Source organism: Tenrec ecaudatus, chromosome 13 (genome assembly GCF_050624435.1).
Source record: "Tenrec ecaudatus isolate mTenEca1 chromosome 13, mTenEca1.hap1, whole genome shotgun sequence".
NCBI lineage: Eukaryota > Metazoa > Chordata > Mammalia > Afrosoricida > Tenrecidae > Tenrec > Tenrec ecaudatus.
This window is the reverse complement of record NC_134542.1, coordinates 41,573,539-41,686,609: the sequence shown is the minus strand read 5'-3', so window position 1 is coordinate 41,686,609 and position 113,071 is coordinate 41,573,539. Positions and strand designations below refer to the sequence as shown.

The 113,071-nt window shown below is 44.2% G+C and overlaps 1 protein-coding gene and 1 non-coding gene across 3 annotated transcripts; one reads left to right on the top strand and one right to left on the bottom strand.

Annotated features, from left to right (window-relative positions):
• Positions 1–5,901: 5,901 nt before the first annotated feature.
• Positions 5,902–6,008, top strand: LOC142425131 (U6 spliceosomal RNA). Its single transcript, XR_012779503.1, has one exon. It is a non-coding gene; the product is annotated as a U6 spliceosomal RNA (small nuclear RNA).
• Positions 6,009–30,880: 24,872 nt separating this feature from the next.
• Positions 30,881–112,328, bottom strand: RFTN2 (raftlin family member 2). 2 transcript variants are annotated; one of them, XM_075529345.1, is made up of 10 exons: positions 111,675–112,328; positions 86,744–86,927; positions 84,095–84,209; positions 75,431–75,716; positions 72,630–72,833; positions 64,545–64,663; positions 61,910–62,013; positions 47,460–47,538; positions 37,588–37,783; positions 32,573–32,735 (listed from the first exon to the last, which is right to left on the bottom strand). In XM_075529345.1, exons 1-10 carry the CDS (start codon positions 111,811–111,813, stop codon positions 32,707–32,709), a joined length of 1,455 nt encoding a protein of 484 aa, XP_075385460.1. In that variant the 5' UTR covers positions 111,814–112,328; the 3' UTR covers positions 32,573–32,706. The 2 variants fall into 2 exon arrangements, with proteins under 2 accessions (XP_075385459.1, XP_075385460.1); XM_075529344.1 differs by lacking the exon at positions 37,588–37,783 and having other exon boundaries at positions 30,881–32,735; positions 111,675–112,325.
• Positions 112,329–113,071: the final 743 nt, after the last annotated feature.

Sequence of the window (113,071 nt, the reverse complement as noted above, 5' to 3'; positions counted from 1 at the left end):
GACAAATTATTGATTTATAAAGTAGGGCTTCTAGAAAAGGGAAATCCAGCTCAATCTTTTGCTGAAATTATTCCATATAAATGTAAAAGTAACATTAATTCTTTTTCTCCCCATGAAATAATTTGACCACAGATTCAACACTTTGTCTTACCATATCATGAAAAATCACTTTATTTTTTAAAGTTATTTTTTCTGACATGTTCCTGTAAGTACAGTTCTTTTTTGTATACTTCTTTTCACTGACTTGAAATGTATCTTTATATGTTTCTCAGTTAAATTCTTTAGTGATACAATTTTTAATAGACTAAAAATTTTTAATTATGATTACTTTGTAGTAAGGCTTGCATTTGGCTACAAATACATTTACTGACTGACTTTCATAGAAGAACCAATTTTTTTGCCCTGGAGTAATTTTCCCTGCTTTCTGTAATTCAGATTTGATTTATTTGGCTTAAGGGCTTCCTACAATTTATTGTCAGACAGCTAAATTCTAAATTTTATGTAATTGACTTTGTTGAATATGTCTTGACTGTATGAGGGGTATCTTAGTGTAATATAATTTAGGGGAAACATTTTATTGTACTTTAGGTGGAAGTTTACAGAACAAGTTAGTATCCTACTCAGTTCATACACAATTGTTCTTTGGCACTGTGATAACCCCCACAATGTGTCAGAACTCTTCCCGTTCCCACCCTGGCTTCTTGCCCTCTCTCAACTTTGCTTTGGAGCATACGTTGCTCTTTTGGTCTCAAATAAGCTATTGTTTTAAGGAGCACATTTCTCACAGAAGGTGATGTCTACATTTTGAGCCTGTTTGGTTGAGCCTGAAAGAAGATCCCTGGGAGTGACTTCAATTCCAAGTTAGAAGCGTGCTTTTTTTAAGGGCAAAAATCTTGGGAGTTCCCCTCATTGTTTAATAATTTATCTGGTCTTTTTTGTGAATTTGAATTTAGTTGTACATTTGGCTGTCATTCTGACTGTGACCTTCTATTATGTATTGTGTTCTTGGTCAGAGTAGTTGGTAGTAGTAACCAGACACTATCTTGTTTTTCTGTGATGATCCAGTCTTTTGGATTAATTGATATATCTTTGGTCTTTTTCACTTTGCTCCAGGCAGGAAGAGATCAGCAATTGTGTCTTAGATGGCCACTTGCAAGCTTCCAAGTCCTTTGATTCTGCTCAATTCTGTAGGATTGTAGAACATTGCCTTTGTGAACACAGTTGTGCCGATTTGACTTAGATGCCCAAGGTTAAGGTCATATACTTCAAGCCTAGTAGGATTTTAAATATTACTTGATTTAAAAATATATATATGTTGATTTTCACTTCTTAAATGCAGCCAATTAATAATTAAATACTAAAGGGATATTGATGTAGCACATAGAGTAATTTGAGATGGTCAAAATATAAAAATTCACTTGGTAAAAAAAAAATCCTAATTAATACCCATTGAAAATTGAGTTGATTCTGATTAGAATTAGATGGAACAGAACTGGCCCGTAGAATTTCCAAAGCCTATGTGTGGGTTCAAACTGTGGATATTTCAGTTAGCAATTGAGTGCCCGACCACTATATCACTAGGCCCCATCATGATCAATCCACCCACCCATTGCCATTGAGTTGATTCCAACGCACAATTCATAGCGCTCCTGAAAAAGGTTTCCAAGACTAAATTTTTATGGGAGCAGACAGCCTCACCTTTCTTCCACAAAGTGGATGTTTGAACCTCTGAACTTACTAGCAACTCCACACCTAACCTAAGGTGTCACTGGGATCCTTAGGCCCAGTGTAATGTAGGTTCTAAGTTCAAAACTACCAAGTGAATCCACCACAAACCAACCAATTGACTATTAAGTCAGTTTTGACTCAGGGTGACTTAGGAATCCAATGCATAACCACTGAGCTACCAGGGCCCAGTGAATCCACTAGAGTTTGACAAATGAGTCTCGCTCTTAATTTTGGTTATGCAAAAGTAAATTATGTAGGGCTGGGAATCTAGTTACAGTACTCGTGTGATTTTTATGCTATTTATATTTTTTGTAGTACACAAAATCTTCATATCAAATGTGAGAGCTTAATTAAGCAAGAGAAGAGTAAATTTTCATGAACTATCCAGTTAAAATGGTATGCCAGCTATGTTTCTGGCATTAATTTTATGATTAATCCCGATGGCAACATTCAAAATTAATGTGATCTTGACTCAGTTTTTTGAAAAAAATTTTATTGTGGGCTCTTAATCCATTCTGTCAAACACATCAGTACATATGTTATCTTTTTCAAAACATTTTTTTCTACTTTAGCCCTTGTTCCCCATCCTTCCTACCCTATGAACCCTTGATAATTTATAATTTTAAAAAAATTTTTATGTCTTACACCAACTGCTGGGTCTTGACTCAGTTTTAATGAAATTTTATTCTGGTCTGGGTTTCTATAAACCATAGGGAGGGTAATTTTATTTCTATAAAATATTGTATTTACCACTTTATTTCTGGTGGAAAGACCTCATGTGAGTTACCTGTATTTTGTATAATTGGGAAACTTCACTAAAATGTTTGAATGTATGTTACAGTTTATATTTTTTGCCTGTTATGGTACAATTAACGAAGGACCATGCTCTTTCTCAGTGATTACATTTTTGTCCCGGATTGTCAATGTCTGGAAGAAAATGCTAAGAGCTTTACTTCCTATTCTGAAAGCAAGAGTTTAAATGGAGTAGAAGTAATGGGATTCTGTCCTTGAGTTTCTCCTACCTTTCTTAGAGATAAAGTGAAGGGATTAGCTAGGAACCAGGTAAGAGAAGTCAGGGATACTCAATGCTCATTGTACTAGGGAAAGAAAAACCATCTTCATTAAATTTCCCTAATTCAATAAAGTCCTTGTGCTTTTTTTTTTAGGGATTCCTTATTTACTTTTTAATTAAAAGATCATTTTATTGGGGGCTCATAGAACTTTTATAACAATCCATACAGAAACTATATCAAGCATATTTGTACATGTTGCCATCATCATTTTCTAGACATTTACTTTCTACTGAGCCCTTGGTATCAGCTCAACTTTTTTCCCTACTCTGCCCCTTGTGACCCTTTTGATAAATTGTAAATTATTATTTTCATATCTTATACCGACTGTTGCCCCCTCCCCCCCCCAGTTTCTGTTGTTTGTCATCCTGGGGGTGGATATGATTATGATCATTGCATAACCATATATGATCACTGCATCATCGGTTCCCCCTCACAACCCCTCCTCTCCCCACCTTACTCCTACCCTTCTAGTATAGCTATTCCCATTCCTGTACCTGGATTCCTTGTGAGCTCTTTTATATGTACCTGTGCTTATGCTCCAGTCTAGCCTGCAGTGAAAGAAAGGCAGGACGGGGGTCATGATAGTGGGGGATATAGGAAGCCTCAAGGAGCCAGAGGACATTGTATCTCATTGGTGCTATACTGATCCCTGGTTGACTCTTCCTTGTGACCCTTCTGTGAGAGGAGGGGATGTCCTATTGTCTACAGATGGGTTTTGGGTCATAAACCTTGTGCTTTTTTGTGAGTAAATCCCTACCTATATTGAAAACTAGGGTGTGTACATAGAATGAGAAATTCTTTTATTTGAGTGATACCTTAAGCCCTTCTGAATAGTTAATGCTTTGAGTTTTATGAATGTTTTGACAAATGCAGATTTGGCCTTTTCACTGCACATTCTAATTGTTGAGATCCCATTGCAACAAGCAGTGGCTTTAAAACAACACACAGTCTTGTGCATTTCTGAAGGTCAGAAATCAGACATTTTTTACTAGAAATCAAGCTATCTGCAGGGTGAGCTAGTTCTTTCTGACAGCTCCAGGTGAGACTCGTCCCTTGCCTTTTCCAGTTACTGGCACTCCTTGGTTTGTGGGCACACTAGTCCATTCTCTGCTTCCATCATCACATTGCCTTCTTTTCTCTAGCATGCTCCTTTGCCTTCCTTACAAGGAGACACTCTTGATTAGATCATGATAATCCAGGATAATCACTCCATCTCAAGATTCCTCATCACATCTACTAAGTCCCTTTATCATGTTAGGTGCCATTGGATTGGTCCTCTGCCTGACCCTGCTGAATCTTCATGATCTTTTCTGTGTGTGGTGCAGCCAAGGTGTTACTCTGTCTCATCAAAGGTCTTCCTTTTTGTTCCTGATGACCCTGAAGTTTACACAGCAAGGTGTTCTTCAGGGACTGATCCCTCCTCATGACATGTTTAAAGTACAAGAGGCAAAATCTTACCTGTGCTTTGAAGGAGCATTCTTCCAAGCAGTCCACAATATATTTAGTATTATTTTTCACCAACACCATAATTCAAAAGCATTAGTTCTTTGGATTTATTCATTGTCTAGTTTTTGTATACATAGCAAGAAATAGAAAATACTTGAGTTTTTTTTTTGCATTTGACATTTTTGCATTTGAACACTTTTTAAAAGGACTTCTGCAGTAGATTTGCCAGGTACAGTGATTTGATATAACTGTTGCTTCTGTAGGCATTGATTGTGGATCCAAATAGATGAAATCTTTGATAACTTCAATCATCTCTAGTTCTCATAATGCTCATTGGTTCAGTTGTGGGGATTTTTGCTTTCTTTTGAGGTGTAATCCTTCCTGATGGCTTGGAGCCTTTGATCATCTGTAATTGCGTCAGATCCTCTTGGCTTTCAGCAAGCAAACTTGTGTCATCTGCATGTGGCAAGCTTTCCATGAATCTTCCTCCAGTCCTGATACCACATTCTTGATAGAGTCTACTTTTCAGATTTTTGCTCAGCACACAAAAAATATAGCCCAGACTCATATTTCTCCTGTTTGTAAGCCACTTGGTGTCCCCTTGTCCTACTGCAATACTGCCCCTTGGCCCATGTATAAGTTATACATGAGCACAATGAAGTGTTCTGAAATTCCCATTCTAATCAGTTATATGTAATTTGCCATAAAAATTATTTTCCATGTAAGTAATATATTCACAAACTAGGATTAAGGATTAGGTGATTAAAATATGGACATATGAGGGGTCTTTATTTCACCTACTATAGCAACCTACCCTGCCTCACCCCACCCAGTTTGTATTGTTAATCTAAAAAATTGTCCATGCTATGGATTTAACTTTTACTCTAATAGTGGACCTTTTTGTTGCCTACACATTGTACTTTATGTTTTCTACATATTAATGTAATTCTTTATGCCTGCCAAGCACACGTGTCTCAGATTGAGAAAGTGGAACCTGAGATCATTACCTGCAGATTAACATTAACTACTTCATCTCTGTAGTGATCCACTGATAATGGTTTGGTGTGATATTATTGTGGTTCATGCAAAATGTTGTCGTTTGTTCAGAGTATGCTTTCCAGTTTGTGGAAGAGGGAGAGATGTGGCCAGGATTGTTTCCAACCCCACTTGGTACATCCAAAAAGGAAAGGGGAAACTGAAGACTGCAGAGTCCCTTGGGAACTTTTACTTTATTGAGAACAGAAAGGGTCTGAATCTGGGTTTTAATAGGTTCCAGGTGACTGAAGTGCCATCAGTGTTGCAAACCCCTGGGAATCTCAGGCTATGAGATCAAAGATATGCTTCCTTCCAGTTGGCACAGAGGCAGGCTTTGCTCTGGGGCAATAGATCAGGCAGTAGCAAAATCAGTCACTTGTGAGAATCGTGCCTAAGTGAAAATAATGTGGGAGTCCCTCATAGACATGTTGAATTCTACAGCTGGATGGATTTCAGAAGCCTTGTTTCATAATGAGACTGATAATCTGGGAAGACTTTCACCTTGGCATTAACATAGGCTAATGCAACTAATACCCCTTTGTGTTTTGGGCTTATGTGAAGAAAGGTATAAGTAAGGTGTAGTAGTTAATATTTTGGTTATTTGAAAGTGAGTGAATGCTTGCTTTGGAAGCACATATACTAAAATTCTCTGTAATGATACTGATAAAATTAACATGGCCCCTGTGTAAGGATGAAATGCAAATTCGTGTAGCGTTCCATATTTTAAAAAGCGAGGGAGTTTCTATGGCATCATTTCCAAGAACATAGCAGATGGATACAGATAGGTTAAGAAGAGATAGGTTAGTATTTCGTTAAGTGAAATGCAGAGGCAGGGTGTGAGTGCCTTCAAGATTCATCTCCACCAGTGACCTACTGCCAGGGCCGTGGAAGGCATCGCTGCAGGAGTGTGATGGACATTAACACTGCTTTCCAAGAGGTGCTCTAGATGGCCCTCATCTGCAGTGACTCAGCCTCCAGCACGTTGGAGTTCATAACATTGCCAAAGCCTTAAATAATTTAGATTGGCCAGTTGAATACAGTGGATACACAGCTTGTTGGATGTTCATCAGCAGATGTTTGCACCGTCTGTACCTTGGCCCTACTACACTGGGCTAATTCCATGTCTGGGCTAGTCCCAGGCACCAAGCCCATCTTTGTGTCCTTGTATCCCACTGTGATGAGTCCATGTCCGTCCTGTATGCAGAGGGCCTTTGTGCTGAAGACCAAATAGACCTGGTTAAAGCTGATAAGAAACTAGGGTGTGTGGATGTCTGCTAAAGAGACAAAATAAAATACCATCAAGTGGTTGGTTGCCACTGTGTGGCTAATTATGGCAAGAAAATCTGGGACCTGAGGCAGGGAAAGAAAAAAAAAAAAGGTAGCAGGACCACAGGGCACTACCCCACCCAAGACTTCAACCCAGTGCTCCAAAATGTGAATGCAACATGCCCACATGGAGCAGGGAACCAGTGGAGAAGTCTGGGGCCGGCCCCAATCCCAACTATGTGGACAGCTGCCCTTCTCCCCAGAAGAATTTATTTCAGAGGAAAGCACTGAATCTGCATCTCAGGAAGAGAGACATGTCTGATCAGAGCACACGGGAACAAGTGAAGGGGGAGGAAGAGAGAGTGGAGCACATCCTGGCACACCAAGCCTTGAAGAGATTCCCGTTTAGAGCAGCCAATCCACAGAGAAGACCATATGACCGGCCCCACTATGAAACACGACATCCTTCACTGACCCCAAAAGGGGACAACACTGGAGAGACAGCATGGGAATTCAACCTGATCTGATCCCACCACACCAAGGCAAAACACTAAGGACGTGGAACAGAACAGCAAGGGGAACAGCAATGAAGTCCCCCGGGATACCAAAAATAGACTTTGGGGCCAGGGCGTGTCACCCCATCAGACTCGACCTGAAAATCCTCCTAAAGGTCAACAGTCCCTTGAACTACAAACTTTTCTTTCATGCTGTGTGTTTTGTTGTTTTTTTCATGGGCTTGGTGGTGGTGGTGTTTTGTCTTATTTTGTTGCTTGGTTTTGCTCTGTCTTGTTTTTGTGCATGTAAGATAGGCTGGATAAACAATTTGAAAGAGAAAGCAATGGGACCGACAGTTCCAGGGGGACATGGGAGAGAGGGGGAAGTGGGAGAAAGGTAGTGGTGTTAACAAATGCAGGGACAAGGGAACAAGTAGTGATCCAAATTGGGTGGTGAGGAGGGTGTGGGAGGTCTGGTAGGGCGTGACTAAGTGTAATGTAACCAAGAGGAATTACTGAAACCCAAATGAAGGCTGAACTAGTTGAACCCACCAGTCACTTGGCAGGAGAAAGATGTGGCAGTCTGGCTTTCATAAAGAGTAGAAAAAAATTAAAGCAATCGGAGTCAATTTTGACTCATAAATGCCTGTCTAGGGAAGGGTAGAACTGCCTCTCGGTTTCCAAGACTGTGACTACTGGAGTAGAAAGCCTCATCTTTGTCCCGAGGAGTGGCTGGTGATTTTGAACTGCTGACCCTTTGATTAGCAGCCCAAGGCATAACCCACTACACCACCAGGGCTGTAAAAATTACAGCATTGGAAACCCTAAGGGGTAGTTGTATACTGTACACTGTCATGTTGGATCAGCGATGGCCACTGGCTTGGTGTTGGAAGGGATGGTGATTAGCTTGCCATCAAGTGTGTGCTGTATTCCTCTTTGGCATCCTCAAAACCAAGGAAGACCTTTACAAATAGCCCTGTCTGTCTGGAGACAGTATAGATAACCGAATTCACCTTGACTCCTTCCTATCACCACTCGTAAATCACATGGATTTGCTTTGTCTTGTGATCTAAACCTAATGTAAGAGTTGGCACAACTAAAAGGGCTCAGTTGTGCTGTTACTATTTTATTTAGCAAGTTTCAAGGAGAAATTAATGGAGCCCTGGTGGTGGTGTGGTTACATGTTGGGCTGTAATCCACATGGTTGGCAGTTCAAACCCACCAGCAGCTCTGTGGGAGAAAGACTGCGCTTTCTACTCCCCTAACAGTTACAGTGTCAGAAACTCAGAAAGGGTCACCATGAGCCATTGACTCAATGACATTGAGTGAGAAGAAAAAATTGGGGACACAGCTAGAAAAAGAACCATTGAGATACAAATGTCAAAGTAAACAAGTAAAACCAACGCCTCAGAAATTAAAGGATTATCCAGGATTCTCATAGTTGCATAGTGCCAGGGTTAGGCCCTCAAATTTCTGAAAGGTGTGGCCATTAGTGTAGAGGAACAGTTTATTTGATGTGATCTAGGAAACCAGCATTCCTCTGGGTAGTCTACGGGCTGTAAAAATACATTAGGCAATTTTGATACTTAAAACACCCAAGTTAAACTACATTTTAGCCAGTGCCTATGATTCCAATGGTAAATGAGATTTTCTAGTTGGACTGAAAATTTCTTCTCGTGGCCAGAGTTGAACATTGCAGTCATTGTCTGAGTGCCTGGAAGTAGGCTAGCAGTTAAGAGATGTATGAAATCTTTTCAGCTATTCAAGTTTTTGGCCCATCAGTGCACAGTACACTACATAGTAGAGCTTTCAAACACTCTGAATTTGCTCCAGGATGTATCCTGATCAGTACTGTGATTTTGGCTGATTATAAACAGCTCTTTCTCTTGCTTACAATCTAAATTAAAAATAGGCCAATCGTCAACTGGCTAAAATCCCATCTGCTTTTTTCTTTCACTAGCTAATTGATAAGTGCCAGAATCTTCACAATGTATCCATTCTTCCCAGGGCTTCCTTATAGCCTTATGGATTTTTCAAGTTGGGCCTTACTGTGCTGCTTTGGGTTAAAATTTCACATTGCATTATCACTTTGACTATGTCTGTGGATCAAGTGACAACATGAAATAAAATTTTAAGTCATCGCCTTAAAAATTCAGTCTAGGACAATCTAGGTCCTGCTGAGGGATCACATACAGTGACTATGAGTTCCTTCCATTGACTTTGGATGCTTGTATCATTCAATGTTTTGCCCATAGAATCTTTTTTTTTTCCCCATAGAATCTTTTAATACTGGAATTCAGGATGAATAATTTTATTTTTCAATTCTTTCTACTTGAGATATGCTGATTGTGATTTTTCGCTTTGGCTTTCTAACAGCACTTGTCTTTCAGTTTGTCATGCTATAGAGCAGCGGCTCTCAACCTGTGGGTCCTGACCCCTTTGGGGGTCCAACAGCCCTTTCATAGGGGTCGCCTGATCCATAACAGTAGCAAAATTACAGTTATGAAGTAGCAACGAAAATAACTTTATGGTTGGGGGGGGAGAGTCACCACAGCATGAGGAACTGTGTGAAAGGGCCACGGCATGAGGAAGGTTGAGAACCGCTGCTGTAGTGACTTGCAGGCTGCGGTGCTGTTGGAAGCTATGTCACCAGTAGTTCAACTACCAGCAGACTCACCCAAGGTGGACAGGTTTCAGTGGAGCTTCTAGACTAAACACAAACTACAGAGAGGGGCTAGGCTGTCCACGTATGAGGGATTAACCACTGAAGATGTAGGAGTAGCAGCAAAACGCTGTCACTATAAGGCTGGGAGGTGAGCCTTAGGGTGGAAGACACTGAAAACACGACTGGGAAAACTGCCTCCTCGAAGGAGAGTAGACAGTGATGTAGACGGAGTAAAGCTCTCAGGACCGCCAGTTGCTGATGGAACACGACTCACCACGAGTGCTTTGAACCCACGCAGCTGTTCTTCCAGGGAAGACCTGGTGATCTGTTCCCTTAACCATGAATGGGAACGAGGCAAACAATGACAGCTAGTGAAACCCTGTGGGGCAGTTCTACTCTTGACACAAGGGGTCACAAAAGGTCAAATTAGACTCTATAGCACTAACCACAATAGAAGAGAATACATGTAGGCCAAACCATGTGACCCAATAAACAATATTAAACATAACCCGGCAAAGAAACCCTCATGTTGTGGTGACTACCCAACCATACAATTATTTTCATTGCTACTTCATAACTGTAATTTTGCTACTGTTAGGAATTGCCATGTAAATATCTGATATACAGGATGTATTTTCATTGTTAAAAATGGAACAGAAAGCATAGTGATTAATCACAAAACTATGTAATTATATATAGTGAAATATTTATTTCTAATTACAAATAAATGAAATTTTGTCTTGACACATGGTGTAGAATGGGTAACAGTCTTAATATACCAACAGTAAGCTACAATGCAGCATTTTACAACCGTCTGCATAAAAAGCCAAGTCAGTGGGAAGTGTGAGATAGCTTCGTTCTCACCAGATCAGCAGATCTGCCTGTGTATGACCCTCCTGGAGACAGACAGAGGAGCGGTTTTTGGAAATATGTTTTTTCTGATGGTCCTAGGCGACCCCTTTTAAAAGGTAGTTTGACCCCCAAAGGGGTTGAGAATCGCTGCTACAGAACCTATATTTTCATTGATCTTTTCATGAGGCAAGAATCAAGCAGGCACACATCATAAGAATGACTTGTTCTTAGATTAGGATTTTGTTATTAAGTGAAAACTCAAAATTCATCAATCTATCGAATGTATATATATATATATATATATATATATATATATATATATATATATATATATATATATATATATATATATATATATATATATCAGGTCTACTTTAGAGGCAGCAATATCAGATTCTTAAAAAAATCAATGTGAGTAGTATACGGGGGACTTTTGCTAATTCTATTAATAATATCCTTAATCTAATGGTATAGAATTTAAATGCTAGTATGGTATAGAATTTAAATGCTAGTATGAAAAGGAAGGCATGCATGTATAGGAACACTGATTAAACTAAAATACATGAATATTCTACTCGCCGAAAACTAAAGTGACTGAGTACTGCTTATGAAAACAATGGGGTTAGACACAAGGCCAAAACGTTGACATTTGTTCACTGATGCAGAAGTATGCCTGCAGAATTAACACACTATTACTTAATAATGTGAAGAAAAATTTAGCCATAGACAAAACTGGTGACTCATAGGATCATCGTGGATCCAGTTCCAAAGCTGTGGAAATTGCTCCAGTCTTTACCTCCCACTCTTCATCCCTCCACCAGCTGCCCCGGGGCTCTCGCTCTCTCGCCCTCGCTCTCATTCTAGCCATACCGTAGGCCAGAGCTCACTAGTTGAAGAATAGCATCCTTCAGACTACCAAATAGGTGGGCAGCATGTGCAAGTGGGGAGGCCGTAGGACACCCCAACCTGTTGTGATTGTTGATAGGTGCCATAGTCAGCCTGGAATCACAGCGATCATGTGCCACACATGAAACACTGCCTGGTCACACTGTCCTCACAATCATCGCCATGTTTGAGCCCATTGCTGCAGCCACTGTGTCACATTCATCCCTCGCCATGATTCAGATGCAGTGACTGACGTGCTGGCCTCCAGTCCGGGCTGACCTTCTACTATCCCTTCAGCCTGTCGCTTGGCACACCGCATAGCATCCTACCTGACCCTCTTGTCCCTTCCAGTTTGGCAATTTTCTAGAACCACACACAGAATTCACAGAGAATCTCTTATACTTGTAACGATGGATTGATTATCGTCACATGAATATAAACAAAGAGATACATGGGATAAGTAAGATCTGGGAGAGTTCCAACATGAAACTGCCATGATCCAATGGGTGAGCTCTCCTCCCAAAATGGTTGTTCTCACCGACCAGGAAGACCCAGGCTTTTTTCAGCCAGGCCTGCGTGACAAGCTAGAAGTCTGTGAAACGGGTTGACATAGGGCCTCTCACTTGAGTCTGTCCTGGTCTGACTGGTCACCACTTGCCAGCACAAATTCTCAAGTGGGGTCCACAAGTCCAGGCCAAGGAATCCCAATGCCTCACAAAGTTATAGATTTACTTATTTAAATCATTTTATTGGGGAAAATCATTTTATTGGGAGCTCATACAATTCTTATCACAATCCACACATCCATCCATTGTGTCAAGCATATCTGTATATTTCTTGCCATCATCATTCTACTTGAGCCCCTAAAATCAGCTCCTCATTTCCCCCCTCCCCCTCCCTCATGAAACCGCCATAATTCATAAATTATTATTATTTTGTCATATCTTACACTCCGATGTCTCCCTTCACCCACTTTTCTGTTGTCTATTCCCCAGGGAGGAGGTTATATGTGGATCCTTGTAATCGGTTCTCCTTTTCTACCCCACCTTCCTCCCCCCCCAGGTATCGCCACTTAGCACTGGTCCTGAAGGGGTCATCTTTCCTGGATTGCCTGTGTTTCCAGTTCCTATCTATACCAATGTACATCCTCTGGTCTAGCTAGGTTTGTAGGGTAGAATTGGGATCGTGATATTGTGGGGAGGAAGCATTTAAGAACTAGAGCAAAGTTGTATGTTTCATCGTTGCTATGCTACACCCTGACTGACTCGTCTCCTCTCCACAACCCTTCAGTAAGGGGTGTCCACTTGCATACAGATGGGCTTTGGGTCTCCACTCTGCCCTCACCCTCATTTATAATGAATGATACGATTTTTTTGTTCTTTGATGCCTGATACCTGATCCCTTCAACACCTCATGGTCACACAGGCTAATGTGATTCTTTCATGTGGGTTTTGTTGCTTCTGAGCTAGACGGCCGCTTGTTTACCTTCAAGCCTTTAAGACCCCAGATGCTATATCTTTTGATAGCTGGGCACCATCAGCTTTCTTCACATTTGCTTATGCACACATTTGCCTTCAGCCATCGTGTAGGGAAGGTGTGCCTCATGGAATGCCAATTTACTAGAACAAAGTTTTCTTGCATTGAGTAAGTACTTGAGTGGAGGTCCAATGTCCATCTGTTGTTTTAATACTAAACCGATAAATATATGCATGTAGATCTATTTCCCCACCATCCTATATAAATATATTTACATTATCTACATGTCTGTATTTAGACCTCTATAAATACCCTCTGTCTCCTAGTTATTTCCTCTATTTCTTTTTTACTTTCCTCTTTAAAAAAATCATTTTATTAGGGGCTTATACAACTCTTATCACAATCCATACATCAATTGTAGAAAGCACATTTGCACATTCATTGCCTTCATCATTCTCAAAACATTTGCTCTCTGGCACCAGCTCCTCATTTTTACCCCTCCATTGCCACTCCCCCCTCCCTCATGAACTTTTGATAATTTATAAATTATTATTTTGTCATATTTTGCACTGTCTGACATCTCCCTTATCCCACTATCATGCTCAGCCTTCATTTGGGTTTCAGTATTTTCTCTAGGTTGCGTTGCCCTTGCTGGATCCCTACCAGGCCTCTCACACCCTCCTTGCCACTAATTTTGGATCACTTGTTGCTCCCTTGTCCCTGGGTTGGTCAACACCACCTTCTTACCCCTGCCTTCCCTTCACTCATGTCCCACCGGAACCATCAGTCCTGTTGTTTTCTCCTCCAGACTGTTCACCCAGCCTATCTTATCTAGATAGATCTGCAGAGATAATAATATGCACCCAAAAAACAAGGCATAGCAAGAGAAAGCGACAAAAGAGAACACAGAGATGACAACAAAAAAAGAAAACCAGTGACCCATAAAAGAATAAATTAATTAAAAAGAAAAAATTAAAATATGTATAAAAGAAAGAAAACCCTGTAAATAGATCAAGGTCTGATTTTTGACCTCTAGGATTGTCTTCCAGTCAAGTTTGATGGGGTTCCCTATTCTGGCCCCGGGTCTGTCCTTTGCACTCCCTCAGGAGCTCCCTGCTCTGCTCTCCCTGTTGCTTTGGCGCATGCCGTTAGTGTTTTACCTTGGTGTCGCGGGGTCAGTCCAGGCCAATCCCAACACTGAGGCTCCAGTGTTGTCCCCTGTAGGGCCATGGGTCAGTGAGAGACATTATGTCTCATAGTGGATCAGTCGTATGGTCCACTGTGCATTGACTGTTTGGATCGGGGATATCGTCCTCCTGGCCTGGTGGGCCAGGCTGTGCTCCACTCTCTGTTCCTCCCCATTCATTTGCTCCCTTGTGCTCTGATTAGACGTGTCCCTCTCCCCTATTTATTTTTTTATAAATCATTTTGTTGGGGGCTCTTACAGCTCTTATAACAATCCATATATCAATTGTATCAAACACATTTGTACATATGTTACCATCATCATTTTCAAAACACTTTCTTTTTACTTGAACCCTTGATATCAGCTCCTCTTTTTACCCTCTCTCCCACCCACCCTCCCACCGTGGTGAACCCTTGGTAAATTATAAATTATTATTTTCATATCTTCCACTGTTCGATGTCTTTTTTCACCCATGTTTCTGTGGTTCATCCCCCGGGGCAGGGTGGTGGTGTTGTATATTGATCATTGCGATCAGTGAGTGCCTCCTTTCTCCCCCTTCTCCCTCCACCTTCCCCGTACCCTCATGGTAATGTGACTCCCGTTACTGTGCCTGAAGGGCGTATCCTGGCATCACAGAGTTATTTCTCTGTAGTTAATGACACATGTCACCATATTCAAAATAAAACTAGGTGCTTTAACTCACATCTGGAATTTAAAAAGAACAATTATCAAAGGGTTAGTATTCCAAGTAAGCAGAAAGATTTTAAAAATTAAAAACAAGCAGATATACAACCAAACAAACAAAACGTGCTACAGACACAAATCGGTAATTTATTTCAGAATAAAAACTAACAAACATGAGAAAATACTTAATGTTCTCATTTTAAAATGTAAAAAGATGCCTTTTATTTTGCTCATTGGATTAGCAAAATTTGAAGAAATTGATACTATTTAATGTTGGCCAATGTGTGAAGGGGAGCTGTATTTCTGTAATCCTAAAATGGCCTGAGGATGGAGGCCATGTCCCAAGGGATGGCGGGCTGGAAGACAGGAAATGTCTGCATTGGAAGAGGATGCTGGCATTACCGTGCCCGTCCAGAACTGCCGACTTCTGGCCTTCTTCTGTGAGAAACCCAGAACCTTATTGGGTTAAACACGCCATATTCCCTTACAATATTACATGCTGCCCAGCGCAGCCCAACTCACATGAGAATGAAGGAGATTTTCCAAGGGTGCATCATCGAACGGAGACGCCTGAGCTTGAGCCTGGCTACTTGTTTTTGTAGACAATACACAGCAAGGTTTGCCCTGAAAGATGTAAATGCTAACAAGCAAATTATTTTATGATAAAATAATGTGGGAGTATACTCAACGTAGTTCCTAGCACATAATTAGGTGTTCAATAAATGAAAACCACTGTTTTCTCCCTAAATTTTATTCTCTTGCTGTTGAGAACACACACAGGAAACCCTATAGCAAGTTTCCACGTGTACAATTTAGTGACAGTGATGGCATCCCAGGTGTACAGCCACCCCCGCCCTCCCCGTCAGAGCCGTTCCTCCTGTCTCCATACGAAGTCACTTCGCATGACGATTCCTAATCTTTTCAGATGCTGCCAGTTTGATCCCATAGAGATGGTTCTTAAGCGCAGAATGCTCAAGGCTGACTCTTATTAGCAGTTAAATCACTGTTCAGTTTTTAAGATGATGGCAGGGGATATTTTGGGTTTAACTTGTAAAGATAATCTCAGGGCAAAACAAGAGGCTTCAAAAAGATCATGGATAGTTGGAATTAAAAGATAACGAATTTTTCCCATGAACTTTTCAAAGCTGCCTAGTAGTTTCAAGTGGGAGAAAGATGAGACTTTCTGCTCCCGTGAAGACTGACAGCCTTAGGAACCCTTGGGGGCATATCTCCTCTGTCATGGAGGGTTGCTCTGACTAAGAGTTCACTCAATAGCAGCTAGCCTCGTGACGGACTTCAGTCTGAATGGTTCATCCCCCTCCCTGACTCCAGAAAGCCTAAGTCCAGAAAGAATCTGTCATTCTGTCTGGTATTTCACCTCTTCTGATCAGGTTTCTCCTACAGAATCTTTGATGAAAATGTTCTGTAGAGGAACTCTAATAGTGAGGGTTCAAGTAGAAAGAACATGTTTTGAAAAGGATGATGGCAACATATGTACAAATGTGCTTGACCCAATGGATGGATGGATTGTGATAAGAGCTGTATGAGCCTCCAATAAAGTGATTAAAAATAAAAGTTGCAAAAAGAAAATGTTCTGTAATGGTAGTCGGGCACCATCCAAATCTTCTGGTCTCGTGGCAGAATAGGCAGTTGTTCGTGGAGGCAAATAACCAAACTTCTATATTCTATGCTTGACTTTCCTTCTTCTACTGTGCAGGTGAATAGGGACCAATTGTTTCTCCTTGGAAGGCTGCTTGCAAGGATTTAAGAACCCCAGACACTACTCAACTAGGAAGGAGCACAGAAGCACTGGCCACACTAGGATAATTAACTGAACTGACCTATGAAACCTGACTTCCAAACCAAGGAGCAAATTCCCACGGAGTTTGGTCACACAAAAGCAGCTTCAGCAGCAATTGTTTTCTTTTGTTTTTATTATTATAAAAATGTGTGTCACACAACTTCTGCCAGGTCAGCTCTGTAGTTGTACAGCTCATTGACCACAAACACAGTCATTGGCCTTGCAGCCCCGCTCCGTTTTGGTGAGCATTTGGGTCGCTTCCACCTTTTGGCTATTGTGAAAAGTACTACACTGACCATTGGTGTGTGAGTTGAGTTAGAGTCAGTGTTGAGATTCAAATAATTTAACAACCGCTTCACTGCCCTTTAAGTATATTACCGACCCCTTGATAAGCGTCCTCCTTTGCAATATCCCCCTTTAGCTGAGCCTCCTTGGCTGTGTGATCTTGTCCTTAACCATCTTTTCATTGTAGGAGTGGGCTCCCGTTCCTTTAGAGGTCGGCCAGCTAGACAATAGTCACTGTGTTAAATATGTTAGAGACTCATGACTTCTCTGCACATGTTATGTTCTGTTTGGAAACCCCTTTCCCTTCTGCTGCGCTCACAGCAATTGCTCTGACAATCCTTTTCGCTCCTGGAGCACTTTCAGGAGTGCATACGTCACCCCTCATGTCTCCTGGGGATTGCGGGCATAACAAAGCTGAAACGAATGATAGCACGTCATCCTCTCATCGTTTGGCACTTTTTCTCTGTACATTTTGTATTTATTTACTGAAGTAAAAATCGTAAGGGAATAACACTGTAATACTTCATCAAAAGTATATGAAATGGATAAGGAAATAATGCAAGCATAGTTCCGTCCAACTTTTTATACGCGTGGACAGAATGAACAGTACCACACGAGTGCTTCGAACACGCTGCTGTGCAAATGAACATTAAAAAAAGAGTAAGACGTGTAAATTTGTGATTTCCACCTTAGAATGAACCCTGACTCTAAGTGCCATTTTAACAACCGGTTCACTGAACTAAACAAAAAATTAGATATCAGAAAGGCTTAACTGGTGTGAATTGGCTGAATCCCACCCCTGGTTCTCGTCAATTAATATGGCCTTCTGGCCTTACCTTCTTATGTTATCCGTTAGAATTCTGGACTTTCTGTGCCTGATGCTGCGGTCCCATTTTGGAGCGCATTCTCCACTGATGAACAGAATTAGGGTGGGATTAAGACCTGACCTTAGGAAAGGGTGAGAACCAAGTCACACGCTTTGTTTCCAGGATGGCATCTTTAAGACCCTAGTGTGGCATGGGAGGGGAACCCAGCTACACTCTTTATTTGCCTTGACTCATACTGGAACCACCATGCCGTTCGCACACACGTCGCCTCACTGGGAAAGCCACACCTCTGCTTCCTGACCGAGCTTTGGTAGAAGCAAGATCTCCCGTGGCCTCTGGACACTTTGGCTTTGACTCTGGGTCCCTGCATTTGGATTTCAGACTGAAGGGCACCCACCACCGCATGAAATATTTCCTCAAAGTATCTTGAGTTTCTATGGGAGTTTGCAGTGGTCCCCAGAATCCAGGGATGTGAAGGAATACACTCGAGGGAGGAGCGAGGGGGAAATGGAGCGGAAGAGCATGTTGGAAGAGCTGGACATTTGGGACATCATTAAGCTCCAACTCCTTCCAACTAGTGTGATATTTCTTCCAAAAGAAACTAGTACCACACCAATCTTTCTGGCAGTCTCTGCTTTCCAGTCTTTTGGGCACGTCCCCAGGAACAGAATTGTTGGGTCATGTGATAATTCTCGTCTCAAGTCTTTTGAGGCCCCTCCACACTGTCTTCCACAATGGCTGCACCAGCACTGGGCGGGAGGTCCAGTTTCTCCACATCAATTACAGCATTTGTGCTTTTCAGTTGTTACTGTTGCCCCTGATCTCTCTCTGCCTTTCTAGGGGAATGGGGTGAACTTTATATATATTTTTAAGGTCTGGTTTTAAGTTTGTGAAAAATTATTTTTAAGTCATTGAAGTGGAAAGTAAAATTGTGCCTAAGGAAATCCCAGAATCAATACAGAGTGTTTAAATTTTACCATTTTGTAACATAAAGAAATCTTCACAATTGGACACATAGAGAAAATATTGAAGTTGTTGAAAATTTCATTTGATTGGATCCACAAGCAGTTCCCATGGAAGCCTCAGACAGAACATCAAATAACATATTACATCGGGCAAATCTGTAAAAGATAAAGTGCTAAAAAGCAAAGAGACTATTTAGAACTAAAGCGCCTCTGACCCATCTAGGGCATGTCAATCACTTCATCTGGATGGGAAAGCCGAGCAGTGAAGAACCATCTGAGAATTCCTCAAGTGTTGGAATGGTGGTGTTGGGAGTAAGTATTCTCCAGGGGCCACCAAAAGAACAAACCATCAATCTTGCAAGAAGTACATCTAGAATGATTCTTAGAGATGTTGGCTCATGGACAAGGGCAAGTTAAAAGTATTTCTACTAGGGTTCCACTTCTTATATGTGGTTTTGTTTATTAGAACAAAATGTGGTTAACCGTATCTCTGCCATCAACCAATTCCTGTACACAGATTCTTGGGAATACACTTGTCTTAGTCTCCTTCATGTGCCTTAAAAAAAAGTCCAAAACAGTGACTTCCAAGAGGTCTGCTTGGCCTGTTCTACCGTGAAGGCAGTGATCAGCTCAGCAGACTGTGGTGGCTCTTTTGAAGGATTTGAAAGGGGTAATCCTAAGAGGTTTTCTTGAAGGGCACAGGAGGATCATGGGGACCTATTTTGAGAAAATTAAAGATTACATCGGTCAGCCGAAGGCCTGGAGAGCCGCCCAGAGGAGGTTTTCTCATCCCAATCATGGACTGTTCATTCTTCCAGGGGACGAAGGGCTGTCCTACAAGAACTCCATTGGGAAATCTTCTCTCCGTCCACCCTAGAGCCCTGATTGTGCCCCAAACCCACTGCCATTGAGTCAATCCTGACTCACAGTGACCCTAGAAAGGGTTTCGGAGACTGTAAGTGTTTATGGGATCAGATGGCCTCATCTTTCTACCACAGAGAGGCCGGTGGGTTTGAGCTTCCAGTCTTACCATTAGCAGCTCCAAAGCCTAACTATCAGTGTGTTTCCTGAGAATGCTGAAACTGCTGCTTGGACATGGTGGAAATCAAAGGGAAAGGGCTAGAGATGTAAATACTGCCTTCAAACGTGTATAGAGCTAAATGAAAGATAGATTGAGAAACAACAGCTTCACAATTCAATATTTTTGTTTAATATAAGTGTCTATGATGTTGTAGCAATAGACTTTGTGTTTGTTTTTACCCTGCTGTCAGGAGAGAGCAGTTCTTGAAGGGCATCATGTTTGGTAAAGTCGAGGGTCAGTTAAAAACAGGAAGACCTGCAACAAGATGAATTGACACAGTGGCTGTAACCCTGAGTTCAAACACAACAATAGCTGAGAGGATGGCTTGGGACGGGGCCGTGTTTCATTCTGTTACACGTAGGGCCGCTAAGAGTCAGAGCTGAGTCTATGGCACTTAACAATTCCACCTTTAAAATCAAATTATCCACAGAGTCACCAAAAGTACAAAAACAAACAAACAAATTCGCCATTCTAAAGTTGTAGTTCTTAAGATTTATTTGGGTTTAGAGTCAGGGTGAGGTTATTTAAGAGCCTTACCTAATTTAATCTCGGACCTAAAATGTCATAGCCTAAGTCACAGTCAACAAAACATTTCCATTGGAAGGATAAACAAATCCTCAGCAGTTTATCTCCAGAAGCCACAGGAAGGTTCTGTCCGTTTGCTCAGCAAATATTGAGCACCCACTACTTACCAGGCCTGTTCTAGGTGCCAAGGACCAAGCAGGAAACAAGGAACAGAGAAAAACGCCCTGGTCTCATGATTTTACATCCTTTCAGGGGAAGAAGACAATCAACTTGTAAAAGAACGAACAAAGGAACAAACAAATAAAAACAGACAATAGCAAGTGCTCTGCGAACAATGAAATCGGGGCAACGTGGCAGATGCTGGGTAGATTTTCAAGGAAGTAGTCAGCAAGCCTTTTCTGAGATTTGAATGACTTAAAACAGAAAGGAGCCACACAAAGTTCAGGTGGCAGAGAAATTCAGACCGAAGGAGTTGCTGATTCAAAGGCCCTGGAAGCCTTGGAGAAGGGCTGGTCTGGCGCTCAGCCAGCGCGGGAGAAGCTGCTCTAGACGTGTGCAGAGGCCAGACCACGGAGGCCTTGAACGCCAGGAGAAGGGGATTTTATACCAAGTGCAAAGAAAAAGATAGTGGAGGTTTGTAAACAGGCGGGCAATGCCACCTGGGGTTGTTGGAAAGCGATCGCGTGGCTTGTGTGTATAAACTGGATGTGAAGCTGTGGTGAAGGAGGAGGCAGGAGCCCGTAACTGACCCAGAGGAGGGCAAGAGCCACTGGAAACCGAAGCACCGACAAACAAGAACAACAAAACCTCACTGCCGCCCGTCCAGTCGATTTCAACCATAGTCCAAACTTTGGCTCCCCCAAGTTTCCCAACAGAGTGATGCGGAGGCACGCTAAGGATTCTCAGCAGCTCACTTAGGATGCTGCATGGATCTCCTTGGACTCTTCTAGCTGTATTGGTTTTGGCTGCTATCAGAGAAATGTGAGTCTCTATGTGAACAGGCACCTTCTATTTCTACTATGAAGAATTTTGAGCCACACGCCACAAACCCCTGCCTGCTTGAAGGGCCCTGCAGGCACGCACCATGGTGAGAGCTTGGCTGCTCAACGACAGTTCAGCAGCTCAAATCCACCAGTGCCCCTGCAGCAGCTATGCAGGCGAACAGACCTGCTGATCGGCTCCCATGAGGGCTACAGTCCAAGAGACCCTCTGGGGCATTTCTCCTCTGTGACACGGAGTCAAGAAGAGTTGGAATAGACTCGATGACACGCAACAGCTTGACCTGGGCACTCAAGAGTCCGAACGAAGTCCTTCCTGTTGGTTGTGGTTACACTGGACCTTGACAAGGCCAGCCTAGTCCCTGGAAAGTGTACAGTGTACACCATAGGTTCCCAAACTTATTGGCCTGCCACCCCCTTTCCAGAAAAAAATTACTCAGTAATTTAAAAGTTTTGTACTATAATAGCCCATAGTCCAGGATAAAGTGTAAATACTTGCTCTTCAGCCCTCTCCCCCCCCTCCCCCCAATCGTGCACGCGGCTTGGGAAACACTGGAGTACAACATCCTTTCTTGGGATGAAAATCTTAAATAGTTCAGCCATGAGAGTATAACTCAACTTGTACCTAACAAAAAAATTAAAAAGCAATAAAGCATAAGCATGCTTTAAATACTTAGCAATTATGCCATAATAATGATGCCTTCACATTAATATTCCTTTGAGTGCTAGTGGTTTTCATGACATATGTGTTTGGCTGCTAAACATAAGGCTAGCAGTTAGAAACCACAAGCTGGTCCTTGGGAGAAAGACTGGGCTTCCTACTTCCATAAAGAGCTAAGTCTCTAAGCAAATGTGGTGAAGAAAGCTGATGGTGCCTGGCTATCAAAAGATATAGCATCTGGGGGTCTTAAAGGCTTGAAGATAAACAAACAGCCACCTAGCTGAGAAGCAACAAAGCCCACATGGAAGAAGCACATCAGCCTGTGTGATCATGAGGTGTCAGTGGGATCAGGTATCAGGCATCAAAGACCCAGAACAAAAAACTTATCAATGTGAGTGAGGGGGAGAACAGAATAGAGACCCAAAGTCCATCTGTAGACAATTGGGCATCTCCTTACAGAAGGGTCACAAGGAAGAGTTCAGGGTGCAGTATAGCACCGATGAAACACAACTTTCCTCGAGTTCTTTTATTTATTTATTTTTATGAAATCATTTTATTGGGAGCTCGTACAACTCTTATCACACTCCATATATACATCCACTGTGTCAAGCACATTTATACATTTGTTGCCCTCATCATTCTCAAAACATTTGCTTTCCACCTGAGCCCTTGGTATCAGCTCATTTTTTTCCTCCCTCCCTGATCCTCTCTTCTGCATGAACTCTTGATAATTTATAAATTATTATTTTATTATATCTTACACTGCCCAATGTCTCCCTTCACCCACTTTTCGGTTGTCCATCCCCCAGGGAGGAGTTATATGTAGCTCCTTGTAATCGATTGCCCCTCTCTACCCCACCTTCTCTCTACCCTCCCGGTATCGCCACTCTCACCACTGGTCCTGAGGGGTTTCCTAGAGTTCTTTAATGCTTCTTCTCCCCACTATCATGACCCCAATTCTACCTTACAAATCAGGCTAGACCAGAGCACGTACACTGGTGCAGATAAAAGCTCGCAACACAGGGAATGCAGGACAGATAAACCCCTCAGGACCAATAATGAGAGTAGTAATACCAGGAGGGGAAGGGAAAGGTGGGGGAGAAAGGGGTAACCAATCACGATGATCTACATATAACCCCATCCCAGGAAGCAGACAATAGAAAAGTGGGTGAAGAGAGACAGCAGTCAATGTAAGGCATGAAACAAAAAATTATCAAGGGTGTTCATGAGGGAGGGCAGGTGGGGGAGGGGGGCAATGAGCTGATACCAAGGGCTCAAGTAGAAAAAATGTTTTGAAAATAATGATGGCAACATATGTACAAATGTGCTTGACACAATGGATGGATGTATGGATTGTGATAAGAGCTGTAAGAGCCGCCAATAAAATGAGTAATAATAATAATAATAAAGAGTTAGGTCTCAGAAACTCATAGGGGCAGCTCTACCTGGTCACTATGAGTCAGCATTGACTCGATGGCAATGAGTGGGGTGGTCAACCTCATTTCCAGGCCCTATGTTGGACCGTTGTAGGACTTCGGGAATGATAATCAGCTCTGGTCCCTGGGCAGGGCGTGGATGGGGAAGGCTGCAAACAAGTGAATGCTTGGTCGCGAACGGAAGGGTTGGAGGTTCAAGTCACCCAGAGGCGCCTCAGAGAAAGGCCTGGTGATGCATTCCCCGAAAGCCAGCCGTGGAAAGCCCCGTGGAATGCAGTGTGCTCGACACACCAAGACTGCCACGACTCAGGCAGCCTCGACTTGCCCGGACCGTGTGTCGCGTGCGGAGCCGCCCCCTTACCTGCCCGACCACCAGGCAAGGGGGAGCAGTGCCGGAGGGCGTCACCTCCAGCGGGGCCAGGAAAGCCCACGGGAGAGGCCCCTGCGGACACTTAAAGCCCCTCGGACCGACTGGCCTCTCCAAATGCCCCTGAAATGTGATGTCAGTCAGCACGGCCACATTCTACTTGCGATTCTCTGAGTTTTCCATCTGGACGGAGGGGCTCTTTCCACCGTCATTTCCGCACTCTCTCCCTGGAGGTAGAATTGAATTAAAATACAAAATCTCTAGCATTTCCCTAAAGTGAAATAGGAAACCCTATTCATTCCATCCATCATCCCTTCACCACTGACTATCAAGACCAGTTTCCCCAGACCTACCCGATGCTGGGGGAAACCAAAAACCTCCTCTCTCCCAATTTCTCCTAAGAACCACTTAGTCATTTTAAGGTCTGCTAGGGAAAGAACTGGTGATGGAGTTGCACTGCGATCCAGAAGGTCAGCAGTTCAAAACCACCAGCTGCTCTATGGGCAAAAGACTGGGTTTTCTACTCTCAAAAGCAGTTATGGTCTCAGGAACCCATGGTGGGTAAGTAAGTATACATCGGCATTGACTCGGTGGCAGTGAGGGTATAAAAAAAGTTAGTTATGTTGACAAATTACAAATAAATAACACAGTGCAGTGAGCAAAGCACTCAGCTGCCAACTAGGAGCACAGTGGTTCAAAGCCACCCGCTGCTCAGTGGAAGAAAACTGAGGCAGTCTGCTTCTAAGAATGTGTACGCCTTGTGAAGCCTATGGGACCGTTCTACTCTGTCCTCCTGGGCCTCTCTGAACCAGAACTGACTTCACGGCAGGGGTTTACTTAGTTTAAAACATGGGCAATATGAATGGGGGAAAAATCTTCTGATTTAGCAACAATGTTGTGCTGATTCTTCTAAATATGGCTCAGAAAGAAAGAAAATCTTCAACTTAATCTAAAGACGAAAAAGGCTTGTTGTTGTGTTTCTTTTTCTTTTTACTAGAAGTTGTTGAAACTGCCTCCTTTGCCAGGAGTCTAGAACTAGATGATGCTTGGATGCCCTTACTGAACATGTTGATCAGAGGCTCCACAGAACACTCATCAAAAGGGAGAAAATGCAGAACAGAACTCCAAATTCTCATTGGCTTTAAACTTCCTGGAGTCCTGCTGAACCCCTGAAACTATTGCCCGGAGATCATCTTTAAACCTTATCCTGAAAATGCCCCTTGAGGGATCCTTAAAAAGAAAGCAATCATTTAGCTTAATTAGCAAAAAAATGGTTCGCTTGAAGAAATGCCTCCCATTACAGGAGCTCAAAGGGACCACAGCAACAGAAAGGCTTAGACAAGAACCTGAGGCTGCAGCAGCGAGTTCAGGTGCACCGGGAAGCGGAGGAGAGGAGGGCACAACACAAGAGTGTAAACAGTGCCAATAAATGGAACCGGGACAAACTGCTGCGTTGCTGTGGACATTCCCAACAATCAGTCATTTCCATTTGTTTGCTCTAAACCAAGTATCAGTATTTCTTTCACAAAACGTTAAAAATTGAGAAATCATTCACAAACCCCAAGAATCTAAAATGCACTGGACACTGAATGGGTTACAGGTTATTCACCAGAATGTGCAATCACCACCATGCTCTAATTCCAGAGCATTGTCATCACCCCAGGAAGAAACCCTGTATCCATTCACAGTCACTCCCCTTTCCTCCCCCCTCCTTATAACACAAACAAAAATGCTTCACTGGCCTGGAGTCCATTCTGACTCCTAGAGATCCAGTAGGACACAGTAGGACACAGTAGGTTTCCGAGGCTACAATCTTTACAGAAGCAGAAAGCCTCATCTTTCTCCTTCAGAGCTGCTGGTGGGTTTGAACTCCTGACCTTGTGGCTAGCAGCTCAATGTGTTAACCACTGCATCATCAAGGCTCCATACCTGGTAACCTCTAATCTGCTTTCAGCCTCAATGGATTTGCCAATTCTGGAAATTTCATAGAAATGGAATCATACAATTGTATTTTTTTAAGTTGCTAAGACTTATAACCTTTTAAAAAAAACTCCAACAAGGCATGATAGACATTAACATAGCTATTATTATAAAATCCAACTTGTATGTTACTTTATAAGAACCAGATTTATGCAGAGTAATGTAGAAGTTTTAAAATACAAATTGCAAGGTATTTCCAATCCACCCAGGGGAAATTGAAAACCTATACTTAAAAATGCACTTTTTCATAGCTAATTGCTATGTTCTTGAAGTCACAAACATTGTTATGGATTAAAATGTGTCCCCCTCTCCCAAATTACATGTTAAAGTCTGACCTGTGAATGTGATTGTCTTATGTTAACCCCTGTAGCTGTGAATGTGATCCTATTGGGATATACAGTTTTCCTTTTGTTCTGAGTGATGCCGTAGCTCATTTTTACATGGCATTTCTAGCCATGGTCTTTTTTATGATGCATAATACTATTTATTTGAACAACACATGCAAATACTAATACATCATTTAAATTAAATTATAAAATGATGGTATTAATAAACACAGAAAAGGAGAACATTATATATTCTTTAGTTACTATGAGGCTCTCTGGGTATGGGTTGATAGTCAAGAAAAAAAAGGATCCCACTCTATTAAGAAGTAATTTGCCTATGTAAAAATTTACAGTGGTGACATCAATATCTCAAAGCATCCATGTATGTACTATTGATACAGTCACTAGGAGTCAGAATTGATTCAACGGCAGTGAATTTGGCTTTTTATAGTTACTTTCTGTGTCTGGTCCCACTTTAATTTTTTGTAACTTCACCTTGTTTTCCATATATATCTCTCCTCAATTTATTATATTCCTCCTTGCTACAATTAAAAAGAGGCAAGCTTGGTTACATGCCACAACATTAATGAACATTATGCTGAATAAAATAAGGCCACCAAAAAAGACAAATATGTTGATGTCATTAATGTGAAACAATTGGAATAGGAAGGGATCAGAGTTTAGCAGTGGTCAGCAGGGAGGGGAGGGAAAGGAAAGAGGAAGCGGTGCTTAGCTAGCATCTAGTTTCTGTTTAAGAGGATGGAAAATATGATAAGAGATATGGTTACACAGGGATTGATGTAATTCTTACATTGAATCATACAGGTAAAATGGTTGCATTGATAAGTATTCTATCAATCATTTTAACACAGCCAAATATAATATTTATTATCTACATAACAAATATATAAAATAAGAATCAGAGAAGAGCATGAGCATGTCTTTGTCCAGCAGGACTACTGTGAGTTGAAGTCAATGTCACAGCCGTAGATTCTCAATGAGCTATACCCAGGAATTCAAGAAACTGAAAAGTGGAAATAAACAGAATGAAAAATGAACCTGTGAACATGTTTTTTTCCTTCATGATATTTAGACATTTATTATAAAGTCAGGAATTTAGTCTTTTTTCACAACATAATTCTAAACAACACTTACATAGCCTTGATTCAGTCAGAATTGACTTGATGGCGGAGAAACGGGCTACAGCCTTCATCATAATACAGTTCATCTACAAATAGGGAGGTAATAAGACAGAGCTAGAGCATACACAATATTTGAAGGAGTCACGCAGCATCCAACTTGATCTGAAATGACTCAAATCCTATTTAGCAGTTACAAGTTGCTGTCTAGTTAATTCTGACTTGAATTTTTTTTCTGACTTGAATTTATAAATATATGCACAACTGGCTTGATCCATGTAAGAATATAAAATCAAGTAGTATGCCTTCACCTTGCAAATCTTTCTTCAAGTTCGTACATAAGAATCATTTGTGTTACTATCAGTTATCTAAAATGTGTAGTTTTTATAAAATTAAGCATTCTATCAAGCACACAGTTTCCATGTAATCAGATAACACAGAAAGTTGTGCTTGTACAGTACCATATTTTCAACTGAAGACACTCAGTAATATCTGTATCTATATATAGATATAACAATAGAGTCGTTTGCACTAATTCCTGCAGTCTTTTACTCTCGTTACTCCTCTAGGATCATTAAGCTCATAATAAAAGATTCTAGCAATGGTCTTGTAACATTCATTAAATGATTACATGGGACTGTGAAAATCAACGTGTTGGTAGTACACCACATAGCTTGCTAATGCTGTAAAAAAGGTGCACAACACCCTTGTGGGAGTGGGATTGTGTACAAGGCATTCAGAACCCTAATGAGGGGATTGGTCCATTTGGCCATCCTGCTAGTCTTAAACTAAGCCACCCCAGAGTGGATAGGTTCCTCCCAGGGTTTCTACACTGAGAACCATCTAGATCCAGGTGACAGGAGCTATAACACTGGATAGGGTATGACAATGAGAAGCAGCTACACAGAAGCAACAACATCAGAGGCAGAAGAACCAAGAGATCAGCAAGAGAAGGTGCAGCCGGCTTCTTGGTCCAGGGAGCAGGGAGCACTTGTCAATGGAGCTTGCCAACCCACAGAGCCAGAGAGCTAAGTACCTTCAATGTGAAGCTTACCAGTTGAGTGGTGTGTCTCTGGGAACTTACTGGAAAAACTAACGAACTGTGTGGCTTTTGTCCAAGTAGGGGGCCAGGGGCTCAAAAGACCAAGGACCAGTCCCAATGGTAGCCAACCGGACACCCCTTACTGAAGGGTTGTGGGGAGGAGATGAACCAGGCAGGGTGCAGGGTAGCAATGATGAAACATTTAATTTTCCTCTAGTTCTTAAATACTTCCTCCCCCAACTATGATGATCCCAATTTTGTCTTACAAATCTGGCTAGACCAGAGGATGTATATAGGTACAGAGAGCAACTGGAAACACAGAGAATCCAGGACAGATGATCCTTCAGGACCAGTGGTGAGAGTGGTGATGCCTGGAGGGTGGAGAGAATGTGGGGGAGAAAGGGGGAACTGATTACAAGAATCTAGGTATAGCCTTCTCCCTGAGGGACAGCAGAGAAGAAGGTGGGGGAAGATGTCAGACAGTATAATATATGACAAAATAATAATAATTTATTAATGATGAAGTGTTCATGAGGTGGGGGGAGTAGGGAGGGAGGGGGAAAATGAGCAACAGATATTAAGGGCTCAAGTAGAAGGCAAATGTTTTGAGAATGATGATGGCAACAGATATACATATGTTTTTAACACAATGGATGTATGCATGGATTGTGATAAGAATTGTACAAGCCAAAAAACTGATTTAACAATGGAGATCCCCTCATAGAGGCGTTTAGGAGAGGAGATGGGTTAATTAGGGTGCAAGGTAGTACTGATGAAGAACACAGTTTTCCCCCAGATCCTGGATGCTTCCTCCCCCCAACTACCATGATCCGAATTCTACCTTGCAGGCCTGGATAGGACAGAGGCTGTACACTGGTACATATGAGGGCTGGAGGTACAGGGAATCCAGGGTGGATGATACCTTCAGGACCAAGGGTGTGAGGGACGATGCTGGGAGAGTGAAGGGTGAGTGGGTTGGAAAGGGGGAACTGATTACAAGGATCCACATGTGACCTCTTCCCTGGGAGAGGGACAGCAGAGAGGGGGGAAGGGAGACTCCGGATAGGGCAAGATATGACAAAATAACGAGGTATAAATTACCAAGGGCACACGAGGGAGGGGGGAAAGGGGAGGGAGGGGAAAAAAAAAGAGGACCTGATGCAAGGGGCTTAAGTGGAGAGCAAATGCCTCGAGAATGATTGGGGCAGGGAATGTATGGATGTGCTTTATACAATTGATGTATGTATATGTATGGATGGTGATAAGAGTTGTATGAGTCCCTAATAAAATGTAAAAGAAGAAAAGAGGAGAAAAAAATGATTAGGGCAAAGACCGTACAGATGTGCTTTATACAATTGATGTATGTATATGTATGAACTGTGATAAGAATTGTATGAGCCCCAATAAATTGTTAAAATTAAAAAAAAATAAAAATAAAATGTAAAAAAAAATTAAAAAAACTGATTTAAACAAATAAATAAATAAAATATGAGTGGGGAAAAGAAAAAAAAAAAAGACCAAGGGCCAGAACGAGGCTTGTCTGCAGGCAGTGCTGAGCAAGTAACCGTCCCGATGAAAGAACTCTATACTGAGATGGTTTTGAAACTAAATCGTAACCTGTTACTTCCCTAAGAAACCCATAAGTGGGAGTATGGTCTGAGTTTTAAGTGGCTGTCATAATGAATCATCACATCAAGCAGAGGACAGTCCTATCATGGGAGGGACAAATGGTGTCATAACTGGCAAAAAGGCTCGTCTGCGGCATTTGGATTAGCCTTGGGGTATTGACCTTGACTCCTTCTTGGGTAGTTAAGAGGTCAGATGCCTCCAGTGGGCCATGTTTAAAATTTTTGATTGGGTCACATGGTTTGGCCTATATGTACGCTCTTCTATTGTGGTTAGTGCTGTAGAGTCTAATTTGACCTTTTGTGACCCCATGTGACAAGAGTAGAACTGCCCCACAGGGTTTCACTAGCTGTCATTGTTTGCCTCTTGCCCGTTCATGGTTAAGGGAACAGATCACCAGGTCTTCCCTGGAAGAACAGCTGCGTGGGTTCAAAGCACTGGTGGTGAGTCATGTTCCATCAGCAACTGGAGATCCTGAGAGCTTTACTCCGTCTACATCACTGTCTACTCTCCTTCGAGGAGGCAGTTTTCCCAGTCGTGTTTTCAGTGTCTTCCACCCTAAGGCTCACCTCCCAGCCTTATAGTGACAGCCTTTTGCTGCTATTCCTACATCTTCAGTGGTTAATCCCTCATACGTGGACAGCCTAGCCCCTCTCTGTAGTTTGTGTTTAGTCTAGAAGCTCCACTGAAACCTGTCCACCTTGGGTGAGTCTGCTGGTAGTTGAACTACTGGTGACATAGCTTCCAACAGCACCGCAGCCTGCAAGTCACTACAGCAGCGGTTCTCAACCTTCCTCATGCCGCGGCCCTTTCATACAGTTCCTCATGCTGTGGTGACCCCCCCCCAACCATAAAATTATTTTCGTTGCTACTTCATAACTGTAATTTTGCTACTGTTATGGATCACCATGTAAATATCTGATATGCAGGATGTATTTTCATTGTTCCAAATTGAACATCATTAAAGCATAGTGATTAATCACAAAACAACATGTAATTATATACTGTGAAATATTTATTTCTAATTACAAATAAATGAAATTTTCTCTTGAAGCATGGTGTAGCATGAATAACAGTCTTCACGTTCAGTACTCGTATGTGGGCGTATCTGCATGTTGGTGACCCTGCCTGGAGATGGATAGAGGAGTGGTGTCTCGGTTCCTAAGACCATCTGAAATAAGTGTTTGCCAATCCTTGGTGACCCCTGTGAAAGGGTCGTTCGACCCTCAAGGGGGTTGCGACCCACAGGTTGAGAACCACTGTTCTACACTCTACTTTTAAGTTGTTTAAGACTCTACTCAGTAGAGTCTTAAATTCCTTTATACTTATGGCCATTCTTCCTTTACTGAGTGGAATAATTCCAGGTTAATCCTATCAACCATTCATGGAGATTGGCTTATTATCCTTGTATTATATTGTTGGTAACTTGTAATACATACCTGTTATATGTCTACAATATATTATGTGTATCTGCATTTGAGAAAACAAGAATTCATCACAAATGATAGTTTATTATTTTAATGTGCTTACAATGTCAACACCCATGTTAATTAAAATTGACAGGCTGAATTCAATGGTATAGTCAGTTAGAATTTATTCGACAGTTCTCACCTTTCAAAGCAAGCCTTCTGTAGATAAATGAATGCTCTTGAGCTTGTGAAACTTTAATCTTTACCTGTTTACACTTGTGGAAAGGGCATGGCAAAGGCATCCCACTAACAGAGGCAAGAAAAGCAGAGATAGAGCAGGGGTGACTGAGCACCTTCCTACACTGCAGGATTGAAGATTCTGGTCTTCAACATTCTTCAGGATTTAGCAAGTCAACATAACAGCATTACTAACATCTAAATGGATGTAAAAGACTTCCCTTTCCACTGAATGCTGATCCCCGCCCCCTCCCATAATATATTTTAAAAGAAAGCAAATGCACCTTTCTTGCACAGTTTTTCACACAGGGAGATCGTTAGTTCTTTTAGTATTGCACTTTAAGGGATGCACCTCTGTTCTATTTCTAGGCCGTTAGAGAAACATGGCTCAGTAAACTGGCGACTCTTTAAAAGCAAGACATAGAAAAAGGATTTTTTTTTGCCCCAAAGTATTTCAAGAGTAAGGAGTTGTTTTTATACATGGGCCATGTTGAAGACAACATTTGGATTGTGGTGACTTCTCTTCCTTACGAAGGCCTTTATTTGTGTCTACATGTGTGTGTAGGTGTGTGAGAGATAAGGAGAGACGATGTTTCAGCATATGGTAGGACTGTGCTTTCCTAAGAACTCTCTAGCTGGGTAAAATACAGATCGAGGCATTTAGTCTTCCTCCCAGGAACCAGCATAAAAGTGCATGTTGTACATTCACAAGAAACTGAAGGAGATGATCACTTACTATCGGAACATCTGTTTAAACAGCTGTTTAATTGAGAGACGTGTAAACACACTCCTACAATTAGAAACACCCTGGCTATCCTTCCTTGTCTTGGAGGTCGGGTGGAAGCGTACACAGACAGGAGGCAGGAGGCAGAGCGTTACATACAGGCAGACAGAGTAGGGTGATAAGGCCAGTTGGCTATCATTTCCACAAGTATTTACAGGGCCTTCCGTTCCTGCACCTCCTTGCTCACATGCAAGTGACCTGCGTGACTCCATCTTCCGGATCGAGCTGTCCATCCTCTAACTCCCGCAGGACACTGTCACTGCTGCCCAGGCCGGTGAAACTGCTGTACCGCACAGCCCTCTCCCCTTTCAGCCAGCATTCACTTGAAACAGAGAGGGGACACTCCTCAGGCTGCGGTCGGCACTCTGTCGATCTTGAGGTGGCCGTGTCAGATCCAATGCTCCTGTTGGTTAACTTGTTCTTGGATTCACCTTTGACAGGGCGGTTGCTTTTCCCCTGAAACAAGAGATAGGATCCAGAAGTAAAAAAATGATGGGTACCGCCCTATTCTTTTGCCCTATGATGGACACTTTGTTTCTTGGCCTAAACCTGCTCATTCTCCAAGGACGAGCTCGGAGTCACCCTCCTCCCCCACTTCCAGGCGAGCCCCCCTCCCCTGTGCTCGGCAGCCCTTTGCAGGTGTGGGGAGAGCATCTCTGGGGAGAGACACCTGGTCATGTCGGCAGCACAGTGAATGCAAGTCTGCAGGATGAATTCAGCAGCAGATCTTAAGGAGTTTCCCTTTTCATGGCATTTGAAGGCGCTCACCTTTCAGAGCTAATTTTTCGTAGATAAAATGGAAACACATGAAAACTTCCATTTTCCTTCTTGGCTGTAGTTGGGATCGAAACAACAAAAAAGAGGGGTGGCATGGGAATTCAGTGGCCCCCTACAGCCATTTTATTCAGGAATAATTCCAATAATCACGGACAATTCAAACCACAACTATTTTGAACCAATGCCTGTAATATGTTCCTGGGTCAGAAACATCTTCCTGTTTCGCCATCAACAGGTTCTGCCTGACAACAGGCATGTGTGTACTCTTCAGGTGATCTAATACACTATGGACATTCTTGCTGATATTTAGCCTGGGCTGACAGTATCCTTGGTCAGGTTTAGAATAAAAGAGGGTATGGTCTCGGCCAAGGAAACTTAGGTCAAAAGATATCTCAAAGACAGGGAAGCCCAAGGAGGAGAATTATAGTAGATGAGCATGTGGAAAGATGTCCTGGCAGTGCTCTGAGCTAAGCATTGGGCTGCTAACCAGAAGGTGAGCAGTTTGAACCCACTGACTTAACCACAGGGAAAGGAGGCTACCTTCGTTCATAAAGATAAAGATTTACATTGTGGGAAAAACTGTGGCGCAGTTCTACTCTGTCCTCAGGTTGTGATGAGTCAAAATTGACTCGACAGCCGTGGGTTTCGTTTGTGAGCATGTGGACGCCCAGACTCCCCATGAGATTTCATTACAAGGACTCACTAAGCGCTGACAACATGACATAGATTAGAATTTGATCACAGACTCTCAGGCACTCAACCCTAAAAGAACTGAAGAGTATGTTACAAAGGCACAGTGATTTCCCAGCTTTAGAGTGTGTGCACTGCAAGTTCAACTACATGTTAGTTGGAAGCTAGGATTGCATTTTCTCTTAGAAAATATTCACAGAGGTCAGATGTGCAGGGTGTTACACAAGTCTGGTAGCACTAATAATCTGTTGAAAAACACAAAGGTATTTTTACTGGTTTTCACTAAAACAAACAAATAGCTTTCTTAGATAGGATTTTGTGGGTTACTGTGAAAATAATCACTGTTTATGACATTACTTGAATGGGAGAATGCACAGACCTCTTTTTAAAGTGCTGAAATCAAGGGTGCCACTTTGAGGCTAAGGTGCCCTGACCAGCAGCTCATGGTATTTTCAGTCGCCTCATACGCATGTGTAAGTGGGTGATGAGGAAGGAGACTGAAGAGGAATTGCTGCGCTTGAGGAGTGATGCTGAGGAAGAACGTGGGCTGCCAGAAGAACACAGCCATTTGTCTTGCAAGAAGTAGTTAGAACGCTTTTTAGAAACAAGCATGGTGAAACTTCAGCGAGGATACTTTGGACATGGAGAGACCAGTCCTGGGAAAAGAGATCATGTTTGGCAAAGAAGAGCGCTGGCAAGAAAGAGGACGACTTTTGACCAGACGGACGGATGCAGTGGATGCAACCCTGGGCTGCAGGATAACGACGATTGTGAGCTGGGCAGGACCAGGCCCGGCTGCTGTGCACACAGTTGTTGTGGGATGGCACCACTTCACGGTGCCTAGCAACAGTGTGTGGTAGGGAAGCGGTTCTGGTGGCATCATGGCTAAGGGCTTGGCTGCTAGTCAGCAGGTTGGCGGCTCAAACCCATGCGCTGCTATGTTAGAGAGAGCTGTGGCCGTCTGTCCCATGGAGATTTACAACCTTGGACACCTTACAGCGCAGTGTTGCTCTGTCCCATAGGGTCACCAAGCGTAGGGTCAACCCCACAGAAACACTCTGTAGCATGTTGCAGAGAGAGGAGTGTACTGGCAACCTTGGACAGCTCATCTTTCTCTTGGCCACGATACTGGAGTCTAGGCAAGTTTATGGGCAAGAGTCGGCAGTGGGTCCTTCCTCAACAAAGACCAGCTTTCATGGTAGTCACGCTTTCCATCGGTACCCTGCAGTCATCAAATACACACCTCAACCCAAACAAGTGGACCTGAGTGAGTACCTTTGCTCTGAGCCTGGCTGGTCTGGGATGCCTCTGGGCACTTAATTCCGGAAGGTGGGCTTGCTGACCTGCAGAGCTTGAGCTGAATGCATTACAGCACAGCCATATGGCCCCTTGGCCACTTACTAGTTGACCAGAAACTTTGTAGCATGTCCTGGTAAACCACCACTCTGAACATTTCTTACTGCCATTAGAACTTGTTAACTCCCTTAATATCCTGTGATCATGGAAAGAGAAACATCAGATCTAGAATGTTTTCCCTTCTTATTCCCATTCACCAAATGTACTGAATTGAATCCAAACATACAATATGATAGCTTTACTCTCAGATAAACAAACCAACTAATCAACAAACAAAAAGACCACCCACTGTCCTCAAGTTGACTCCAGTTCCTGTGACCTTCTAGGAGGGCGTAGAACTGCCCCTGTCGCTCTCTGAGACTAGAGCTTTATGGGACATCATCTTCTCCCACAGCGTCGCCAGTGGTTTTGAACTTGCGGGCCTTAAAGCTAGCAGCACAGTGCACAGCCCACTGCGCTCTGACAGGCTGAGGGTTTCACAAGGGCACGCTCTCTGCATTGGGGGCTGGAAGGGGACCACGAAGAAGGCAGAGTGAAGAGCGCTGCCAGATGGGGTTGCTTCTCCAGCCTGGCTGTGGCTCTTTCCCACATGCATAACAAAGGCGTTTACTTTTGAACGCTGCCTGAATTACAAGGGGAAGGTAGGGGGGTGCCACAGAGCACTTGGCAGCCCGGCTCCTCACTTCCTCACTGGCACCAGGGCCAAAGGTAAAATTTGCAATAAATTTCTTATTGTATACCAGCCAAGAGAGACCAACTCTTATATACTTAATAAAAACTCTCTTTAACAGAAAATTGGGCACTATCCAGAATAAAATGATATCAATAGTTAATTCACATTTTTTTCAGTTCTGATTCATAGAGACCCTTCAACAAAAGCCCTCTACTGCAGTGGTTCTCAACCTTCCTCATGCCGCAACCCTTTCATACAGTTCTTCATGTGGTGGTGATGCCCCAACCATAAAATTATTTTTGTTGCTTCATCCCAGTCATTCTGCTGTTGTTATGAATTGGACAACCGCAGTGAAAGAGTTGGCTCCCAAAAGGGTCGCAACCCACAGGTTGAGAAACACTGCTCTAAAGGTTTTCCAGGGTGGTAAATCTTTTCAGAAGTTGACTACCTCGTTTCTCTCCCGTGGAACACACAGTGGATTCAAAGTGGTAACTTTCTGGTGAGCAGCCCAGTGCTTAACCCACAGTGCCACCAGAGCGCTTCATTCGCTTTTAGCAGCCACTAAGTATAAGTTCGAATGTTAAAAGTTAACTTTAAATGTTAAATGATGATAAAGTCTTGGGGTGGGTATGAGGGGAAAGAGGAGCTGATCCCAAGGGCTCAATAGAAAGTAAATGTCTAGAAAGAACGATGGAATATATGTACTAATATGTCAGATACAACTGATGTATGGATTGTAACAAGAGTTGTAAGAGTCCCCAATAAAATGATCTTAAAAAAAGATGATAAAGCCACCAAGTATAACTTCCAGTGTTAAAAGATGATAAAGTACCTATTCTTGGTAAAGTACGTCTCCAAAAAGAAAATTTTTTTTCCAGAACACCTTTAAAAAAAAAGTTTACAAATACATCTTCAGCAAATACATTTTCAGCAATGATATTGCTTCCCTTTGTGCGGCAGTTCTCAACCTGTGGGTCGCGACCCCTTTCACAGCAGTCACCTGATTCATCACAGTATCAAAATTACAATGAAGAAGTAGCAACGAAAATAATTTTATGGCTGTGGGGGTGGGGATCACGACTACATGAGGAACTGCGCGGCAGGGCCGCGGCCTGCGGAAGGCCGAGAACCACTGCCCTAGTGGGAGCCAATGGGATGCACTCGCCGTACTAATGGCTGGTGTTCAGTCACCTAGCTTTGCAGCGGAAGAGGTGTGGCGTCAGGGCAGCCCTCCTGGGGACGCATGCAGTCAGGCTGGCTCCCCACGAACAGGTTTGTCTCCCGAACCCCATCCTCACCCCACACGCGGTCATAGCTTTTGCCATACCCCCAACAATTACTTTTTCATAACTGAGGGTCAGGTCTAGAGCTGTCCTGGGCTGGGGCCTCTCCTTCAGCCACTCTACAGAATCAGGCCCTGGCCGCGGAGAAGACTGGGTTTGCACAATGTCGCGGAGAAGACTGGGTTTGCACAACGTCGCGAAGAGGCTGGGGTTGAACTATAACCCACACTTCTTACCTTCATCTCAAACCGTCTTCTTCACATTTGCACAAACACAAATAGATTTGTGGTCACAGATATTTGTGTTTTCCAAGTCAAATATTTTTTAAATTATGAAAGTAGTATTTGCATAATATAGAAATTTTGGCCCACCTCCCAAAAGTAAAGCCCTCCGGCAACCCCTTGTTCCCAGAGATGTACGTCACTGTTAAACTCTTGGCATATTTTCCTCCTTTTGTTTCTTCTCAAAATGCACACGTGTTTGCAGTCATACACATGGATGGATAGAAACAGGAAGTTTTAGATCTCACCTTCCCACCTTGAACTATATGCGTGTTTCTCTGTCAGTGAAGAGATTTTCCACGCTACAGCATCAGGCTCACTCACAGACCTTCCGACTTTCTCAGGATGTTCCCACTTACAAAAGAGGCAAGTGCACCGACACTGGGCCTCCACTCTAATGCCACCCAGGTAAAATCTTGAAACTTTGAGAGCCATTCCTGTTTCCTAAAAAGGATGATTCATTAGAAACATGGCAGTCAATGACAAGTCAGTTGGGTGTAGGGTGTCCTACAGGTCTTCCCCCTATCCTGCTTTATCACAACCAGTACTTTAAAAACAGAAACAAAAGCATGAAGACAGAATTCTACCAGCAGTTGTAAGACATTGTGTTGTCTCACACAGGGTGAGGTAGTTAGTTTATTGTGCCAACCTGGCCAATAAACACATGTGGGGTTCATTGAAGGGTGGAGAGATAAATGACTCAGTAAGCCTCCCCTTTCTAGTTCTCAGGTCTCTTGCTTTCTGGTGGTCGGACCAGGGTGCAGTTGCCTTAGCCAGTTCCCTGTTTTAGCTGGCAAGGCTCACTTCCTCTAAGACATCCTGAGGAGAAGCCACATGGACCTACCCCGATGCAGCCCTGGGTGCTGGAGCACCCGTGTGGAGACCCCTGCCAGCGCTGAGATGCTTACACGTTCACTGACTCGGCTTTCCTCCTGCAGTCGGCATCATTGCGTGTGTTTTGTGAGATGGAGGAGGACTTGTGGATTGGTGGTGGACATGTGGGTTAATGTTGGACTTGTGGGCTTGGGCAGCACTGGGTTGGAATGTTTTCTTGATGCGCATTTAACCTTTATATTAAACTCTCTCTCCTACATGAGTTTTTGTGGATTTGTTTCTCTAAAGTACCCAGACGAACACAGTGCTCTGATGGACAGAGTGACTAAGAAATATGGCTCAGAAAGTGATGAAAACATTGAGCACACATTCATATGGATTATCCATCTCTGTGTGTGTTCAAGTATCAAAAAATATCAGTACATTTCTTCCCATATTCTCTCACTGCCATTATGTCAATGCTGGCTCATTGTGACCCTCTGTGGGTTTCTGAAACTGTAACTGTTGTGATAGGTGGGTTTGTTGTACCGGCATGGCCAATGAACACATGTGAGAGTAGTTAAAAGGTGGAGAGATAAATGGCTCGGTGAGCCTCACCTTTCTCTCTTGCTCTTTGATCATCGGACGAGTGTGCGGCTGCCTTGCTTGTTTTGCCTCCATTTGCAAGCTACACTACCTGTGGGACCCCTAATTCATGGACGGTGTCACTGTAACTTGAGGTTCCTTCAAGACCTGCTTCGCCATGCTGTTTGCTGTTTGCTGTTTGCTGCCTGTGCCCGGATAGCCTGGATTGCTCTACAGAGGACTACCTGGCGCCCTCAAAACCTGAAGGACTGTCGGTGTACTACTAGCTGTCTCACGGAAGTGAGTTGCACTGAGCTATTTGTACTGCTTTATAAATTAATTAACTGTTTATGTCTTATGTTATCTATCTATATAAATATATATAAAATTATTAGTGTCCTGGTTTTGTTTCTCTAGCAAACCCTGTCTAACACAACTGTGAACAGGAGTAGAAAGCCATCTTTCTCCTGTAGAGCTGCTGGTGGTTCTGAACTGCTGACCACGCAGATCTTGACCAAATGCTTAACTACAACACCACCAGGACTCCATTCCCATTTACTAGCTGAAGATAATTATTATTATTTTAAAAAGTGGGGGATCTACAATACACTGGTAAAGGCTCATATTACCAGTGTGTTAGAGAGTGAAATTCTGAGAACTAAGTTTACAGAAGGCTAGAGTTACAGTGAAAGTTCAAAATTCATTTTGGCTTACACTGAATTCTTTCTGTTAACCAGCTGCAGGGATAGCCTTGCCCTTGGGCAGAGTATTTGTGAACGTAGATTACTACCACGCCCCTGCCTTTCACACAGGGAACTTGCCCGGGTGTGGCCTTGGTGGAAACTGGGAAAGTCAGATAGCGTATCCTGGACTGCCTTGTTGGACCCTGAAGCTTTTCTGTTTAGCATAATGCATATGTCCCGATCATGGTCCCATCTGTAGTCCCACCTACAACTGTAATGTACTGACTGATCTGCCGCCAGTCATGCTTTTGTGACAGTTTCCTTTGTACTCCATGTCCCATTTAAGGGGCTGGGCTTCTGTAAACCTTGGACACATGACAGCCTCATGCTGATGGTCTCTTTCATCCAGGTCAATTGATGTTGTCTTTCTCTTCCTTAAGACTTAATATGTGTATAAATTATATATGAATTTTGGGTCCCTTTTGTCAACAACAACAACAACATGTCAAGTACTCTATACATATTTTCTAACTGAATGCTCACAACATGGTAGGTACTAATTTTATATATTATTTTATAGACGAGGAAACAGAAGCTTGAAGATCATAGAACTCCGTTTGCTCTGCCTGGATCCCCGGAATCCCTTACATGGTTTATTTACTCCTGCGATTATCACTCGATGGGAAACTCTACTTTGAGTAAGTAGAATCAATTAATTTTAAGTGAACCTTTTGTTTCTTACATAATTCTTAAACAAAAATGGGATGAATTTTTTAACCAACAGAAATGGAGACTTTTAGGTCATCAAAATTTGATGGGTTTGTTTGCATCTTCAGAAGACTCAGAAAAGTTATTAAATGAGATCCGAGAAGAAAATTTAGAAGAGTATTTGGGGTGAAATCCTGCTAAGCGGCTCTTGTCCTATGCAGTAGGAGCCCATGGTGGTGTGAACTGTTAACTTGCCGGGCTGCTAACTGCAAAGGGGGAGGTTCCAGTTCACTCAGGTGCACCAGATAAAGTACTGGCAACCAGGTTGTGAAAAGCAACCATTGAACACTCTGTGGAGCACAGCTCTACTGAGCACACGTGGGGTTACCATGGCAACCGTGTGAGTTTGATTTTATTCTTATTTCTTATGGATATCGTTTCCTTGAATCCATTTAGAGTTTTGTTCTCTAAAATAAACAAAACTTTAAGGTAGAGGTAGCAGGAACAGTCATATAAAACTTCACATAGAGGGCCATTAATCACCTCATTATATTATACTTTTTAAGAATTTCATTCCCTAAAGGCAGTTTTTATCAAAGGCAAAGGTATTTTTTTGAAAGTATAGGCTATAGGATTTATAAAGCAAGCGATGTTGAGCATTCTTTATTTTTAATACAAAGAAATTGACTTTTTTAAAAATGTGAATTCAATGAATTGTAACATGAATTGTGGAACAGCCATGCACTGTAATCATAACATAGAACAAGTTCAATATCCTCAAACATCCTCATACTATCGCTTGTTCTTCTACTACATTTTATTTAGTTTGTGGCTGAGCACACAGCAAAATGCACCTCAGGTGACAGTTTCTACGTGGACACTTAGGGACACAGATTACAGGTTTGGAGTTGTGCGACCACCCACGTTGCTCCTCTGAGTGGTTGCCCCCTCGTTCCCTTCACCCCACTGCTCCCACAGGCCCCCAGCTAATCTTCTAAGTCGCTCTTGTCAGTTTGATCCCATATGGCTCGATCTCAAAGGAGCATAATCCCCAAGGCAGAGCCTTTTCACTAACTACGCTACACCATCTTTAGGTCTTACGGTGGCGACAGGGGGTATTTCTTGGTTTAAGGGTGATAGTTTTAGGGACTCCACCCACTCTCCAGGACTCCACAAAGTGTAGAGTCGATGAGAATTCTGTTCTGAATTTCCTCTCCTTTGATTAGGGTTTTTCTTGGATCAAATGTTCAATAATGGTAGTGTAATAAAAAGCAAAAGCAAAAAAACTTATGTAGGGATGACGTTTGCCTTCCTCCAGATATGGAAGGGGGAAGGCAAATCAAACTCCCCATCAACAATGTCCAAGGTGAATTTCTGTGGGGCTGAGGTCAGATTACCTCTATCTTCCACTCCTTTCCCCCAATTTTGACACCAGCTATCCCTGCTTCTGTGGCTGGATTTGAGGATTCATTGCAATAGCCACACAGAAGTTACAGACAATACTCATAATTATTGGGTTTATTACAGAAGTTAATAGGTTACAATTCATGTGAGAAATACTCTGGATACAGTTGGGCAGTCAAAATAGTTTCTTCACTGCTGTACCCAGAGACAGGCTCTCTCTGGCCCTGTCTCTGGGGCTGGGCCTGCCTTGCTTGACCAATGTTACAAAGCTCTTTTAGGAATGCCAATAAAGGCCCAAAGGGCATGCCACTCCACTATAAGCCTCAACCTGAAGGCACTCAGCTCTAGCTCTGTGGGTGCCTGGAGGAAGCCACTCCAAAAACTAGCCTTCTGCCCTCAAACACTTAGCTTTACTTGCACCCTGGGCTGCGAAAGCCACTGTGCTGTCCCCTGCTCTGGCCTTGGTTCTGCTGTTGCTGCTTCTCTGCCACTATTCTAAGTCACCCCTCACTTGGATTGAGGACAATCGATGCACAGGGATCTGGGGTCCAAGTGATGTGCTCCTGATCCTTGCATGTCTTTGATGGGTAATGACCTGATAATTTTTTCATGTGTTTGGTGCCTAGTTAAATATCATATTTGGTAAAATGTCGATTGAAGGTCTTTGCTCATTTTATGATTGGGTTATTTGTCTTTTTGTTATTAAGTTGTCCGAGTTTTGTCTACATTTAGGTTATTAGATTTTTGTCACGTGCATAGGTTTTGAATATGTCCTCCTGGCTGGTGGCTTGCCTTGGTTTCTGTTTGCATACATAAGTTCTCAATCCATTTTGAATTTGTTTTTGTGTATGAGGCATGGATTTTGTCTTATTTATTTTTTGTAGTACATGACCTTTTAATAGAACACTATTTGCTTCAGTGTGGGACATTGTATAATTTTTGAAAGGATTACACCTGTTGTTCCTTTCCCATATTCCTTTCCTCTTTGTGCATTTTCTGCTTTCTTTTTTATTTTTAAAATTATTTTATTTTTTAAATCATTTTATTGGGGGCTCTTACAGCTCTTATCACAATCCATACATCCACTGTGTCAAGCACATTTGTACATATGTTGTCACCATCCTTTTAAAAACATTTCTTTCTACTTGAACCTTGGTGTCAGCTACTCATTTCCCCCCTCTCTCCCTTATCCTCCCACCCTCATGAAGCCTTAATTATAAATTATTATTTTCATATCTCACATAGTCTACTGTGTCCCTTCATCCATGTTTCTGTTGTTCCTCACCGTGTGTGTGTGTATTATACGTTCATCATTGTGATCAGTTCCCCCATTCTCCCCCCTACTTTCCCCCTACCCTCATGGTATCGCTATTCCCATTATTTTTCCTGAGGGGTTTATCTGTCCTGGATTCTGTTTGTCGAAAGCTCTTATCTGAACCAGTGTACATGTTCTGGTCTAGCCGGATTTGTAAGGTAGAACTTGGGACATGATAGTGGGCGGGGAGGGGAAGAAGCATTAAAGAACTAGAGGAATTTTGTGTGTTTCATCGGTGCTATATTGCACCCTGGCTGGCTCATTCCTTCCTGTGACCCTTCTGTGAGAGGATGTCCGATTGTCTACAGATGGGCTTTGGGCCTCTACTCCTTCCTCTTTTGTATTGATATGCTTGTTTGTTTTGGGTCTTCTGGTACCTGATCCTGTTGACACCTCATGATCACACAGGCTGGTGTACTTCTTCTATGTGGGCATTGTTGCTTCCCAGCTAGATGGCTGCTTGTTTAACTTTAACATGTTAAGACCCTATGTGCTATATCTTTTGATAGCTGGGCACCATCAGCTTTCTTCACTACATTTGTTTATGCACCTGCTTTGTCTTCTCTGATCATGGAGGAAAGGTGAGCATCAGAGAGTGTCAGGTTATTAGAACAAAGTGTTTTTGTTTTGAGGGAGTACTTGAGTAGAGGCCCAAAGTCTGTCTGCTATCTTAATACTTAGCATATACAATGTGTACATGGATCTATGTCCCTATAATTATATGTAAATATATTTACACATGTACATGCCTGTATTTAGACCTCTATAAGTGCCTTTGCCTCCTAGTTCTGTCCTCTATTTCCTTTTACTTTCCTCTTGTACCACTATCATGTTCAACCTTCATTCATCTTTCAGTAATTCCTCTCAGTTACATTGCACTTGATCAAGCCCCACCAGGCAGTCTACACCCTCCTCATCATTGATTTTAGATCACTTGTCCCTGAAATTGATGGCTCCCCACTTCCCTTCCCCTCTCCCATGTCGCCCCAGAACCGTCAGTCCCATTGTTTTCTCCTTGGGACTGTTTATCCTGCCTATCTTAAATAGATAGACATGAAAAAGCAAAAACAAAAGCTTCTATATAGTTCCATGTCCGTCTGTTGACCTCTTTGAACGTTTTTTGATCGAGTCTGATGGGGTGCCAAGCCCCGAAGTCTATTTTTTGGATTCCTGGGGTGCCATCTTATTTTGCTGCATGTGAAAATCCCTTTTAGCCAGCACCATTTATTGAAGAGACTCTTCTTTTTCCAGCACATGGACTTGGGACCCTTGTGAAACACTGGTTGACAATTTTCCTGGAACTCTCAATTCGTTTCCCTTGGTCTACATGTTTATTGGACTGGGATGTTTTCAGTACTGCATCTGTATCGTATGCTTTCAAATCAGGACACACGAGCCATCCTATTTTGTTCTTCTTGTTCAACATTGTTTTAGTTATTTGGGATCGCTTGCCATTCCACAAAATGTTGAAGACTAGGTTTTCTATTTCTGTAAAGGAAGCTGTTGGGGGTTTGATTGGGATTGCATTGAATCTATAGATGATTTTGGGTAGCAATAACATCTTTACAGTATTAAGTCTTCCAATCCATGACATCTTTCCATGTATTTAAGCCTTCTTTCATCTGTTCCAGCAGGCTCACGTGATGTATGTCTTTATCATATCCTCCCCCCACCCCAATCCCTGGCAACCACTGATGCATTTTCCCTCACTAAGTTTTGCCTTTTCAAGGATCTATGGAATAATACAGTTTGTAGTCTTTTGAGACTGACTGTTTAAACTCGGAAAAAATGCTTTATGGTTAATCCAAGTTACTGTGTGTCTAAAGACTCAAACTCAAACTCACTGTCGAGTCAATTTTCATTACAGTGACCCCCTGGGACAGGGTAGAACTCCCCCTGTGGGCTTCTAAGACTGTAACTCCTTGAGGGGCTAGAAAGTTTAATCTTTCTCCTGGAGAGCAGCTGGGTGGCATCTAACATAACTCACTTTGCTACCAGGGGCTTTTTTCCTACTCATTGCTCAGTAAATGTTTATTTATATGACTACATCACATTTTACCCATTCATCATGAAAGCATTTGGATTGTTTGTAATTTGGGGCAATTATGAATAGAACTGCTATAGACATTGTGTACAGACTTTTGGAGGTGAAAATGAGGTTTTATTTATTATGAAGTTAAATATACACTTGCCATATTGTTCAGGACTGGGATTGCTGGGTTATATTGCTGATACGTATATATTCACCTACATAAGAAACTGTTAGACTTTTCCAGAATGGCTGTGCCACTTTGCATTCTACTTCTTCACCAGTTCTTGGTATATGCTTTAATTTAGCCATTCTAATAAGTATTCAGGGCGCCCTGGTGGTGTGGTGGTTACGAGGTAGACTGCTAACTGCAAGGGAAGCAGTTAGAAACCACCAGCAGCTCTGCAGACGATGGGGCTTGCTACTCCTATAAAGAGTCACAGTCTTGGAACCCACAGTCCCACCCTCTCTGACAGCATCGCTATGAGTTGGCATCAACTCGATGGCAATACATTTTGGAGTTGGAAGAATTGTGGGCTAATGTTGGGCTGCTAACCACATGGTCAAACTCACCAGCTGCTCCTTAGAGAAAGAGGTTGTCTGGTCTCATCAAGATTTTGTCCCAGACACTGTCTGTCGGGGTGCTGTAAGTTGGAATTGATCTGCTATCAGTGGGTTTGGGTTTTGAATAGGTGTGCAGTGGACTCCAACAAGATTTTAACAGACGTCTCACTAATGGCCAATGTTAAGATGTTCAGTTGCTACCTATAAGGTTGGTGGTCCAAGTATACACAGGGGTGCCTCAGAAGAAAGGCCTGGTGATCTACTTTTGAAAAACCAGCCACTGCGGGTGTATAAGCAAATGTGGCAAAGAAAGCTGATGGTGCCCAGTTATCGAAAGAGATAGTGTCTGGGGTCTTAAAGGCTTGAGGGTGAACAAGCGGCCATCTAGCTCAGAAGCAATAAAGCCCACATGGAAGAAGCACACCAGCCTGTGTGATCACGAGGTGCCAAAGGGACCAGGTATAAGGCATCATGCAAAAAATGTATATATATATATATGTATATATGTGTATGTATATGTATGTGTGTGTATATATGTGTGTGTGTGTATACACACATATATACCATAGTGAATGAAGGGGGAAGTGCAGAGTGGAGACCCAAGGCCCATTTGTTGGCTACTGGAGATCCCCTCATAGAGGGGTTTAGGAGAGGAGATGGGTCAGTCAGGGTGCGATGTAGTGCCGATGAAGAACACAGCTTTCCCCCAGATCCTGGATGCTTCGGCCCCCCCAGCTACCATGGTCCGAATTCTACCTTGCAGGACTGGATAGGGCAGAGGTTGTACACTGGTGCATATGGGAGCTGGAGGCACAGGGAATCCAGGGTGGACGATGCCTTCAGGACCAGGGGTGTGAGGGGCGATGCTGGGAGAGTGGGTTGGAAAAGGGGAACTGATTACAAGGATCCACATATGACCTCCTTCCTGGGAGATGGATAGCAGCGAGTGGGGGGAAAGGGAGACTCTGGATAGGGCAAGATATGACAAAATAACAATCTATAAATTCTCAAGGGCTCATGAGGGAGGGGGTAGTGGGGAGGGAGGGGAAAAAAAAGAAAGAGGGCCTGATGCAAAGGGTTTAAGTGGAGAGCAAATGCTTTGAAAATGATTAGGGCAAAGAATGTATGAATGTGCTTTGTGTAATTGATGTGTGTATATGTATGGATTGGGATAAGAGTTGTATGAGCCCCTAATAAAATAAAATAAAAAGAAAATGATTAGGGTAAAGAATGTACAGATGTGCTTTATACAATTGATGAATGTATATGTATGGATTGTGATAAGAGTTGTATGAGCCCCTAATAAAATTAAAAAAAAAAAAAGAAAAACCAGTCACTGAAAAACCTATGGAGCACAGGTCTATGCTGACACACATGACATCACCACAAGTGGGAGTTGGATTGGCTAGATGGCAACTCATACTTCAGTTGATGGCCATTTATTAAAATTAAAAAAAAAATTAAAGGCCCCATAGCAACTTTTTTTGTCATGTGCACTCTGTTCTCTGCTTCCCCACTGTCCTGTCCACCTTCCCACCTCCCTCCCTCTCTCCCTGTCCAGAGTACAGGCAATACCCGGCTAGCTTCACCAGTATTGAAAGCCTTTGGTTTCTGAAACAATACTTTCCTGACATACAATCCAAAGAAAGTCACTTTACAGAATTTTTCAAGTGCATTTGAAAATTTCCTGTTTTGAAAGCAAAGCTTTCACTGAAGGAAAAACCATTTCACCTGCACAACCAGTAAGTATGAGGTGACCTGAGCGTCACCGTATCCCTTCAACAAGGAGCTGAACACATGAACACGAGGAAGCGATATTTTTTAAAAGGTCAGAGGTCAGGACAGACTAGATCACACAACTCTGTTGCAAGATTAAGTATGTTTATCGCAGGGTTTAGACCGGTCTGACGCTGGCACATGCCCTTCCCAAAAGACAGTTTCCATGTCAAGTGCATATTTCCTCACCTGCAGCCATCATTTGGAATGGAGGTGAGGGGGTAAAACGTCAAGTTCACTTACCTCAGGTGTCTGAGCGGCTGAATTCCACATCACTGGCCTCTGAAGGAACACCACCTGCTTTGTAGCCAAATTTCCTTCTCTGCAAATGAAAACAGCAGTGTTAGGCTTTGAAAATTAATAAGACTTTCTATGTCACCTTAAATTAAGTTCAGTTAAAAAAACCCACTAGGAACTTAAAAAAAAGACACCACTGTGCATTTGAGGGGAAAATATAAATATGAGTAGACATATTTTTTAAAACATTTTATTAGGGACTCATACAACTCTATCGCAATCCATACATACATCAATTGTATAAAGCACATCTGTACATTCTTTGCCCTCATCATTTTCAAAGCATTTGGAGTAGACATATCTTTAATTATATATAATATATAAATAAAAAGAGGTCTTCCAATTCAACTGTGAAGATGATTTTGATGTTCAACATGTATCCTCTTTTTTAATGCATTAAGTAAAATAACTTAGGTTACAGGGACACATTTATTAAGTCTTAAACGGGAAAAGACAAAGACAGATCATCCGGATGAGGGAGACCCTCGAATGAGGTCAAAATGGTGTCCAAGGATTCACAGAAATGCAGCCACTTAAACAAGACCACGAAGAGCCAAGGAAACCTTCACAAAATCATGGCCATGGTTATTAGGCGTCCAGAGTTGGTTCCGACTTACAGCGATCCTCTGTACAGCAGAATGAAACCCCGCCCATCCTGTGCATCCTCACAATGGTTCCTGTGCTGAGCCCCCTGTTGCAGCCACTGTGTCAATCCATCTTGTGGAGGACCTTCCTCTTCTTTGCTGCCTCTCTACTTTACCAAGCATGATGTGCTTCTTCAGTGACTTATCTTTCTTGATCACATGTCCAAAGTACTTGAGATGAAGTCTTGCTATCCTGACCTCTAAGGAGCCCTGGTGTGATAGTGGGTTACAAGTTGAGCTGTAACTGCAAGGACAGCAGTTCACAGCCACTAGCTGCTCCCTGGAAGAACGATGAGGCTTTCTATAAAGATTCAGTGTTGGAAAACTACAGGGGTGGTTCTACTCTGACCTATAGGGTCACTGTGAATCAGAATTAACATAGTGAGTGAGAAAAATCACGATTAGAGGCAGATAATTCATCACAGTTGCAGGCTGGTCAGCAGAGACATTAAAGTGATCTTGGGATATGTACATTACTGCTGATTAGAAAAGTTTACGAAATTGGTTCAGGGTCCTCCAGCCAAGATGGTCATGGTATGATTCAAGACTGCGTGGACCCGTGTACCTTGGAATTCCTTACAGGGCGTAATCTCTACAGGCTAGGCTGCCCCTAGCGTTGAAGAGTGGGAGCAAGCCATTTTCAAACATCTTCTGCCTGAGGGCAAAGCTGGTTAATGGTCAGAAAAAATTCAATGGGGCTGAATCTATGTAGAGACACCAAAAACTGGATCTAGGGCTCTCACTGTGAACTGTAGCCTACTGTAAACTGAAGGCTTCCACAAACCTAATGCTCTGAATTCAAGCTCCAATACAGACAGGGCAGAGTATTGGGTACTAGGCTATCCGTATAACACAGAAAACAAAAACAAACTCACTGTCCTAGGGTCAGTGCCCACTCATAGCGACCCTATAGGACAGGGTCAAGCTGCTCATGTGAGTTTCTGAGCCTGTAAATGCTTATGGGAGTAGAAAGCCTCAATTTTCTCCTGAGGGCCAGTTGGTCGCTTTGAACTGCAGACCTTTTGGATCACAGCCCAATGCATATTTACTATGCCACCAGAGTTCCTATGTATACATAATAGGAAAAGAAATAGGACAGGCCAATAGAATGGAGGTCGGGTGGGAAGGGGACAGGTCCTGAATTAAACTAAAAAGAGAGAGATAATTAGCCAAGGGAGGGACCATTTTATTCTCTTTTGAGCAGTACATTACACAATTATAATTCATATCTGAGAAAGCCTTTTGGCTCTCTGCATGCTACTCCATGAGTTACAATTGTATCACAGGTTGAGTTCTGAGCACAGGTTTCTGTACCGCTATAGTTTACCATGGGAGCCAGCTTGAGTTGTCCCTTAGTTTCAGTTTCCATTGTTGAATTCTTTCTGACCATAGAACTGGCAATATAAAATACTTTGCCTCCAAACATGTGTCCTTTGTGAAATCATTATCAGATCTCAAAGCAGTTATGATATGATAATACATAAGTCGTAGCTGGAAAGACAGACGACAACAAATACCTCTAAAAAGAGAAGATTGTGATTGCAAAATAAAACCACATCCAAGTTTAAAGACTCTTACCAGCCTTCCCTGCCAGGACAGCTATTTTCATGAAGGTCAGTCTGGCATGTCTGTAGCCCTGCGTCTGCACACATCTGTGCTGTATGCCTTTCTCATGATGTTCTTTCTTTGTGCACTTTTATCATACTTTTCATGACAGCTTAATTTCCTGAACGAATGAGATACCAAAATATACTAAACCTTCCCTTTATGATTGGAAAATTAGATGCTTCCCATTTCCTGCTAATTATAAATGATGTTGCTATAAGGCAGGTATAGTTTTTTTAATTAAAAATCATTTTATTGGGGCTTGTATAACTCTTATCACAATCCATCCATCCATCCATTGTGTCAGCACATTTGTACATTTGTTGCCATCATTATTTTCAAAATATTTTCTTCCTACTTGAGCCCTTGGCATCAACTCCTCATTTTCCCCCTCCCTCTCCCACCCTCCCTCTCTCATGAACCCTTGATAATTTATAAAATTTTATTGTTTTTTCAACCCTTACACTGACCAATATTTCCCTTCACTCACTTTTCTGTTGTCCACCCGACTGGCAGGGGGTTATATGTAGATCATTGTGATCCATTCCCCCATTCTCCCCCCTCCCTCCTCCCCTTCCTGTCCTGGTATCACTTCTTTCAATATTGGTTCTAAGGGGGTTTATCTGTCCTGGATTCCCTGTGTTAACAGCTCTTATGTATACCCATGTACATGCTCTGGTCTAGCCGGATTTGTAAGGTAGAATTGGGGTCATGATAGTGGAGGGGAGGAGACAACAGACAGTGTAAGACACGCAATAACAATAATAATATATAATTGATCAAGGATTCACAAGGGTAGGAAGATCAGGGAGGGAGGGGAAAAAAGAGGGGTTGATACCAAGGGCTCAAGTAGAAAGAAAATGTTTTGGAAATGTTGATGGCAACAGATGTACAAGTGTGCTTAATAATATTGAATGATGGAGTGTTATAAGATTTGTAAGAGCCCCCTGCAATAAAATGATTAATTAAAAAAAGAATATATCTCTATCTATCTATTTTCCCCTTAAGTTCTCAGTTTTTAAAATAGTTCTTAGTGAGTTGTTGTTTTTATTTTAAGGCTGCTTATATTTGAGTTTCAAAAAGACTTGGTATGAAAAATACCTCCACTTTTGGAGAAACTTCAATCGTCCTGCAACCTGAGTTGGAGACAAGGGGCTGCGCCGTGAGTGTGAACAGTGTGCAGAGGGCAGCCTAGTGAACAGACAAGGCAGTCACTTCGCAACTAAGCAGTTCCTGGGCTCAAATTCCAACTCTAGAGACCCTAGCTCCTGACTGTGGGCCACGTCCGTAAATTCTCTGTCTCCCTTTCCTTCAGGGGTGAAGTGAAGGTCAGCTAGACCACTGCACCCGAAGGGTCTCCCACTGTGCCTGCCACTAGGAGCGCAGCCTTCCACGGGCTCCCCTTTCTGTTCTGTAATCAAGTGTGGGAGCCCTAGTGGTGCAATTGTAATGCACCCGGCTGCTAACCAAAAAGTTGGTGGTTCAAACCCGCCAGAGGCTCCACGTGAGAAAGACTGCTGTGGTAAAGATCACAACCCAACAAACCCTGCGGGCAGTGCTAGTCGCTTGGCCTGTTATGGGTTAGAATCCTCAGCGGACCACTCTCAGAACCTGACCTGCGGGGTGGGGGTGGCGCCTAGGCGGGCCAGGAGCACTGGGGCTTATTCCCTAATTCAAGGTATGAGTGACAGAGATAGGTAGAGGAGGGGGTGGGATGCTCTGATGTCAGTGCTCCTTAACCTCTACAGGCTGGGACGAATAGTCCAGCACTGCTGGGTGCTCCAGGGTGTCATGTGGTCTAGAGCCAGGGTCGGCAAACTGCTCTCAAGTAAAAATTTTAAAATGTTATCCAGATAATGGTGATTTCATTTATTTGTACAAGTATATTTATGGCGAGACATGGAAAAATAATAATAATTTATAAATTATCAAGGGTTCTTGAGGGAGGGAGGGGAAAAAGGTTCATTAATATTGGATATGACTCTTTTAATCTTTAACGATTCTTTCTTCTCATAAAACTCATTCTTTAGGCTCCCCAAGCAAACTCTCTGCCCCCGAGTCGACTCCAAACCTCCAGTGATTAGCACAGAGTAGACCTGCCCCATACAATTTCCCAGACCCTGTCACATTTTATACTAATGTGAGATATGGAAAGGCCGCCTGCTATGCCCCAATTTTAAAACGGGTTAACTCCCACTCCTCCACCAATCACTTCATGAAAGGGAGAGATTTTTTCAACAAGGCACAAAAAAGGCAAAGACTGATAATTTGCTCATATTACCAATGAAATCTTCCATTGATCAGTCAGCATAAAAACATAAAAGTCAAGCCACAGAATAAGGGAAGATAATTGCAACTCACAAAACCCTCTGCTATCATATACAAATAACTCATAAATAAACATGTTTTAAAGTGGGAAATATGTAAATTAGGTACTTTGCCAAAGAAAATCCAAAATTTCAGGATGGATATGAAAATGTGCCGAATTGCGGTTATAATTGGGGAAATGTAACTCAAAGTGAGATTGTACTATACATATACATTGACCAGGATGGCATAAGCATAAAAGTTTGTATTTTATGACAGTCTTATGGGTTGGATCTTTGGAAAGTGCCATACTGGTGGGAGTGAGTATAGACTAAACTATTTGGAGATTAATATTTATATTAAATATATATGATATTTAATATCTAATGTTTATCAGAAGAACAGAAAGAAATGCCCTTTGTGTTTTGTGCTGTGGAATCCACCCATGCCGACCACAGCACACGTACAGGGCAGTGTAGAACTGTCCGACAGCTTTCCCAGGATGTCGTCTCTCCAGGAGCAGGCCAGTAGCTCCTTTCTCCCATAGCCGGGTAGTTCAAAGAGCGGGTTATTCTGTTATCACTGTGCACTTACCATGGTCCCCTCACCCCAGCGATTCTATCCTAGACCTACGCGTATACCCTTGAGAAGCTTAGACACGTGTGCATTAGAATCCACACTCACGTTCAAACAGCCAGCAGCAGAACGGGTATACATTAGTTGAATGGATAACTAAATGGCTGCATTTAACAACATGGATACATCTTACAAATAATATCGAGAAGCAATGCTTAAAGAACGCATACAACTCCATTTATATAGACTTCAAAAGAAAACCAAATAAACCCAGACACACACAACTGTATTGTTCAGGGATGCTATGTGAGCAATCAGACTGTAAAGTACCGCAAGGCCTTGCTTCCTGAGCATTGCCATCATGGTCACCTGCGGATGACAGGCGAGTGTAAGATGGGAAACGCTTAGGGTGCTTCCTGGGTACCAGCAATATTCATTTCTTGACCAGTGGTGATGTGACAGGCGTTTGTTTTATAAGGACATGCATTTTTGTTTTATGTACTTTTTAATGTATGTGTTTTAGTTCATAAAATGATTTAAAAGTGTTATTTCACAGTGCTATATGGGATAACAGTTGTAAATTTATACATACTAAAATGCTTCTTCATTTTTACACTTACCCCTTTGGGAAAAACCAGTGTTGAATCCTGTGGGTTTTTAATTAGGAGACGTCTCTAGGAATTCACTTTCCAGTACTCACTTCTCCTTGACTGTAACTATTATCTTCCTGATCGTGTTATGGCTCACGGTTTGTTTGCCAAAACAAAAGAGAAGAACTAACTCACTGCCATTCCTGAGAGAGCAAATGATATGTGGCATTCATTCTCACACCTCCACTTTCCATGCTTATGGCAGACATAACTAGTTGATTGCCAGTCTATCTAGATGAGCCAGACTGTAGTCTCAAAACCGTATCACAGTGTTCCAGGCAGTCACTGCCACCTACTAATGATGGGATGTGAGGTGGAGTTCCTTGTCCCCCCTGGCTAGCCTAACTGACCACCAAGAATACCTGTCCACCCCTTGCCACCCCCAATTAACACTGCCTCAGTCTTCACAGTCTGGCTGCCTCCTCACCATGTTGTAGTCTTCCACCACAGTAGCCTGCCATGCACCCAGGTTTTTCCATTACCTCTCCCTTAAGGAGCCTTTGTAGGCACTTTTTTTCCTGAATTACTTTCCACCCCATGATATTTTAATACCAAAGTTAGGTAACACTGTCCATCAGTTTATGTTCAGTGGTGTTAACCAACATCATAACTAAGGGTTTTTTTCACCCCGCCCTACCCCTGGCTCAATAATCACTTCTCCTGCCCCCTCTGAGAAGCATGTTTAACCTTTCGTCTCAGGACTTGCCCTGCTCTGTTCTGCATTCGTTATCTGTGACTGTGCCATCTCTCCGATCAGCTTCTGAGTCCCTCGGAGCCAGAGTATATGTTCCAGCCGCTTTCCTGTCCCCTGGGTTGGAGAGCCACCCAATTGACATTGCTGAGTTAAAGGAAAAGAACATTCTGGTAAAGTGAGGTGAAGGATTGGAGCCAGTTTGCATGTTGTTGAACTGGTTTTAAATGACTGGACTTACCAGTCACTTGTGAAATAAACATGCTCTGACAGAAATAGAAACTAAAAAGAAAAAAAAAACTTCCACCAATTGTGCTCACAGGAAATAGAATTGCTCAATGAATTTGTATTTGCTGATTACTTTGGCCTTCTCTGATACATTAGTTCATGGTTGCTTTATTTTTTTTCTCTAGCAACTCAGAAGTAAATGAGTAGATTCTTGCTTTTAAAGCACAAGTTAAAAAAATCTGCTTTTTAAAAACAAAGGGAAACTACCCTTCAAAAGCAAGTGAAAATTTACTTTTAGAAGCAAAGTTACAAAAGTCAGTTTTACCTTCCACCTTTTAACGGTGCGCGGAGTCGCAACGCCCCTTTGCCGTTGCCCCTGATCTGTTCTTAGGGGTCAGTGTGGGTGCACTTTGGAAACAAAGAGACGGCTTCCCCTCAATCTCTGTCTGATTTCTCCCTCCACAATCTTGAATACACATTTCAGACAAGGAACGGTAGTGAACACTGGAAGTATTTTTAATAGGCACGGTAGGGCTATTTTTAAAACATGGCCTTATCAAAACGCCACTCACGGCAAGACTGCTATGAGCCGAATTCACAATGGACTCACGCAGCATTGTTTCCACAGAATTTAAATTAGGAAGAGCCCTCCATTAAAACAGTCCAAACCGGAAATCCTAGCTTTTCCCTGCAGTTCTATAAAAATGTGCACCTCCTGTTTTGGCTGCTCTCTGTAGATTTATAAGAAAATGATTGGGACACTCCAGTGTCTTGAGCAACTCAATAAAGTTCAAGTGCTTTAGCCTCTTGAGCCCTTTTTCCGGGGCTGTAGCGAATGAAAGAGAGCAGGGCTGCCAACCCCACAGAGAAAAGACAGTTTTCTCCGTTTGCCATTCAGACCTTGTTCTTAGGAACTAGTCTCGTTTACATTCTTCCCACCTCTGTCCTGTTTTCTAAAAGTGTGCTCGCACTTTCGCTGCCTCTCGTAGCGCCAGGCTGTGAGTCTCTCAGCATTTCTGTAAGTGCATCAGAATCATCTTGGGATTGTTGCTCAAATGCAGATTCGTGGCTCTTATCCCTGATCATGTCTGAATCAGGGCTCAAGCCTCCCTCTGTTTCATTCTTGTGGTTTTTTCGCAAGATCAGCAATAGTAGCTGTGAGTTTCCGTAATTCGCCTCTCTGCTGAGTTTGCCCTGAAAAAGGCAATGTTAATTCTCATCTTGATTTCCTGAGGAGAACTGGACTGCACCCACTGGTGTGGTTACATGGCGCTAACGACTAAGAAGGGATTCATTTGGGCAGGTTTTTCAGGGCTGACAACAATAACCCTGGAATAATGTAGTGATATCAGATTACAGTATCACGTTTCCCTGGCAACCTGGGTGTTGTGATATTGCCTATGATAAGGGAGCCATGAACTTGGCCTAGGGACACCGTGAAAAAGAATATGTTTATACAAGCTGATAACCAGATATGGTTGAGTGATGAAAGAAATGACGGAAAGGCACTTTATGGATAGAGCCTTCAAGTATGGCTTAGGTGGTCCAGGCTTCAACATAGTTCACGCTGCTGAAGGCATTCTTACAGAGCACGGGAAACTGATTACACAGTGGTGCCCAACATGGGGGCGCCAAAAGAAAGATCCTAAAAGACATTCATTTTCCTGGGTGTGAGCGCACCCGGATGTGCCCGTGCTTCCAGTACTGCAGATCGTTTCTGCTTCTTCAGGGTTTGTGGCAAATAGGATTGAGTGCTCATTTTGAATATGGGCACTACACTATTGACATTTTTAAAAAATATCCTAATGAAGAACAAGCTGCTTCTTTGTGTTTGACACTTGGGCTCAACATATTAGGGACCTGGGTTCTACTAACATATTAAGGCCTCATTATTAATAGTTCTCATTTCTTAGCTTAGTGTGAAGTGGCTTGAAAAGTTTATGGAAACGTGGAGTGAAAAGATTGTGGAACTTTCCCATGAACTTCTTGAAGCTCCATGGCATGTGCCGGGTCTGCAATGGTAATTTGCCTGTGTCCTCTCTCTCTTTCTGTCTTCATGACAATCCAGCAAAGTTGACATTAGCATACTATGGTCCAGATCAGGGATCTGAGACTTGAAAGAGGTTAGGTAAATTTCTCAAGGCCACACCGATAGAAAATGGGCAAAACTACAAAGAAAATGAGCTCTGGCGAGCTCCAAAGCTTGGGCTCTTAACCATTCTTCTCATTTGTGAGAACAAGCATTTTCAGGCTCTTGGTCAAGGGGAGCTGTATATAATATGTTCCTTTATATTTAAAGATGACATGGCTGCTGACAGTGAGTACTGTGTGTGTGTGTGTGTGTGTAAGCAGATAAGACCTACACATACATTTGGACAAGTATAAAAAGGCAGAGGATAAACAGGTTTTACCAACAAAAACCCTGATCTCCATCTAATTTTATCTATATTGCAGGCTCTTGGAAGGGCCAAATAAAACATGCTGAGAAATAAAATAAATGATAATAGTGCAGAAGGTCCCCTTACTTAAAAAAATACAAGAGATCTTGTGCGCTCCAGTGTCCTAATTGCCTAAGAGCACACTCAACTGCCCTTGTGTCAATTCTGACTCATAACGACACTATAAAAAATAGAGCTGCCCTAGTGGGTTCCCAAGGTTGCAGACATTTGTGGGAGCAGAAAACCTCATCTTTCTCCCTCAGAGTAGCTGGTGGTTTTTAGCAACCCAAGACATAATCCTCTTGTACATAAGGGGCATGTGCATATTTCTACCACTTTCTTTGTCCAAGATCAGGAGCAGATTCCTAAATTGGGATCTGCTTAATGGAGATGCAGTACCTTCAGACTCATTACTATTTGGAGATCCCTTCTCAATGTGACAGTCCATGACTGCTCTTCCTTTTGATGAAACCCACTGCCATCCCGGCACAGCAAGCCGACAGGACAGCGTCCAACTGGCCCTGTGAGTTTCCAAAGACTGTAACTCTTTACTGGGGTAGAAACCCCCATCTTTCTCCTGAGGAGCGGCTGCTTGCCTCGAACTGCTAAGGGCTCCTATCTTTCTGGTATGTCCACACAGAATCTAGACTTGGAACTACCTTATGACCCAGCACTCCCACTACAGGAGATCTGCTCTAGAGCTCTAATACCAAAGACCACCAGACATGTGCACACGTATGTTCATCGTAGCACTGTTCATAATAGCCCAAAGATGCAAACAACCTACCTTTCTGCAAATAAATGAACAAGATGGAGCACACACTGTGGAATACTATGCAGCCCAAAAGAATAAGGATGGCTTCTCACCGTGCAAAGGAGATGCCACTGGAGGGCATTATGTTGAATGGAATGAGTCAATCTCAACAGGACACATACTGTATTATTGCAGTGTTATACAACGGCAACGAACAGGTACACACACTGAAGCCAACATCCTCTGGTGGTTAACAGTGACAGGTGGGTGATGAGGCAGGAAGAGGGAGGGGAACTCGCTCCCTAGATGTTGCTGTTCTTCTTCTTGTCATTGTCGGGGGCCACCAAGCCGGTTCTGACCCGTAGTGGCCCTGTGTCCAACAGAACGAAACACTGCCTGGTCTGGCCCATCCTCGTCTTTGTTATGTTCGACCCCCTAGTGGCAGTCCCTAGGCCAGTCCATCTCCTGGATGGTCTTCCTGAGCTTTTACCAAGGAAGAGGTCCTTTTCCATGGATTGGTCTCCCCTGATATGTCCAAGGTAGCACTTGGTATTTGGAGGGATGGGAAACAGCACACCAAGTGTGCACAACCTGATCGTGGTAAATGCTGCCTCTCAGAACGCAAGACAGAAGGATGTTTTGGGCAAAAGCTGCAACATCTACAACTGTGCAACAACAACTTAATAGGATTGTCATGTATGCATGCAGAGAAGTATATAGGTATGTATACATGGCATATCAATGTATAGGTATGTATAGATGGATGGCCATCATCTTGTAGGACAACTTAGTCATTTGGCATTAGACGTCCAGAATAAAAGAGAATGAAAAAAAAAAGACTCAGAGAAGAAACAAGCCCCTAGGATTACTAGTCCACACAAACTATGGGCTCATCTTCCCTGAAGCCAGAAGAACTGGTTGGTGCCCGGCTACCACTACCCATCATTCCGATCAGCACCCTAATGGAAGGACTGTAATTGAATGGGAGCAAGATGCAGAACATATCTCAAAGCTAAGATTCTTTGAACGTCCCAACTAACTGGACTAGTTGGAACTGGAGGACTCTGCGAGCCTGTCACTCTGAGATGCGCCTCAAACCTTAAAACAGCGATTCTCAACCTGTGGTTCGTGAACCTTTTGGGGGCCTAACGACCCTTTCACAGAGGTCACTCGATTCATAACAGTAGCAAAATTACCATTACGAGGTAACAACGAAAATAATTGTATGGTTCGGGTCACCACAACATGAGGAACTGTATTCAAGGGTTGCGGCATTAGGAAGGTTGAGAACCACTGCCTTAAAACAAAACTATTCCACATAAGATCATCTTTTAGTTAATTAATATAACATAAGCAATATCACTCATGAGGATTGTGCGCCTTTGAAAGTCATCTGTATGAGACCGAGCTACCGGTCCACACTTACTCTTAAGCCAAGATGACAAGAGAAAGGGCAAGGACACTAACTGCCTGCAACGGAAAGAAGAATGAGAATCCTGAGGACATGGACACACCGCAAATACAACCGGCATCAATGAACAGTGTGCAGAGATGGCTAAATCGGAAATGATTTGCTGTGTAAACTTCCACTGAAAACACCATATTATATCTATATAAAAAGATACAATGGAAGACCTCATTTTCCTATTGCCCTATTTATAATCCCAAGAGCTGATCCCTGATTAAAGTGTATTATGCAAAATTATTGACATGTGTTTGGTAAAGTGGAGAGGCAGGGCAAACAGGGCAAAGGGGAGGGCTGCTGCTGAGCTGGCCGGACACAGTGCGGCAACAATGGCTGAGGCCCAAGAGCACTTGTGAGCACGGGCAGGGCCAGCGTGGCTTGTTCTGTTGCGTAGATGGTGGCTGCCTGTGACTTGATGGCACTGAACAACAACAACATGTGCTCTTTCAGAGTTTTGATAGATGCATTCAAAATGTATAAAGTTTTAAAAAGTTGGGATTGTGTTACAATAGTGCCCCCAACTTGCTTTTACAATTCAACAACTGCCATAAAAAGAATGCTACCATAGCACCTTTTTGTATCCGCTTCTGTCATCACATTTTACTGTTTAGGCAGACCAGAGTTCCTTTGCTACACTCCGACTGATTGACATTTGTGTCCTGTTCAGCGTTTCTCTGTTGTTGACAGTAGCTCCTTCGCTACTGTCGCTAAAGCGGAGGCTCACAGGAGAACGGAAAGATCCGCTCTGTGACCAGTGCTCCTTGTCAGGTACCAGAGATGCAGGACTGGTGTTGAGACATGGATCCCTACCAACCTTCTCTCCAGACCCGGTATACAGCTGCTCCTCATGCCAGCTTGTCTGCTACGCACTGCCCTGCCACGAGGCAGGGACCATCTGCAGCTTGGCGTACGGGGGTCCCGGCAGGCACTACCACCCTGCCCTTTCACAGCTCTTGCGAGGTTTGTTTCCGTCTGTGACTCAGCCCTCTCCTCATGCCCGTGTTCAGCAAGAGTTCAGCATCAGCAAGTCCTAGGCCGGGTCTTGATCCCGGCCCGGTCTTTCCTATCACATTGAATACGAACTAAAACGGAAAGCAGGAGCCCTGAGGAAATGGTGGCGGCGGCGGCGGCGGGGGTGGGGGGTGGGGGTGGTGTGCTGAGTATGGTTGGCGGGGGTGGGGTGGTGGAGGGGTGCTGAGTATGCTTTTCACTAGGAAAAGGAACATGACTGGATCAGAACGCAGGGTACCTGGGGAAGAGCTCACTGTCATGGGAACCCTGGTGGCAGAGGGCTTAGGACAAGGCCAGCAGCCACTCTGTGGGAGAACGATGGAGCTGTGCAAAAGCACTCTGCTAGGCAGCCGGGGGCAGCACTGCCCTGTCCCGTCGGGTCGCTGTGTCGGCAGTGAGCTTGGCCCGGAGAACTGTAATGGTAAATGTAGCAGTTACGAGTGAAGTGGCTAAATGCAAGGTCAGTAGTTTGAAACCAGCAACCGCTCCATGGGAGAAAGACAGGGTTTTCTACTCCTACAAACAGTTACAGTCTCAGAAAGTCAGGGGCGGTTCTACCCTGGCCTGTTCCTGCCACCATGAGTCAACATGGACTCGGTGGCTGGGAGCTCAGTGTTTTCTTTAATGGTAAAGCAGACACCTGGACAAGGCGGTCAAGTTCACAAGTTATTCCCAGAGAGGGGAGAGTGGTGGAGACCAGGGGCCTGGTGGGGGTTAGAAGGGCAGGTACGAGGGGTTTCCTTCTGTTTTGCGTCTTCCTGTAGAGATTCTCATACGTTGGTGTGCTTTGGCAATTTTGGGAAATGGTCATTCTCCTTTGGAGCCTCTGATGGATCTGATGGCAGGGTGACCCTCATGCCTGCTCTGTATCAGCTCCCTGGGTGACTGACCTTGGAGGTCTGAAGACCGAACCTTGCAAAATGTTGCTGTCCCGTGATCCCACAGGTGAGTCACAGGTGAGAAAGAGTTGAGAAATAATGCTTCAGGCGGTTGCCACTCAACATTCTGAGAACAGGTGCAGTGCGGCTGACTGCTAACCCCTCCTCGTGTTTCTTTAAGCTTGCCTCTCTTCCCTCTGAAGTCACCTTTATCCCCATGCCTCCTGAAGAAGGCGTGGCTTCACTGTGAAGCCTTGTGCCAATCAGATGTTTCTAAGCTGTATGGTCACGGCAGGGGCGCAGTGGGGCTTAGTTGCTGTGAACCGGGAAGGCCAAGGGAAACGAGGGGGTGGTGAGGCTGGGAAAGGGGTTGTTGCGTTGATTGTTGGTTGACTCCGCTCAAAGGGAAGGCTGGAGGCCCTAGGCTGCTCTCTGGAGGCAGTCAACAGCCCAAGAGAGGAGAGGGCACATCTCTGGGTTCAAGGGCGGGCAGAGCATAGTACATCAGAGTTTAATGGGTTTTCAAAATTAATAATGATGATGATGCTTAAAGGTTTTCTTTCAGGAAAAGGAGGGAAAGGTAATAAAAGGAGAAAAAGGACAAGCTTCATATACTTGCACGTGTAATGCTGTCATTTTGATTTTACTGTACATGTTTATTTTAATGGGAACAGCAACAAGTCTGTGCCCACGATTAGAGACCCCTGCCCCCACCCCTTCTGGCTCTAAGTTGCACATCTGGCGGGTGGCGTGCTGGGGCAGCAGAGCAGAAGGGTCCTGATGGGCTGCAGATCTACATGGTCTCTATCTTCACTCCAGGGGAGAACTGCTCTCCTGGATGCAAGGCCAACCAGTGCTCCAAGGTGACCCGTGGCTGGAGAAGCAGCCTGCCAAGTGCTGGAGGCAGCGCTACCCTGTGCTCAGACTGCCACCACGACCTCTGAGCTCCTTGGGAATGTGACCTGACAGCCTGAACATCTGCAATGTCGGAGAACTGACTGGCGTCCTCCATGGTCTCACGCCATGGTCTGTGAGATCAGATGAGCAGCACAGTGAAATGCAATGAGCGTTTGTTCCATGGAGTTACCCAACAAGCCGACTTGCAGGTTAGAGCTAGATGAGCGTATGAAAGGATGCTTTTCGAGTTACCTGTCATGTTTCAGTACCGGGGTGGCCAACACACTTGTCAGAAGCCATCCGAACTCGGCCAGAGTGTGCAGCAGAGGGCCATAGTCCGATTTGATTTCCCAGCCCTGCGGGGTAAGCACGGCGCACAGAGTCAAGTGGCAAAGACAACCGGCTACACAGGTCATTACAAGAAAAGCTGACGGATGTAACGACAAGGGGTCATTCTCTGTTAGCACAATCTGACCTGACTGTAATCCTGTGGGCCTCATTTTCTGCTACTAGCTACCTTTCTACCCCAGACCTGAGTTTGCGACCTTGAGTGGATCAGACTGGAAAGAAGTTTGGGCTGTCCTCAAAAAATTCCTTACCACTGAGTCCATGTCAGCTCACAAGGACCCTATGGGGCACGGTAGAACTGTCCCTGTGAGTTTCTGAGACCGTCAACCGTTCTGGGAGTAGAAAGCTCTTTCTCCTGAGGAGTGGGTGGTGGGTTTGAACTTGTGGGTCACAACCAGAAGCATAACCACTGCACCACACCAGGGCTCCTGGGCTGTCCTTAGGTCATGTGAAGGAGCCCGGGTGACGTCGTGAGTTAAGTATTGGGCTGCAAACCCAACGGTGGGCAGTTCAAACCCACTAGCCATGCTCCGTGTCAGCAAGGTGCAGCCAGTTGCCCCATCAAGATGAGTCTGAAACTCCCGACGAGGCCACTATGGGTTCAAATTGATTCGATGGCAATGGGTTTTAGGTCTGGTTAGGGCAGTGGTTCTTAAACGTAGGGGGCCTAAGAATGTGCATTTTCATTTTTGAAAACTCTCCATGTGATTTGGACCCAAGTAGTTTAGAGGCTGAAGGACCCCTGGTGCTGTAGTGGTTACGCGTTGGGCTCCAGTCCACGTGGTTGACAGTTTGAAAACACCAACAGCGCTGAGGGAGAGAACTGGGCTTTCTACTCCCGTGAACAGTTACAGTCTTGGAACCCCCGGGAGCGTTGGTGGGGCGTTACTATGACTGAGTATTGACTCGAGAGCAGAAACAGTCATTGAGAAGAGAGGCCCAGGGTGCGGGACCGACGTCGGGTGGTGAGGGGTGCATAAGTGTAGAATGTCTGTTCAGCTTTTATTCATTTGGAACCGAAGAGTTTTACTTGGGGCTCTACCTCTTCCCCTGATTCATTTTTTCTCTTCCCCAAAACATCGACTAGCGCCTGTGAAGATGGGTGGCGTCTCTCCAACCTCTGTAAGGCAAGGAAGGAGAACGTGTCTGGGACAGCACTTGCCGGCCGGGGCCTCCCACGCGCCAGAGGCCACCTGAGTTCAGCCTGTCCCCCTGCGGTCAGGGCACTCGTGGCAGCTGAGTGCTGAGTGCGCCCAGCAGCGGCCATGCCAGCGCTGACGAGGAAGGACCATGTTGTGTGCACGTGTTTGGCCTGGCAAAAGAAAGAAAGCTTTCTTGCCTCTGCAAGTCCATTTTCAAGGGGGAAAAAAAGTCTAAGTCACATTATTGGTGGAGATTAAATCCTAGTTAATTAAAAAAAATTCTCAACTTTCAGCCAGTTGCCATGATCTTGGGTAAGGAGGCTTAGTAGCCAAAAATTTTATTTGTATAGAATGCCACACCTGTGAAAACCTGCTTCTATGGCTAGATACCCATCTTGCCATCTTAACACACACAAAAAAGTTTGACATTGGGTGAAATAAAGCAGACCTCTCTTTCACAAATCTGAAAGACATTAATTCAGGCACGTGGTAAGATTCCAAATCCTAAAAAAAAAAAAAAAAAGATTCCAAATCCTGAACAAACTGGTTGTGGTAATGTGAAATCTCTCTATATGGCTCTTCTTGATGGCTCTGTAACTCCCTCCGAATGATGAGATGACCGGCTGGGCCGATACAAAGAGGGTGTGCACACACTCATAGAGGAGCCTGTGCAGTGTCGATTGCCACGACCTGGGCTGGAAGAGCACTAACTCAGAAGCAGGAACAGAGAGGATTCCCAGGACCAGCAAGGAAGAAGAGACCCCTGCCTGAAGTGGTGGAGGCTGAGACCCGAGGCATCAGAGGCTGCTGCACCGGAGACCACAGGCGAGCAGAAAGGAGCCGCGCCAAGACAGAGGAGAGCAGCTGAGACAGTGAGGTGGAGCAGAAGGTGGGCTTCCTGGGCCACTGAGGCAGAGGTGAAGGGACCACATGGCTGAGAGGCTGAAAAGAGAGAGACTTGGCTGCTGGCCGAGGAGAGGTGTTGCTGTGGACCAGTCACTGGATCTTTAATGTTTTCTGATCCTGGCTTGTGGTCACCTGTTAACTTTACTCATAAATCCCCATGATGGTGAGTATTGTCTGTGTGTGTTCTGTGCGGCCGTCGCAATGGATTATCCAACCCCTGGTGGAGTGGACCGCCTTGGGAAGAATGGTCGGTGTGAGCATAGAGTTAAAAGAAGGATGGAGGGCGAAGGCATGTTTGTGGCAATCGGCCTTGGGTTGCTGAGAAGTTGGACTTGCCTTTTGCCTTGTGTAGTCAGAGGAGGTCAGATAGGGTCTCCTTCCCTTTTTCGCACCTGTGTTGAAGGATTACTCATCTGCTAGTCAATGAAGGTCTTAAACACGTAGAATTAAAAATAACAGTAAGGCTAAATGGTGAGAAAATGGCAACTCACCTCAATCACGGTCCATTGCTCTACTATGATGGCATCATTTCTTTTCTGGCTAGAACCTGGGTCTCCAGAACTTTCTTCATAGATAAATAATCCTTCCAAAGATTTGGGCAAATAGTCCCCTGTGAGAAAAAGAAGAAAACTCAGTATCTCTTAAAAGCCAGCTAAGTCCTTAAGTAAACTTAGTAGGAAGTGGAAAGAAAAACACATCAATAATAAACACTTGTTTGGGCTGAATCAATAACATCCTCCTCTTCTTTGAAGGTTAACTGTCTGACAGAGGTCAAGGCAGCTTTGTGTTTCACCAAATCAAAGCCAAACCAGAATCACAAGGACGACAGTGACGAAAACCAGATTGATAATCTGATGCAGCAGACAGCAAGAAGCAAGTGGGGCTGCTGAACTGAGAAAGCACTTGGCAATGACCTTCACGTTGCCAGCACATTTCAGTTTTGGATCTCTATAGTACATACTTCTACCACGAAGGGAAGAAGCGCAAAAAGCATAACCCTTAAAATCAGAGGTCTGATTTTGAAATTAATGGGAGATAAGATTACGTCAAAATATATAAACACAAAACAACTCTTCAACGATGCTTTTAAAAACAGGAGGGCAGGCCGGGGTGCTTGCGGTGGTGACAGGAAGACCGTAAGCTGAAGTCATTGTGCAGAGAATTCCTGCGGGGAAGGAAGTTTTGAGGGAGGGCCTCTCTGACTTGTTTCTTAAATAGTTGACAATAATCAGCTGGCCCAAACGAAGCGGATTTCTATGGAAGTTGTTTTGTTCCTATTGTGCAGCCGCAGACACTTTTCCACGGTTGTGTGCTGGTTAAACATCTTGGTTTTCATATCGCAGCACAGGGTCACATCAAAATCTCCCTGGTTGGCAGTTCTCTAAGCAACATAGCCGACAAAGGTTTCAAATGATCTCTAAAGTTTAAAGATAAAAAAGCCAAAAGCAATTTCAATGTAAGTTTCAGAATTCATTTTTAGTAACAGACCATAAGCTTTAAGACAGAAAAAAATTTCCCCCTCTTTAAAAAAAATCATTTTATTGGTGCTCATACAACTCTTATCACAATCCATACATACATCAATTGAGTAAAGCACCCTTATACATTCGTTTCCCTCATCATTCTCAAAATTTGCTTTCCGCGTGGGCTCCTGGAATCAGCTCATTTTCCTTCCCTCCCCGCCCTCCCTCATGGACCCTTAATAATTTATAAATTATTATTTTATCTTATCTTACACTGCCCGGCGTCTCCCTTCACCCATTTTTCTGTTGCTCATCTCCCAGGGAGGAGGTTATATGTAGATCCTCGTGATCGGTTCTCCCTTTCTACCCCCCCTTCTTTTTACACCACTCATGGTCGGGACAGAATACCACAAGGAATCTAGATTATTCAAAGTGGTTTCCCCCAAACCCAGGAAAGTTTGGTGTACAAATTGGAATTGCTTTTCCAAAAGAGTTGTTAGGTGCTGTTGTCTGACTCACAGCAAGCTCATGTGCAACATGCAATCCTCAAACCTGCTGGTCTACTTGAGCCCATTGCTGCAGCCAGCGTGTTCACCCATCTCCTGGAGGGTCTTCCTCATTTTCAATGACCTTCTACTTCACCAACGATGATGCCCTGAATTCCAGGGACTAGTCTCTCCCGATAACATCCCGGAGTAAGTCTTGCCATTCTTACCTCTTAAGGAACTTTCTGGTGGTACGTCTTCCAGACAGACATATTTTTCTCCTGACAGTCCCCAGCACTATCGATATTCTTCACCAGCACCATAATTCCAACACATGGATTCTTCTTCGGTTTTCCTTATTCACTGTCCAACTTTCACATGCATATGAGGTGATGGGAGATACTATGGCTTGGATCAGGAGCACCTTAGCCCTCAAAGTAGCATCTTTGTCCTTCAGCACTTTAAAGAGGCCTTGTGCAGCAGATTTGCCCAGTGTGATATGTCCTTACATTTTTGACTGCTGCTTCCATGAACATTGATTGTGAATCGAAGCAAAAGGAAATCCTTGACAACTTCTCCATCCTGAACAAACTTTCCTCCATTTATCATGAGGCTATCTATTGGGCCAGTTGTGAGGATTTTGTTTTTCTTTACATTGACTTTCGAGCCTTGCAGAAGGCTGCAACCCTTGATCACCATCACCAAGTGCTGCAAGTCTTTCTCGGTTTCAGCTAGCACAGTTGAATGATTTGCATAGGGCAGGTTGTTAACAGGCACATTCTTCTTTATACAGTCAGGGTCATAATTATTTGCTCAGCATACAGATGGAATAATATGGTGACAGTATACAGCCCTGATGCACATCTTTACTGATTTTAAACCGTACAGTATTGTCTCGCTCTATTCGAATGAGTGCCTCTTGGTTAGGCTCTGCATAAGTACAGTGAAATATTCTGTAATCCCCGTTCTTCTCAATGTTATCTATAGTTTATTGTGATCCACACTGCCGAAGGCCTTTGTGTAATCAATGAACCACAAGTATGTATCTTTCTGGTGTTCTCTGCTTTCAGCCAAGATCTGCCTCACCCCAGCAGTGATATCTTTCATGCCAAATCCTCTTCTGAATCTGTCAGAGTACAGAATACTCCAATTTCCTTCAGGCACTCTGGGGGTGCAGTGGGCCATCTCTCCAGTGAGCTGCTAACCATCCGTCGCTGTGCAGGAGGAAGATGAGGCTGTCTATTCTTCTAAAGGCTCAAAGTCTCAGAAAATCAAAGGGCAGCTCTACTCTGCCCCTAGGGTCAGTGCGGGTCAGAATGGACTTGAAGGCAGTGGATTCCCATTTGCTTTAGATTTACTTGTCCATGGCCACACCAAGTAACCAGTCAACCACATCTGTTTCTGATTGGGAGTCTAGGGCATTACCAGATCATCTTCAAAACTGTACATGCCTCGAGTCCGATTTTTGAGTGGGAGGGCCGAGTTTGAACAATAATGATCTAGGTGATACTTACGTCGTTAATTACAAACCACCTTTTACTTTGTGATTTGATCATGTGAAAATGATGGGCTCTTTGACTCTGGGTTTGTTTCCATACTCTCATTATTGGGGTTCCCCAGTATTTCTAAATTTGCTTTGATGTAAAAGAAAAAACGGTGAATTATTCAACAGAATACTATACAAAGATGAAAAAGAAAGATTCACTGTTCCATGCAACATGAATGAAATTCAGAGCTATTGTGCTGAGTAAAATAAGTCAGACACCGAGGAGTACTGAGTAATTCAACCTATTTAGGGTGACCTCTGGTGATAGACATTATTTCAGTGTTTATGGGAGGGGGTTGGGGGTGGCATGTTGACTGACAAAGGGCATGAGGAGGCCTTTGGGGAAGCTGGAGATGGTCTGTATCGTGAATACCTGTGTTCTATCCATCCAGTGTACACATAAGATTCACTCGCCTTCCTGTTTGTGTTATACTTCAGTTAAAAGCAGAAGTCAGGAGCTGATACCAAGGGCTCAAGTAGAAAGAAAATGTTTTGGGAATGATGATGGCAACAGATATACAAATGTGCTTGATACAATTAATGTATGGATTGTGATAAGAGCTTACGAGCCCCCAATAAAATACTTCATTAATAATAATAAACAAAAAGCAGAAGTCTTTCCTTCTCACTGTAGGCTGCCCCTGAGCTTCTGGCTGACTACCTTCAGGTTCCCGCCTGCTCCAAAGCCCCGTGGGGACTGACACGCAGAAGGCAGTTCTGAATCTCATGAGACCTCCTCCCTAGCAGAAGTGAGTGGCGGCTAGAAATAGTGGCAGGGAAGCCGTCATGGGAAAATGATCGTTTGGGTGCTTAGTGTGTTTAATCTTCCAGGTAATGTGGTGAGGAGGTCATTCTGAGCAATGACTTCCTAATTGTCTCCAAGCTGAGTCACCTCTCCACATTACATAACCCAAAGCTGCCCAGCAGGTGTGCTTGGATCCAGTAGTGCACTTGGCACAGGCTACAGGTGTGCCAAGATACAAGGACAGGCGCTTTCCTGCCCAGAGCAGCTTCATCCACGTATACCAGTGTGCTTAACGGCCGTTTTCTACATGGGACGTGTTATAAAAGGGAGGCAAACACTTGCCTCACATGCCGCTTTTAAATACAGAAATATAAATAAGTAATGAATTGGTAAAAAAATTAAACTAAAGACCACTAAAGGAGAGTGCACCGGTGTCCTTGACGGACGGTCTCCAAGTACAGGGTGAAGCGATTCAGGACAAGCTGATCGGCTCTGTAGAGTCAGGCACTCTATCTTAAAAAGCCATGCCAACACTGCGATTCTTTCCAATAGGTAGCGTTTCATCCTGTGCGGTAAAGTACTGCTCTCCTTCCTCCTCCCACCCAATCTCCAAGTGCGCTGAGCGCCCAGCCACGGTTGCTCTGACCTGGTACCCGGGCACTGGCAGCACACCGGAGGGTGCTTGAACCCTGGGTGGAGAAGCACAAGCTTAAAGGACTCCTTTGGATATGACACTGGTGGTCCTGTCCTTGTAAGGCGGCCAATGCTGCATTCGAGCATTTTGGGTCCATGTGCCGGTTTCGACATTAAACTACCAAAGCTGGGCCCAGGACCACTTCTGAGACGTGCAGGGCAGGCACCGGCAGCATTCGTGTTCTGCGCCCGCACCGTGCACATTCGCTGTGCAGGACGAGCCTCAGCCTTTGCACGTCTCACCCCTGCGTTGTTTTTTCTCCCGCGGACCTCTGTAACAACCAGGTCTGCTCTTGGCCTGGATGCTCCACCTCCCAAGATGAGGCCAAAGAAGTGTAAGGAGGGAAACCAGGCGCGGCTTCTGAATGGCTTGGAAGGGCAATTTCGGCAGGGCGGCCAGCGGGTTAAAACACGCACGGAACCCTCACTTTCGATGTGGGCAAAGCGTTTAATTTCTCTGTGCCTCAATTTCCTCATATGGGAAAAACAATAATCACCCTGCTCATTAGGTTGTTGTGGGGCCAAAGGAGTTAGTAAATGTAAAATGCTTAGAATGATATAGTATATAGTAAGTTCAAAAAGCCTTTGAGCTCGTCCCTGGGTCCCCCCCACGTACAGCCCCCCCATCTCATCCACAGCTGTACACCCTGCTCCAGCAAACACAGAACTCCCCACCCCCCAACACCCTTTCCTTCTTGGGGCTTCTGGGAGTGTCTGGAGGTTTCATGTGCCTAGAGTGGTCTCTCTTGCCTGCCTGGTCCCTGTCTCGGTGCCACTGTCACCCTTTCAGGACCTGCTGACCCCCTTCCCTGTCGTGCTCTGTCGCGATCCCCCGTGGGATAAAGTCATAGCCCTCTTTCTCATTGTCCATCCCGGGTTCTGCCTGACTGATGCTGCTCTATTTGGCTACTTCCTTCAGGTTAGGCAGACAAGTCTTTTGCTCATCGTGGTAAACACAGACTCATGAAAGGTCTGTCTGTCCGTCCACTGTCCCTGCTCTCCCCCATTCCTCCTCTGCCAACTCCACACAGCAGTTTCACAGGGTGAACAGGCTGAGATGAGTAGCAAGTGAAACCTGCAAAGAAGTCATAAAAATCCCCAAATGCAGCCTCCAGAGGGAGAGAGGACCATTCCTTGGTGTGTGTGTGTGTGTGTGTGTGTGTTTTGGGGGTGGGGGACCTGTGGCCGGAGTGAAATGTAAGAACCCCAGCAAGTGTGTGTGATACTTGCTGGTAAAGCGCCTCACCTCGGCCCATGCCAGCTAGATCGGGTAGAATAAAGTGCTTGTCATTCCCGTTGGGTCAGTTCCCTGCAGGCTCTCTTGGATTCATTACATTCCCATCCCCCGACCCCGCACCCCCAATGCAAGCCCCATTTCAGTGCTCAGGAGTCCAGCTGAAGGCTGGGGGTGCAGGCTCAGTAGTGCCCCAGAACCTCAGGGGTACAGAGCTGGGCCTGTAGCCCCCACAGGCTGCCAGAAGTGCACTTGGGCCACCAGTACCTTCCCTGTGGGGCCTTTGAAAGACACAGGCTGTAGGGTGAGCGTGAAAGGAGAGTGAAGTGGAATTTTCCAGACCCTCCAGTTTTGGGCACTGGAGCCTTGCCAAAGTTGAGAAGCTTTGAAAACGCTTCTTGCTCTCTCCTGCTGGAGGAAGCGACTTTATTGCAGTGGGATTTGTTGAGTATTATATTTAAAATCTCCGAGCGGCATCTGGCTTTGTGCTTCCACTCTGCGTGGAGCGCGGACTTCTGGTGACATTTTGGAAGAGGATAGAAGCCAGACAGACAAACTATGCATTGTCCCCGGGTGCTTCAGATGTCAGGCGTCACACGTCGCAGAACAAAGTGATCTGGCTTAGCCATGCTTCCTCTGACTGGCTTCTCACAGTGACACAGACCCTGGTCACAGTTTTCCATCTGCAGCTTCCATGTGGACTCCCAGGAAAGTCCCCAGTGACACACCCAGTTGACCAACTGCCGGACCCCACAGACCCAGAGAGGCTCATTAGGGCTTGGCGGAGCCTGCCATGTAAAATGTCTAATGAGACATTCCAGAGCTGCTGAGAGGGGAGAGTCGCCCCCAGGCTCTCTAAATAGCTTCTGAAGCTTTCAGAACAAAAGCCCCACAGAGCTGGGAGCTGGCAACTGCTGGGGCTAATTTTATTTTCATCAGGCAGAACTCAGCAGAGACGCCTGAGGGAGAGCCTGTCAAAGGAGTCCCCGTCCCGTCGTCCCCGCCCCCCCCCCCCCCCCCCCGCAGTTAGTGACAACTCAGACGGAAAATGGCTCCAGCTTACATCCTTCAGACAGGAAGAGACGAAGAGAAATGTTTTAAAGTGCATACTCCAAATGAATGAAATTACTTTTCACTCACTGCCATGGAGTCATTTCTGACTCACGATGACCGTAGAGGTCTGGGTAGAACTGCTTCTGTGGGTTTCTGAGGCTGTAACTTCACAGGAGTAGAAAGCCTCCTCTTTCTCCCGAGGCGCCGATGGCGGGTTAGAACTACTGACTATGTGGTTAGCAGCCCAACTGGCAACTCACAATGCCGTCACAGCTCCAATGTGCCAAGGGACCCACAGGACAGGCACACAAGCAGCAGGAACGAGGTCTCGCCTGGAATAAACGCCAAGTGCACCAGGTGCTGTGAGAGTCACTTGCACAGACCGCCTTGTTAAAGTCTTCCAACAGTAAAGTGGGTGGAATTTCAGCCCCCTTTTTAGAATTAGCAAGCCCAGCTAACTTCGCACCAGCTCACAGAAGATATGAGATTTAAACCTTGGTCTGTCTGATTCTAAAATTCATGCTCTTCCTATTGCTATTTTCATATGAGATCAAGTTTGAAGAAGTTTCCAATTATCAAAGAACACCAGGAAAAATTTATTGAGCAACTAGTAGATACCAAGAATGCTAGATACTGCCCCCAAACCAGAATAATTTAATACATCTAGATAGTAGCTGGTGTAGGCCAGCATCAGCCTCTGGATTGGGCTATTATACTATATTTTATTTAAGGCATTCTATAGCAGTTCTCAACCTGTGGGTCTCGACCCTTTTGGGGGTTGAATGACCCTTTCATGGGGGTAGTTTGATTCATAACAGTAGCAAAATTACAGAGATGAAATAACAGCAAAAATAATTTTAAGGTTGGAGGGTCACCATAACACGAGGAACTGTATGAAAGGGTCACAGCATTCGGGAGGTTGAGACCCACTGCTCTAGATGATCTCACACAACTCTGCCATTGAGTCGATTCTGACTCACAGAGTAGAACCCCCTCCGTGGGTGTCTGAGCCTGCAAATCTTTACAGCAGTAGAAAGCCTCATCTTTCTCCCACGGAGCTGCTAGTCGTTTCAAACTGCTGACCTTTCAGTTAGCAGCCCAGTGTGTAACGTCGTCTCTTCTCGATGGCTGCAGCCCCATGGCAAGCATTATATGACCGTTCTATTGCCAACACTGGGCCTCCAGTCGATCTCAAGGCTGATAAGCTTTTAAATTAAAGCTAATACAGCTATGAAATGATTGGGACCCATTTCCTTAGGAATATTGTTTCTCCGTTAAGTCATGAGCGAACACGAGAGACACAAACATTTTCACCAGCTGTGACACAGGTATAAATAGATCACACAATAAAACATACCTTTAGGTGTTTCCCAGCATACAAAAGAGTCAATTAAAGACAAGCCTTGCTTATAATAGTACGTAGTTAGCTCTAGCCAGTCAGCATCGAGTGTACAGACGGCCGCTCCTTTTCTTGTTACTTTCATTGACAGAAGGCCTTCCTGATAGGTCCAGCAGGTTGAGTCATCATTAAAAACATTGTAGACTGCATACAACTTGTTATCTGAGGGTAAGTTTTCAGAAGGGGATATTGTAATCTCATTCACCAAAGATTCTTAGAGTCATTTTAGAATCATAAGATATTTAAACATATGGGTAAGTAAAGAGAATTCAAAAAGCACTCACCACTCAGCTTAACTGAATGAACAGTAAACCATTCTTGCCTCCGATGTTTGCTTTTACTTTTTCAAGGAATAAGGAACAGAGAGAGTTGAGGCTCGCTACATCATCTCCACTGACCCCGTTACCACCAGAAGCAACTATCACCCAGAATTTGGCTGTTACATGCTCACGCAAGCTTTTATTCTGTCAGTGTACATTTTATGCCCATAGCATGTCATGTGTAGCAGATTTAAAACTTTCTTTAAATGGTATCGTGGTGTAAACAGGAATCTAGAAATTGCTTTTTATATTTTTCAAACACAACTAGGCTAGTACATACAGATGCAATTCATTCATTTTTTTCTACTACTTAGTACTCAGGTTTACCTACTGAATTCTCTTGTTGATGGACATACATGTTATTTTCAATGCTGCAATTAACGTCTCCTTGGACACATGTCTGGCTCTGAGTCCAGAATACATTCTTGGATGTGGAATGGCTGGACTACATTTTCTATTTTACTAGAAATTTCCCAATTCCTGAGTTGGACCCCAAGAACCTACATCTACCAGTGTGCTTTAGGAAATCTGAGACTGCTCACGATGTGACAGACATATTTGGTATGTATGTGTTCTGTGCGATTACCCAGCTCAGTCTCAGATTCCATCAGATTCTCCAAGAGGATCTCCCACCCCGAATGCAGACCCACTGCCATAGAAGAGTATGTGATTTGAAAATAAACTGTTCAGAAAGTGAAATTTAAATATAGTTAAGAGGTATATTGGTTTTAGAACTGAAAGCACTTGACAAAACCATCAGATTTTATCAAAGTCAGAGTGGGAAGCAACAGAGAGTTTCAAGATAGCAGTGGGTGGCAGACATCGAATAGCTCTCTTACTGAGGCTTCAACAACTCTTGCTCAACTGTTGCCCACTCAGGGTCGTTGATAAGGCCATCAGTCAAACCGAACTGAACTGAACTGAACCCAACCAACTCAACCCAACCCAACCCAGAGCCATTTGCCACTGAGTTGATTCTGATTCTATATATAGCAGTGGTTCTCAACCTGTGGGTCATGACCCCCCTGGGGGTTGAACAACCCTTTTCACGGTGGTCGATTCATAACAGTAGCAAAAATACAGTTATGAAGAGCAATGGAAATAACTTTATGGTTGGGGGGAGGTCACCACAACATGAGGAATGATATTAAAGGGTCACGGCATTAGGAAGGTTGAGAACCACTGATAGAAAGTTTTGAAGCTTCCTAAAGCTTTTAGAGCCTCCCATTTTTCCTGCTGATCATCTGCTGGAGGGTTTGAATGTTGACCTTGCAGTCAGCAGTCCAATGCTTACCATCAGGGTTCCTTTCCCTCAGCACCAACCAAAGTGTTAAAGACCCAGGGCCTATTCTGTGCCTGTGAAGGCAGCTCTCATAATTTCTCACAAAACCTCATGAGGCAATTCCTACTGTTCCCTTATTATAAAGAAATCGAGATACTCTGACTCCACAGTCTTATCTCTAAGCTCTTTGATGTTCTTCGAATGTGGTCCTTAGAGTGCCGATAAAGTGTCAGAAAATTGAACATTTCAAACTACATGAATACAATAGTCTCAATTCCTTGGGAAGACTTTCTAGTTGGCAAGAAGAAGAATAAAACCCCTATTTTTAAAAACATTATTTTAGGTTGTAGGCACTATTGTGATTTAATTACTTCATCATGAGGGGCTATTTTTATATTTTAATTGGTGATCAAAGAAAGCCAGCTAACTTCAAAATTGAAAGCCATCCATGAAGTGGGAATGGCTAAAATGAAAATTCCCATAGGCTGTTTATAAGGACCAAACGAAGTAAGAACAGCTTTATTTATAGAATCATTTCTTTGTTTCAGCCTCCATTTGACAAGGGAGTTAGTGGCAGATTAAATGGAAACAAACTTTCCACACAAAGTTCTTTAGGTGGAGAGCTCTGGCCGATTTTACCACGCTTGCAATGAGTTTGCCAATTTATGAGAAGCTCATGACTGGGAATCGACTCCATGACAGTGAGTGTATCCCTCACCTGGAACTCCCAATTATTTTCTCCTTGGCGTGTGCCATCATTTGACACATGATGCGTTTTAGTTATGTGTGTGCATGTACGAGGGCGCCCTGGTGACCCAGTAGTTAAGGAAGTGCTCAGGGGCTGACGGAAAGGTTGGTGCGTGGAAATGATTCAGCAGTTTTGTGGGAGAAAGACCCAGGGCTCTGCTCCCATCAAGGGAAGGAAACATCACTAGGAAACATCACTGCCAGGTCTTTTCCGTACCCTGGGGTCGCTCTGAGTCACAGTCAACTCAGTGCACCTAACAGCAATACCAGCACGGCCACTTTGTAGTACTTCATTTAGCCTTTCTTTAGAAGCTTACTCCGCCTCGAACTCCCTTGGAAAAATCTTAAAAACGCATCTTGCTGTCTGAAAACGCGTCCCACAGTCTAATGGCACTCATCTCGTCTATTACCTTCTCCTGTTCTGGATTTGGAGAAATTGGGGCTGCCGTCTTGTCCCATCTGAGGTGCGCTGCTTTCTCGACGACACTCGCCCTCGGTCCCACTTTCAGATGACTGCCCACTCAGCGTTCCTTCATGCCAGCTTCCACAGTTCTCATGTGCGTCGTGCCTCGTGGATGGCATGGGTTCTGCTTCTGTCTCCTCGGCAAGGCTGGTTCCATTGCAGAATTCAGGTGGAGGACCATGCTGTGATACGAATCCAACAAACCTCACTCCTCTTTTAGCGGCCGCATTAACCTGAAGTTTTAAAGGAGAGGGGAGAACATAATGTAATCTTGATTTGTTTAGATTTTATCGGTTCACCATTAGGTTTATTGAGGAAATTCATTAGAAAGAGTAACTTGACCAGTTAAGAAAGACCACTCCCTCATTAATAGTCCCTACTATAGCGGTGCTCTGGTGGCCTAGGAACCAGCTCTCAAAACGATGTGGTGTTTTGCTCTCCACGTAATCAAGTCAATGGCAGTGAGTTTGGTTTAGTGATTTACAGGCACTGCAGAAGAAAGGTCTGGTGATCTACTTCCAAAGTGCCAGTCATTAAAATCTCCGGACCATAGTTCTGCTCTGATACATGTGGAGCGCCGTGAGTTGGGCCACACTCAGTGGCAATTGCTCTAGCTGGCAGTGTCACACCCTCTTCAGGTGAAGTCACGCTACCCTCGTGCCTCCTTCAAACCGAGCTCATCCACTGTGCACACTAAGCAAATAAGAACCATCGCTTTTCTGAAAGGTTCCCTTTGGAAACACAATCTGATAGCATGATTTCTGCAGCTCATTTAACAATGGTCTGTCTAGTTGAAGCAAAATTTAAAGCTGTTGTAAGAAATTTCCAATATTACCAAATATAGTTTCATCCATGAAGAAGAGATTTATTTATTCATCACATGCAAGCCACCACAAAATGACCAATGTCGGACAAGTGGTGGATTTATCCTTTAGGAAACAACCCACTTATTTATATCTGGGTCCTCCCTGGTCTAACTGAGCCTTGGTGGCGTCGTGGGTGGTGCATTGGGCTGCTAACTGCAAGGTCAGCAGTTTGAAACCACCAGCCGTTCTGAGAGAGAAAGATGAATCTTTTTAGCCCTGTAAATAGTTACAGGCCCCAGATGCCACAGGGTGTCCTGTAGGGTCACTATGACTCAGAATTGACTTGATGGCAGTGAACATCTGGATCAAATTCACATCATTGGGTTCAATCATATGGGCTGAAGACTAGGTTTCAGAAACACAAGGCGTAATGCCCGTGAGAGAATTTGGGAACTCCAGCAGGGCGATTTTCACACTGAGCACTTTTCCCATTCTCTTCTTTGGCTGCATGTCTTTGCTCTCCTTGTGTCCATCTCATTGTCCAGTATGAAATGGAGGATTCTGCTAAGGACAGAGACTGTGTCTTAGTCCTCTTTGTTCTGCACTGTTCTGCACCTAGAAGGGGTTCAGGTTCCCGCCGTACTTGTTAAGTAACTCAGAATGAAGAAGTAACAAAGTCTGTTTTATATGGTCCCTGCTTCCTGAGTAAACGCTACCTGGGACGGGAAGAAAGGTTTAGGATGGAGGGTACAGATGCAAACTTTGATGGTTAGAAGGAGAATGGTGGGATAGGGGGAGTTGGGGTAAGGAAGTGGTGTTAACAAACCCAGGGACAAGGGAACAACATGGGATCCAAATTGGTGTTGAGTGGGGAGTGGCAGGCCTGGTAGGGAATAATCAAGGGTAAGGTTACGTAAAGAAGAGGTATAGCTGTAAGCCAGGTGGGGATGGAGCATGATAGTGGGGCAGGAGGAAAGTCAAGGGAAATAGAGGAAAGAGTTAGGAGTCAAAGGGCATTTATAGAGGTCTAGACAAAGACATGTACATGCAAATATATATATGAGGATAGGGAAATAGATCTATGTGTTTATATTTATAGGTTTAGTATTAAGGTGGCGGAAGGACCTTGGGCCTCTACTCAAGCACTCCCTCAATTCATGAATATTTTCTTCTATTAAATTGGTACTCTATGATGCTCACCCTCCCGACACAACTGCTGAAGCCAAAGCGGGTGAACAAGTAAATGTGGTGAAGAAAGCTGATGGTGCCTGGCTATCAAAAGAGATAGTGTCTGGGGTCTTAAAGGCTTGAAGATAAACAAGCGGCCATCTAGCTCAGAAGCAACAAAGCCCACATGGAAGAACACACCAGCCTGTGTGATTGAGTGGTCCCGAAGGGATCAGTTATCAGGCATCAAAGAACAAAATATCATATCATTGGTTGCACACCTCCATGATACGATCGCTGAGGACAAACGGGTGCATAAGCAAATGTGGTGAAGAAAGTTGATGGTGCCCAGCTATCAAAAGAGATAGTGTCTGGGATCTTAAAGGCTTGAAGGTGAACAAGCGGCCATCTAGCTCAGAAGCAACAAAGCCCACATGGAAGAAGCACACCAGCCTGTGTGATCACGAGGTGCCAAAGGGATCAGGTATAAGGCATCATCATTAAAAAAAAATCTTACCATAGTGAATGAAGGGGGAAGTGCAGAGTGGAGACCCAAAGCTCATTTGTCAGCCACTGGAGATCCCCTCACAGAGGGATCTAGGGGAGAAGATGAGTCAATCAGGGTGCGATGTAGCACCGATGAAGAATACAGCTTTCCCCCAGAACCTAAATGCTTCCTACCCCCCAACTACCATGATCCGAATTCTACCTTGCAAGTCTGGATAGAGCAGAGGTTGTACACTGGTGCATATAGGAGCTGGAGGCACATGGAATCCAGGTGGATGATACCTTCAGGACCAGGGGTGTAAGGGGCGATACGGAGAGGGTAGAGGGTGAGTGGTTTGGAAAGGGGGAACTGATTACAAGGATCTACATGTGACTTCCTCCCTGGGGGACGGACAACAGAAAAGGGGGTGAAGGGAGACGCCAGATAGGGCAAGATATCAAAAAATAATAATTTATAAATTACCAAGGGCTCATGAGTGAGGGGGGAGCGGGGAGGGGGGAAAAAAGAGGACCTGATGCAAAGGGCTTAAGTGGAGAGCAAATGCTTTGAAAATGATTAGGGCAAAGAATGTACAAATATGCTTTATATAATTGATGTATGTATATGTATGGATTGTGATAAGAGTTGTATGAGCTCTTAATAAAATGTTTAAAAATTTTTTTAAAAAGAAGGAAAATGGGATGAAAAAGGAGGAATTGAGGCAGAACCAACCCAGAAGGGCAGGTATCATCGGGTTCCATGGACGACGTGAATACAGACTTGATAGTTCCTTTTTTTAAATTTAGTATATTTTTTTTAAAGAGAAGCTAGAAATCTGGATTTTTATGGCTGTAAATAATTGATACCAATCTTTAAAACCCCTGTGAGTTAAAGAAAAGATGTCTAGGAACGACAGGGTTTGACCCATGAAGTTGCAGCCTGTAACCCTTGAGGAATGGTTTGGCTCATCTAAGTTTCTGTCCACACAATAAATACATGTAATTTTCTAGCTGTCATTTTGGGTTGGTTTCACAGGGGAGCTTGTGGGATAGAGAAGAAACCCCACTAAGGAGGGGAGGTCAGGGTATGTACCCAGGGGTGGGGGAGGGGCAGGGGCAAGGTGGTGGAGTGCTAGAACCGGTTTGTATAGGCTCCCCGGAGCCAACTTTTCCCATTGCTCCTTCAACTGCATGCTCAGACAGCACGCGGTGCCTTGGAGCTGACCAAGGAGGTCGTGTTTACACCATGGGCATCAGCATGTGCTGGAGAGCAGTGCTCCTGTTCTCTCTCTCGGGTTTACTCCTTCTTCCAGTACCTCTGTTAGAGGCGGTACATTGGGGGGCAGGGGGGCTCCCTTGTTTCCCCAGCGCGATGATGGAAGTCCACCAGAGCACGCAAGCAGTGCCGTCCAAGCTCCGTGGCTGTGCTCCACTTGAAGGCAGCCGCCCAGCCCTGAAGACCTACAGGAGGCTGACAAAGCAAATAGGAGGCCAGTCGAGCCTTCAAGGGGTGCTCCCTGGAAAGCCATCAGCTCGGCCGTTTCCAGCAGAGTGTCTAGAAAGAAGAGAGTCTTCGGACAGATTGTGCAAACGGATGAGGTGAAAACTGTGGTGTCCGCCTCGTCTTTTCCTCTTTCCATCCACTCTTTAGTTAAGCGAGGAAAGAAATGCACTTGTTTTAACTTGAAGAACTGGAAGCCACGCTCAAGATATCGAGTCCGGGCACCTCCCACCTTCCCTGCGCTGAACGAGTCAAAAGGAAAGAGGGAGACAAAGACGAGGGCGATGGGGCACCGGATGCAGCGCGGGAAGAGGAGGGGAGGCCAACAACAGACAGCACCCCAGAGCCCAAGGCAGCGCACAGGGCAGAGTGGGCGTGGACACGTGGAGGAAGGCTCAGGATTGGTGTCACAGCATTCATTCCTCTACATTAACACCTGGAGGTAATAACGATGCAAGAAGTCTTGGGGAAAATAAACAACTTTTTTTCCCTTATCAAGTGGAGAGAGAGAGAGAGAGAGAGAGAGAGAGAGAGAGAGAGAGAGAGAGAGAGAGAGAGAGGTGGTAAGGAGGCTTGGCATTCTGCAGATGGAAACAGCTGCATTTATTATCAGCGTTTTCTCTATCTCTTATCAGTTCATTTGGATGAAAAAGTGAAAATGGCTTTTTCTGAAAATGTTTTTTTTTCTGACTTGAAACTTTTATCTGGAAAGGTCTGGTAACAAGGAGAGGATGATTTCCACTCACATCTTTTGAGTTGGGGGATTAGTGTTAAACAACAACAAGACACTGGTTGTAAGCCTGATTTTTAACATCAAATGAACACTGGAATAATATTTAAAACTGGTTTAGACTCTCACTGTTGAAGCAATCAACTCTCTGTACAAGGCAACCATTCAGGAATAACACTTGGCATTCAGCTATTGCTCTTGTTCATACATGGGCACTGTTCAAATATTTCATGTACTGTTTCCTGAAGTTTTTCTCTTCATGAAATAACTCCATTACTGTAATTGCTGAAATAACAATCCTTTCCTGTTGAAACAGATCTTTAACTGTGTCCAGGAAGTCAAATGCAAAACAAGGACCCTGATGATGAGCTATGATGACTGAATTGATGGTTGTATTTTTGTTTGCAAAGGGAACTTTCCGGAGTGGATTTATTTCTAGGGAAAAAACGTGCTTAACTTCCCAGAATAGTCGTAATAAACAGTACACATTTTTTGTTTATAAAAGCCTAATCACCAAGACTGCCCCTGCCTACCTCATTGAATGGTGACTTGATACCGGAATGGGAAATACCATTAGCAGCCATAGCTGGCTACACACGTTACACAGATAACCCTATGGCATCCTCATTTAAAGTCCGTGAACAGTTACAGAAACAGTGAACCCGTTTCATGCTTTCTTACTTAAAACACCTTCACTTCTTAACTGAGTATGTTTGAACAAAGCTAAAACCTTACAAAAATGCCAATCAGACCACCAGCACTTCTACGACTGAGATGGCCCTGATCTAGCTCGACTTTCAAGGACATAATAGAAGTGCCCAGAGGGTTTCCAAGGCTGTACTCTTTCCAGAAGCAGACGGCCACATTGCTCACCTGCAAATATACCACCGCGACTAAAAAACTGAAAAGAAATAAAAAGAACATTCATAAGTTCCTACCAATTTAGAATATTTATGAGTGTATGTGTGAGTAGGTTTAGTCAACCTGAATACAGTGTTGAATTTTTCATTTATGTTTCAATTCAGGTATATTGTATGTAGTTTTTATCTTGATGTAATCAAAACAGCTATCACATTTAGTGCTCTTGAAACATTCCATTGAATAGGTAGATATATCATTATCATCTTTCGATTACTGAGAATTTTACTGAGAAAACATTGAAGTTGTTGAGGATTTAATTTTATTTGGATCCACAATCAATGTGCCCAGAAGCAGTAGCTAAGAAATAAAACAATGCATTGCATTGGGCACATCTGCTGCCCAAGACCTTTATTAAAGTGTTAAAGCTCAGAGATGTCAGTTTGAGGTCTAAAACGCACCTGACCCAGGCATGGGATTTTCAATCATCTCATATGCCCATGAGGAAGCAGAATAGTGTATAAGGGAGACCAGGAAAAAAGGGATGCATCTGAATTATGGTTTTCCACCGTCTATTGCCACTCAGTAGATTCTGCCTCATAGGAAGCCTATAGGACGACCCCTGAGGATTTCTGAGACTGTAAGTCTTTAGGGGAGCTGAAAGCCTCATCTTTCTCTTTTGGAGAGGCTAGTTGTTTTGAACCACTGACCTTGAATTTAGCAGCCCAACCTAACCACAACACTACCAGCGCTTCAAATTATGTTGTTGGTGAAGAATATTAAAGTACCATGGATTATCAGAAGAAGAAACACCTCCGAGTTAGAGGAAGTAGAGTGAGAATGCTCCTCAGCCGTCAGGATTGAGACACCATCTCGTACTCTCTGTGTGTCATTGGGAGAGAGCAGTCCCGGCAAAGGCTGCCATGCTTGGTAAAGTTCAGGGTCAGTAAAACAGAAGGTCCTCAAGGAGATAGATGGACCCAGTGGCTACTACAATGGGGTCAAGTTAATGTGAGGATGGCACCGGGCAGGAGGTCATTCTCTTGTGCAGAGGGTCGGAATGAACTTAATGGCACTTATCAACAATTCGCTCTTGAATAAGATATCTTTATGTAAAATTCCCCCTCCCCCCCTCCCTACCCAATCCCCTTTGACTATTTTTTCAGACTAGATTCCCAAAGATATGTTACTGGGACAAAAAGTAAAGTTGAGCTATGATTCAGAAAAACTGAATTTACTTATTGCAATGTCAGTTGCAACATATGAATGTTAATGATTTTTAAAAATGAAAAACAATTTAAATTTCTAGTTTAAGAGTGATGAGGTTGACAGAGGGAAGTGGAAGAGTTAGCCTGCTGTTAATGGATGGTAGGAATATAATGTAATTTAAGATTTAGTTTGTTAAAAATCCAAATTGTAACAGCCCCCTCCCTCCCTTGCAGTAAAAATTCCATTTAAACTTCATCAGCAGAGATGTTCCCACTCAGGAAGGAGGCTGGCAAGGTTGTTCAGATAAGCAGCCAGACACTAGCATCCCCAGCCAGAGGCCTCTGGGGCAGTGGTCCGATAAAGTCAAATTATCAAGGGTTCCTGAGGGAAGGACAGTGGGGGAGGGAAGGGAAAAAATGAGGAGCTGATACCAAGGGCTCAAGTGGAGAGCAAATGTTTTGAGAATGATGAGGGCAACAAATGTCCAAATGTGCTTGACACAATGGATGGATGTTTGGATTGTGATAAGAGTTGTATGAACCCCCAATAAAATGATTTTAAAAAAAGCCAGCCATGGAAACATCACCCCAGTCTAGATAAATAAGAGTGTACGAAGTTTCAGGGATGGCAATCTCATGACCCCTGGAGAAATGTAGGTGTAGATAATTTCCTGATCATTGCAAAACCTGCCTTCTCAGGGTATCAAGCGTACCCTGGGACATAGTAAAAACCTGCTCCGCACTTCCTGTAATCGTTGTTTAAAAGGCCTGTTTTCTCCTATGTTACCGGTTAGGGTCAGACTGACCTTTGGTATCGCTCAGAGGAGAGCCCTACCTGTCTTCCTTCTGCAAAGTTCCTGCAGGAATCACCTTAGAATTTCTCAAATCAATCTGATTTTTCTTTTTGGCAATTCAGTGACAGGCTTCCCAGATCTCTTATTTTTCATATACATTAAAAATGACGAGGTTGGTTGAACCTTTTGGAAATGTCTCGTTTGTTTCCTTTTTGTGTTTGCTGCACATGGCTTTGTCCATTAAAGACTGTGCATTGTCTTCATGGATTTGTATTTATTCTCTGAAGGTGGGGCTGCCATAGGACACATTTGTTGCACATTATCCTCCCTCAGCGCCGATTCTTTGTGTTTCTTTAAACTTGTTAGTACCAAAACCAAACCCCACACACTGCTATTGTCATCCCAACTCAAAGTGGCCCTACCGGGCAGGGTCAAACTACCCACAGGGTTCAAGGGCTATAATCTGTATGGAAGCGGATTGCCACGTCTTTCTCCAGTGGGACTACTGGTGGCTCCAAGCGCTGACTTTTCACTTAGCAGCCTGGCACAGCCATGGCGCTGCCAGGGCCCTCTTTCCACAGCACGCTGCCATAGTCAGGATCGAACACACCAATTCATCCATCCCCTCCCTCAAGATATTTCAAATATGGCTATTCATCCACTCCCCCCACCCCATGATATTTTGTACTTTTAAAAATGTCTTTGTCTCATCAGGATTGCATTGAGTTCTATGATGGCAACTCCATATTCTGTAGACTGATCGTCCTTTTTCCAAGCAGCATTTATAAATTAACCTTTGTTCTCCCATTTCCTTTCATACGGCTTATTGTTAAACTTTTAGAATGTATTTCAACGTCTTTCGGGCATCTGCATTCTGATTTAGTAGCCTGCATGTCTGTTATTAACTGTGTACCAGTTGGTATTCAACGTATGTTAAATTCTGGTTGAATAAGTAATCGATTACTTTCCCTTTATTTTTTATGAAAAATAAAATTGGTGAAGAAGAAATGCCACCCACATCTTAGGACCCCACTAAATATGTGCTCATGGAAAAGAAATACCTTGTCGATCAGTTCTTTTGCTGTGTCATGTGCTTGCATCTCATACGTTAGGGGAAATTCCTCGATCACAAGCCTCGCTCGTCGTTGCCTGCCAGGTGCTGTCGAATGTCTGGGGCTGTAAGAGAGAGAATGTGTTCGTGGTTGCAGGTCAGTTCCTCATTTCCAGCTAACGTGCTCACAGGAGTATGCATGAGCCACTCACAGAGAAGGGCAGGCCAGGCCTTCAACGTTGCTGTTGTCGGTGGCTGTCTTACAGCACAAAAATACCAGAAGCACATACTGACTTCCATGACTCAAACGTCTTTAGTTTCATTATCTAGTCTAGACATTAAATACATCTTTGTGAAATTTCTGACGATGGCTTTAGATCACCAAGGCACCTCCTTAGTGCCAAAGGCACAAGTAAAAGCCCTATTTAATGCAGGGAAATGTCGCCACGTCGGTTTCCTGACACTTTTTTTCCTGATAATACTTTCCTTGCTTATTCTTCGCAGCTGTCAGGGCTCTGCCAAGCCTAGGCGAGGCCAGGCTGGACGCAGAAAGCTCATGTATACGTAGCGGATGCAATCTGTAATTTGGACCCAAGAGTCAGTTCTGCGTGAAAACATGACGGTGGTTTAGTAAAGCCCAACCTAGTAAACCTCTAGGTGGCTCCGTCGCCACAGGAAGACGAAGCCTGTGCTCACCTCCCACTTGCCTAATACCCTCACAGGTCTAACTCACTGCCTTAGAATCGATGCTGATGCAAGGACCCTATGCCCAAACCCCTCACCTAGACCCACTGCCATCGAGTTGATGGCGACTGCGAGTTTCAGAGACTGTATTGTTAATATGAGCAGAAAGCCTCGCTTTCTCCCAAGGAGCAGCTGGTGGTTTCAAACTGCTGACCTTTTGCTTTGCAGTCTAGTGAGTAACCATGTCACCACCAGGGCTCTAGAAGTAAATAACCATTCAGTAGCAAAAGAGCCCTGGGGGGTCGTGGGTTAGAAGTTGGGCTCCTAGGCACAAGGTCAGCTCTTAGAAACTACCAACTCCTGCAAGGTAGAAAGAAGAGGCTTTCTGCTCTTGTACAGAGCTGGTCTTGGGAGCTCTCAGGGGTCTTTGTGAGTCAGAATCACTATTAGAATCGACTGGAAGGGTCGCTAAGAGTCGGAATCGACTGGATGGCCGTGAATGTTGGCGCTGTTGGAGCAGACCAGGAGGCCGTTGCCATCAAGTGCCTGGTTTTCAGCAGTCGACAGCCAGGCCTTTCCTCTGAGGTGCCTTGGGTGGACGCAAACCTTCAATATTCCAATTAGTAACTGAACATGTCAACCGTGCCCACCGCCCAGGGACTCCCACCCAGTAGCAGAGGTTGTCCCTTAATCACTCACTGGAAACTTTCGAAGCCCCACCTTCCCCCCCCCAATCCCGACTTTATCCCTAGTTACCTGTATTCTCTCTTTCCCTCTTAGTTCATTTTTCCTTCTTTATATAGACCTCTCACAAAAAAAAAAAAAGATGACATGTTTTCTCCTCTGGTCTATGCAATAGTTGGGTCTAGTGAAAACCAAGAGCAAATCCCTGCTACCGAGTCCCTGCTGACTCCTACTGACTCCCTGTGGGTTTCTGAGACCGTCACTGGGGACAGGCGTAGAAAGCCCAACCCAGCCCGGCAAAACAAGTCTTGTTAGTACAAACAGCGATGAAAAGGTTTTACTTTTTAGACTCAAACAAACTGGCTGGATTTTAAATCTTATTTGGGGGGAAAAGGCTGTAAAGAAGCCTGCCTGACCTGTGAAAACTCGGCAGAAGAGGCTCTGCTGTGCACGTCTTACGATGTCCTGTCCGTTCCCACCGCCACTGCCCAATCATAAAACAGTACGATCCCCTGCTGTCCGGTTGGTGCTGACATGTTGCCAGGCCAGGCCAGGCCAGTGGGGAAGAGCCTCCCCGGATGGTATCGTTTCATAGCAGCCGACTGATTGCCTCCTCCGTCCCTTCAGAGCACTGGTAGGTTTGACCCCGAGGGTTAGCTGCCCAGTGCTTATCCCGCAGTGAGTCTGGGGCTCCAAACTCTGGAGCTCCTGTGCCCACAGGGCGCCTACACTCGCGAACAACTAGGCCAATGCAACACGCTCCGGGGAAGTGAATGGTGTGGGCCCTTAGCCCAGGCATCGCCCTTTTGAGGAGTCCAGGGTGGCGGCAGCTAACCGCTGGCTGCGAGGTGACCCCCCTCCCCCCAGTGACTCCTCCTAGGGGGAGAGTCTTGGCTCTGCTCCCATCAGGGTCTGAACCGAGAGACCACCATGGGCAGTGCTACTGGGCCCCACCAAGTGGCCCCTCACGACAGCAGTACTTGTAGCCAACTGCTCTTGGCTCACAGGAGTGGATCGCACCTTTGGAGTGGAGTTTATCTCCTTGGGCCTGCTGAGGCCCTCATCGAAGGTCTGTTTGTCTGCAAGGGACCACGGTGAACAGCAGGCTCATGCTTCCTTCCCTTAGTCCGGGTTCACTCCTGGAGAATGTGCCCCAAACCCTAACTGCCTAAGGCACTCCTTGAAAAGGGCTAGCCTTTCCTCCATCCCTTTGTTCCAACTCCTCTTTCAGCCAAAGAAAACCGTCCTTCCCAACGGCCGTCCTAGACTGGGTCTTGGGTGCCGTGCGTACCTTACTTTGGTGCGCCAGAGCACGGCTCGGTAGAGGGACCTTGCTGGCAGGTGTCTTTGCTGCCCCACAGCCTGTATAACAGGATGAACAGCCCCGACAATATAGCCTTGCAGGTAATAGTCTTCCACCTTTGTTACTATGTCCAGAATCGACTTTATCTTGATAACTTCTGGGTTTGATGAGGCTGAAATATTAAAAGCAAAACCGGATTTGTTCATGTATAAAATTGGGTGACACATTTCTGTATGATCGAGATGACATATCATGAATAGGAAACATAACCATGTGCTTAATCTCAAATAACATTACGATGACATGTATTATTTATTTTATACTTTATTTCTGAAAATAACAAGAGCCAAGCTGACCTAAACAAACTGATGGTGCTCGGTGGGTTCTGACTCACAGCACCCCTATGTAAACTGCACGAGACACCCCTCAATCTGCGCCAGCCTCACAGCCACTGTGTCTCCCCATCGTGTTGAGGGAGCCCTGGTGGTGCAGTCAGCTACTCATTGGGCTGCTAACAGCAAGGTCAGCAGTTTGAAACCACCTCGGGAGAAAGATGAGACTTTACTAATCCCATAAAGAATTATGTAGTCTCTGAAACCCACTGGGGCAGTCCTGTCCTGTCCTAGAGGGTCACTATGAGTGGGACTCTACTCCTGGCAGTGAGTAACCAACTGATAAGTCTATGATATTATTGATTTGTCTTAAAGCAGAAGTGCAATCTTTATGTGCTTTTTGCAATCGAGGCAACTTTATTTCTTGCAATTCCATCTGCATGACCCTGTTTCCAGCGATAAACATGGAAAGCATGCCTTGGAGAAGCAATATTACTTTGAAAATTCAGTAGTTTTGTAATTCTGACAGCGTGACTTATACATCTCTAGATTCCTTAAAATTTGTAGCAATTTAAAGATCAAATAGGGGACCAATGGCATTTGTTAAGCAGGAATTGCTATGTGATTTTTTATTCTAATTGAGGAGGCCTAGTGGTGTAGTGGTTAAGTGTTGGGCTGTGATCTTCATGGCCAGCAGTTCGAAACTACCGGTAGCTCCTCAGGTGAAAGAACAGGCTTTCTACTCCTGTAAACAGTTACAACCTTGGAAACCCACAGGGGGTCACTACGAGTCAGACATGGCAATGAGTTTTTTTTTGTTTTTTCTTAATCCAATTAGACTTCAAAAATCCCTGTTTTAAACTTTTCAAGGAAGCTAAAGATATGATTTATCATTCGCCATTGCCATCATGTCGATTCTGACTTCTAGGGGCCCGGTAGGACAGAGCAGAACTGGCCCTGTGGGTTTCCAAGGCTATAAATCGTTAGGGGAGCAGACTGCCTCATCTTGCTGTTGCATGGTTTCTTATAGACTTTATATAAATGCTAAGTAACTGAAAAAAGTAAAGGTATCCAGAAGTTCTTCCTAATGAGTAAAGCTTCTAGACGTAGAGGAAATTTCGTTGCTGCAAAATCTATATGCAATTGAAACATTCCCCGCAGCAGGGCAAATCTGTAGAAACCATAGAATAGCACAATCTGTACCCTTTAAAATAGTCCAAGGAAAAGGGTGTGTTATTTGGGAAAATGCTCTCAATGTTCCAGCAGTAGTAATTTAAAAAACAATTCTCCCCCACCCTGCCTCTTATTCTGGAACTGTGTTTCTCATTTTCTGGAAAACAGCCAAGACTTAAAATCTAGAAATAGACCTGTAACTTGATCATCTCTTGAATAACAAAACATGGGAAATTATTTCCAGGTATGGGCCGTGCTGCCTATTAGCCTAGTCTCAGTGTGGCCAGTGGTGTCCCGCAAAGGGCTGCTGCTGCTGCTGCCCCAACACAGGAAGGAGGTTCAGAAGCAGACAAGGAAGGAAGGTCAGAGGAAATCCCCTCCTCCCTTGCGATATGAACACCCACGAGATGGAACAGAAATCCACCACCACTGGTTACTCATGAGAACTTCTCAAACTAAAATAAAGCACGCAACAGAAAAGCGATAGAAACCATGAGGAACCCACTGCCTCCAGTTTTTCATTTTTTCCTGGATCTAAATTAATGAGTCAATTTACAATGTAGTCTCTTTATCGCCACAAGTAGGAATGAAAACAAAGAGAACTGTCCTGGACTTTGAATTAGCAGCTGGACTTCATTGTAAACTAGCCTGGCCTTGCGGGTTGGAGTGACGGTTTTGAATTTTGACTCACCTTGATTTCTAAACAACGAACTATAAAAAAAACAAAAAAAACACCCCACAAAACCCTAAAAAATACAATGGAATAAGACTAAGGAATGAAATACCACTAAACTTATTTTAGAATTACAAACAATTCCTTCAATGATTTGAAGGAGAACCAGTCTTCTCATTGCTTACTGCAGCGTGTCGTCTGGCCTCTGCCAGCTCAGTCAGTCCTAATGCTTACCATCCATAGTCTCCCGCCTCTTGTTTTGGCCAGGCTGGTCACTCGGAGGGCGCAAAGCAGAGTTCTTGACTGTGTCACACTGTTTCAACCTCAGACAGTACCTTCTGTTCTGTTCCCTTCCCCCTCCTTCCTTGCTTCCCTATCCTGAATGAATCACTTCTCTGTACTAGTAACACCCCGTAGCATAGAGGACACCACATTGCATTGGTAATTGCAGGATTGGTGGTTCAAATCCCTCAGTTCCTCCTCAGGCGAAAGCGAGGCTGTCTGTCCCTGTAAAGATCTAAAGTCTTGGTAAGAGCCCCATAGGGGCAATTCGACCCTGTCCAATAGGGTTGCCACGAGTCAGAATCAACTTAATAGCATCGTGTTTTGGCTTGTTTTTGATGAACCATTAACTGCCGAGCATCTGGTAGAAATACGGAATCACTGGCAATATGTTAAAAATACTCAGTGTCTACCACCATCCTCACTGCCTCTTTGAACTCCTTCCCTCGGGCCTGTATGTGCTGTGCCCCATCCTTCTCCGCTCTCTGGGTGCTGGCAAGATCACAGAGAGCAAGCTGAGGGTCCGGCTGCTTAAATTGCTCAGAATTTGAACCCACCACACCAGCAGGTTTATTTCCACGCTTCCTCCCTAGCAGGGATGTCAGGGTGCCCCCATGAGAGACCACCAATGACTGCACAGTGAACCAGCCAGGTCAGTACAGAAGTGCAGCGGGCAGCATGCAGAGCTCTCCCAAGTCCACGAGGTTGAGGGAGCCCTTTTAAATATACACCACCCTCTTTCTCTTTGTTGTACCGTCCTTGGTCCGCAGTACAATCTCCTCAAAAACTCCTCTCCAATCTCGCCCCAAGGAAGCTCACACCAAACTTGCTGTCACCGAGAAGGTTCCAGCTGATAGCTCTTTATAGGTGTCACCGAGTCGGTCCCCACCCACAGGGACTCTGTGCACCACAGAACGAAACCCTGCCCAGTCCTACGGTACCCTCACTATGGGTCTGTGCTTGAGCCCGTTGCTGCAGCTACTGTGCCATCCGTCTCCCCGAGACCCTCCTCTTTACCAAGCAAGCTGTCCTTCGCCAGGAACTGGGTTTTCCTGGCGACCTGGCCAACGTATGTTGTCTCTCAGGAGCACCCTGGTTACACGTCTTCAAAGACAGATCGATTTGTTCTTTCGGTAGTCCCAAGTACTTCCAACATTCTTCTCCAGCGCCACAATTCAAATGTCTTGATTCATCTCGTCTTCCTTGTTCAATATCCAACTTTCACATGCAAATGAGGTGATGGAAAATACCATGGCTTATGTCAGGCACACCTTAGTCCTCAAAGGAAAGTGCTTTTCAATACTCTATAAAGAGACCCTCTGCAGCAGATCCCCCCAGCACAGTGCATCTTTTGAGCTCTCGACTGCTGCCTCTCTGAGCATTGATTGTGGAGCCATGCAAGACAAATCGTTGACAACTGTAACCTTTTCTCCATTTACCAGATGTTACCTATGGGTGTAGGCGTGAGGATTTTAGTGTTCTTTACATTGAGTCATAATCCACACTGAAGGCTGAAATCCTTGATCTTCATCAGCATGTGCTTCAAGTCTTGCTCACTTTCAGGAAGCAAGGATAGGTCATCTGCATATCTCAGGTTGTTAAGAAGCCTTCCTCCAATCCAAATGCGGCATCTTCTTCATATAAGACAGCTTCTCTGATTATGTGCTCAACATACAGGTAGGTAAGTACAGTGGCAACTAATCTTCACAAAAGCTGAATGCCTCGTCTCTCTTCCAGAGTGGCTGGTGGGCTCCCACTGCCAGCCTTGTGGGTAAGCTGCCCCATGTGTAGTGCACCAGGGCACCCAGCCTCCTTGACACCAAGATCGAAAAACCAACCAGCTTAAAAATGGTCACCACCTTCGAGTTGACTAACTCATAGTGGCCCTATGGGACAGGGTAGAACTGTCCCTGTGGGACAGGGTAGAACCGCCCCCTATGGGACAGGGTAGAACTGCCCTATGGGACAGGGTAGAACTGTCCCTGTGGGACATGGTAGAACCACCCTGGGGGACAGGGTAGAACTGCCCCTATGGGACAGGGTAGAGCCGCCCTGTGGGACAGGGTAGAACTGCCCTGTGGTTTCTGAGACTCTAGCTCTTTAGGTGAATAGAAAGCCTCACCTCTCGCCCATGGAGCATCTGGTGCTTTTAAATGCTGCCCTTGTGCTCAACCCACTATACCACCAGGGTTCCTTGGTATTTAAAAGACTTCTACTCTTTTGGGTTCTATAGTACCACCTTATCATTAAGTTAAAGATTGTGTTTACAAAACTAGAATAATAGAACCAGCTTGACTGGTTTTAAAAGAGCACACTATGTTTTATTCTTCAAAAATGGTGCAAGAAAAAGAACTTGGGTACTTTCCTAGCAGGTATACTTGATCATATAGCAAGGGAGATTCAATGGAAACTTTAAAACTGAGTAAAAATATAGAGAAATTTAAAGCTTATTTAAAAATATTACTTGACATAGTAAAAGAACAAAGGTTGTGACAACTTACCAAAAAATTGGTGCGAGTGATCATTTACTTTTAGTGAGAATGTGTCTTTGAAAATTGTGAAATTTAGTACAAGAATAAGGGGTGCGCCTTGATGTGGAAATCCTCTAGGCATTTTAATGACTATTATTTTAATGACTATTTGGTCATGGGCTGATTATGATGTGGACATTGTTACATGAATAAAGTTTTTTTAATAACCAGTCTTATGATTGTAAGGAAGTATATGTATAACATTAACATTTCAATTTTTAAGTACCATCCAGGAGTAATTTTATTCACAATGTTGTACAATAATTAGCACTTTTCCAAAGCATTCTTCGTGCCCCAAATAAAAACTTTGTATCCATGAAACAATTGCTGCCCATTTTCCCCTTCCCACATTCCCTGGTAACCTCTAACCTGCTATCTGGGTCTATGACCTTGCCTCCTAGCGGTGCTTCCTGTCAGTGGTTCAGGCAGATTTATCCTGCGGCTCTGACACATTTCACCTCGTGAGATGTTTGCCGGGTTGGCCCGTGTGGCGGTCGATAGCAGAACCTCATTCCTTTGAGGGTGTTGTTGCTGTTTTCTGCATTGTGTGACTAGACAACTGGAAGTTTCAGTCAACAAATTGTGCAAAGACCACTTCAAGAAAGAACCAGTCCTGCTTGTTGCCCGGACACTGGGCAGTCTCCCTTGGGCACTATCAAGGAAGCCCGGTATCAAAGTTGCTGAATGGAGTTTTTACTACTTGGAGTTAACAACTCAGCATTCTTTTAAGAGATGCAGCATTGCCACGACTCTTGACAGCCTGGATGAGAATACTCCAATTTGAAACACAGGATGAGAGAAATCTGACTTAACAGTAGAATTTAAAAAAACAAAACAAAAAGCCTGGACATTTCAACTGACCACCAACTAATTATACACAGTTCCTCTAAAGTGAATGTAGGCTCTTTGAAGGAAAATGGCATCTATGGGATGGTGGTGGTGGTGGTGGGGTCTCTGCAGTGGGTCCTGAGCAGATGTGTCATTGGGAGCTGGGAGCTGGATCTGACCCCAGAGCAGTGAGCTCGAGTTTGGAGTGCCTCAGTTTATCATCTGCAAAACGAGAGTAATCATAGCAGCTACCTAGGCCGCTGTTAGGAAGATGAAATGAATTGCTATTGGTTCCTCGAGGGGTCTGGCTGGCTCACAGGAGAGTGGAATTGCCCCGCAGGACTGCTGGGACTGTCATCCTTCCAGAAGCAAACTGCCCAAGGCGTGGCTGAGAGCGTCACCTGTGCACCACCTGCCTCCTCTGACACCCAGGGGGTGCTATACCTGTGTCGGCTGCGTGGTGAAATAAGGCCCTCTGCTGGGGAAGAGGCTAGGCAGGTCTGGAGTGAAATCCTGGTTCTGACGCAGGTTAGGTGTGTGTGAGCGGACACAAGTCACCCTACCTTGCCAGCCTCGGTGTCCACGTTTGTGAAAAGGGATGGATCATCCTGTGCATGTCACAGGGCGGCTTCGAGCGTCACTGTGGAAACCAGTCCATGCCTGGCACACAGTCAACACTCAAATTTCAGCCAGCGACCGACTATTGGTGGCCCACCTCTGAGGACAGTGCTGAAAATTAGTTTTGTCCTCCAGGGTCAGTTCTTGTTGGTTTCAAAATGCCCAACCTGGCTGTGCTCCCAGCCTGTAAAATATTAGCTCAGAGAGCCACACCTTGCTTTCAGGATTGGGAGTGTCTGACAGGCAACGACCTACTATGCTGAGTCCGTGACGAAACTGCCAGTAGGTCCACAAGGCAGAGAAGGGGGAACAGAGGCTGGACTGGAGGGGCAGTGGGCCCTGGAGAACCCAGAAGAGCACAGCTGGCCCAGCCCATGCTGCTCTGAGGGAGTGTGGGCCTTGTGTCATCGGGCCTGATTTCTAAGGGGAAAAAAAGACTACCAAAAAACCCACCAAAAACAACCCACAACGAAATCCAGAATTTTGTAAAATGTCACCCAGTCTTTACATGTTGCATGTTTACCGCCAATCCCGTGTCTATATGCAGGAGAGCCCAGCCCCATGTATGTTCCACAGGATTACCAAGGGTTTGGGAAGCACATCCCCCAGGCCTAACCCTTTCGTGGATTCGAACCAGCAAACTTTTCAGCATGTCACCATTTGCACACCCAAGGACGTTTTCTTCCAGTTTAATAAAGTGACGGTTCGACACAATGTCTACACCAGCGGAGACTGGTTGGTTTGTGACTCCTGTTTGGGGTCAACCCAGGGATTCTGCAGACCAGACAGCGCCCACCCAGGTCTGCGCCAGGCCACCGGGGCCATCTTAGATGATGTTCAGCCACCTGGGACCCCAAATTCTTCCTCCCTCACCGAGCTAGCAGGATGGTGGTGACTCGGGGCCTGAGAGTCACTTGATGGATAAACTGTGTTTTATTGCATGCATTAAACATGTTAAAGAAAAAGGTAAAAGAGGAACAAGAAAAGGCATCCTCATTCTCAATTATGCTTTAGGCTGTGGTGCAACTAGGCTGCGAGGCTGGTTGGCGCTTGCAGGGTGTTATCCGGGAGCTGACTGAGAGGGGTGAGGAGGTGGGGCTGGGCACACACAGGGCGGGCTTTCACCAGTGCAAACACCCCCCCACCCCCCACCCCACCCCCGGGAGCCACCGCGTCGAACCTGACTTCCTGAGGCTCCATTTCGACGCCCTGGAAATGAAGGGGTGGCAGTGGGTACCTGGGCTACAGTTTGAACATCACAGGCGGATCTCACCAACTGTAAACCGCTGTCCTTTCCCGCTCCGCAACCATCATCAGCGCCTTCTCAACTCTCTGGGAGCAGGCACAATGGGGGTGTTTATGACGCTGATGGATGCTAGTTGGTTACGGTTCCCTAGATCTTACCTGCTCCAAGACTTTTGGAAGGAACCGATGATCGGATGAATGGGAGTACTTTCTCATTGATTTGGCGATCATACACATGCACAGTGGAGTTTTATTGTTAAAACAGAAAACACTGAAGGTCAAGCTGCATGCCTTCCACTACCCTTACAGTTGCTAACTCTCACAACAACAAACAACATCGATGACAACTGGAGGGAGGGACCTTCAAGATTATCCTCCCAGACCCCCTCCTGCTTGGAACTGACGCTGCTCCTGGGAAGCACCTTTCAGCTAAAAATCTACTGTTCTAGAACATAAAGAACACCTGTGGGGAACGGTCCCCTTAGAACTATCAACTATCTGAGCGCACAGAGCAAGACGCGCCCAACACCAAAAGGAGAAGGCAGGAGGGACAGGGAAACAGGACAGATGGGGCTGGCAGTCCCAGGGAGGAGATGGGGAAAGCGCGGACCCATCGCTGGGATTGCAACTACGGTCACAGTGCTTTGTGTACAAATTATTGAACGGAAAACTCATTTCCTGTGTAAACTTTCACCGAAAGCACGATAAAATATTTTAAAAAAATCAACAGACTTAACAAAAATACTCCTTTCTGGGGGACGGACAACAGAAAAGTGGGTGAAGGGTGACAGAAGACAATGTAAAATATGAAAATAATAATCTATAATTTATCAAGGGTTCATGAGGAAGGCTGGGGAGGGAGGGAGGAAATGAGGAGTTGATATCAAGGGCTCAAGTAGAAAGAAATGTTTTGAAAATGATGATGGCAACATGTGTATAGATGTGCTTGACCAGTGGATGAATGTATGGATTGTGATAAGAAATGTAAGAGCCCCCAATAAAAGTATTTAATTTCAAAAGAAGGAAAAAAAATACTCTGTGCCTTCGGAAAAGTTTCATGGACAAAGTTCAAATTGTAAAAATAGAAAAAAATGTGATTCTGGGATAAAGCTACTGGGTTCAATGCCCCAAACTTTGCTCTGATGATGTAACTTTATAAGAATGTTACAAGACACGCATAGATATTTAGATGTTCTTTCTACCAATTTCCCTCCAAAGATTGGTTTGCACGACTGGTTCCTCATCTAACGAGACATGTGCAATCGTTGGCCAGCAGTTTACAGTATTATTTTCAAAGAGGAAGAGATGCTCCGTTGCCATATTATATTCAGAAATTAGAGTGAAAACCAGAAACATGTCAAGGAAACCAGTTGCCATCAAGTTCATTCTGACTCATGCGGACCCGTGTGTTGGCATAGACCTGTGCTCCACAGGGGTTTCCATGGCAGATTCTTAGGACACAGAGTGCCGAAGCCTTCCTGGTGAGGTGCCCTTGGGTGCACCCGAACTTCCAGCCTGTCTGTTGGCAGCTGAGCAGGTTAGCCATTTGGGCATCCAGGGACTCCAAGTCACAGACACTAAGTGTATTATTATTATTTTTGCCAGGTTCTAAGAGAAATGCTTCCATGCCTTGTCTTTTTTTTTTTTTTAACGTGAATTGGGCGAAGCTTTACAGAGCAGATCAAGTTTTCATTAGACAATTCACATACCACTTGTTTCATTTTATTGATCATAATCCTTGAATGTAGCATAATTTCCCTACTTCCTCCCTGTTCCTCTTCCACTCTTCCGTCTTTCTGAACCCTTCTGACGTTTGTCTTTGGGTAAATACTGCCCTTTGCCAATGGCTGATTATTCTCAGGTTAGGTGGAACGCTCCAGTGTGGTTCCCCTTTATAGACCTATCTGTTGTTTGGCTAAAAACTGAGCCATGGTGGTGAGCTCAATTACAGAACTGAACCGTGACTGAGGGTCATCCCCTTGGGGGTTCCACCAGGCTCTGGTCACTGATGAGCAAGCTCGATCTATTTATGGTTTTGAGTTCTGCTCCACATTTTCCTCCCACTCCATGGACTTGATGGCGAGGGTGAGCTCCAGGACTTGCCATGGCGGTCCCTTCGAGAGCAGTTGGCGATCGCCACCACCATGTTGTCCTTCTGGTCTCTGAGTCACGGTCATCTATTCGGTGCTGCCTGTGTCTTTCAATCTTCTGCTCACAGACTCCTGGGCTCGAGGCTTGAATTTTCCCTTTGGTTCTTTCAACTTAGGAAATATTGAGGCTGTTCTTCTAACTCCAGGTCTTTGCACATCTCACTGGAATTCTTTGCTCTGTCTCATTGTCCAGTTCTCTATGTCATGCTTTCCTTTCATGACTTTAGCTATTTTATGTTGAAGAACAAGTTTCAGAGTTTGTTTTGACATCCATTTTGGCATTGTCTTCTCTCCCTCTAACGACCTTTTGCTTTTTGAATGTGTGATGTCTGATGTTTTCCCATAATTCATTTCATCTTTGGTCATTAATTTTCTGTAAATTTAGGTAGAATATACTCAAGGTCATATTTCAGCTCTCATGAACTTGTTTTAATTTTCTTAAGTTTCTATTTGAACTTGCCTCTGATTAATTGATGGTCTTTCTTGCTGTTGGCCCTGGATTTGCTTTAATGGATGATATTAGGCTTCTCTATGGTCTCTTTCCATGGATGTAATTTATTTGATTCCTGTGTATTCTTCTACCTGCCCAAGTCCATGGGTGTATTTGCCACTTATGTTGTTGAAAAAGGTATTTGCAACGAAGTTGTTGTTCTTGTAAAATTCTGCCATGTGATCTCCGGTGTTGTTTTTATATTCAAGGTCACAATTTCCAAACACTGATCCTTACTCTTTGCTTCCAACATTTGTATTCCAATCACCAATAATTATCCATGTATATTAATTACATGTTTGATAATTTCAGCCTGCAGCAGTTGACTAAAACCTTCAATATCCTCATCTTTGGCATTAGAAGTTGGTTTGTAAACTTGAATGATAATTGTATTAACTGATCTTCCTTGTACAAGTTTGGATATTTCTTTATCACTGAGAATATTATAATCCCAGATAGATCCTGGTTTTTTTTTATTATTGACAATGACTGTCTCTCCTATTTTTCATTGGAAGACTAGATGATTGTCTGTTCAAGATGACAATGCTGGTCCATTTAGCTCACTAATGCCTAGAAAATACCAATCTTTATGTGTTCCATTTCATTTTTGACAACTTCCAATTTTCCTAGATTCACATTTCATACATTTACTACATTCCAGCTATTACTGGCTGTGTTTGCAGCTGTTTCCTCCCATTCGGAGTCCGCGCCATCAGCAGATGAAGGTCCTGAAAGCTCCCTCCCCATCATTATGCTTGTCTGTACTTTGAGGAAGAAGCTCGTTCTCAGAAGCTCTTTAAGCGCCTTCTCATCTTTGAGAAAGACTTTGAATACTCATGTCCTGGACTATATCAGGCAACATTCCATTCATATCATAAGGTTTTCAGTAGCTAATTTTTCCTCTTCCTAATATTTCTGAAAATCCTGTCTACCATGGGTGACCTTGATATTATTTTAAATACAGGTGGACTATCTTCTAGTATCACAGTGACATGCAAGCTACCAAAGTATGACAAATTGACAGACAAGTAGTGGCTTTTAGACTGTAATAAAAATTAAGTTACAAAGTTTAATATACTTTGGTGGAGTGGTGCCTAGCCTCAAGAACGGCAGTTTGAAACCACCAGCTAGCTCTTCTGGGTGAGAAAGATGAGTCGATTCGCATAAAGAGTTATAGTTTCAGAAACTCACAAGGCAATTCTACCCTGTCCAAGAGGGTCACTGTCCATCAGAATCTACGAGTTTGTTTTTTGTACTTAAGTTTTAGGCTAGGAACATGGACAGTCTTTGTTAGGTAAACTGAGGCACGAAATGAGAAGAGACAGACCATACTCACCGAGGACTGATTAAAAAGCAGGCTTTATTGGGGACAAGTGGACGGGTTCAACAGCCCACAGTAAAACGAAGCTGTGGAAGCCGCCACAGGGGCGCGCTTCAGGGGTATTTTATATGCCCCCCCCCCCCCCCCCCCCCGTGGAAGCTTCTGGAGAGTTGACGTAAGGTGCGGTTTTGCTCAGTGGGGTGTACATGACTGTTTGCTCGTTGTACAAGGTCAGTCTGTTCTGGTTCTAGGAATAATGATATGGGCGGTCTGTGCTTTTAGAGGGTACAGTTGTTGGCAGAACTAGCCTGTTTCTGGGAAACTCAGTCTGGGGGAAGGGTGTCCATGCTTTTACCAGACAGTCCTAATACCAGATACAGAATAGTTAAGTGGATTTTAGCAGCTGTATTTAGGCTGGAATATAACACCTTATAATTTGATCTCCCTCTAGACCCAATGTGAATTTTCCCTAAAATTTTAATATCCTCTGCTTGTCTCTTAGATTGGAGTCCTCTGTTTTACATAGTCATGTTGCAGGGTCCTTGTTTGTTGTTTGCCCTTGTTTTGTATGTTTACCTGCACAGGGAAACTGGGATGGGCGGATCTATGAAAATAGTAGCTGGATTAATGACTGCCTGGGGCGGGGGGTGGGGGTGGGGAGGAGGCAAAGGGAAGAGTGGGAGTGTGGAGAGTCAACACTAATGGTTCAAGAAGGAAGAAAGGGTTCCAAAGGTGGATTGTGGTGATGATTGTACAACTCTTCTTGATACAATTAAACTATTGGATTACAGGATATGTTCATTATAGTTCCACTGACAAAACATACAACATTTTAGTTCCTTAATGCTTCCTTCCCCACCACTATCATGACCTCAGTTCTACCTCACAAGTCCAGCTAGATCAGAGCATGTGCACTGGTACAGATAAGAGCTCTTATCAGAATCCAGGACAGATAACCCCCTCAGGTACAATAATGGGAGTAGCGATGCCATGAGGGTGGGGGGAAGGTGTGGGGGAAAAGGGGAACCAAATCACAATGATCGACATATTACGCCTCCCCACCCCTGCCGAACACAACAGAAACGTGGGTGAAGGGAGACAGTGGAAGATCTGAAAATAATAATTTCGAATTTATCAAGGGTTCATGAGGGTAGGAGAGTAGGGAGAGGGGAGGGGAAAATATGAGCTGATACCAATGGCTCAAGTAGAAAGAAAATGTTTTGAAAAGGATGATGACAACATATGTACAAAGGTGCTTGACACAATAGATGGGTGGATTGTTAGAGATGTAAAGCCTCAACAACATGATTTATAAAAATAATAAAATTAAAAAACAGTAGCAGTAAATAAAAATAAAAATGAAGATATATATTTTTGGGTGGTTGACTCTTTTAAGATCATAATAATTTAATTTGCATTATTATCTGTACACAATTGTTTCCAAACATTAATTAGATAAGAAACTATGAATAGATTTTAAATAATTGTCTGTTACATGTTTTTTAAAGCTATGATAAAATGTTGATCAATATGATGAAAAAAAATCACTGCTCAATAAAATAAGTGCTTTGAATATAATGTCTTACTTATCAAAATGTTTCGAATCACTTAGAAATACACACCCACAACCCAAACACCACGGCCAGTGGGTCAATTCTGACACAGAGCCGAGAAACAGAACTTGATCAGAGCACACTGCCACACCTCTCTCCTGCGGAGCAGTTGGTGACTCAACCTGCTGCCCTTGTAGCTGGCAGCCAAGTGCTTTAACCACCGCACCACCAGGGCTCCTCAGAAACATAAACTGCCATCTTTGTAGTCTCTCATTGATTAACGCATAAATATTTACTTGAAGTAATATCCTGGCAGTTCTTAAAGCACGGTAAAACTATTAAACATGTTAGTACATGACGATATCAGAGTTTTTCGAATGCCTGGAGCGGCCTGCTTCCCAGAAACACACCACAGCCCCCCCCCCCTAATGGCAAAGGTCACTCTGGTCCTGTTGCAGGTCCCGGAACAGGTGTACACGTCTCTGTCACTTCTGAGTGTGTGTCTTGGGACCTCATTTGCCTTTCCCCCACTTCTTCATTTTTTCCCCTTTATTTTTTTAAAAACCATTTTCCCCCTTTGTGAAATGTAACAGACCCCACCCCCTACACACACACACACTCCACAACAGCACAACCAAACCCAAAGCACACTCCCTGCCGTCTCACAGTGCTGGCTCACAGCATCAAACCAACTTCATAGGCGGCCATGTGTAGGGCATCCTCATGGAGAGAAAAAATCGGAAGATGGCCGGCACCCCAGAAGATCCCCACTGGGTCCTTTCCTACCCTAAGAGCTAACAGCGCTCACGACCGTGACTTTTCGGGTAATCACTCCTCAGTCTTCCACCTGAGAGTGCGGTTACCCTGAACCTGAGCTCGCTGTGACCGGAACCCGACAGTGAGCACGCTTGTGTTGGTGCGTTTCTCTCGCAGCCTGGTCATTTCCATTGCAGTTCAAGGGGGTCTTGTGGTCAAAGTGTGAGGGGCTCAAATGCTAACCAAAGGACTGGCACTTTGAACCTGCCAAGCCCTTCCAAGCTCGTGAGACGTAGCACCTGTGTCTTAACGATTACAGTCTTGCAGCCCCTCTGGGGCAGTTCTACTCTGTCCCGCAGGGTCCCGATGAGTCAGAAAATGGGCCAATGTCACTCAATAACAACAGCATAAAAGTCAGCAGACCACAGACTGCGCGCGGCCTGTTTTGCTAGATCGGGTCCGTGGCTGCTTTCCAGGCGCAGTGGCAGCCTGATGGCAGAGAGCCCGTGGTGCACAGTCGAAAGCATTCACTGTCCGGCCTTTGACAGTGAGGTTCGCTCCCCCCGCCCCCCACCGATGTATCGTGTTCCGCTGTGCATCGTGTTCCGTGCATCGCATTTATGTTTCCACTCCACTGGCTTTGAATTTGGGGGTTATTCACACTTTTTGTTTATTACAACTAATGCTCCATGACCATTCTTGTGTGGGCTTCATGGTGCTCACCTGTCATGTTGCTGTGGGGGGACATCTTCAGCAAACTAGATCATGACAGACAATTTTTTCCAAATAGTTGTACCAAGGCACGAAAGCTCTGCTTATATTATCTCCCCTCCAAACTCCATCTGTTTCACCTCCTCCTCGTGATTGTCACCTCCAGCAGTGCGTCTTTAGCTGCCTCTCCCAGGTGTCCGCCTGCCACCATAAATGCGACAAGCCTGTAACAGAACCGGCCTTTCGCCACACAGGGACCAGCCTCCTCCTTCCGAAACACGTAGCATCATTCTTTCCACAGTGACTTAGGCGCAGAGGCAGGACGCCCCCCGGGTTCCTCATTCTGTCTGTCCCTTCGATCCAGACAGCCACAGACGAAGGCAGCCCCTCCTGCGCAAAGCTTCAGGGCTCCTGTGTTCCCCGCAGGCAGGCTCTTCTCTTCAATAGTCTTCACCACCACATGGATGCTTCGGACCTTCTCCCAGCGCCCTGTCCCTGCCCACGGCGATCCCGCATTAGCCAGTTACCATGGGGTTGTCCGAGACTTCCAGTGACCCATGGGTGTCCGAGTCGAAAGAACTGTTCTCCACGGGGTTTCCATGGTGTGTGTGGAAGCAGGCCACCAGGTCCTTCTTCCCAGGAGTCTGTGAGCATACTCTACCGGCCAAACCGGAATGCAGCTAGGGAGTCAACTGTTTGCAATCCAGCCTGGTGTGGTGCCTGTCTCTCTCTCTCTCTCTCTCTCTCTCTCTCTCTCTCTCTCTCTCGTCCATCCCTCTAAGCCATGGTTTATTTAAAATTTTCACAGCTGATAACAAACCACAGTTCTCAGAAGGACTGAGAAGTGGATTCCACTCCAAAGGCACCCTGCTCTTCGCCGGCTGCGGAAGTGGGGGCCTGGAGGTATGGCCACGTTTCAAGACTCGGCTCCACTTGCAAGCCACCGCCCCGGCCGAGGAAACTTTGCTGGCAGAGGGGTCATGGATGTTAACACTGCTGTATTAGAGGCGCCGAGGACCGCCCGCATCCACGATGGCCCAGCACTTGGAATTCTTGAAGCTGCCAAAGCCTTGGCCCAGTGCCAAGCCCATCTTTGTGTGCTTGCACCCAACTGTGATGAGCCTATGTATGCCAAGTGAGTGGACGCCTTAAGTGATGGGCAGCCCACCAGCCTGATGCTGGGTGATGGCAACAAGCAAGCCGGGGAGTGGCCAGGCATCTGCACAACTGACTGGCAGGAAAACCCACAAAGTGTTTGGACACAGTTTGGGGGTTGTTAAGGACGATGGCAAAGAATCGCAGGTGAAGGATGTCATTGATGAATGTACAAATGCAAGAAATGAGTAAACAATAAACCAACTCCCTACCCTTGGTCCTAAATAAAGAAATAAAAATGCACCCTAGTGTGTGTTTATGTTTACTGATGTGGCAAATAGCATTCTGCAATTGGTTGATGAGGTAGTTAGTTTATTGTGCCAACCTGGCCAATAAACACATGTAGGGTTAATTGAAGGGTGGAGGGATAAAGTGCTCAGTGATCCTTGTCTTTCTAGTTCTTGGGTATCTTGCTCTCTGATGGTTGGACCAGGGTGCAGCTGCCTTAGCCAATTCCCTGCTTTAGCTGGCAAGGCTCACTTCCTGCAAGACATCCCTGAGGAGATGCTGCATGGACCTACCCCGATGCTGCCCTGGGTGTTGGAGCAGCCGTGTGGAGACTCCTGCCAGCACTGAGATGTTTATACATTCACTGACTCGGCTTTCCTCCTGCAGTCGGCATCATAGTGTGTGTTTTGTGAGATGGAGGAGGACTTTGTGGATTGATGTTGTACATATGGGTTAATGTTGGACTTGTGGGCTTGGGCAGCACTGGGTCGCGATGTTTTCTTGATGTACACTAATCCTTTATATAAAACTCTCTCTTACACATATGAGTTTCTGTGGATTTGTTTCTCTAAAGTACCCAGACTAACACTGTTGAACACCTCAAATTCAAAAGGCAACATTAAATTCATACTTAGTATCATAAGATAACATTATCTAAGAAGTGAAATAAATTTTAATGACTAGTCCAAATATGTTGAAAAATAACCCACAGATGTAATCTACATATTAAAAATTACCGTATATACTTGAGTAAAAGCTGACCCGAATATCAGCTGAGGCACCTAATTTTACCGCAAAAACTGCATAAAAATGTGCTGAAAACTTGGCTTATACATGAGGATATATGGCAAAAGTTTTACTGACATACAATCCACATACCAGGAAATTCCATGGTTTAAATATATTAAAAAGAGTTGTGCAATTATCACAAGCAATTTTAGAACATTTTTTCATTCTTGTACTCATAATTATTAGCTTCCCATTCCCCCCCAAACTCCTCTGTCATAACTTTTTAACAAACTATTAATCTAGTTTCTGTCTCTGTGGATTTACCTATCCTGGGTTTCATATAAAGAAAATCATACAAAAGAATCTCCCCAAACACAAAAACAATGAAAACAAGAAATCCTCAATGCTAAAGAAAGTAGAACATAATAAAAAGTAGAACAAATTCAAAATGGAGGAAAAGGGAAAAGAAATAATAAGGTGTTGAATTTTAATCTAAACATATCTGCATTAGTCCACTTTCCAATGTACTCTGTTTGAAGGCAAGGCTACGCACATCCCTGGCCAATGGTCAGAGGGGATTCGCCAGAGGCTTAGTCCATGTGCAGATCCTGCATAGAGTTTTGGCTTCCATTGTCACCCATAGCCTTCTGCAAAACGATTTCTCAGAATTTAAGCTCTAAAGCACTTTTCTCCTTAAAACACTTATCTGCACTACTTGTTCCAAACCTGCTATAGTTTATACTTCCATAGGAGAGTCTTCAGTCTTCAGACAAGAAGGTAGAGCCTCCTTATGACGACATTGGTTTCTTACCAAACCTCCCTTAGCTAACCGCTCCACTCACTAGTCCTTGATTACGCCTCAACCTCTTCATCTTTTTCTGCTTATCTAGTCCAGTTGTTTGCTTTCAGGCCCAGTTGAAGTCATAAATTCCAGTGGCTCCAACTCCAGTTGTCTTCCCTTTTCTCTGACACCTCTTACAGTACGCGGTTTCCTCTCTTGTAGCTTGTAATTTATTGTGGTGGTTACATAACCCGTTGTCAATTTGAGACTTAAGAGTGAAGGGGTGGAGTTTAGCCTGTCAATCAAGTCTCCACTTGATGACTTCATTTGGCGGTGCCAAGGAGATAAATAGCACACGCTGGAGGCGGGACACACGCTCACTCCCTGCGAAACACTCCCATTGACAAGACACACGGAGCTACGCGAGTGCTCTGGAGCTAAAGGAGCCACATGGAGACCCCTGCCAGTGCTGAGATGCCTCCACCTCCACTTTATCCACAAGACTTCCCACCCACTGGCCTGGGATCTTCCTGCATTCAGCATTACCGTATGGCTGCATGAGTATAAAGAGGAATATATAGACTAGTATGAGCTGGGATGTTTTCTTAATGTACAATTACTCTTTGCTATAAAACTCTCTCTTACACACATATGAGTGTCTATGAATTTGTTTCTCTAGTCTACCCAGACTAACACATTAATTGTTTGTTCATTCCACAAAATTCCACCCCGAGTCATGTGCCCACACTGTGATAGACACAGAGATGCAAAGAGGGCAAGGTAATTTCTTATTCTGAGGAGGTTATGATCTTAATTGGTACAATTTGATTAACTAGAACATTAAATATGTATGGAGCCCTGGTGGTGTAGTGGTTAAGCTTTGGTCTGCTAACTGTCACATCAGCAGTTCCAACCCCCCACTACTCTGAGGGAAAAGATGAAGCTTTTTGCTCCCATAAAAAACTTTATAACCTCAGAAACCCTGGCGAGGGCTGCCATGACAGTATTGATATGACATTCTTGGGTTTTTTGTTGTTTAGTTTTTGGGTGGGGAAAAACTATCTTATTCCTCTTGTTATTTTGAGTAATTATCAGCATCCTCTGTAGAAAACGCACACAATATGTACTTATTGCTGTTGACAATGATGATGAAATACAATGAGCGTACCTGCTCAAACGATAATGAAACAAGGTAGAGGCCAGCAACATGGTGCTAGATAGTGTCCTAGGCAGTTCCACGAGACATTCGAGGTGGGAGGCTACTTTCTGTCCTTATGTTGAATTTTTAGTATACTAGAAACTTTTCATTCATAAACTGTCTAAAAATATCTAAGAATATTATTATCGACGTAATTTTCTGGGAGTCTATAAGGAGGTAAACTAACTCAGTTTGCAGAATCACCGTATATACTCGTGTATAAGCCGAGTTTTTCAGCACAAAAAATGTGCTGAAAAACGGGTTTGGCTTATACACGGGTCAGTGGCATGAATAGATGTCATCCAGTCAAGCCTGACTAACAAAAGGAGGAAATCTCATGAAGTCTGACATAGAGTTAATAGCAAAGTGGGTTCGAGATGCATGGGAAGACATTCCAGAAGACATGGTGCGACGTGCCTTCCAGAAATGTAGTATTAGTCATGCTATGGATGGCAGTGAAGACTGCACTTTGTATGAAAATGACAGCAATGATGGTGATGACAGCGATCTCAGTGAGGACAGTGTCTATGATGACCTCACACCAGCTGAAGCTCTGCATTGGGATACGGATGATGATGAGGAATCCAGTTTTGAAGGATTTTAACTCTTTCCATTTTAGCGTGGTTGCTGATTGAGCTCAGGGAATAGTATTATTGTTTTGGTTGAACCTCTTTTCCACTTACTGTGCTGGTTTACTAAGGTTAAATGATTTGTCCTTTTATTTATGTTTTTTAATTTAAAATAAGTATTTAAATACATTACCTCACTGATGTCTCAATTTTTAGTAATTTATTTTCATTTGTTTTGATTATTGAAACTCACCAATAGCTTCTGCATTTTCCACCCTAGGCTTATACTTGAGTCAATCAGTTTTTCTGGTTTCCCAGGTAATAATACCTCGGCTTAGACTCGGGTCAGCTTATATTTGAGTATACATGGTAACTTAGCTTTTCATTAAGGAATCCAATAACCACTCATATACACACATACCCCACATACGTTCATCAGCATACATTTATAACTCACTCCTGCCATCAAGTCAAGGCTGATGCATAATGACCCCTTGTGGATTTCTGAGACGCTGACAGTTCACAGGAGTAGAAAGTCCACTCTTTCTCCCAAGGAGGTCCTGGTAGTTTTGAACTGTTGACCATGCGGATTGTAGCTCAGTGCTTAATCACTATACCACCAGGCCTCATTTTTTTTCTTTTAAAAATCATTTTAGTGGGGGCTTGTACAGCTCTTATCACAATCCATACATATATCCATTGTGTCAAGCACATTTGTACATTCGTTGTCCTCATTATTCTCAAAACATTTGCTTTCTACCTGAGTCCTTGGTATCAGCTTCTCATTTCCCCCCTCCCTCCCTGCTCCCCGCTCCCTCATGAACCCTTGATAATTTATAAATTATTATTTTGTCATATTTTGCACTTTCAAATGTCTCCCTTCACCCACTTTTCTGTTGTCCGTCCCCCAGGGAGGAGGTTATATGTAGATCCTTGTAATTGGTTCCCTCTTTCTACCTTCCTTCTACCCTCCTGGTATTGCCACACTTGCCACTAGTCCTGAAGGGATCATCTGTCCTGGATTCCCTGTGTTTCTAGCTCCTAACTGTACCAGTGTATATCCTTTGGTGTAGCCATATTTGTAAGGTAGAAAAGTGTGATCATGATAGTGGGGGTGGTGGGGGGAAGCATTTAGGAACTAGAGGAAAGTTGTATGTTTCATCATTGTTACACTGCACCCTGAATGGCTGGTCTCCTCCCCGAGACTCTTCTGTAAGGGGATGTCCAGTTGCCTACAGATGGGCTTGGGTCCCCAATCTGCACCCCACCTCATAATGATATGTTTGTTTTTTTTTGTTCCTTGATGCCTGATACCTGACCCCTTCAACACCTCTTGTTCACACAGGTTGGTGTGCTTCCTCCATGTAGGCTTTGTTGCTTCTGAGCTAGATGACCGCTTGTTTACCGTCAAGCCTTTAAGACTCCAGACGCTATATCTTTTGATAGGCAGCACCATCAGCTTTCTTCACTACATTTGCTTATGCACCCGCTTTGTCTTTAGTGACCATGTCGGGAAGGTGAGCATCATGGAATGCCAGGTTAATAGAACAAAGTTTTCTTGCAGTGAGCGTATACATTAGTGAAAGACCTCATATTTATAAATTTACTTAAATAAATCTCCAGACAATTTCAAATTTTCACTGATAAACATGAGTCAGATGCAATTAATGAGTTATTACTATTAATCTGCAATGACCCAGAAAACTTATTTAAAACATTGCAATGAAATCTCATGACTGTAGTTAGCAGATCTGACATAAACCGCCAGGAAAAGTTATCCTACCATAACAATAACTGAAGTGTCTCGGGGCAGGGGTCATGCTTTATATTTCTTCTGTATTTCCTAAAATACCTAGTAGAACTTTGAATGCAAGAAATACTGAAATAACTCCTGTTGAGTTACAGTTGTACAAGCGAATAATGTTGTGGCTGTTAGCTGCAAGAGTATCAGTTCAAATGTACCAGCTGCTTCAAAGGAGAAAGATGAGGCTGTGTGTTCTCATAAAGATACCCGATCTCAGAAACCCCAAGGAGTCTTCGTATGGATTGCACCTCAACAGTAAGAAAACAAGAGGCCCCACTACTGGACAAGTAAGCCACATCCCGATAACCAGGGGACAATGTTAACCTTATCACAGATTTCATTTGACTTCAGCTCACAGTCAATGCCCAAGGAAGCCGCGGTCAAGAAATCACATGACATGTTAAACATGGGGCAAATCTGCGCAGAGGCCCCATTAAGGTCCTCAAAAGCAGGGATGTCACTCTGAGGCCAAGCCTTGGTACTTTCAATTGAATTGTTTTATAGGCAAAGAAGACTGCACACCCGACGGACTGCCAAAGGAACAGGCAGGTCGGTCTTGGAAGAAGTGTGGGCGGAGTGCTCCTGGAGGTGAGGACAGTCAGACTTTGCCTTGCCCACTTTGAACACGTTTTCAGAAGGGACAACTCCGACAGAAGACATTATGCTTGGCAAAGTTGAAGTTCAGTGAAAAAGAAGCAGTCCCTCAATGAGATGGATGGATCCAGTGGCTGCAATAATGGGTGCCAAGCAAGGCCCGTGCAGATGGAGCGCAACTGGGCAGCGCTTAGTTCTGGTGTGCTGACTGGACAGCACCTAACAATAACCACAGCCAGTGAGAGGGACGTTTCCAAGTGGATTACTGCATTTCATCCTGAAAACAAGTGTCGAGGAAAGTGCCTCTAGAATCTTCAAGATAGAGATGAAGAGACTGAAAGGTGGCAGTTCACTTACTTGCCATTGCTAGTGAAGAAAAGAGCCTGATTCAGAAGTCACCAACTTTAACTCCAGTCTGTCTTCCTTAGTGATCATGCTATTCTTTCCCCGCCAAAACCCAAAGGCAAAATGGACAAATAAATAAGTGATGGGGGGAAATAAAGAAAAAAAATAGGGGAAGGCAGTAAGGATGTGTAAGTTATTTTTGGAGATGAAGGCCAGAAAGGTAGAAGGTGAAGTGAAGGGCAAGTGAGTGTAGTTGTAATGGAGGAGGTGACATTGATACACTCTGCGGGGAAATGTAAATAATGTCTCATTCCTCAAAATTAAGGATGGAGTCCCTGGGTGGGGTAAAGGGTTAAGTCACTTGGCTGTAAACCACGAGGTTGGAGGTTTGTGCCCACCCCGAGGTGCCCTGGAGGCAAGGTCTGGCGATCTGCTTCGAAAACACCAGCCACTGGAAACTGTGAAGCACAGTTCTACCGTGTTGTACATGGAATCTTCTTGAGTTATAGCAAAAGTCTGGCTCTATAGCAAACGGATGCTTCTGTCTTTGCTCTGGCTTTTAAAGTTAAGTAAGCATCACTAAAACTTTATGTAACATTATCTGAAAAGTACCCATAAAGTTGCACGCACACACGTGTGTGTGTATGTGTGTGTGTGTGTGAGAGAGAGAGAGGGAGGGGTGGAGAGAAAGGGAGAGAGAGAGAGGCAGACCGAGAGAACAGGAGATGAAATTGAATGGGAAATAAGTCTACGGCACTGGGCATTTCCCAGAGGCTCCACCTTTTGCCCCACTGGGACTTTTCACCCAGCCCTGCTCCTTGGCCTCTGCTTGGAAGAGTTGAGGCCAACCCGGGAGACAGCATGCCCCTTGTGAACAAACACAGCTGTCACCGGGCCATTTTGTTTGCTGGAAGGTTGCTGCTTGAGCGGTAGCCTCTCAGAGGCACGAGGGCCGCTGGCTTCATCTGTCCTCAGAGCAATCCCGGGACAGAGCAGTGTGCTCCTGGGAAGGCGGGGACCCTTTAACCCACCGAGACTCCGCCTCTGTTCCCAGAGTGGAGGGTGGAGGTCCCAGGCTACAGAAGAGAGGCCCAGAAAAGAATCAACTGGAAAGTGGTGTGAGGAGCGAGGCTGGTGATGAGCTCCGTGCTGGAGGCAAAGCGAAGAGAAAACCAGGCCAGGAGTGCTGCGACACAGAGGAACCAGGTGCCTTAAAAAACAGGTCTGCCCTGGGTCTAGCATCACACACTCCACCATGCTTGCACGATAAAGCAGCATTTTTCTGAAACGCACCCTCTTAAAAAATAACCCCCAAACCAAAACAAACAAAAACCACACCCTCTTAAAGCTCCCAACCCCAACAGGGGAAGGCAGAGAGGCCATTCCTTATTCAAGGAGAAGGGTTTTCTGCTCATGACAAGCCCAGGTTAACTCAAGGATGACCCCCTTTACACACGTTTGTGAAATTGTGAAGCCTGCCTAGAGGGGATGAACCAGAAAACCCTTTTAAGTGACTTTGAGCAAATCTAGAGATGCAAATCAAAGCACATCTGGCCTGCCACTTCCTGAATGGATAAGGTTTCTTCAGGTTACGGAGGAGTGTGTAGTTTGTGTGCTCTGGAAGTAGCCGACGAGACAACAAAGCCTCCCATCACAAGCATTTTTTCAGATAAAAAAAAAAAGTATATTACAAACAAAACGTTGGTTTCTTCGGCGACTTCTTTGAGCCTCACCAGTCTATTTTTTTACTTTCATAAATAAAAAAGAAAATTTAAAATAGTGTCACTGTTCCTTGGGAAGCCTTGAATATCGTCACAGTTTATGTCCACGACTCTGTAGGTCCCTGGGGGGTGGGGGGCGTTATTTACTGGCCAGCTCAATTTTTGACAAAGAAAAATGGGCCGCTCTCGCGCCTGTCGCACAAAGATGCACTGTTTCTAAAGCAAGCGCCCGGGGTGGGGGTGGTAAGGGTGGCAGGGCCCGGGGAGGAAAAGTGTGTGCAGACTGACCCCCCAAAAATGGTATTACACAGCATTAAAACGTAGTTAGTCTAAAATGCCCATGCCCTGGCAACAGGGTGGCTTCTTGGCATTCAGCGGGCAGCGCTGTCATCTGCAAGTTCCAGCAGCAGCCGTTCCTTTAGCCGCAGCTCGCCGAGCAAGAGGCGCGCGCTGCGGGCAGCTGTACAGTGCTGGAAGTTTCCAAAAGGGGCGAAGCGAAGTGCTTGGGAAGTTGGGCTGCCCCTGCGCCTGCCCCAGAGCTGCCATCTGGGCTTGTTTATTTGTCTTGCCAACTTTCTGGAAGAAGAGCGTCTCTGTTAGAGACCGGGCCCTGAGCAAAGAAAGTGCCTCCCACCAGACCACCTTTCCCGCGCCCCCACCCCCGCCCTGAATGGAAGGCAGCACCTCACAAAAAGGAGCCTCAGTGGTCTTAGCAAAGATCGCTCTCCCGAGACACGCAATAGTCCCCGCACGCCACCTTCTACAGAGCCCTTCACCAGCACAGACTGTCCGGCAAACCAGGGCTCTGTCGTCTCGAGAGGGACGAATTTCCCATGTATATCCTTCGATGAGGATGTGGTTCCGAAATGAAAGAACTGTTCTCTAGAGGCGCTTCTAAATTGATAGGGCTCTAAGAGCCATGTTACACAAAACAAAAACAAACAACACCCCAACAAGCAAGCAAACCAACCAGAATCTTTCAGAACATAGTTAAGGAACAAGGCATTGTCGTTAGATTCATTTTACAATCTGGTTATGGAGAACCGACTTAACATTAGCCAGCCAGCAATGTGGAAGCATTAATACTCTCCTCTTTGAAACATTTCCACGAGCAAATAAAAGCAAGAAGTACCTTGTAGAGTAAAGTCCAGTAATCGATATTCGTAAGCAAACTCTGTCTTTGTTTCCACTTGGGGTCTCTTCAGGGTAGAAAATATTTTTCCAGGGCTGCTGTCCTCCGGATCCTCCAGCTTTCTGAGTCCGCACCCCATGGCAAAATCTGTAAGGGATTAAACGGCAGGAAAGGGAGGGCGGGCGGCAGAGCCTGCTGTCTGAGCTGCAAAAAGAACGTCGCAGCCGGACTGCTTTGATCTTGTTTTCCGCTCATCTATAAAGACTCCAACAGAAAACTTTGGAGCCCACAAGAAGGAGCTGACGACTTTTTCTCTGCATCTTTCTGAAAAGCCCCTGGACCCATGATTCAGCTACCGCTCCGGGAGGCTGGGCTTGATTTGAGAGGAAAAAGCAAGCTGTTACAATTTAGCCGAGAATTTCCATGCCACGTCAATTTACAGCCAGCCCCCTACCCGAGTTCTGTCGCGTGCTTTGTCTAGCCCAGTTGGCTGGGGGAGAAAGAGGTGTCTCAAAACAGAAATCAGAAGGCAAAAGTGCAACTTGGGTGTAATTATCCACAAGTGGAAGATCTATTCAGACGAAGTGGCATATAATTCCTTTTCTGTTCCCCCTACCCTCCCCGTCCCTCTTTCCTGTGCCCATACTCTTTTTCCCAAGAAAGCAAAAGGACTCACACGCGTATGCTCGTGGGGCGGGGAGTGTGTGGGCGGGGAGGGCGGGGTGGTGGTCGTGGTGGTGGGGTAGAGATCTGGTCAGAGTGAAGGAATGAAAAAAAAAAAAAAGATTCTCAACATGGTTGGAAAGAAAAATAATTTCCAGAAAAGGAAGTCAGCTTTAAGGGGAAATTTTGAGGAATGTGCATATAAAAGGAGAATTATCAAGTAAAGAGGGAAAATATATCCTTTTAGTTTTTAGGAGCACTTCTGAAATTTCTTTACCTAGGAAATATTTTGTTTGTTTGTTTTCTGGAAAAACCATATGCTGATTGAAATAGTCAGGTGCGAACATTTTCTATTAAAGTATTTTAATAAAAGACTTAAATTAATTGCAAAGGAGAGAAATCAACTGGATAATTTGTTATGCCAACATCATTAAAATAGCAGAAAGCTCTCTACTATTAGAAGGTAGAAATGAATATAACATTTGTCTAGGCTCCAAAGAGGCACCCTCGTGGTGTAGTCGATATGTGTTGGGCTGCTAACTTCAAGGTTACCGGTTCAAAACCTATACCTGCTCCTTGGGAGAAAAATGAAACTTTCTACTCTCATAAAGATTTACAGTCTTGTGGGGGTAGTGGTGGTGGAATGCAGAGTCTTAGAAACCCACAGGCACAGTCCTATTCTGTCCTATAGGATCCTTATGAGTCAGAACCCACTTGGTAGCAGGGAGTGTGAG

Excerpts from the sequence above, each read along its gene's own strand:
- RFTN2 (XM_075529344.1), bottom strand. The coding sequence starts at position 111,813 with ATGGGGTGCGGACTCAGAAAGCTGGAGGATCCGGAGGACAGCAGCCCT. Across the intron at positions 47,539-61,909 it reads CCGGTACTGAAACATGACAG|AGAAGGAAATTTGGCTACAA; the intron begins GTAACTCGAAAA and ends TTTCATTTGCAG. Across the intron at positions 32,736-47,459 it reads CAGCCGCTCAGACACCTGAG|GGGAAAAGCAACCGCCCTGT; the intron begins GTAAGTGAACTT and ends CTCTTGTTTCAG.